This window comes from Amblyomma americanum, chromosome 5 (genome assembly GCF_052857255.1).
Source record: "Amblyomma americanum isolate KBUSLIRL-KWMA chromosome 5, ASM5285725v1, whole genome shotgun sequence".
Taxonomy (NCBI): Eukaryota; Metazoa; Arthropoda; class Arachnida; order Ixodida; family Ixodidae; genus Amblyomma; species Amblyomma americanum.
The window spans coordinates 178,856,617-179,000,795 of NC_135501.1; the positions used below are offsets into that span (position 1 = coordinate 178,856,617).

General features: G+C 48.0%; 4 protein-coding genes and 1 long non-coding RNA gene across 5 annotated transcripts; 3 read left to right on the top strand and 2 right to left on the bottom strand.

Moving 5' to 3' along the window:
- Positions 1-55,089: 55,089 nt before the first annotated feature.
- LOC144135354 (uncharacterized) lies at positions 55,090-60,742 on the bottom strand. The gene is made up of 3 exons (XR_013315467.1): positions 60,621-60,742; positions 57,939-58,028; positions 55,090-55,378 (listed from the first exon to the last, which is right to left on the bottom strand). It is a non-coding gene; the product is annotated as an uncharacterized LOC144135354 (long non-coding RNA).
- Positions 60,743-72,293: 11,551 nt separating this feature from the next.
- LOC144134409 (organic cation transporter protein-like) lies at positions 72,294-74,009 on the top strand. Its single transcript, XM_077667330.1, has one exon. The coding sequence runs from the start codon at positions 72,294-72,296 to the stop codon at positions 74,007-74,009; it is 1,716 nt and encodes a 571-aa protein (XP_077523456.1).
- A 10,362-nt stretch (positions 74,010-84,371) lies between these two features.
- On the top strand, positions 84,372-87,936 carry LOC144134410 (uncharacterized). Its single transcript, XM_077667331.1, has 4 exons — positions 84,372-84,577; positions 85,387-85,539; positions 85,836-86,093; positions 87,730-87,936. The coding sequence occupies exons 1-4, from the start codon at positions 84,425-84,427 to the stop codon at positions 87,934-87,936; spliced, it is 771 nt and encodes a 256-aa protein (XP_077523457.1). The 5' UTR covers positions 84,372-84,424.
- Positions 87,937-93,116: 5,180 nt separating this feature from the next.
- On the bottom strand, positions 93,117-97,605 carry LOC144134411 (uncharacterized). Its single transcript, XM_077667332.1, has 4 exons — positions 97,407-97,605; positions 95,873-96,025; positions 94,830-95,087; positions 93,117-93,323 (listed from the first exon to the last, which is right to left on the bottom strand). Exons 1-4 carry the CDS (start codon positions 97,557-97,559, stop codon positions 93,117-93,119), a joined length of 771 nt encoding a protein of 256 aa, XP_077523458.1. The 5' UTR covers positions 97,560-97,605.
- A 3,508-nt stretch (positions 97,606-101,113) lies between these two features.
- LOC144135355 (uncharacterized) lies at positions 101,114-109,193 on the top strand. Its single transcript, XM_077668041.1, has 5 exons — positions 101,114-101,323; positions 103,366-103,518; positions 104,392-104,652; positions 107,776-107,994; positions 109,101-109,193. The coding sequence occupies exons 1-4, from the start codon at positions 101,171-101,173 to the stop codon at positions 107,983-107,985; spliced, it is 777 nt and encodes a 258-aa protein (XP_077524167.1). The 5' UTR covers positions 101,114-101,170; the 3' UTR covers positions 107,986-107,994; positions 109,101-109,193.
- The last annotated feature ends 34,986 nt before the right edge of the window (positions 109,194-144,179 follow it).

Sequence of the window (144,179 nt, forward strand, 5' to 3'; positions counted from 1 at the left end):
TTCCGCCTGTGTTCATGCCCGAGGGCAGTCAGATCCGAACTAAAAATTGTGAGGAAGGATCTTGCCAACAACAGGTACCCGAAAAATATAATGACTGCAGAACGCCGCTGTTCACGTCGAAACGTGGAAACAGCGGCCACCGAAGAAAGAAGCAAGCGGGCAAGCATCCCCCTATGCTCCAGGAGTCAGCGAGGCCTTAGTCAGGGTCCATATTGGCCACGTGCCACCAAGTAAGCTGTAGCAACAACTTGTCAGTTAAAGACCGGGTTGAAAGAAACAGATTCCCCGGAGTGGTGTACAAGATTCCCAGCAAGGACTGCAAAGCTGCATACATTGGCGAATCAGGCAATTTTATTAGGCGCTTAAAACTACATCAAAATGACGTCGCCAAAGGCCACACGAAAGAAAATGCCTTGGCTGAACACTATCATGCTGCATCACATGCCATCGATTGGAACAACGCCTGTCATGGCGACGGAGAAGTATTTATCGTTCCGCTTACTTCTAGAATCACTTCAAATCGAAACGACGCCACATGTTTTAAACCGAACGAGGGGTAATCTTCCTGAGATTTACGCATGCTGATTACGCCACCTGCACCGTACATAAGTCACCACCTTCGCCCATCCGCTGCCATTGTGAACAAGGGATCCATACAGGCCCCGAAACGTCTTTGTTTTTTCCTTTTTTCCCGTTTCTTTTTGCCGACTGCTCCTCTTTTTCTGTTATGTTCCCTCCCCGCCAGACGGGATTCCGGCAAACACTCGACAAGAACGCTTCCACGCTATCACGACGGCTCTTTTCTCTCTTTATTGCATGGAAATAGTGCTGAAAAAAATCTAAGCATGCTAACGCCACAAAACACCAGGCCACCATACCCCTGCACGACCCCACCTTCCAAAACGCTGAAATTTTGGGGGGCACACACATGCATCCAGTTAGGGCAGCCAGCTAGGCTGCTCTTCCAGGGCAGCATATACTCCCCGTGCCTAAGCGAATTGCTCACGAAACAGATTTCGACGACCGTGGGGATTCGGCGTGGCGGTCCATCATGCGGCTCTTTCAGACAGTAATTCGTCCCAGCAACATAAAGAGATCAAAAGAGCTACAACTGAGGCTAGTTGGAAATGCATCCTTGAAGGCATTGGCGAGCGCTATCAAAATACGGAAAGGGACGAACACAGACGACAAAGCGCTTTCTAACAACTGTTTATTCCCTGAAAAGACATGACTATATACACATATTACCGTCAAGTCATACACAGAAGAGGGAAGAGCGCACGGAGCTGACAAAAGCGATATGAAGGACATATATATATATATATATATATATATATATATATATATATATATGGTTTTGGGGGTTTAACGTTCCAAAGCAACTCAGGCTATGAGGGGCGCTGTAGTGAAGCGCTCCGGAAGTTTTGACCACCTGTGGTTCTTTAACGTGCACTGACATCGCACTGTACACGGGCCTCTAGAATTTCGCCTCCATCGAAATTCGACCGCCGCGGCCGGAATCGATCCCGCGTTTTTCGGATATATGTAATATATATATATATATATATATATATATATATATATATATATATATATATCATTAACACGAAAGCTTGAGAAAACGGCATCTTTATTCCGATGCAAATTACCATAGAACGGGCATAATTGTCAATAAGCACCTTTCCGCTGGAGGCTAAATGGCGATGCGGTGTGTTTGTTGAAGCACCATCAAGTGTCAGACATGGCATCAGAGTGGTAGAGTCAGAGTCAAGAGCATGGTGTTAGAATAGGTTAAGCGTGTGAACGGGCCGTCCCGCGACGGAGAGCAAGTGGCGATAGCGAGGAACGAATTTCCGCCGGCCGACGAGAGATGGCGCGAGGCAGTTGGGGGCTTGGCTTTAGGTGGCTGAGGGCCGGCGGGTTGCCGCAAGGAACGCTTCAATCCGCCTTTTTCATATTCTTGTGCTGCCACCTCGCGTACAACGCTGGAAGCTCACTGGAAGGGTACTGTGCGTCCAACCCGGCCGGACTGAGTGCCGCTGCGGAGCACGTTTTGTTGGAATCTGTCAACGATGGCGTGTCCTGGGCAGCACCTGGTACCTGGAGGATTTCTAGGATTGACTGATGGCTGGGTGCGAAGTCCGAAGCAGGCTGCTGTGCCCACCGAAGAGCAAATTCTTCAGTATCTCCGATCATCCGGCATGAGATGCGATCGCCAGCTGAGCAAGGGCCGCCGCTTCAGAGATGAAGGCTGCATTGGGAACATAATGTTCAATGAAATATCCCCGATCAGTGAGGGTGGCGTTTTCCGCTGTATATGCCTGCCATTCATGAAACGTGGATACTACATCGCGCACGCCGTAGCACAGAAAACGACTGGGGACAACGGTTTTCACAAGCAATCGTTGTGCTCAAGCGCTGCCGAATAGCTACACGAACTACAATAGCACAAGCGTACTCGCAACGTGGCAGCTGTGCTAGAATTTCACTTTATTTTCCCACAGCACACCGCTGCATAGGTTATAAACAAGCATGCGCGTCCATAAAGACGAGCGAGCGGGGCGCACATTGAGTCATTCCGGCGATACCACGCAGCGCTCTCTATCATGGATATGATGCGAACACACGCATAACGCACAATCTTCTTCTGCCTCCTAATATATGGCACATACCCACACCGGGGGATTGGCCAGAGAGTAGTGGCATAAACAAGGAAATTTCCGTAGGAGATTATGACAAAATTGTGGCACCATACGTGAATGCTCTCGTAGCTTCTTTTTCGTTGTCCACTCCATCGCGCGTTGAAAGCGACTCACAGCACTTGCCCATTCGGCCTTCTTGCTTGAGAAAGCAAAAAGCGGAACGAAGTCTAAATGCCGCGGTGACATTCGAGGCCTTCCTGGCCATGAATAAAACCTTTCAAGACAGACTGCACACGCATTTAAACGCAGTACCTCGTCCGTACCTATCACAAAGTGTTTCTCGCACAGTCTAATTGACGTGCTTGACAGTGCCAAAGGGCGGCCACGATCGTCGAGTAGGCGAAATGCTTTTATCCACGCTTCGCGTCGAAGGCGGTCCCGGGAAGCGTTCGGAAAGCGAAAAAATTCGAGTTTGCTTCCCTTTACATATTGGGCATTGCAGCCGTATGTAACACATGTAAGCATCGCCAAATGCGTCGCGCTGAACGCCCGACGGCTGCAGCAACGCACCCCGCGTACGTTGGTGGCACCCCGCATGAGCTCCTCGCAGACTACCGCTGAGGCGTGCAACCTGACAGCGGTTGAAGAAGAATCCGATTGCAGCTCAGCAACAGCGGTGATCTCAGCATTCGCAAGCTTGTTCGAAAATCTTCCACTCTCGTGCCTACCGTCTAAATGCTGAGGTTTTCACCGGCTCGAAATGGATGAAGTCAAAAGTGTTGTCTTTCTTCACCTTAAACGCTCCAAGACATCTGCCAGCCAGTTGCCCTTGGTTACCTCACCTCACGAGCTGCATCAGCGGGCGTCATGACCGCATCAGACATGAATGAAGCAACGTGCTCGTGGGGCGCCATCTGCCCTGCTGCTTCTCTGATGGCTGCCAAGGTGGTCGAAATTGATGACAAAATGTAGGTGGGAGTAGTGGTGATGGGCAAAGTTGTTTCTTTGGAGGATTTAAGATGTACAGGCTCTGTGAGATCTTTGGAGGACGTTAAAACTATTTTGGGGCATGTAGACAAAGTAAGGCTTTGTACTGGAGGACCTAGCGTCAAAGAGTATCCTAAGGCTGAGCCGCAAAGTGCGTTTCTCTATTCTGATAATAAATGGCGCCACAAGAAGTGTCCACTAATCCTCAGTGCCGGTGGATCGGTTTGCCAGAAGTGCTTCAGCCTCTCAGACACATTCCGAATTCGCGAGAAGAGGCTAATGGAGAAGCAACGGAAGTTGAATTCCAGTGGTGCTCGTTTCTCCGCGAAAAACTTGCAAAACCGTGAAAAACTTGCAGCGCTCAGGCGTGCTAACTACGCCCTCAAAAGATCGAAGAATCGCCTTTGCAACCGGTTGAAGATGCTCACTGCCGAGCTTAAGCAAGCTCGAGAGCGCCTGCAGACAATTTCTGGGGAAGACATTGCAGCGAAGCTTTCCAAAGCTGAGCTACCAGGAATACAGCTGACGGCAGTGAAAGAGTGCTTGGCAGCTGCCAAACTCGCAAATAAAATGAGCCGGCGCTCACAGAAGGCTGGCTTTTGCTGTGTCTGTTGCTACACATTCCCAGCCCATCGGCTTATTCCTTCCTCCGAGAAAATGATGTTTTACCGCTTCCTTGTGGCACAACAGCTCGAAAGTACTTAAGTTTGGTGAGAGTGAAGTGCAGATTTGACACGTGATTTTTTGCGGAATTTAAAAAAAAAATGGCCACCAAGGATGAGTTTCAGCGACACGAATTTTAGTGTTCGATAAAATGCAGGTAAGGAAAGATATGAGAGTGCACTCAAAGTCAATTACTTATTGTGGATTCAGCGAATTTGGTGGCAGTGCGACGACCAGCGATGACCTCGCCGACCATGGACTGGTGTTCACATTTCGAGCATTTGAGGAGCATTACTCGCAGCCGGTTGCTGTCTTTGCGAGCAAGGGTCCTACAAAAGGCACCAAACTTGCGCAGCTCATACTAAAAGCGATTTTTCTCCTGGTGGAAGCTGGCGCTTTGGTCGATAGGATTGTGTGTGATGTAGCAGCTACTAATCGCTTAATGTAGAAAGAGTTCGGAGTGACTGGGGCTCTTCGGCACACTAAACACTTCTTTACTCATCCTGTTGACAACAAGCGCAATGTTTTTGTTTTTTTCTGATGTGCCTCACCTCCTGAAATGTGTGCGGAACCGCTTGCATCGACAAAAGATTTTGGTTGTGAATGGTGAACGGGTTCACTGGGCGCAATATGACAGATTGTTTGCAGAAGATTCGAAGCAGCCCGTCCTGGCGCGTGACTGCCCTAAATTAACATATTTCCATATTAATCCTACAAACACTGAAAAAATGCGTGTTAAACTGGCGACCCAGTGTTTCAGCCGGAGCGTAGCAAAAGGGCTGGGGATTTATTCGAGGAGATGCACGCAAGGATTAGAAAATGTGAAAGGTACGATGGAGTTTACCATGAAACTCAATGACCTCTTTGACGCCCTAAATCTAAACTGCCCACGAGAAGGCATTACTGTAGGGAGCAAAGATCCACGAGTTTTAGCTTCTTCACTGTATTGGCTAAACAGGTGGCAGCAAGATGTACTATCTGAAAAGATTTCTCGTAAAAATTGCCTCGCCGAGCAGACCGCAGAGGGACTGCGCGTGTCAATTTTATCTGCAATGGAACTCGGTACCTGCTCAAGGGGGGGGGGGGGGGGGGGTTCAGGTATGTCTTGACGGGAAAGTTCAATCAGGACGTGCTTGAACGCTTCTTCGGAATTATACGACAGGCAGGTGGCCAAAATGATCACCCCTCTATGCCCACTTTCCTGCAATTATATAACATGCTTTCAATGTATAGTTTGCTCAAGCCGCCAAAGTTTGGCAATTGCGAAGTGCAAACCGCCGATAATACACATACACGAACACTGACTGACATTAAGCTTGCGTTTAAGGTTGACAATGAAGAAAAGACACAATTTCAGCTACTAAAATAAAAACTGGATGGCTTAGTGGACGCGAAAGCTGAGTGCGAAGTTTTTGATCATGTATGTACAGAGCCAGAGGTTATTGATTGTATAATTTATTACCTCGCTTGTTTTATGTGTCGAATACTTATGAAGAGTACAACGTGCTCAAAATGTAGGGAGTGCCATATTGGAGAAGCTGCTGCACAGTCTCTAAACGAAAGTGCCCTAGTTCAGTGCAAAACTCCAGGTGGATTATTACACCCCAGTAGGACCATTTTCCACCTACTGCAAGCAGCCGAGACTGAATTTCAGAAGCACACCTTTCACAGAAATGTCTATGAATTGACAGTAGAAAGCATGCTAGAAAGCTACCATTTTTCTTTTCCTTGTTTGGAACACAAAGAAGAAATGATGGCATGTCATCTGCATCACTATATAGCAATGAGAATGCGGCAGGTCTGCAAGCAAAGAAAAGCTGATGCGAAAAACAGAACACAGCAGCTGCAGAAGCTTGCTAAACTTGTTTAACACGTGATTTTTTACTCGTCTGTATTCTTTATGCCACACATTTTTGTGTGAACTAAACAGAAGATAGCGCAATGTAGCCGTATCTGATGCGACAAAGCGGCTGCGGAAGCTCTCCCAAATTTTACGCAAAACCTGTAATAGCTGGCCTCTTTCGTGACTGCAGATGTGTGTGTGAAATAAATGGTTATGCAGCATTGTGTTTTTTTTTTTTTTTCAAAGCATGAAGCAACAATCAGCGCATGAAGCCTACGCGGAAACTTGTGCACATAACAGCTGCAAACGAAAACACAACAAACTCGTTTCCGGACTCCAACTTCCAGAAGTCCTCTGTCGGCAGTTTTACAGACAGTGTTTTGCATAATTAGACGCAACATCGCTCACAATATAACTAAATATAAGGACAAAACATTAGGAACACTGAGACGTATCACAGAATAGCTGCTGTTACAGTACGCGCCAATTCTAACTTTCAGTGCGAACGAGAGTGAACAGCTGTTTTGTGGCCTGCGATTTTCACGAGGAGCATTTAATATAAAGCACCACAAGGTGTTAGGTTTATTTCGACTAAGGCTGAATTGGCCCTCCTAATATATTCCAAGGAGCCAGCAGTGCGCGCGTTCAACCTAGCCGGTTGTTCATGGACGCTGCGTCGAAGGGCCCAAGTTTGCGGCGCTGCCTGCCGGAGGATGGGCACACTACGATCTGCGGCGCGCCGTGCCGGCGAGACTCGTTCGTACACGTAACCTTTTCTAACACCATGGTCAAGAGGCTGTCGCTTAACCGCTGGCAACAAGGCTGTTTCCTTATCTGCAGGCATCACAGCAGGCAAGGAAGCTTCGAGAGGCTGTATCACACTGTTGTCGTCGGCTTTCGGCTGACGTAGCTTGGATGCTTGCGCAGGAGGTTTCCTCTTCCGGGGTGGCTTTCTAAGTCGCCATGGCCGCGAGAGATACTTAAGACAGTTCGGAAATAATGTAGGAACTGCATCTCTGGAAAGCACGGGCCTCTTTTCCGCGTAAAGTAGCATTCTTTTATCGAGCTCCGCATAATATGCCCGGGATATCGCATCCTCTGCAAAATGCTTGGCGCAGACATGGTCAATGAGCATTAATGTCCGGTCTGCCCTAGGAATCCCACGGCGCCACTTCTCCAAACGAACATTGTCGGACGGAGCTTTGAATAATGGCACGCGCTCCACTCATGTCCGGTCGCCCGAATTGCAGTTTGGCAGGAAGCACTTACTTCAAATTGCGCAGCAATCCCCGCCTTTCGCAGAACCCTCTAAGCTAGCAACCGGTTTCCATGCCCCCCCTCCCCCCCCCCCCCGAACATATTGTGTCCGCGAGCGGGCGGCGCTCTCGCGCATGGCGGGGGGGGAGTGTCAACACCTCAGTATGTTATTCTTACACCATGAGAGAAAGGGTTCTGGGTCGCTAGGGGACAGGAGGCCACTACCAACAGCAAGGAGACAAAGGATCGTTTCCTGCCTAGTCCCTGCGCACACCCAAATATTTGGGGCCCGTGAGGGCTGCTAGATAAAGACGCTGCACAAAAGGATGATGGGGAGGGGAAAGTGTAGCGCACTTCTCTAATATGCGTGTCCAAGGGCGCTGACAAAACACTCCTCCAGGGCGCCTTGGGGTGGCGATGATTATCGACTTTCCAGCAAAACCGGGTTTTCTTGTTCGTGGTAGTACGACGCGACAGCCATCTTGAAGCGCGCCATCGTTGCCGGCATGGGCCCTGTACTGCGGATCAAGTCTCAAGGAAGGCCGTAGCCTTTTTGGGAATAAGGTGATCGAAACCAGGAAAACAAAATATTCGTGGAACAACCTGCGGTAGCATGCACCGCGCAGAAACTAGGCGAGTGCCTTTTGGACGTGGTTAGCGTTGCTCACTACTTTACCACAGAAAATTTAAGGAGTTGATCACAAAACAGACAACAAAAGAGAAAAAGACGTGCCCTTGTTGGGTTAAAGAGTAGAACGGAGAAGTTCTCTGGCTAACTGTTTCCAAAATTTCCGCATTTAAAATAGTGTGTGGGTGTTTAATATATTTAAATCTCAGATATGTTCTCCCGATATTTTGTTTCTTCTTTTTCTTTTAAATTGCTCTGAAGTTTCCCAGAAGGCACAATCATTAGCTTGACACCAGCTTACCCTATTACATGAGGTCACCCCACTGAACACTGGTCAATCCCCCGTCGTGGGTATACGTGACATGCCATCAAGGCATCAACAACAACGGTACTAGTGACGCGGGAAACCCGGTATAAACAGCGCTTGTGTTTGCACTACGCAGCAAACTCAGTACAAATTTTGAAACAATGAATCAAACTCGGTTTAAGTTTTCATCCATCGCAGTAACTATCTACAATCGAGAAAAAAAATTTTTTACGCAAACTCAATAAGATTTGTCGGGCTAGTTGGTTCATATTGAATTAAAAGGATAAACTGCGCGAATTGGTTAAGGCAAGGAAAAAGGGACACACACGACAGTTACTTAACCCTTTCGCGCAGTTTATCCTTTCTATGCAAACTCAAGTTCAGACTGACCACATCGTATGTTCGCATGGAATGGATGATCGACTAAATGCGTTTAGACAGATAGGCTTAGCGCGAAAGCAACGCACGAGCGTTAAGCCTCTTCGTTTCTTCGGCTTCTCGGCAGAACCTCTCCGTCAAAATGCGATACCAACTTGTTCAAAGGTCCACCACTCGCTAAGAGCGAAATACTTCTTCGTGCGATGCGAAAGCGGTGCTGAAGCATAAAAGCCTACAATCTTTGCAAGCCTCCATCTACATTGTCTGCATAATGCACGTCTGAGGAAGTTCAAGAGAATGTGCTAGTGTGGAACACAACAGATGCAACGTTTATGAAACACGGTTTCGCTGCTAGTAGCCCCATTCGCGCTAATTGCAGGTTGCTCCTCAGTGAACATGGTATACATATCAATTAGCCCAACTTCTGACGTTCATGGAACACGGTGCAGTTGTTAAATGTCATCGCCAAATGCCTGCGCTCTGTCCGCTGAAATGAAGAAATGAAAGAGGGATATGCAGCTCACGCTTTTCCGGCGCTGACGGCGCTTCTTGGAACACATCGTGGCGTCGACTGGCTTGGAGAGCACCTCGCTTTGCTGTCCTTGCTGTGATCGCGCTATGGTCCGCTCTACTTCGCCCGAAGCTGACCTGTGCCGTGCCTGGCTCTGTGCACACTGAATCGATACGTGTTCTCTCGCAAGGTTGCAGCGGGGGGCCACGTGATCTCGCAGACGTGACGTCACGCCACAGGAGCAGAACATGCTTCAACATATTTAGGAATGTGACAAACCCAGCTAGTACTGGAGCTGTTCAAGGCTAGCCGGTTGAAAGTGGTGGCCACAACCCAGAAAAACCTGCTTGCTCACCCATCCTGCCGCACCTCTATCATTCCAACTCTTTGTCTCCCTCCTCTCTCCTCATTTTTTTTTCGTGGAGATTTGCAGGGCCACTCACAAAACCAGGCAAAAGAAAGCAGCTGTCTTTTGGCATCGTTTCTCACCCTTTCACCGAAAGAGTGAACAGTCTTGCTTTCCTTGAAATGTGGAAGAGGGAGAGGGGGGACACTGTGGGGAAAAAATTGGCTGCGGTTTAGCTCTTGTAAACCTTAGTTGTGTTGCGAAAGCTTCGTTTCCTCGGCACGTCCCTCTCCGTAACAAATACAATACACTGAGGCGAAGCGCATATAAATATCTATATAAATATCGCACACAAATATCGAGGCGACACCTTCTCTTCCTCTACCCTAGCGGAGCACATCTGGTGGAGCGAGCGGCGACGGTTTCGGCGTCGACGGCGGCGTCATCTGTTGGTGCGCGGCTGCGGGGCTGCTAGGCAACGGCGGCTCTAGGTCGTTCGTAGGTCATGGCATACGGCATACGACTGAAGCGCGCGACGAGCCGAATTGGCTCGCTGGCTGCCGTAGTGTTGATTTCGCAACAATAATTTTTTGATACTGCTCAGAGCAAAAGAATAGCTAGTAAGATTAGAGCTATGGCCGGCCCACTTCCAGGAACGAGGGGTTTCATTTTCACGAAAAGTCATTCTTAATACGATAGGATTAGAGGCCATGTTCTCAAGAAGAGTGGGTGGGCAGCTTACAACCGGTATGTCTATTATGTGGCAATTCAAATAATTTAACTTAATTCTAATAGTCACCTACCAATACAGTAATTGAATTACTTTTCTCGGAAGTTTGTAATGTAATTCTTTACTTTTGTGGGCTAGCAATTTAGTAATGTCATGAATTACATTTGCGCAATAGTTTAACAGGAATGCGATTAATTAGTGGCGAAATTACTTTCGATGAACAATGAGTCCAATCTGCTCCTTGTATCGGCCACGCTTTGGCGTCGTGCTTGCGGCGTTGAGCGTCTACAAAGCAAGAAAAATGCGAGGCCGGAAATAGCTAGCATTCCAGCAAAGTGGTGCGCACATGGACAAGAGACGATGGGCGCACAGCCATCAGCACCGCTTTGGTGAAGATCGCATAGGACCCTTCCAGCACTGCGTTCGGTCACAGAGAGATGCGCCTCAGAATAAGCAGGAGAGCTCCATGACCATGGCGTGCAGTATCGAGCCTACGCATATGGCCCACTGAGAGTGCCTGAGGGAGTACTTTTCTCCAATGTGTGAGGCATTCCTAATCCTCAAATATATAACTTTACAACCAGCCGGAATCAACGTATCCATGCGAAACAGAATCTATCGGGTACATTCCCGTAGTGGCGTATTTCTTTTAAAACATTACACATGGTCAGATCATCCCCTAGTACTTATCCGTATTAGTGCAAAAGAAAGCAAACAGACTGCCCAGTCAGAAGCCACTAGAATATATTAGGTCCTTACTGTAGATAGTGATGAACCCGTTTGGAGACATAGGGGCCAGATGAACTCTCTAGTCGGGATAAGTGAAACCAATCGGCGGACCCGAACATTAGTTAAGCCACTCATAACATTAGGAACAAATGGAATATCGTGGAACGACGGGTTAGGGTGTCAAAACTGAATTAAGACAAGTCAAACTGGCAGCCCCATTTCTTCATTTGAATAAAATGTGATGACTTCGACTTTCGTTGTGACATACGTTGCCACTTCCATATCTTGGTGGACGATCGCCTTGGCTTAGATTCTTACACTGTACACCACATTGCACCCTTAAGGGCAGAATTCCATCTATGCACCCTTACAGCACCTACGATTTTCGCGAAAAGGGTGTGTGTCACAAGATAACACGTTTTTTGGACCCCGCTCTAAGATCCAGGTTGGTAAATGGGTAGTTTTTCTTATTTGCACCCCTGAAGATCGTTGTTGTGCAATGGTGTAAAACGAGAATTACATTAGTCGACTAACCTCAGGGTAAGACCATTGATCGCTTCCTGTAGCGTTTGATACAGTTATGATGGCAAGCACCACTGTTACTGTCAGAGACCTCCTCCGCTTCCCTTAACCACCGCTGAACAAACACAAATATGATCGAAGTGTATACTCTGCGCCGATCTCGGTCTGATTTACGGCCTTCGGTTTTAATTCTGTTGCCCAAGTTGGCTTTCGCCCGAGAGCGGAGACAGGGCATACAGGTAATGCTCCCGATTCGACACTTTGTAGATTACATTATAGTTGCCTTTAACAATGCGTTCCTCAATGGGGCTGCCCTGTGTGGGAGGACGTTTGTCCTCCGGTTGGTCGCTGAGTGCCGACAAGTACTACAAACTGTGGACGACCAGTGGTGGGTGAAATGTCAACGCAACAATCCGTGTGCCACCCCTGATAAAGCCACCACCACGCTGGGTGGAATCACCGTAGACTGTGGTCATGCTGACCATGGCGCAGGACCGTGGCCTAAGCACCAGTGACCAAAACACATTTACGTATGCCTTCTGTCACGTGAAATGAGTCATTGACAAGGTCAGCATGATGTCCGCCTACATGCTCGAGTGCATCAACAAGAAAGGTTTGGTTTGGTTTATGGGGGGTTTAACGTTTCAAAGCGACTCAGGCTATGAGAGACGCCGTAGTTAAGGGCTCCGGAGATTTCGACCACCTGGGGTTATTTAACGTGCACTGACATCACACAGTACACCGGCCTCTAGAATTTCGCCTCCATCGAAATTCGTCCGCCGCGGCCGGGATCGAACTCGCGTCTTTCGGGCAGGCAGCCGAGCGCCATAGCCACTCAGCCACTGCGGCGGCTTCCACAGCAATAAAGAACATAGCGAGTGGTCATATATACACTATTAACAAAGAGTAAAAATAAAGTTGCCCAGGTCGTGCGCGTGTACAGTCAATGAGAAAAATAAAATAAAATAAAAACGCACGCGCACAACACTTTGCACACAAGAGCTGGGGTGGGGCGCCCAGCTGTTGATCGTCCTAGGTAGTGCACGCGGAACGTTCGGTCACTGCGCGTCACTACCTGGCGAAGAACAGATGGGACGTCAAGCGCCTCTGTTCGAGGAATGCACAGAGGCTCACCATTGTTCGTTCACGGGTGCGCGCACTGCCCTGCGGACACAATAGCGTCTTGAGCGAGTCTGAGATTATCTCCAGCGCCCTGCAGGCCGCCGGCATGTCACGACGATCGTCAGCGAACACGGTACAGCGAAGGAGCTGCTCCAGTGTCTCCACTGCACCGCATCCGTCACACACACCACTCGTCGCGAGTCCGTGACGCACCCGTCGTTCCCCGGGCCGCACGCAGCCGATGAGCGCGCAGAGGATCATTGCGCGTTTCGACCGCGAAAGGGCGCGGCAGCTGTTGATGCTGGCGATGCGTGGGTCAGGGTGCTGCCCTCGGAGGTGTTCGTGAGTGACCGCACGCACGTCCTCCAGCGCAAGGGGGAGATCACTTGGCGGTAGCTGGTGTGCGGCGGTCGCGAGTTCGTCGGCCTCCTCGTTGCCAGCGATGCCTCGGTGGCCGGGCACCCACTGTGCACGCACAACGCATCCTTGCTGCGCTAAGCACTCGATGCTTGCGCGGATGTCGCGCACTAGTGGGGTACCACTGCCGTTGCACTGCATTCGATTGAGGGCGGCGTGGGAGTCGCACAGCAGAGCACTCCTGGGTGGCGGAGCGCGGGTGCGTGCGCATCCGCTGCAGTAGCGAGCCGCCGTCCGGTGCGCGGTGAAGCCGGTCTACGTGATTCAGTGCCCTGCGCGCTGCTTGGAGCTGGAGCGGCCACGCTCCTGCCTCGGCCAGTGTTGCGGCGCACTGCGGGTTTTTGGGCAGGCCGAGGCACACGCGCAGGGTCTCTCGTTGCTGGAGCTCCAGTTTCCTCCAGCACGGCTTGCGCACCGAGACGAGCGGCACCGCGTAGAGTGCCGCCCCCAATGCTGCGGCGTAGTACAGTGGCAGCGCGGCTTGCTGGGAGATGCCATGGCCTCGAGCGGTGAGCTTGTGCACGGCGGCGGTGATCCGCTTGCAGAACGTAAAGCAAGGCGTAGAAAATGAGAAGCACAAGCGGAGGCGAGGCGGTCGATAATTGGTCCTGCCGCAGGTTTTTTTTCAACACATTGTGGTGATCGCCTGTAAATCTTTGCACCATGTCCCCATCTCATGAACTAGCCAAACTACACAATGTTATGCGACACAGATATTCGCACTGATGTAACAGCCCCTACCTAAGATGTCCCCAAGTAGCGATTATTTTTTTTCCAAAGTTCCTGCTATACATCACGCTGGCGGTATGCCTCCCAATGCAACGTGAGGGGGAAAGCGGGTCCCCTGGACAGAAAGTGAGAAATGAAAGCAAAAATGAGTGCGCCGTTTAGCACGGCTCATAGAGCTAGGCATTCAGCATGACTGTTGCCTACGCAAAGTAATGTTTACTCTTCCTCTCTTGCTTTTGCGATTTTGTTTCGCTTCCCATTCACAGTGGCATTGCGCCTGGTTCGTCAGTGGGCCCTTTTCAAACAGCGCGGTCCTCTGGTAGCTGCCAGCCGATACTACAGATTTTTCCCGCGGAAAAGAAAAGCCAAGGGGAGCTAATTGCCATTAAAAATCCATTACTATTTCCCCTTGGGATATTAATTTAATGAAGAACAGTGTTGGCTCCATCTAGCAGAGCAGCTTAGTGTGACCGCCCCATAAACACGCCTGTCGCGCTGCACTTTAACCCCTGACTGAAGGACTCACATTGACAGGAAATTAGTGGACAAAGGTGCACTGCTTGCCGACGCGTTGCCTGCAATAGTAGAGGCAAACGACTCCACAGCTATCTCTCTCTCCAATGTGTCCCTGCCTCGTCGCGAGCCAAACCAACACCCTCACCCTCAGGAGAGGGTTTGGCCAAAGCCTCCGCGTCTGCGCATGCTCATAAGGGATGAGTTAGAAGCGCCGCAGTTTAGACTTCTTTGTTGCCGGCCTTGCCAGCTCCCGCTGCCGCTCACAGTGAAATTATACATCAAAAAGAATGTCTTAGCAGAATGAAAGCCTACGTGACAAGAGCTTAGAGAAAGCCCGCACCTTGTTTGCGGTTTGTATTCGCGAGTGATTAAGTGCTCCTTCGGGACGGGAACGCGCAAACATAGCTAGGCCTAGCTGCCTACCGGCCCGGTACTACTCGGCTGGTTCTGGCTTACGAGCAAAAAAAAAAAAACAGGAAACAAGTTCTTATTTCGACATTATATGTCGTTACTGCGGTTTGCATTCGTGTTTGCGTACGTTGAACTAAAAGCGCCGGTGTGACACACTGAGTAACATCCCGCAAAATGTTTGCGTACAGCTGTCGCAAGCACTTAGACGCTATTCTAACAATGCCTAATTAGTACGGGAATGTGTCTCTTCGCGATCAGATCTTTTGTTTGTTTGGTGATATTCTGGACAAAAGCTAGGCGCAATTCTGTTAACTGAAGTCACAAGGAAACGACACATAAAAAAATTACGTACATCAAAGCTATCCACCAGCCGCCCTTTGCATTACTTTATTTTTATAACCAAACAAACTTACATGGACCGCTGCCACAGCTCTCCGAATGCTGCACACGCCTGAAACTCTTGTGGAGGGAAAGTAATGGTGCGAAGGTGACAACAGTAGTGTGAACAGCAGCGTGCGTACAAACACAACAACGATATAAAACAAAAATGCAACACATGCGCTTGTTGGTGCTTTCGACTCTTCTTTCCTGTTAGTGTACGCATGCATTTCACAAGTTGAGTCAATGTGCGAGTTAGTACCTTCGTCCTGAACTTCTTGCTAATTCTGGAATACTGTGGTCGCTTATAAAGCGTCTTTCACAGCCATGTAAACAATAAAAATGATCTAAATATTGCGCTCAAGCACGGGTGCAGGAAAGTAGACACGTTTAGCATACCGTCTACCGTGCTACCGTTATCTGAGCACCTGAATCCCGCGCCCCGGCGCAGATCGCCTTGAGGACGCCAGGTACCTGACTGCTGCGCGCACGTTTGCCGCATAGGGACCAATCAGCACATGCTAGCTCGCGGTGAGCGGGCACCTGGTATTCCGGTAAGGGTAGCACGGTATGCTAAAGATATCTAGTAGTAACGGGTCCTGATATGAGGATTCTAGGACCTTGCCTCCGGAACGTTCATCCACGCCTCTCTGCCCACAAACAATTTCAAGCCATATAAATGACGTCTTCAGAAATTTCATCATTATGGAAGCTTTGGCAAGCAATAGGCACGTCTTAAAAGGTTTGAAACCGCTTTGTTTCTTTTTTACACGGCAGAACATGGTGTTTCAGCGATTTTTAAATTATGCGCAGCTTTACCGACCGTTATTCATACTTGATAAAAACAGATGCAAGGCAATACAACAAAACAGCTAGTCACTTATACCAACTGGAGGGACGCATCGGTGTAATCTGTGGCATTATCGATCTGGTGGCTTCTCTTGTCCTCTCGGTCAAATCGACAGCTGCCAGCAATCATTCTTATCAGCAATCCGGATATTCTTTTGCCGCCCAATGGAGTGGAATGTGATTGCTTCTATTCTTCTCTCTCGCTCCCGCGTCTCCCGATTAAGTTCGACAATATCACCAGTAACTTTCGAACTCAGGATTTTTATGCAACTATAAGAATAGAAGGACAAAAATGGGGTGGAGCGCATATGGCAGGTTCTCTGAGATCATGATACACAGTTTACTAATATGCCTGAAGAGAAGAGTGTACAACACCTTCATCTTACCGGCACTCACCTATGGGGCAGAAACGTGGAGGCTTAGAAAAAGGATTCAGCTTAAGTTAAATACAACGCAGCGTGCCATATAATGAAAAACGATAGGTGTAACTTTACGAGACCGGAAGCGGGCAGAGTGAGTGAGGGAACAAGTACGGGTTAATGACATATGTCCTAGCTAAAGTACTGTCAATGTACTGCTATTGAAAAGTGTCAAAGAGCTGCGAACCTCCCCATGACACTCGCGCTTTGTTGTTGCGTGTTCATTTTTAAACAGTTCCATCAGTTTATAAAATTGAGCTCGTAAGGATTGCATGAAACTAATTAGGGATCATTTTTCTCTGTTCATTAAAGGTGATAGCATTTTGAACAGGTGTTTCGATTTAGCTTGGACAGATGGCACCCTGCTAGCGCCATTTTACGGCGCTGACTTGAGCCAGTTCAGCTTGTATGCGTTGTATTAGTGATCGGCGAACAATGGCAATAAACCATACCTGCCGACGAACAACATCACCCTCGGCCACGCTGTGAACTCTAATTACAGAGAATCGTAGTATTTGTGATTGTTTTTCTTGTTCCTACTCTGTTTAAGATGACGAGTTGCTTAATTGGGAGAGCGGATATTTAATGCGCAGAGTCAAGGAAATGTCGTAGCAGAACAACACCAGTAGACAGCTGTAACCAATCCCTGCTGTCATTTGCAATGCCAAGCTTTACTAACGCTGCCTGAGTGCTACGCGCGACGAAAGCTGTTTAAAGGTATTCAAGAGACACAGAACTTGTAAACGTCTTGTGAAAATACTCTACGCGCATCTTTCTGTTCTCACCACATGCATCTGGAGTGGCCTCCGAGATATCTGACTTGGCGGCGAGCTACTGTTTTGGGTCATATTTCTTCCACCTCCTGTAACGAAGACAAATTTATCGACTTCGAAGTGATTACAGGGAACCGGCTAAAAAAGTTAACTTATCTGTATAAGCGCTTAATTTCAATTGGAATTACTGCCACGTGTTCACTTCCCATGTGCCATTTAGATGCGGAAAGAATACCTTGAGCCACTGAACTACTGCGAACACCTGACACACACAAAAAAAAGTATGAGCGCTGTTAACTCATGCACGGCTTATTGCAAGTGTATTGCAAGTCCATACAACGTGAACTGAAGAGATGATGAGAGTGGTAAAAAAGCACGACTGCCTCTAAGTTAGAGGAGTGGCATCATTTAGCCTCTAAAGAAACTGCAATTCATACTAAAGACGTGCTTTCTTCAGAGATTAGCAGTTCTGAAAATGTGATTCCTTAATACACCACATTTCTTTGCTTCCCATAAAGTTGCGAATACGCTTTTGATTCTTGAAGACCTTCTTGTTTTGTAAAAATACAAATCGCTGAAAAGTTTGATAGATAGGCCCTAGGATGACATATTACAAAAACAGTTGAAACAGTGATGACGCATAATTGGTCACCAGTATTGCGTGAGTCTTTACAATGAAACGAAGAATCTTGATTAAGGAGGTAGCAAAACAAAAATACAGACATACATACTTCACCTACGGTACAGAAAACGAGCCTGTATTGTATGAATAAGAACTAGGAGGCATGCAGTTTTTTCGTTCCAAGCCGTTAGGTCTAGATACTGCAACGTCTCTTTTGGACGCACGCTCCATCGCCATCTCTTCTCCAGTAACGTTTACTGTAGAAACACCTCCATGTCAGGTCATACGTGCCGGCAAGTGATTTTCCCCCTCGTTAATTTACAGATCTGCAGCTCCTTTAACCGCAAGTGCTGCAGCCGGATTTCCACACTCCGTGGGGGCGACGGCACCAGTATGAGGTCTCTTTCCACCTGGAGAGAGTGGAGAAAGAAATTTTTCTAGGTTAGATATATGAGAGTACGTTTGGAAAGCGCATCCCTGCACAGTATCTAGAAATCATGAATATCGCTCAATCCCGGGTTCGTTCCCGTTTGCGGCGTTCGAGTTTCGATGGAGACGACAATTGTGAAGCCCATGAAGTGTGCGATTAAGTCAGTTTGGAGGTTAAACCCTCATAAACAACGAATATGATCTATAAACCTGCTACGCGCGCTATGAATATAATGCAGACCAGTAAACGTGCACAGTGCAGTAGCACTAGGGTTCACATTCCGTTTTGAGTAAAACAGCAAACAAAAAGTCTTCACAGCTACACCAAGGCAAAATGTTCACTCTAAAGATTCAGCTTTACCCACGTTGTTTGCTAACGGTTATAGCCACGGCTTTGCACAAGCAATGACACAGTATCGTCAAGCTCGGACCTGACTCATGCTTACCTAACCTCTTAGGCATCTCGCTTGCGCCCTGCAAGAAGCGCTCATCGTCATGCGACTTTCTAACCGCCCCAGTTCTTGGTGGCTCATTAGCACGAACTTCTTGTTCACCGTGCTGCTTGTTAGCGCTCAAGTTCCGTGCAGTGTTTCTGAAAGCGGTAAGAATGCCTTGGATGCGAAGGAATGTTAACTAACACCGTGTAGTGAGCGGCTGGGCGAGCATCCTGTGCGCTTGCAACTTGCTAACGAAATGTTATTTTTTCTTTATTAAAGCTTTATGATGTGCTAGTTTTAGAAGTCTAAACGAGCTTCGCAGGTTAGAAGGAGGAGGAGGAACTTTAATGGAACAGGAGAGGTCTGCCTGGTTGTTGGCCTGGCATGCTACTCCTGATTCGAAGGTTAGATGCTCGCATTTATGCAGCGAGAAACAAATCAATGAAAACTGCTCACACCATAGCAATGCATCACAATTTCATTTTAATCGCATATTGTTCATCAGCTGCTCAGTTGAATATAACGTGCAGTAATTGTCTAAAACGATTTCATAATCCTTGACAAAGTGTACAACTATGACACCGTGTAGCATAATAATAATAATTCTACGATATTATCCGCTAATAACAAGTAGTTGCGAAAGAAATTGGGACTAATTCCGGAAAACTAATGTTTTTCCACATTAACACCACCCTCACCGGGTTCCTGCTAAGGATTGCTGAATAAAAGTATTTGCACCACTACCCCCACCGGTACAGAATTAGGTTATCAGAATTATTATCTAGGTTAATGATATTACTATGAGTTACTGTTGACTGTATTCAAATTTGTTCACTGAGTTGGTTTTCTTCTACATTTGCAGAACTAAGTTAGTTCTCTCTCCTCTCATAACCAAGCCGGATTGTTCTGTACTTTGAAAATAAAAGCATTGCTTAAAGCTCGCAGTCAAGGCCTACCCGGCCTTAACTGCCTTAACTGTCTATTTGGCCCGTGCGCCGAAAGCTGCCCTGTGCAGGAGAGATAAAGAAGGAGTGCATGAAAACATTGTGCATGCATAAGAGTACATCTTGTCGACGTTTCGGACAGTGCCTGTCTTGAGAAAGGACAGGCTCAGTCCGAAACGTCGACAAGATGTACTCTTATGCATGTTACTCTTATGCAAAATTGCACAAAATGGAATAGCCCTTACAAGCAACTGCCTCCAAGTTCTCTACATAACCATGCACGCTAAGTTCAGCCAATAAAAAGTATATTAGTGAATTTTGGTTAATTACTGCATTTACGGACGCAAGTATTACCCCAATTTGTGTCCGCCCGGCCGCATAACCAATGTGCAAAAGCGGCATAAGCGTACGGCTTTTCGTATTTTTTTAATCAGTAAAATCTAATTTTTAACACGCTGTATATTTCCGGCACGCCTATGTCGACTACTGACAATCAACTCTCTGAGAAACACTACCACTTTAGGACATTACACTAAAGCCTTTGTCAAATTAGTGAATCTTTGGAATGCTTAGTAAGGTATGATTTTGGAGTGAAGCTTATAGCGACAAGACGATTTATATATTAAGGAGCGGTGACATCCGCGCCGCTTCCGTCTTCTCCCGCTTCCTAACATGCACTCTCGCGCCAAGACACCAGAGCCCCAACCAGTACGGGAGCTGCTCAACACGAGGATATTTTCACTCACATGGTTTTATGCATAGCGAAGCTGTTCCAAAGGGATGAACAAATGTCATCACTCCGCGTACGTGTCAGCCACACAAAGAAGACCACTACTTTTCTCAGGAAGGTACGAGAGAAGCCACCTAAAGTTATCTGGGCTCCGGCGTGCGACCAGACATTCTTTTTATTCTGTTCTCTGTTTTATAGTGAAAGTTCCTTGGGACAGGCTAACGTGTTTCCATAGGTACCTGAACAGGCGCTGGTGTACGGTTCTGGCCATAATAATACTGAGCATGTTTCGGCTTTTCTCACGTCTGGCCAACCGAATATCAAGAACTAAAATATCAAAAGTCCCAAGCGTGCCCCGTAATATTATGGCCGCTCCTGCACGCTGCATTAACATGGAGGTGCGGATATAAATATAAGAGCATGCATTGATTCACCATACGGATAAAAGGAGCGATGTGAGGCATCATAGTCGACAGGCGGCGCTGCGAGTTAGTGCAGTGTGGATCCGGTTTTGACAGTTTAACTATCAAGGCAGCGTAACTATTGGCATTCTTTTTTTTGTGCCACAATTATTAACTCCAGGTTGGCGCGATAGCGGAGTAGCAGAAAAATGTCGCAACTGTATTGGGACTGTCTTTGCATGCTTCCCGCAAGCGCTCTCGGCGATCCGCCTCCGATTTCCTTGATTATGTGAGCAGTTCACAAATGAGGAGTGCTGTCCCGACTACCTTATACAACCAAGACCGGTATTGATAAAAGAGTACAAATTTATTTATACGTATAAAGACTGTAGACAAAAGGCTGATCTGCCATGCAAAAAGATCGCGACGACACAGCTCATTGTTCAGTGGTGACTGGCAAGAATGTAAAGGCGGAATTAAGTGGTTATTGAAACGTAATGCATGGGGTTGAAGAGCATTTTTCTCCTACCAAGCTTGAATTCAGTTAAATGGTTTATAACTGTACACGAATTTTCACCACACAGGGAGGTGCTCCGTTCATCCAAAAACCGCTGATTGTGCTCAAACTGAGTGCAGGTAGTCCGCCGAACACATTTCTCGCGGAGTGAATGGCACTAAAATACAGCGTGAATGTCCCTAAAATACAGCGTGAGAAACTGCGCGGGCAACACTAGATGCAAGTGTCGCTCTGCAATTGACACTAAAATTGTCCGACTGACAAGGGTTAAAATTACAACCGGCTTCGCCCTCATAACGAGCTTGTAACCACCTTTTCTAGGCGCTCTTGCGACGTACATGCGACAAGTAAAATATGAGAACGCAAAGTTCCAGATAACGGGTGTTTTTAAACCTCGCCTCTATGGATATGCAAGCGCTCATAGTCGGTATCGAGCCCATAACTCCTGCTGACCAACAGAATGTTGTAGACAGTGATACACGGTGGCTCGTCATGTATTACGTGTATCCATGGCTTAAACAGGTCCATTACTGGGAATACCAGCGCTGTGACGAGGGACAAAGAAAGAAGAAGACAGCAGTTGGTACCAACTCGCTCAACTGTCCGTTCTATTGAGGTCTATTACGTCACGTAAGGCTGCGAAGCGGGAACTCCAAAGATGAACAGAATGCGACTCCATTCGCTTCGTTTCTTTTTATCTCCTTTATGTGAAATGCGTTGTGGCCTAAGTGTTTCGTCTCCGTTGCTTCGCCGCCATTCGACGACTTTCTCATGCGTGCAGGTTTTTTTTCCTAACCCATAAACTTCAGTGTCAGGATGAGCACAACGGCAATGCAGCAAAAGGTGTGCCGTCTGCTAATCAGGAGAGTGCCAGACCCCCGTTTTGAAGCCGTGGCTAATCACAGCCGCTGCGTAGGCGGAGTAGCGGGCCAATATATGTGGAGAAATAAAGGTAATTGCACGTAGTTCAGACCTGTCGGCGCATGATATCACGTTTTAGGCGAAGAAATAAGGCAAATGGCAGTTTTAATTCAACTTTCTAGAAAATTATTTCAGCACCTCTTTAATCGAAAGCCAAATGCCGAAAGGTTCCAGTATTGCTTCACCAAGTTATAGCCGCAGATATAGAAAGGTAGCGATCTGCTACATCATCTGCTATTAAACACATTTTTAGGTGTTGCTGAGGCAGTAGAGGAAAGAGTGACACAGCAAGATTCTGAGGCGGCAAAACAGTTTTATTGCAGAGTGCCTCCCGACGAGGTATGAAAAGGAAGAAAAAGCTGGAAATGATGCCGGTGTAGTGCAGGCGCGATTGGCATAGCGTCGACTGGCGACACGCAGTTTGCGAAACGCCACAGAGCGCTTTCTTCGACAACGATATCGGGCACTTATATTAGTCTGCCAGCAGGCATAATCAGCATGCACAGGCTCCCAGCCGTGACAGTGAGCATCAGCTGGCTATCTCGGGCTCGGCTAACAGCGGTGAGCTACACCTGCCCTCCGAGGGTTGGCGGCTGCAGCCTGTATCAGCCACTCAAAGAAGGGAGGCCGGTGCAACGCGACGCCCATGCAGGTGCCTATTCGCGTGTCTGGCGTTGGTTGGAGACTTCCGGGCAGCGCACAGGCAGCTGGTTCCAGGCGCGGCAAATCAGGTCATACCTGGCCGCCAGGTAGGGGAAGCGCCGGAACACCGTGTCCAAAACGAACACCTTCAGCAAGATGGCGGTCACTGCAAACAAAGCGCACGCGCGAAGGGTTAACACAGTGCAACCTTCACGGGCGTTGGCCGTAAGTGCGAGCACGAACTCCTGCTGCGTCTGTGAATTAACTTGGGGAAGTATTGGCGACGTCCAGACTCAGCGTGTTATAAGCTGTGACGTAAAATTTACATTGCATTTGGTGCTTTTGGTATGTCACGCTCAGAGCCCCTTGGCAACAATCGATATCAGAAATCCTGACTTCTGCGCCGGAGGTTAATAAAGTATGGAGCATGATTCTGCCTAAAACAAGTCCGATTTTTTCCTCTTTCGCAGTATACTACCCAATTTTTTTTTGTAGAGGGGGAGCAGAACAACAACTATTAAGGCGGCGTGCGATCACCGCGTTATATAAGCAAACAAGTATTTGTAATTCGCGTTTCGAGAATAATACGTGTTGCAGACCACCGGCAATAGGCTGTGCTTTAGTCAGATACTACTCAAGCATGCTGCGACATTTCCCCGTAAAAAGATCACTTTCCAGCCAATGGCGTCGGCCGATTTTCATTCCTCATGCTAGCGCGACAATGCTGGAAGCGGCGCCAAAGTGGAGACAGGGGCCTATCCCGGGGCCACCGTAGAGGGAAGTAACTATCCCCTTTTATCTACCACTCCCTGCTTAGTGACAATAGTAGGGTCATCTGAATCGGCCGACGTCACTGGCTGGAACGGGGTCTTTTGACGGAGAAATTGCATTACGACTAGCGTAATGCAAAAATCAACTAGCAGGATGATTACCACTGCGACACAAGATATATAGCGAAACCCGTTTACAAAGCTGTATACAATGTTAATTTCCTGTCTGGTAGTTGACAGTTCGCATCGCATCACAATGCTATCACTGGCTGCACTACTCTTCTCTTATCAGTCAGCATAGCTGCTGGCAGTAACTCACGACATAGTACGTGACGTCATATGATATCCAAACCAACGAGTGTGACGCTAAGGCTAACTCCGTGGAAACAGCAAACGTGCCTTTAATACTGGTTGCCATGAAACAAATAAGTCCAAATACAAAGATCGGTAATATGCGCCTGGGACCTTACCTGTGAACTGCACGGCGAATTCCTGCCCCTTCCAGAAGGCGACCATCGTCAGTGTCACGAGCACGAATAGGAAGCAGAATGAGGCTCTGGTGTTCTTCCAAGTAAAAAGGCTGCGCAAAGTACATAATAAAGAAAAAAAGTGGTTTGCGCACACACAAAAAAAAAAGCGGTATGAAACGGCGACCATGAAACGAAGTATTTGAGAACATGATTGTCAACAGAGGAAAAGGTGAAGAGGTGCCGCGAGTGCCTCCTTCAGCCTATTTGATTTATCAGCATAGTTGCGCGTACGCTCCTTCACTGATGTCTGCATCAAAATGAAATTCTGGAGAATGGCTGTGCATAGCTGAGAAGCGTACGATCTGTGCAGGCCACTGATTTGGTTGCGACTCTAGACTAGCTGCTATATTGCTCGTGACACCGAATATGGTGGAACGAGCGAAAGAGCCTTGCAGTTGGATCGTCGATTACGTGTGAAGCCACTGTGCGCAGTCAAGACGGGGTAGAAAACTGTCAGAAAACGATGTAGATCTGATGTGGCATCGACTACACCTGTGGTGTTTGCGACACAACTTTTGTGTTTATTGTGGGGGCTGATCGTTTCCGTGTTAGACCTCTGCCACGGAGCCACCAAAGCGAGAGAAATGCAGAGGAGTGAAAAAGAAAAAGAACGCACTGACACGAAGCACAAACACCTGTGAAATTCTCTCATGTTTTGTCTTGCATGCGGACTAAACAAGCAGGTGCTTTCGTCGTAGTAGGAAGTTGATCCGTCTAATTTACTATAACGATATATCAAGTGAAATAAACAATCTATTCATTTGTATCGCTTACCTCTTGGTCTTGTCAAAAACGGTCGATAGTTCTTTGAATTTGTTCTGTAATGCGGAACATGAACAAAAAAGATTAGTGTGACTGAAGAGTGACGCAAAACATAGGCTACAAACACTGCCTATGCCCTTTCCTTTAAAGCCTTGATGCGATGAAGAAGCAAGTAAAGAACAAATGATCTACCGTGGCCTAAAATTAAGACTACAGAATGTGAAGCGGTCACGTTGGCACCTCCCAGCCATCTGTCATGTCACGATAGCAGTGGTTAGAATGCCTTCCTTGTAATGTTTAGTATAGTATAGTATACTATAGTACAGTATGCCTGCTATAGTAGCACCCTGCTCATCCTTGCTTTATAAAGACTTATCTTCGACTTCTCTCTCTCTCTCCCTCATTCACATACACAAAAACACGAAATCCGTGACTGAAATGACCAAAGTGCAAAACCCTCACCGAGCATCGCCCGTCCAGCCTCATGATTCTCATGAGGTCAGTCTCCCTGGAGCACTGGGAGGAGGTGTCCTTGTCTGGCTGTACGGCGGTTGAAAAAAAAAAGAGCAAACGCTATTGTTTTGTAATCCTGCGGTATGTGGTCAGATCATCCTTGTCATGTGGTCTCTTTGAAGCAACTTTACACAAAAATTACGCCGTGTTCATGTGTGCAGGGATACGAAATGCTCCGGGGCAACACAGAGTGCATGATGAAAGCTCTAATGAACAGCACAGTTTCCGAACTTAATTGCGTGTGGGCATAAATTAGTATAGAACCAAACGGATGATAGCTATTACCGCATACAACTGAAGAACGAAGCGGCTTTGCCCCGTAAAAGTACCTCCTTCCCGCCAACGGTGTCGGCCGATTCTCATGTGCCTGCTAGCAGGACCGTGCAGTGAGTGGCAGATGAAAGCAGACAGTCCCCTCCCTGCAGTGTCACACCGCTCCTTGCATTGTGAGGCTAGCAGTTCATGAGAATCGGCCGATGCCATTGGCTGGAAGAGCTTTCTGTGTCGGGGAAAAGCTGCTTCGTTCTTGAGTTGTATCCGACTTTAGAGGCTTGGGTGGTTCGAGAGCGGAGGATGCGCAACCTTAAGGGGGCTTCCCCGTGAAGAACGCAGAGAGTGGCTGCCATAGAAGGAGAAGGCTGTGACGACGGCGTAGTAATGCGCTACTTAGCTGAGGGTGGTACGCGGTAGAATTCAGGTCTATATGCATAAACCAAAGCAACAAATGCATTCGCCCACTCTTCAAGCGCTAATCCTGTAAGGCTAGATCTCAAATCTTTTTGCTGCCGACGATCGCGGCTAGCTTAAACGCAACAACACAATTAAATACTAATTGGAGTGTACAAAGTTTCTCTTCGGTGATTGAACACAAGTGCACAAACGTGCACGAAAGGAAAGTGTCTGCATATTTTCGTGCAGTCAAGACAGTTGGCGGTAATAGTTCTGCTTCCAATGGGACAACAAAATCTGTGCTGCCGATGCTGTTATTTTTATGCCAAGCTTGGAATTATTAAAAGCGCGTCTTTACGTTCTGATGAAGTTTTAATCCGGTGAAGAAAAAATGTGTCTAATTTTATCTCGCGTCTACTTAGTGCCGCACGAGTCGCTCAAACGCGTTTTTTGATAAAACGCTCTTCAATAGCCTGACGTATTCCACTGACAACTACCACAGCACCACTGAGTGGACGTACCCCCAGATCACTGTGACAGAGCGCGAAATGGCTCGCGATATGCGCCTGACCGAAAGGGCTAGAAATGTTGGGAGAAAAGCGCGAACACTCACCTCAGTCCCGTCAGAATCCATGGCGCTACTAGAGACAGAGAAAAAGTCATTAAAAAGAGCTCGACAAACGACATGCAAAAGCTCAGAAAAGTGATGGCAATGTCTAATAAAGAGACAGATCTCGCAAGCATTACGAGCGAGATTTATACGATGTTTTCAGTACCCTGCAGCGGGTGTAGTCAAGCTGATGATTATGATGTTACTATGCATCAGCGTAATGTCTTACTAGTTATTTCGGTTAGACTGAAGAAACAATTCGTCATCGTCCTCATCATCAGCCTTACCACACCCACTGCAGGGCAAATGCCTCTCCCATGTTTCTCCATCTATCCCGGTCCTTTGCCAGCTGTGGCCACCGTATTCCCGCCAACGTTTTAATCTCCCGCAAACCTAACTTTTTGCAGCACCCTGCTATGTTCGCTTCTCTTGGAATCCACTCCGTTACCTTTAAGGACAAGCGGTTATCTTGCCTTCGAATCGCATGCCCTGCCCAAGCCCATTTCTTCCTCTTGATTTCGACTAGAATGTCATTAATCCACGTTTGTTCTCTCATCCACTCCGCCCTCTTCCACCTAGGACCTATCATTTTTTCTTCCCTGGCTCTCTGCGTTGTCTTTAACTCAGGTTGAACCCTTTAGAATTTATTTTTTAAAAACAGCTAATGTATAGCATTTTCTTCATTCTATGCTACTTCCGCTACTGCAATGAGGAGCAATCATCAACATGATCATTCTGAACTGAGTGCTTCTTAAAACACTCGTCTTCCCACACCCCAGTACACAGAAAGAGAAGGAATGTGTCCTGTTTTGAAATGCACTTCGCCAGCTTGCAATATTACAAAGACCTGTCATCAAAAAAAAAAAATTAAACGCCTACGAGAGCTTATCGGCTCACAACTCGCACACTACATGCAAGCATGCAAAAAAAAAACGCGCATTTATGGCACGCATACGCACACGCCTACCGACTGTCCGGTCCGCTATGTGCAGGTAGACGAAATGCTCAGGAATCGATAACCTCCAGCTCTGCTAAGTATCCCTTGAGAAGCACGTAAGCATCTGCAAGCCGCCACCGTGGTCAAGGCGTCAAAAGTAAGACACCGCTGGCCTGAATGAAAGCGTTCAAGCGGTGACCGTTGCCGGATGCTATACGTCTCCAGCGAGTGTTTTCCTAGCGGCTCATTGCGACACTTACTACTTCTTGGAAGCCTTTATAACGATGTGGAAGACAGCTTGGGCGAGTACCAGCTGTAGCAGTAATCCCATCCAGGTCATGAGCAACGCCACCTGCGAAAGGCCGTTTGATGAGCAAGCATTGAAGTGCCTCTTTGAGCAAACTTTTCATGGCAGTGGTGGATCATCCCTCACATTCACCCCGCCAAATAGTCATCGCCCTCTGCGCGGTTGCGTCGCTCCGTCTGGTGTAGCTGACGCTATTGCTTAAGCTTCTGTACTTCCACGATTCTTAAAAGGTTAAAAATGGAAAGCTGTCCTGCAAATGTGATTTGAACAAAACTTATTACCAACACACTAAGCTGTAAGAGAAACCTACTGACTGCAGCCGGGGACCCTGCCAGGCGTTTCGGGGAAGAATTTCAATAATTCTCAACAATAGGTGTTTGGGCTGAAAATATCCATTTTTCAGCATAGTAGTACCAGAGTTGGCGGAGACCGGTGAATCATCTTAAGTAGTAAGCCGGTTAACTAAATTTTTTTATAATTGACTTTTTAACTAGTAGAATTAGGCGCCTAGATGCAACTAGAGATTTGTAGCTAGTAATAGCCATATGAATTTCTATAATTTCGAAAACGCGATTACCCCTGGCGCAGTGGCTCGAGAAAAAATTCGTTTTTTTGACTAGTTATGTGCACAGGAAAGGTTGCTTTGCCTGCATGCTTTTCGCATATGTTTTGGCACGATTTAGCCAAATTTAATCGAGTCACAGCACCGCGGATAGTCGTGCTTTCGAAATTCTAAAAACTTATATTGCCCTTACTAACGACCGGCCACATTCCCTAATTGCAACCAGCTGCCGGTGACTGATAGGTAAAAAAAAAGTTATCAGAAATTAGTTAACCAGCTTACTACTTAGGAGAAATCACCGGCTTTAGGGTGTTCGCCAAAACTGGTGATATTATGCCGCAAAAAGCATTATTTTTACCTCAAAAAGCCTTGAAAATTTCTTTACGTCTACGCTGACACACCTGGTTTACCACTGCGCAAGAAGAGATGGTGAGTCTTGACTCTAGCTTTCACCCCACCCCCAGCAAGTGTTGTCGCGGAGTATAGTCATGCAAGAAAGGTCTTGCCCCATGGTTTCTAAATGACTTGAATTCGATAAGGAGACGAGTGGCCGACGTACAACCGCGTCGCACACAGGGGTGGTCCACTCACCATGAGCATCACGGCAGTGTGAACGGGAAGCTTCCAGCGGATCAGCTTACGATACTTATGTCCTACGTCCTTGAGCCGGTCGTCGACGCTCTCTGTGGGGAGACGCAGAGGCAGAACGCGCGGTTCAGAACATACTGCGGTCAGAACGCCAGAACGGATCTGGCAGTCTAATATTGCATAAACGTTTCGCCTCCGATGCAGAGAAGTGCCATAGCAACAAGATTAAAAAGACCCTTTGGCAGCGACGATGCGTAGTCCGATGAATAACAATGTTACTGAGAAGAAATTCTCTCTGGCTTGCAGTGGGGCGGTCTGCCACTGCATGTCTGCCGCTATAGAATTACTGCGTTTTCAGACCTGCTACATATCGGCCACATCCGAGCAGCAGTGTTTCACTGCGTTTCGCTAACACGTGTGTGCGGCAGCCACCTTCACAGCCATTGGACATGAACCAAATAAAAAATAAATTTCCATTTCTTCTTTTCATACGTAAGAGGCAACGCAGCGGAGGCTGTGAAGTAGTGCGTCCGCAAAACTATATTACTCCGCCACACATCATTTGTCCGTCTCGGAGCTTCGATGGCTCGAAGAATTGCGCTCGAAGCTGTGAGGAGCTCAGTAGTTGGACCCTCGGCTATAATTTGAGCTAAGTGTGAACTACTTTTTAGGCGCGGATGGATTAAGGGTGACTCGCCCTACCAACTTCATATCAGACCCCCAAAGCCATTCCTACTTGTCGAAGTCTCGTTGATTTGGAGGGCGAAAGTGGCAAGATGTAAAACGGAGTGCAGGATATTGCCATTCACGGCGCTTAATACATCTGGCGCAACGAAATATGCTCGTGCTCACTTTGGTTCCATGGCGAACTACTTTACGGGCGTGGACTTAGCCTGCGCGAACAAGCGCGCTAGCTTTCGCTCCGTTGCCTGCTATGTACGAAACGGAGTACATTGTTGGCTCGTGGCTTGCTATTTGATGTACCCCGCTGATTGGTTTAGATTTGCGACAGAAAACCTGACGACACTGAAGAAGTTCTTTACCATATCCAAGACATACCAGCCGAGACTTTACCGGTATTACGCACGCCTCCTGCGCACACGCAGTGACATGGGAGGGGTCAGGCTAGGCCAGTGCGCATGCGCAAGAGGTGTCCGGTAAAGCGGTATACGTCTCCGCTAGTACGTCTCCGGTATGCTAAAAAGGTTTATTAAAACGGCACCCTGCGGCTTCCATGCCCTTGAGATTAAATATGCCAAAATTTAGTCCCGAATTTCATGCTTTATTTCCACATTAGTGCTTGCCTCGTACTTCACGTGTCTCCTGCGCTTTGCGGCGTCCAGGATTGCGCCAAGGAACGCAGCTCCAGCGCGGTACTCCAAGATGGAGTTTCGCAATAATAGACACCTTTAGCACACCGTTACCGTGTTGCAGGTACCGGAGTGCCGAGATGCCGCGCGCAGCCACTACGCATGCACAAACCGCCATGACGACGCCAGATGGCGCTAGGTACCCGGCAGCTGTAGGGTGCCTCGATGCCAGCGCTGCACCGGCGGCGCTGGCATCGAGGGACCCTAGGCAGCTGCGCGCGCGCCTGCAGCATCGAGACCAATCAGCGCGCGCTCACCGGCGGTGGGCGGGCTCCCAGTACTCCGGTAACAGTAATATGGTGCACGGTATGCTAAAGGTGCGTATTACCTAGAGTGCATATTACAGCACTTCGTCCACCAATGTATAGGCACAGGAATGCCGGGAAAATGAGGTTTTATTTGGCTTCGCTGTTAACCACCTTTAGCGTACAGTGTACCGCGTTACCGTTACTGTAGTAGAGGGAGTCCGCCCACCGTCAATGCGGATGCGCTATTGCCTCGGCGCCGCCAGATGGCGCCTCGCACCCGGCAGCTGCACGCACACCTGCTGCATCGGAACCAATGAGCGCGCGCTCAGCGCAATCAGCGCTGGCAGTGGGTGGGATCCCGGTACTCCAGTAACGGTAGCACGGTACACGGTATGCTAAATGTGTCTATTGTCGGTCATGAAGTGCGGGTTCACGCCTTAACAAATATGACTACTAGAAATTAGCAAAAAAAAATTGTCTTGATTAAATTGCAAAAATTTTGTATACTTTAGCCAGTTCATAAACTATTTGTTGTTGGATAGCAAAACGACTGCTCCGCAGAACATTCGGTGGTGAGATGCAAAAATGGATGTAAACCAACCAGACTTGTTCTCGTGCGGCATAGCGGTGTTAAGCTTCGTTTCTTTTTTTGCCTCATAGCGCACTTTGCGACAACCAAGACTCAAGAAGTGACTCGCAAATGCTGCAACGCTAATAGATATGAAGTCGACAATCACTGATCTGTGGCAGCTTCGCCTGCGAAAAGTGTATGCTTCTGAAACGAAGTGCGCATCGCTGTCCATCGGTGCCGCGCCATCGCTGTCTCTAGATTCTACCTAACTGTGACGTATTTGAATAGCTTTTTCCGCAAAGGCCTGCAGATTAAGATAGCAGTTACTCAGCTTCACTTCGTATGTTTTTTTTTCTTTTTCAATGTTCCTACCCCTAGCGCCATCTGTCGCATCGCATACGCACTACTCAATAATCACTGAAACTCGCCGTGTGGTAGCAATGCATCTGCATGGCCCTAGAAAATTTCGATGGCCAGTGATTAAATGGGCACTGAGACCGGCCGTGTGACTGGAATAAGAAACCTCGTCTTCACGGCATTCCCGCGGTGGTCGTAGCTCGCATAGTCTCGGGATACAGTATTTCTAACCCTCGTGAATTAAAAGGGACACAGTGAACGGTAGACTAGAATAGTGAAGCAGAAAATTAAGTCATACGCACCATACTTGAGCAGCGTATTCCGAACACTGAAACGGAGAATAAAACAGCGGTAGAAATAACAGGTCGGGAGAGAACATAAGTTAACTGCAATTATTAATAACCAAGTAATTTTCAAGCTTTGCCTGTTGTAGTTTTTGATCCTTGTAATGTGTTTATGCTACACTTACAGCCCTAAGAACGCCGTCAATAAGACGTCATAGCACATCTTTGCCTTATTGATCTGCGGTTAGAATTGCAAGCACAAAGCATCCATTCAAAGAGGCAGGTAAAATACAGAGCCCTACTGCCTTTATATTGTAGGAATGAGCGATGTACAAACTTTTCCAGAGAGTAAACAGAACTCGGGGGTTGTCATCAGACCACTGCCGCGGCCATGGGAAATCTTGGGCATGTGGTTGTAAGATGATATCTCTTGAGGATACAACGCGCCAGTAAGGGTGCTACGGACGATTGAAGGTGTACGGGTGAACCGCAACCGTACCGTTGCTACAATGCACTATTACTGTTAGGAAATTCCAGCACGACGAGTTAGCGTTTCCTACATGTTGAATAAAATTACAGGCGCACTAAGCGCTAATTATTGCGCGTGTACTAGGAACATTGCACGCGTCATCCCGTGATCAGAAGTTAGCATGCCTAAATGGCGACACAGTCTCGTATCGCAGGGAATGCTCACCTTGAATCAAGGTTTCTAATTAACATTACAGTATGTAAAGCTTTACCACTGAAAGCTTATGATATAGGTTACGAACTTGATGAATTTCATCACTAGCAGTCCCCGCATCTTTTCCTAATTGGTATGCAAGCGTCCAAAGGATAGAAAATTGTTGGCCGATTTGCGTAGTCGGGCCAAATGCGAAGGTGCTCTAGAAGTTCGATTTTCATCGTTCACGGGCGGAACATTGTCTAATAGCGATAATGAGCGAATTTTCATATACACCAATTAGTCATTCCATGATTTAGGTTCTTAGATACTTAGCATTCATTGTACCACTTCTGGCGCACTGGTTAATTAAGCTATGCGCCACTGCCTTGTGGTGGCAATTACTGCCATAGGAGGGCCGTGCGAGACGCAGGTTGCTCTTCCAGAGCAAGCTTTCGCAACCCATCTTAATTGAGCTTCCACCTGCCAGGGTGGGCCGTTTGTACGGTGGGTAAAGTGCCCCCCGTGGCAGGTGGCAACAATGGCAAACAACCACTCCCCGCTATACAGAATTATAAACGGCTAGAGAGATGGTGACGCCGAGAGGTGCCTCGAGAGGTGTCATTGCAAGAGGGGATAACTCACTAGGAATAAGGTAGTGGAGTGTCCGGATCGACTATGCGCTTCTTCTCGAACTCCTTTCGCCCACGCGGCTTGGTGGAGTGCAGGGGTCCCTGTGGCTTCTCTCCGTCACTGCAGCCGCGGCAAAGGCACGTCGAGGACGTCGGCTCCTGCTGCAGGGCTGTGCCGGCCGACTCAGATGATCGACGACTGCGAACACCGATCGCATGAGGGCGTTGCGGCAGGCAAAGTTCGTAAAAGTCTACGACTATGGCTGCATCTGAATTAGAGGGCGTACTCCTAAATACGCCATTAAAAGAGAAAGATTTGAGCTCCATCAGGCCGCTTCGACACTTTCTGGTCGCCCTCGCACTGTGTTCTCTTGTTTGCAAAATGCGGAGGCGAGAAACACAACTAATTCAGATAAAGGGCGTGGGCAAGGCTTTGATCTAGGCGTATGTGAAAATCTGAGCGCCCGATTTGAAGCAAGTAAAATGGCAATGCGAAACATTCGATGAAAAACTGTTTGAAGATCCTGAATGCAGTCACAACACTCAAGCAGAAGTCATAATCAATACAACGATTCTGCTGACACGCACAACCCGGCCTCAAGCCATCCCATGTCCCACTCAAGCCTGCAGTGGCTATCGCCCTAGATTCGCAAGCTCATCTTTTGCAACGCACCTTGCAGCCAGGTAGAGCTCCCGGATTTGCGCCTTCCACTTATCCACGTCTTCCGGTTGAAGCTGGCTCAGTTCTGGCTCCGTAGCGATGTCCTCTTCCTCGGAGCAGTCTTCGACGGGTGAGGCATCGTCCGGGCTGTCTCCCGAGACGTCCGGCGCTGCTAACACAGCATCTGGCATAGAGGACTCTTCGGTCTGCTTGAGTTGCTCTTCGGTTTTCTTGGGTTGCTTCTGAATAGAGAACATACGGTCGTTGGTCAGCATGTCAAAAATTCCAGAAGTCGCAACTTTCATAGCGATATGAGGCGCCACTAAGAAATCTTTTTTGAAGCGATAGGTTCGCTCCGCCATGTAAAGCCGATTTCGACGTACGACAATCCTCTGTTGCCCAAGCGCCGAAATATTCGGGGGTGCGTAAAATCACAGCGCACGCAAGCTCAGTGAATAAAGAAGAACCGGCGTCGAAGCCAGGAATTAAACCAGGGCCTTCGCGTTCGAGGCGGGGACGCTTCCACGTAATAACAGAAAAATAGGAGCACTCGCCAGAAAAGAGGAAAGGGAAAAACAAAGAAGTCTTGGGGGTCGTACGGGTCCCTTGTTTACAATGGCAGCGGATGGGCGAAGGTGGTGACTTATGTACGGTGCAGGTGGCGTAATGATCATGCGTAAATCTCAGGAAGATTAGCCCTCGTTCGTTTTAAAACACCTGGTGTCGTTTGGATGTGAAATGATTCTAGAAGTAAGCGGGACGATAAATACTTCTCCGTCGCGATAAATAAGACGTCGTTCCAATCAATCGCATGTGATGCAGCTTGATAATGTTCAGCCAAGGCATTTTCTTTCGTGCGGCCTTTGGCGACTATGGGAATATGGGCGAGCCGTGATAACGAAGATCCGGAATTTCTTCACGCTAAAGACAAGTTTGGCATCCTTTCTGTGCCACCTGCACTTCAATTTGCCCTGCAAGAACCATGGCCTTATTCCCAAGTCCCTTAGACTGCCACTTCGGGTCTGCACGCCTTTTTTAAGGCAAGTGATTGCGCAAGCTGAGAAGCGTCTACTTCAAGCCCATACTTCAAAGCAGATGCACCATCAAGCCCCTGGAAAATGATGTTTTCTTCGCGCAACGCATGCTGGACGATTGCCTAAACAGCGATATTCCCAGCGTCGTGCTTCTCGCCAACAGTGCTGCTGCCATGTCCCGTCAAGAAAAAAGCAGAGCTCAAGAAGCCAATTTCTCTTCTTTGCTGGATTACAGCGTCGTTTGTCGATCTGCATTTGGGATACACAAGCTATCTTCCCACCGCCTGGACCCGGCAGAATTGAGCCTCCTAAGCTGAGGACTTAATTTCAATACCGGCGCCCATCGAAACGGGGGTAGAATGGCCTGCGCTGTGGAGCAGGCAGTCCGCAAGGTTGACCCCGGTAACCGGGAAGAAGCCCGTTGCTGTGCCATCGGGGTGCTTTCGAAGCGTTGCGGGAGGAAAACAGAAACGTTGACTTCCCCAGAAATGCATGCCTTGAAAAGGCTCCAAGAGAACGAAGACATTGTCCTCCTGCCTGCTGACAAGGGGAATTCAACCGTCGTTCTCAACCAATCGGACTACATCCAAAAAATGACGACGCTTCTCCAGGACGAGGCGACGAACGAAGAAGTGAGGCGTGAACCCGCTAAGGAGTTAGAGACAGGACTTCAAAGTCTACTTTCCGACGTCTTCAAGTTCATCCCATCAGAGTACAGGCGCCTCTATTTTCTGCTGCTGTGCCACAACGGTTCGGCACCTGTTATATACGGCCTTCCTAAGGTGCATAAACCGGACGTACCACTACGCCCTATCGTAGACTTTACGCGCTCTCCTGATACTTGCATCAAGTGCTTCGCCCTCTGGTTGGAAGAACAACGACGTATGTAAAGGACTCCTCCCACTTCGTCAAGAAGCTTAAGGACGTCACTATAGACGACGAGGATGTCCTGGTCTCTTTCGACGTGAAGTCAATGTTTACGTCAGTCCCGGTAGACTTCGCAGTTTCATCCTGCAAACGCCTTTTAGAAAACGACGCCTCGCTCCCTTCACCTACGCCTTTTGAGGTTGTTGACCTTTGTTGTCTGCTCGATTTCTGCTTGCGCAACACGTATTTTGGCTTCAGGAAGCAGCACTAGAAGCAACTGTTTGGTTCATCCATGGGTGCTTCCGTCTCCGTCGTGTGCGCAAACATTGCTCTAGAACGCATTGAAGCAGAGGCACTTGGTTCATTTCATCCAGCCCCTAAACTGTTTATCCGGTACGTCGATGACTGTTTCTGTGTGATTCGCCGACAGGATGCAAGCCGTTTCCTTGAGCACCTGAACTCCTTTCAGGCTACAATTCAATTCACCAAAGAAGAACAGAATGGCGCCATTCCCTTCTTGGACGTGTTTGTGCAAAGAACAAGCAATGGGCTCGCAAAGTGCGTGTACCGCAAGCCCACTCACACTGGTCGGTTCCTGAGCTTTCATTCGGCGCATCCTCTCGCGCATAAACGCTCTGTTGCATCCGCATTTTTCGGCCGCGCTTTCCGCCTGTGTTCAAGCCCGAGGGCAGTCAGATCCGAACTAAAAATTGTGAGGAAGGATCTTGCCAACAACAGGTACCCGAAAAATATAATGACTGCAGAACGCCGCTGTTCACGTCGAAACGTGGAAACAGCGGCCACCGAAGAAAGAAGCAAGCGGGCAAGCATCCCCCTATGCTCCAGGAGTCAGCGAGGCCTTAGTCAGGGTCCATATTGCCCACGTGCCACCAAGTAAGCTGTAGCAACAACTTGTCAGTTAAAGACCGGGTTGAAAGAAACAGATTCCCCGGAGTGGTGTACAAGATTCCCAGCAAGGACTGCAAAGCTGCATACATCGGCGAATCAGGCAATTTTATTAGGCGCATAAAACTACACCAAAATGACGTCGCCAAAGGCCACACGAAAGAAAATGCCTTGGCTGAACACTATCATGCTGCATCACATGCCATCGATTGGAACAACGCCTCAGTCATGGCGACGGAGAAGTATTTATCGTCCCGCTTACTCTAGAATCACTTCAAATCGAAACGACACCACATGTTTTAAACCGAACGAGGGGTAATCTTCCTGAGATTTACGCATGCTGATTACGCCACCTGCACCGTACATAAGTCACCACCTTCGCCCATCCGCTGCCATTGTGAACAAGGGACCCATACAGGCCCCGAAACGTCTTTGTTTTTTTCTTTTTTCCCGTTTCTTTTTGCCGACTGCTCCTCTTTTTCTGTTATGTTCCCTCCCCGCCGGACGGGATTCCGGCAAACACTCGACTAGAACGCTTCCACGCTATCACGACGGCTCTTTTTTCTCTTTATTGCATGGAAATAGTGCTGAAAAAAATCTAAGCATGCTAACGCCACAAAAAACCAGGCCGCCATACCCCTGTACGACCCCACCTTCCAAAACGCTAAAATTTTGGGGGGCACACACATGCATCCAGTAAGGGCAGCCAGCTAGGCGGCTCTTCCAGGGCAGCATATACTCTCCGTGCCTAAGCGAATTGCTCACGAAACAGATTTCGACGACCGTGGTGATTTGGCGTGGCGGTCCATCATGCGGCTCTTTCAGACAGTAAATAGTCCCAGCAACATAAACAGATCAAAAGAGCTACAACTGGGGCTAGTTGGAAATGCATCCTTGAAGCCATTGGCGAGCGCTATCAAAATACGGAAAGGGACGAACACAGACGACAAAGCGCTTTCTAACAACTGTTTATTCCCTGAAAAGACATGACTATATATACATATTAATGTCAAGTCATACACAGAAGAGGGAAGAGCACACGGAGCTGACAAAAGCGATATGAAGGAAATATATATATATATATATATATATATATATATATATATATATATATATATATATATATATATATATATATATATATATGGTTTGGTTTTTGGGGGTTTAACGTTCCAAAGCAACTCAGGCTATGAGGGGCGCTGTAGTGAAGCGCTCCGGAAGTTTTGACCACCTGTGGTTCTTTAACGTGCACTGACATCGCACTGTACACGGGCCTCTAGAATTTCGCCTCCATCGAAATTCGACCGCCGCGGCCGGAATCGATCCCGAGTCTTTCGGATATATATATATTTATATATATATATATATATATATATATATATATATATATATATATATATATATATATATATATATATATATATATATATATATATATATATATATATATATATATATATATATATCATTAACACGAAAGCTTGAGAAAACGGCATCTTTATTCCGATGCAAATTACCATAGAACGGGCATAATTGTCAATAAGCACCTTTCCGCTGGAGGCTAAATGGCGATGCGGTGTGTTTGTTGAAGCACCATCAAGTGCCAGACATGGCATCAGAGTGGTAGAGTCAGAGTCAAGAGCATGGTGTTAGAATAGGTTAAGTGTGTGAACGGGCCGTCCCGCGACGGTGAGCAAGTGGCAACAGCGAGGAACGAATTTCCGCCGGCCGACGAGAGATGGCGCGAGGCAGTTGGGGGCTTGGCTTTAGGTGGCTGAGGGCCGGCGGGTTGCCGCAAGGAACGTTTCAATCCGCCTTTTTCATATTCTTGTGCTGCCACCTCGCGTACAACGCTGGAATCTCACTGGAAGGGTACTGTGCGCCCAACCCGGCCGGACTGAGTGCCGCTGCGGAGCACGTTTTGTTGGAATCTGTCAACGATGGCGTGTCCTGGGCAGCACCTGGTACCTGGAGGATTTCTAGGATTGACTGATGGCTGGGTGCGAAGTCCGAAGCAGGCTGCTGTGCCCACCGAAGAGCAAATTCTTCAGTATCTCCGATCATCCGGCATGAGATGCGATCGCCAGCTGAGCAAGGGCCGCCGCTTCAGAGATGAAGGCTACATTGGGAACATAATGTTCAATGAAATATCCCCGATCAGTGAGGTTGGCGTTTCCCGCTGTATATGCCTGCCATTCATGGAACGTGGATACTACATCGCGCACACCGTAGCACAGAAAACGACTGGGGACAACGGTTTTCACAAGCAATCGTTGTGCTCAAGCGCTGCCGAATAGCTACACGAACTACAAAAGCACAAGCGTACTCGCAACGTGGCAGCTGTGCTAGAATTTCACTTTATATTCCCACAGCACACCGCTGCATAGGTTATAAACAAGCATGCGCGTCCATTAAGACGAGCGAGCGGGGCGCACATTGAGTCATTCCGGCGATACCACGCAGCGCTCTCTATCATGGATATGATGCGAACACATGCACGACGCACCTTCTTCTTCTGCCTCCTAATATATGGCACATACCCACACCGGGGGATTGGCCAGGGTGTAGTGGCATAAACAAGGAAATTTCCGAAGGAGATTATGACAAAATTGTGGCACCATGCGTGAATGCTCTCGTAGCTTCTTTTTCGTTGTCCACTCCATCGCGTATTGAAAGCGGCTTACAGCACTTGCCCATTCGGCCTTCTTGCTTGAGAAAGCAAAAAAGCGGAACGAAGTCTAAATGCCGCGGTGACATTCGAGGACTTCTTGGCCATGAATAAAACCTTTCATGACAGACTGCACACGCATTTAAACGCAGTACCTCGTCCGTACCTATCACAAAGTGATTCTCGCACAGTCTAATTGACGTGCTTGACGGTGCCAAAGGGCGGCCACGATCGTCGAGTAGGCGAACTGCTTTGATCCACGCTTCGCGTCGAAGGCGGTCCCGGGAAGCGTTCGGGAAGCGAAAAAATCCGAGTTTGCTTCCCTTTACATATTGGGCATTGCAGCCGTATGTAACACATGTAAGCATCGCCAAATGCGTCGCGCTGAACGCCCGACGGCTGCAGCAACGCACCCCGCGTACGTTGGTGGCACCCCGCATGAGCTCCTCGCAGACTACCGCTGAGGCGTGCAACGTGACAGCGGTTGAAGAAGAATCCGATTGCAGCTCAGCAACAGCGGTGATCTCAGCATTCGCAAGCTTGTTCGAAAATCTTCCACTCTTGTGCCTACCGTCTAAATGCTGGGGTTTTCACCGGCTCGAAATGGATGAAGTCAAAAGTGTTGTCTTTCTTCAAATTAAACGCTCCAAGACATCTGCCAGCCAGTTGCCCTTGTTTACCTCACCTCACGAGCTGCATCAGCGGGCGTCATGACCGCATCAGACATGAATGTAGCAACGTGCTCGTGGGGCGCCATCTGCCCTGCTGCTTCTCTGATGGCTGCCAAGGTGGTCGAAATTGATGACAAAATGGAGGTGGGAGTATTGGTGATGGGCAAAGTTGTTTCTTTGGAGGATTTAAGATGTACAGGCTCTGTGAGATCTTTGGAGGACGTTAAAACTATTTTGGGGCATGTAGACAAAGTAAGGCTTTGTACTGGAGGACCTAGCGTCAAAGAGTATCCTAAGGCTGAGCCGCAAAGTGCGTTTCTCGATTCTGATAATAAATGGCGCCACAAGAAGTGTCCACTAATCCTCAGTGCCGGTGGATCAGTTTGCCAGAAGTGCTTCAGCCTCTCAGACACATTCCGAATTCTCGAGAAGAGGCTAATGGAGAAGCAACGGAAGTTGAATTCCAGTGGTGCTCGTTTCTCCGCGAAAAACTTGCAAAACCGTGAAAAACTTGCAGCGCTCAGGCGTGCTAACTACGCCCTCAAAAGATCAAAGAATCGCCTTTGCAACCGGTTGAAGATGCTCACTGCCGAGCTTAAGCAAGCTCGTGAGCGCCTGCAGACAATTTCTGGCGAAGACATTGCAGCGAAGCTTTCCGAAGCTGAGCTACCAGGAATACAGCTGACGGCAGTGAAAGAGTGCTTGGCAGCTTCCAAACTCGCAAATAAAATAAGCCGGCGCTACACAGAAGGCTGGCTTTTGCTGTGTCTGTTGCTACACATTCCCAGCCCATCGGCTTATTCCTTCCTCCGAGAAAATGATGTTTTACCGCTTCCTTGTGGCACAACAGTTCGAAAGTACTTAAGTTTGGTGAGAGTGAAGTGCAGATTTGACACGTGATTTTTTGCGGAATTTAAAAAAAAATGGCCACCAAGGATGAGTTTCAGCGACACGGGATTTTAGTGTTCGATAAAATGCAGGTAAGGAAAGATATGAGAGTGCACTCAAAGTCAATTACTTATTGTGGATTCAGCGAATTTGGCGACAGTGCGACGACCAGCGATGACCTCGCCGACCATGGACTGGTGTTCACATTTCGAGCATTTGGGGATCATTACTCGCAGCCGGTTGCTGTCTTTGCGAGCCAGGGTCCTACAAAAGGCACCAAACTTGCGCAGCTCATACTAAAAGCGATTTTTCTCCTGGTGGAAGCTGGCGCTTTGGTCGATGGTATTGTGTGTGATGTAGCAGCTACTAATCGCTTAATGTGGAAAGAGTTCGGAGTGAGTGGGGCTCTTCGGCACACTAAACACTTCTTTACTCATCCTGTTGACAACAAGCGCAATGTTTTTGTTTTTTTCTGATGTGCCTCACCTCCTGAAATGTGTGCGGAACCGCTTGCATCGACAAAAGATTTTGGTTGTCAATGGTGAACGAGTTCACTGGGCGCAATATGACAGATTGTTTGTAGAAGATTCGAAGCAGCCCGTCCTGGCGCGTGTGTGCCCTAAATTAACATATTTCCATATTAATCCAACAAACACTGAAAAAATGCGTGTTAAACTGGCGACCCAGTGTTTCAGCCGGAGCGTAGCAAAAGGGCTGGAGATTTATTCGAGGAGAGGCACGCAAGGATTAGAAAATGTGAAAGGTACGATGTAGTTTACCATGAAACTCAATGACCTCTTTGACGCCCTAAATCGAAACTGCCCACGAGAAGGCATTACTGTAGGGAGCAAAGATCCACGAGTTTTAGCTTCTTCACTGTATTGGCTAAACAGGTGGCAGCAAGATGTACTATCTGAAAAGATTTCTCGTAAAAATGGCCTCGCCGAGCAGACCGCAGAGGGACTGCGCGTGTCAATTTTATCGGCAATGGAACTCTCTCGGTACCTGCTCAAGGGGTGGGGGTTCCGGTATGTCTTGACGGGAAAGTTCAATCAGGACGTGCTTGAACGCTTCTTCGGAATTATACGACAGGCAGGTGGCCAAAATGATCACCCCTCTATGCCCACTTTCCTGCAATTATATAACATGCTTTCAATGTATAGTTTGCTCAAACCGCCAAAGTTTGGCAATTGCGAAGTGCAAACCGCCGATAATACACATACACTAACACTGACTGACATTAAGCTTGCGTTTAAGGTTGACAATGAAGAAAAGACACAACTTCCGCTACTAAAATAAAAACTGGATGGCTTAGTGGACGCGAAAGCTGAGGGCGAAGTTTTTGATCATGTATGTACAGAGCCAGAGGTTATTGATTGTATAATTTATTACCTCGCTTGTTTTATGTGTCGAATACTTATGAAGAGTACAACGTGCTCAAAATGTAGGGAGTGCCTTACTGGGGAAGCTGCTGCACAGTCTCTAAATGAAAGTGCCCTAGTTCAGTGCAAAACTCGAGGTGGATTATTACACCCCAGTAGGACCATTTTCCACCTACTGCAAGCAGCCGAGACTGAATTTCAGAAGCACACCTTTCACAGAAATGTCTATGAATTTACAGTAGAAAGCATGCTAGAAAGCTACCATTTTTCTTTTCCTTGTTTGGAACACAAAGAAGAAATGATGGCATGTCTTCTGCATCACTATATAGCAATGAGAATGCGGCAGGTCTGCACGCAAAGAAAAGCTGATGCGAAAAACAAAACACAGCAGCTGCAGAAGCTTGCTAAACTTGTTTAACACGTGATTTTTTACTCGTCTGTATTCTTTATGCCACACATTTTTGTGTGAACTAAACAGAAGATAGCGCAATGTAGCCGTATCTGATGCGACAAAGCGGCTGCGGAAGCTGTCCCAAATTTTACGCAAAACCTGTAATAGCTGGCCTCTTTCGTGACTGCAGATGTGTGTGTGAAATAAATGGTTATGCAGCATTGTGTTTTTTTTTCAAAGCATGAAAGCAACATTCAGCGCATGAAACCTACGCGGAAACTTGTGCACATAACAGCTGCAAACGAAAACACAACAAACTCATTTCCGGACTCCAACTTCCAGAAGTCCTCTGTCGGCAGTTTTACAGACAGTGTTTTGCATAATTAGACGCAACATCGCTCACAATATAACTAAATATAAGGACAAAACATTAGGAACACTGAGACGTATCACAGAATAGCTGCTGTTACAGTCCGCGCCAATTGTAACTTTCAGTGCGAACGAGAGTGAACAGCTGTTTTGTGGCCTGCGATTTTCACGAGGAGCATTTAATATAAAGCACCACAAGGTGTTAGGTTTATTTCGACTAAGGCTGAATTGGCCCTCCTAATATATGGCAAGGAGCCAGCAGTGCGCGCGTTCAACCTAGCCGGTTGTTCATGGACGCTGCGTCGAAGGGCCCAAGTTTGGGGCGCTGCCTGCCGGAGGATGGGCACACTACGATCTGCGGCGCGCCGCGCCGGCGAGACTCGTTCGTACACGTAACCTATTCTAACACCATGGTCAAGAGGCTGTCGCTTAACCGCTGGCTACAAGGCTGTTTCCTTATCTGCAGGCATCACAGCAGGCAAGGAAGCTTCGAGAGGCTGCATCACACTGTTGTCGTCGGCTTTCGGCTGACGTAGCATGGATGCTTGTGCAGGAGGTTTCCTCTTCCGGGGTGGCTTTCTAAGTCGCCATGGCCGCGAGAGATACTTAAGACAGTTCGGAAATAATGTAGGAACTGCATCTCTGGAAAGCACGGGCCTCTTTTCCGCGTAAAGTAGCATTCTTTTATCGAGCTCCGCATAATATGCCCGGGTTATCGCATCCTCTGCAAAATGCTTGGCGCAGACATGGTCAATGAGCATTAATGTCCGGTCTGCCCTAGGAATCGTACGGCGCCACTTCTCCAAACGAACATTGTCGGATGGAGCTTTGAATAATGGCACACGCTCCACTCATGTCCGGTAGCCCGAATTGCAGTTTGGCAGGAAGCACTTACTTCAAATTGCGCAGCAGTCACCGCCTTTCGCAGAACCCTCTAAGCTAGCAACCGGTTTCCATGCCCCCCCCCCCCCCCCCTCCGAACATATTGTGTCCGCGAGCGGGCGGCGCTCTCGCGCATGGCGGGGGGGAGTGTCAACACCTCAGTATGTTATTCTTACACCATGAGAGAAAGGGTTCTGGGTCGCTAGGGGAAAGGAGGCCACTACCAACTGCAAGGAGACAAAGGATCGTTTCCTGCCTAGTGTCTGCGCACGCCCAAATATTTGGGGTCCGTGAGGGCTGCTAGATAAAGACGCTGCACAAAAGGATGATGAAGAGGGGAAAGTGTAGCGCGCTTCTCTAATATGCGTGTCCAAGGGCGCTGACAAAACACTCCTCCAGAGCGCCTTGGGGTGGCGATGATTATCGACTTTCCAGCAAAACAGGGTTTTCTTGTTCGTGGTAATACGACGCGACCGCCATCTTGAAGCGCGCCATCGTTGCCGGCATGGGCCCTGTACTGCGGATCAAGTCTCAAGGAAGGCCGTAGCCTTTTTGGGAATAAGGTGATCGAAACCAGAAAAACAAAATATTCGTGGAACAACCTGCGGTAGCATGCACCGCGCAGAAACTAGGCGAGTGCCTTTTGGACGTGGTCAGCGTTACTCACTACTTTACCACAGAAAATTTAAGGAGGTGATCACAAAACTGACAACGAAAGAGAAAAAGACGAGCGCTTGTCGGGTTAAACAGCAGAACGGGCCAAGTTCTCTGGCTAACTGTTTCCAAAATTTCCGCATTTAAAATAGTGTGTGGGTGTTTAATATATTTAAATCTCAGATATGTTCTCCCGATATTTTGTTTCTTCTTTTTCTTTTAAATTGCTCTGAAATTTCCCAGAAGGCACAATCATTAGCTTGACACCAGTTTATCCTATTCCATGGGGTCACCCCACTGAACCCTGGTCAATCCCCCGTCGTGGGTATACGTGCCATGCCATCAAGGCAACAACAACAACGGTACTAGTGACGCGGGAAACCCGGTATAAACAGCGCTCGTGTTTGCACTACGCAGCAAACTCAGTGCAAAGTTTGGAACAATGAATCAAGCTCGGTTTCAATTTTTCATCCATCGCAGTAACTATCCACAAGCGAGAAAAAAATTTTGTTTACACAAACTCAGTAAGATTTGTCGGGCTAGTTGGTTCATACTGAATTAAAAGGATAAACTGCGCGAATGGGTTAAAGCAAAGAAAAAGGAACACACACGACAGTTACTTAACCCTTTCGCGCAGTTTACCTTTTCTTGGCAAACTCAAGTTCCGACTGACCACATCGTATGTTCGCATGGAATGTATGATCGACTAAATGCATTTAGACAGATAGGCTAAGCGCGGAAGCAACGCACGAGCGTTAAGCCTCTACGTTTCTTCGGCTTCCCGGCAGAACCTCTCAGTCAAAATGCGATACCAACTTGTTCAAAGGTCCACCACTTGCTAAGAGCGAAGTACTTCTTCGTGCGATACGAAAGCGGTGCAGAAGCATAATTGCCTACAATCTTTGCAAGCCTCCATCTACATTCTGTCTGCATAATGCACGTCTGAGGAAGTTCAAGAGAATGTGCTAGTGTAGAACGCAACAGAAGCAACGTTTATGAAACACGATTTCGCTGCTAGTAGCCCCATTTGCGCTAATTGCCGGTTGGTCCTCGGGGAACATGGTATACGTATCAATTAGTCCAACATCTGACGTTAATGGAACACGGTGCAGTTGCTAAATGTCATCGCCAAATGCCTGCGCTCTGTCCGCTGAAATGAAGAAATGAAAGAGGCATCTGTAGCTCACGCTTTTCCGGCGCTGAATACACTTCTTGGAAGACATCGTGGCGTCGACTGGCTTGGAGGGCACCTCGCTTTGCTGTCCTTGCTGTGATCGCGCTATGGTCCGCTCTACTGCGCGCGAAGGAGGCCTGTGCTGTGCCTGGCTCTGTGCACACTGAATCGATACGTGTTCTCCCGCCAGGTTGCAGAGGGGGCCTCGTGATCTCGCAGACGTGACGTCACGCCACAGGAGCAGCACATGCTTCAACATATTTAGGAATGTGACAAACCCAGCTAGTACTATAGCTGTTCAAGGCTAGCCGGTTGAAAGTGGTGGCCACACCCCAAAAAAACCTGCTTGCTCACCCATCCTGCCGCACCTCTATCATTCCAACTCTTTGTCTCCCTCCTCTCTCCTTCTCATTTTTTTCCCTGGAGATTTGCAGGGCCACTCACAAAACCAGGCAAAAGAAAGCAGCTGTCTTTTGGCATCGTTTCTCACCCTTTCACCGAAAGAGTGCACAGTCTTGCTTTCCTTGAAATGTGGAAGAGGGAGAGGGGGACACTGTGGGGAAAAAATTGGCTGCGGTTTAGCTCTTGTAAACCTTAGTTGAGTTGCGAAAGCTTCGTTTCCTCGGCACGTCCCTCTCCGTAACAAATACAATACACTGAGGCGAAGCGCATATAAATATCTATATAAATATCGCATACAAATATCGAGGCGACACCTTCTCTTCCTCTACCCTAGCGGAGCACATCTGGTGGAGCGAGCGGCGACGGTTTCGGCGTCGACGGCGGCGTCATCTGTTGGTGCGCGGCTGCGGTGCTGCTAGGCAACGGCGGCTCTAGGTCGTTCGTAGGTCATGGCATACGGCATACGACTGAAGCGCGCGACGAGCCGAATTGGCTCGCTGGCTGCCGTAGTGTTGATTTCGCAACAATAATTTTTTGATACTGCTCAGAGCAAAAGAATAGCTAGTAAGATTAGAGCTAGGGCCGGCCCACTTCCAGGAACGAGGGGGTTTCATTTCCACGAAACCTCATTCTTAATACGATATGATTAGAGGCCATGTTCTCAAGAAAAGTGGGTGGGCAGCTTAGAACCAGTATGTCTATTATGTGGCAATTCAAATAATTTAACTTAATTCCAATAGTCACCTACCAATACAGTAATTGAATTACTTTTCTCGGAAGTTTGTAATGTAATTCTTTACTTTTGTGGGCTGGCACTTTAGTAATGTGATGAATTTTATTTGCGCACTAGTTTAACAGGCATGCGATTAATTAGTGGCGAAATTACTTTCAATGAACAATGAGTCCAATCTGCTCCTTGTATCGGCCACGCTTTGGCGTCGTGTTTGCGGCGTTGAGCGTCTACAAAGCAAGAAAAATGCGAGGCCGGAAATGGCTAACATTCCAGCAAAGCGGTGCGCACATGGGCAAGAGACGATGGGCGCACAGCCATCAGCACTGCTTTGGTGAAGAGCGCATAGAACCGCTTCCAGCACTGCGTTCGGTCACAGAGAGATGTGCCTCAAAATCAGCAGGAGAGCTCCATGACCATGGCGTGCAGTATCGAGCCTACGCATATGGCCCACTGAGAGTGCCTGAGGGAGTACTTCTCTCTAATGTGTGAGGCATTCCTAATCCTCAAATATATAACTTTACAACCAGCCAGCATCAAACGTATCCATGCGAAACAGAATCTATCAGATGCATTCCCGTACTGGCGTAATTCTTTAAAAAAAATCTTACACATGGTCAGAGCATCCCATAGTACTTATCAGTATTAGTACAAAAGAAAGCAAACGGACTGCCCAGTCAGAAGCCACTAGAATATGTTAGGTCCTTACTGTAGATAGTGATGAACCCGTTTGGAGACATAGGGGCCAACTGAACTCTCGAGTAGAGATAAGTGAAACCAATCGGCAGACCCGAACGGTAGTTAAGCCACTCATAACATTAGGAACAATTAGAATATCGTGGAACGAAGAATTGTAGTGGCTGAATGGAACTAAGACCAGTCAAACTGGCACTTCATTACTTCATTTTAATAAAATGTGATGACTTCGGCGGTCGTTGTGCCATACGTTGCCAATTCCATATCTTGGTGGACAATCGCCTCGGCTTACATTCTTACACTGTAAATCACTTTGCACCTTTAAGGGCAGAATGCCGTCTATACATCCTTACAGCACCCACGATTTTTGCGAAAAGGGTCTGTGTCATAAGATAACACCTTTTTTTGCGCCCCGCTTTAAGATCTAGGATGGTAAATGGGTAGTTTCTCTTAATTGCAACCCTGAAGATTGTTGGGATGCAACGGTGTAAAACGAGAATTACATTATTCGACTAACCTCAGGGTACGACCAGTGATCGCTTCCCGTAGCGTTTGATACAGTGATGATGACAAGCACCACTGTTACTGTCAGTGACCTCCCCCGCTTCCCTTACCTGCCGCTGAACAAGCAGAAATATGATAGAAGTGTATACTGTGCGCCATGCTCGGTCTTGTTTACGGTCTTCTGTTTTAATTTGGTTGCCCAAGTTGGCATTCTGCCGCGAGCGGAGACGAGGGCATAGAGTTCATGCTCCCGGTTCGTCACTTTGTAGATTACATTATAGTTGCCTTCAACAATGCGTTCCTCAATGGTGCTGCACTGTGTGGGACGACGTTTGTCCTCCGGTTGGTCACTGAGTGCCTACAACAGATACTACAAACTGTGGACGACCAGTGGTGGGTGAAATGTCAAAGCAAAAATTCGTGTGCCACCCCGGATAAAGCCACCACCGCGCTGGGTGGAATCACCGTAGACGCTGTGTTCAAGATGACCATGGCGCAGGACCGTGGCCTGAGCACCAGTGACCAAAACACATTTACGTATGCGTTCCGTCACGTGAAATGAGTCATTGACAAGGTCAGCATGATGTCCGCCTACATGCTCGAGTGCGTCAACAAATGTTTGCGGGCAATAACCAACCTGGCGCTGCTTGGCGGCATGGACGCGATTATACAAACAGGGACCTGCGTTGGCTTCCTCGATCCTGTCAGGACTCAGCTGTGCGAGCGGCCGAAGAGAAAGCGACGCAGAAAAGATTAGAAGATACAGCTGTGCGAGCATCACAACTTAAGTAGTAAGTGTTTATTGATAAAAAAAATAAAAAAGGAAATTAAAAGATTTTTGCTGACCCCAGCATCTGCCATCACTGTGTCGGCGGCACCTGAGCTGGGGCAGCGGAAATAGACGACAGAGGCAGTATGAAGAAGAGAAATGAAAGAGGTGAGGGGACCGCAAGAAAGGTTTGGTTTGGTTTATGGGGGTTTAACGTCCCAAAGCGACTCAGGCAATGAGAGACGCCTTAGTGAAGGGCTGCGGAGATTTCGACCGCCTGGGTTTCTTTAACGTGCACTGACATCGCGCAGTACACGGGCCTCTAGAATTTCTCCTCCATCGAAATTCGACCACCGCGGCTGGGATCGAACTCGCGTCTTTCGGGCCGGCAGCCGAGCGCCATAACCACTCAGTCACCGCGGCGGCTTCGACAGCAAGAAACGACATAGCGAGTGGTCATATATACACTATTTACAAAGAGTAAAAATAAAGTTGCCCAGGTTGTGCGCGTGTACAGTCAATGAGAAAAATAAAATAAAAATAAAAACACGCGCGCACAACACTTTGCACACAACAGCTGGGGTGGGGCGCCCAGCTGTTGATCGTCCTAGGTAGTGCACGCGGAACGTTCGGTCACTGCGCGTCACTACCTGGCGAAGAACAGACGGGACGTCAAGCGCGTCTGTTCGAGGAATGCACAGAGGCTCATCATTGTTCCCTCACGGGTGCGCGCACTGCCCTGCGGACACAATAGCGTCTTGAGCGAGTCTGGGAGTCTGCCCAGCGCCCTGTAGGCCGCGAGCATATCACGACGAGCGTCAGCGAACGCGGTACAGCGAAGGAGCAGGTGCTCCAGTGTCTCAACTGCACCGCATCCGTCACACACATGACTCGTCGCGAGTCCGTGACGCACCCGTCGTTCTCCGGGCCGCATGCAGCCGATGCGCGCGCGGAGGATCATTGCGCGTTGCGACCGCGAAAGGGCGCGGCAGCCGTTGATGCTGGCGATGCGCTCACCTCCGGCGATGCGTAGGTCGGGGTGCTGCCCTTGGAGATGTTCGTGAATGACCGCACGCACGTCCTCCAGCGCAAGGGGCAAATCACTTGGCGGTAGCTGGTGTGCGGCGGTCGCGAGTTCGTCGGCCTCTCCGTTGCCAGCGATACCGCAGTGGCCGGGCACCCACTGTGCACGCACAACGCATCATTGCTGCGCTAAGCACTCTATGCTTGCGCGGATGTCGCGCACTAGTGGGGTACCACGGCCGTTGCATTGCAGGCGGGTGAGGGCGGCGCGGCAGTCGCTCCAGTTTCCTCCAGCGCGATTTGCGCACGGAGACGAGCGGCAACGCGTAGAGTGCGGCCCCCAATGCTGCGGCGTTGTACAGTGGAAGGCGCGGCTTGCTGGGAGATGCCCTGGCCTCGAGCGGTGAGCTTGTGCACGGCGGCGGTGATCCTCTTGCAGAACTTAAAGCAAAGCTGATCGAAGGACTTTAGTTCTTGCTAGGGGCATGGAGGGGTGTTGGTAGTGAATGGGCGAATTTGGAGAAAGGGTGCTGGATCCCTATAGGGGAGACGAGGCCGCACCCAACGGCAAGGAGACAAAGGATCGTTTCCTGCCTAGTCTCAGCTACACCCAGATATGACGCTGGTGATGGGTGCCACGGACAGTATAGACGTTGCGCAAAAGGAAGATGGCGAGGGGACAGCGCACTTCCCTAATATGCGTGTCCAAGGACGCTGACAAAACACTCCTCCACGACGCCTTGGGCTGGTGAATATTATCGGCTTTCCGGGAAAACAGGGCTGTCTTGTTCATGGTAGCGCGACGCGACCGCCATCTTGATACGCGCCATCGTTGCCGGCATAGGCCCTGTACTGCGGATCAAGTCTCAAGGAAGGGCTAAGCCTTTTGTGCAACAAGGTGATCGAAACCAGGAACAAAATTTTTCGCACACCCACCTGCAGCAACACGTACCGCTAAGAAACTAGGCGAGTGTCTTTTCGACGTGGTCAGCGTTATTGACTTCTTTTACCACCGGAAATTTATGTAGGTGATCACAAAACAGACAACGTAAGAGAAAAACATGTGCCGGTATAAACAGCGCAAGTATGCACCACGCTACAAGCTCAGTACAAGGTTTTATACAATTGATTCGACTTGTATTCAATTTTTCATCCATCGCAATAACTATCTGCAATCGAGAAAAAAATGTCTGCTTACGCAGACTCAAGTGAAGACTGACCACATCGTAAGTTCGCATGGAAAGGGTGATCTAGTAAATGCATTTAGACCAATAGGCTTAGCGCGGAAAGAAAGAACGAGTGTTAAGCCTCTGCGTTTCTTCTGCTTTCCCGCCAAGCCTCTCTGCCAAAATGCGATACAAACATGTTCAAAGCTCCACGTTTCGCTAAGAGTAAAGTTGTCCTTCGCGGGATACAAAAGCGGTGAGGCAACATAAAGGCCTGCAGTTTTGCAAACCTCCGCCCAAATTATGTCGGTATAATGAACGTCTTAGAAAGTTAGAGAGAATGTGTCAGTGTGGAACATAACAGAAGCAGCGTGTATGAAACACGGGTTCGCTGTTAGTAGCCCCATTAGCGCTAATTACAGGTTGCTCCTCAGTGAACATGGCATACGTATCAAAATTAGCCCAACTTCTGATGTTAACGGAACATGATGCAGTTGCTAAATGCCACCGCGAAATGTCTGTACTGTGCTGAAATAAAGAAATGAAAGAGGGATATGCAGCTCACGCCTTTCCGGCGCTGACGGCACTTCTTGGAAGGCATCGTGGAGTCGGCTGGCTTGGAGAACACCTCGCTTTGCGGTCCTTGCTGCGATCGCGCTATGGTCCGCTCTACTGCGCGCGAAGAAGACTTGTGCCTTGCCTGGCGCTTTGCGCACTTAATATATACGTGTTACCTCCCCACACTGCAGTCGGGTCACGTGACCTCGAAGATTGTGACGTCACGCCGCAGCACCAGCTTCAACATATGTTGGAATGTGATAAAACCAGCTGGTACTACAGCTATTCAAGGCTAGCTGGTTGAAAGTTCTTGCCATAACAGAAAAACCTGCTGCCCCACCCTTTTTGCTGGTGTCTATCCTTACAACTTTTTGTCTCTCCTTCTCCCCTTCTCAATTCCTTTTTTTTTCTTTTTTAGAGTAGAAATGATACTTTCAAAGGGCAGCAAAAGAAAGTAGCTGTCTTTTCGCATCCTTTCTCACCCTCTCAAGGAAAGAGTGAAAAGACTTGGGTGGGGACGCTTGGGAAAAAAATTTGCGATACTCCGCGGAGCAAAAGAATGGCTTGTGAGATAGAGCTAGGGCTCGCCTATTTCCTGGAAGCAGAGGGTTTCTTCTCCACGAAAAGTCATTGTTAATGCGATAGGGTTAGAGGTCCTGTTCTCAGGAAAGCAGGTGGGTAGCTTACAACCTGCCTATCATGTGGCAATGAAATTAATTCGACTTAACTATTTACAATTGCCACCTACCAGTACAGCAATTAAATTACTTTTGTCGCCAGTTTTTAATGCAATAAATTACTTTTCGGGGCTGGAAATTTAGAAATGTGATGAATTGCATTGGCGCAGTAATTTCACTGGAAATGTGACTAAATAGTAGCGAAATTACTTTTGCTTAACAATGAGTCTATGCAGCTCTTTGTATCGGCCACACTTCGGTCTCGCGTTTGCGGGGTGGAGTGTCTACAAAGCAATAAAAACGAGAGGCCAGCAATAGCTAGCATTCCAGCGAAGTGGCGCGCACATGGACGAGGGGCGATGTGCGCGCGGGCATCAGCACCCACCTCTTTGGTGAAGACTCAGTAGGACCGCTTCCAGCTCTGCGTTCGGTCACACAGAGATGCGCCGCAGAGTGAGCAGGACAGCTCCATGACCAAAGCGCGCAATATTGAGCCTACGCATATGGCCCACTGAGAGTTCCTGAAGGAGTACTTCTATCTAAACAGCGAGCCATTCCTAATCCACAAAGGTAAGTCTTTAAAACCAGCCGGAATCAACGTACCTATGGGAAACAGAATCTATCAGGTACGTTCCCGAACCTGCGTAATCGATTAAAAAGGTCTTGCACATGGTGAGGGCATTTCCTGGCGCTTTATAACGCCGCTTCATCGTTTCTTTCACCGTGCCTCTCCGTTCCGACCATTCCTTCTCCCCCTTCAATCACCTTTTTTTTCGCTCCTTTTTTCTGTTTGCTCAATTTAGCCATTCTGTTACCTTATGCACTGCATTTCCTGCTATAATTTCTCAGGAGCCTTAGGCTTCTGCACTCCTAGCAACTAACTCCCCTCCCCCCCCCCCCCTTCGTCCACTTTTCGCCCAATTTTTCTGAACTCACCCCATTCCCCCCTAGTATTTCGTTCAGCCATGTTGCTTAATTCCTTCATCTGTTTTTTTTTTCAGGTCGAGGCAGCCAGTTATAGCAAGGCGCCTGTCGTAGCTAGGCACACAGCATTTCAATCGAGCCCACGTTCGCTAACTCTCCACGCTCCACACCACCGCATTCCTTCCTGCTGAGCTGGCCTTTTTCTTTTCACAGTTCTGCTGGTCATGTGGTCAATCCTCTTCAGCAGGCACCAAGAAATGGGCTTGGGCAGGGCGCGAAATGCGAAGGCAAGATAACTGCTGGTCCTTAACGGTGACGGAGTGGGTTTCAAGAGAAGGCAAGCGTCGCATGCAGCTGCGCTAGAAAGGGTGGGCGGTTGAGATTAAGAAATGTGCAGGCAAAGGACAGGGTTAATTTGAGAGGTATGGGAGAGGCCTTTGCCCTTGCGTGGGTGTAGTCAGGCTTATGGTGATGATGATGACTTGGAAACATAACCCAGGAAGGAAACACCACTTTGGCCGCACGTACGCGTGTGTGTGACTCGCCGCACGTAGCGTCGGCGAGTCACATGCCATGACGTCATAGCCACATGCGGCGCGCCTCCCGTTAGAGGTCAAATGTAATAGCCAGTTGACCTTCAGGCTCCGCATAGCAGGAGTACAACTTTTCGCTCTAATATTTCCCAAATAGGAGGCAGACGAAGGTGTAGATGAAATGAAGATCGAAGCATCTGATCCAGTTGACCTTCAGGCTCAGCATGGGAGGAGTAGAACTCTCCGCTCTGAAACTCAGACACAGGCGCGGCTGCGTCCATTCTAGCTCCACTATTTACACTGCGGCGGGGCACCGCATATATTCCGGCGAACTGCACCACTCGCCACACCAGCTCCGACCTGGACCACCCATTCAGGAATTGCTCCAGGTACGCACTTCAACCGCCAACTCCGTACGGTCTTGGTGCTTTTCGTAGCCAACTGTGTCCCCCGAGCACGCCAAGGGCCTGTGGCTTGCCCTACTGATGTTCATCTTGCCGCCGGTAATTCCGCCACGTTGTCGACTGGCTCTATTGCTCTGTCAGTGCTGCCTGCGGGACACTGCTATCATGTTGTGCTGGTAACCTTACTCGAAAAACAAAAAATTTTCGCCTCCACTGCAGTTAAATAGAATGGATGTAAGAAATTGGGTTAAAAGTTGTTTTCAATCAATTAATCCTACTTGTCATCCGCATTCAGTGTGGCTTTCGAGGTATATATGCGGACAAGCTTCTCTATACTCATTCAAAAATGCTTCATCATTTTCAGCTTTTAAAACGAGAAAAAGTTACCTTTTTGCATTTGATTATAGTCACGCGGCTGTTAAATATGAGTACGTGTTTTATTAGCTGCACATAACAAAACAGAAATTACTATCGCTTCGGTGCTTCCCATGACACGTTTAGTTTCTGGTCGATGGCACTGTAATATTGAAGAACTACCACAAACTTTTGATATGCAAAAAGTGCAACCTTTTCTGTGCATCGTTGTAAGGGAATTGCACATCTATACTGGAAGAAGAGATGAGGTTAACCGGCGATATGTTAGTGCTGTATGCTTCTCTAATATGTGAAGAAGCTGCAATTATTGCACTGAACTTTCTACAGCCAGATAACCTTTGTACGTACAGGCGTGGCCGTTTAAACTAGCGGATTGTTAACCTTATCTGAACATCCTGCAAGCACTCAAGCCATTTAGGTTTAATTGAGAAAACAAAAGGGACATAGGAAAACATGATCGCCAGCCTGTGACTGACATTTAGAAAGTTGCTAAGATCGAAGACACCTTATTGTTACATCGCAGAGGGCGAGGCTTTGCAAACAAATAAAAATTGCATAGAAATCTGCTGGCAAAAAATAAAAAGGAGACAAGAACACGCATAACTTATACACTAGGCACAAATGGAAGCTTTATTGCGTGATCATAAAAAAGAGGGCTAACGGATTTAATATTGCCTTTGCTCAGCCCCATAAAAAGCATTCGTTTCTCCGGACGCACCTTCCATCCCAGTTTCTTCTCCAGAAATTACGCTTGCAAAAACACCTCCTTTGCAAGTCGGCAGTGCAGCCGAAAGGCGTTCCTCTCGGATACCTGATATAATAGCAGTTCTTCTCGCCGCAGTTTCCAGAGCCTGATCTCCACCTTTCGTTGGGCGGGCACCATCCGGGTCTCCAACCGCCTGGAAGTAGTACCGAAAGTGGTTTATTTGAATTGTAGTTCCAACAATGTTTAATGTAGACGGATGTCCACTGCTTCACCTGTCGTACACGGAATGAGACTATAACCTTACTACGTACCTAGGAGAAGTGTATACGAGCAGCCGTGTTCAGTGTTCGAGCATTAGTGCTCGCTTACCGTTTTGGTGGAAGAAATAAAGTTTTATTTGAAAACAGCCCACTGAGAGTGTCACTTTCACAGTGCACCAACACCTACACTTGTAATAGTCAATAGCGTAACCAGTGACAACCCACAATCCCGTGTCCAAACCGTTCAAATAGGCGGTCAATCGTGTCTTAAGCTAGCTTCGACGTTAAACGGCGAAACGGCGCTGAATATAACGTCCCAACGTCACATGACATGCGTATGCGCGATAGCGCATACAGCAGTTATGAGAAACCTGCCAGCGGTGATGTAGCATGTCAGTCGCGTTGCCATGGATACTTTCGAGGGGCAGCGTCGTGCTCTGAACGCTGCACGTATGCGGGTAACCAGAGCATCGATCGTGCGACGGTTGGATAAAGAGGACGAGCACACAACCGCATTACAGGACAATGTTTTCATGTCCGTGCCCATATATTTCTCACATCATAAAGCATTCATTCGAACACTCCCAGAACCAAAACACAATCGTCACCAACTCATGCGTGGAAGCAGCACTGAAATGAAAAGCAACGATATGAAAACCACCGTGAGAACAACCTAGCTCTGATGAGCTCCGTTATCAGCGGCGTAATCATCATTTAAATATTAGTTACTTGTAATCCCCAAAAAAAACCATCGTCTTAATATAATGTTGCATGTACGCCTTCAGCGCATTTCTGATAGTGTGAAAATTTGCAGGGATTGGGACTATGAGCTCTATATTTTAGACATTTATTACTCTCAACTGTGCGAATTTAAAAGTTTCAATTTACAGAAGGAGGAGCAAAGTATCGCTCAAGTTCATATAAGGCCCCTCACAGAAATTGCTGAAAAGTGGATAGATGATACCATAACCTCGTGATGTGAGCATTTCTAATACCAGAGGACGCAAAAATAGGCACACAATTCTCGTTCATCACAAAATGATACTCTTCTTTTTACCAACGCTACCTTTCATCTTGAATGCGCCTCACTTAAAGCGAACTAAAGGTGAAATTAGAAATTTGATCGCATGATTTTTCGGAAGTGCATGTTTTATAATTGCTAAGTCTATCTGACGTGATCAAAGTTATCCGGATCGCACCTCTCCGGTTTGTCTCAATGCCGCTACCTCTACTTTTTAACTCCGAATTTATTCGCTTATTGCACATGTAACGTCAATGACATCTACGCTATTATTAGTCAACACTCCTTGCAATAAAAATTGCCCGTCTTCGCCCTGATAAGCTCAAAAACAGTCTTGTTGTTCAAAAAGGAAATAGCGGGAAAGCAATCAGAGGCGTTGAGGCGGTGGGACTGATTCCGAAGCATATATGTAATACAAAATGGGGAGCCCTACTTACGTACGCCAGAGCTGCGAAAAAAATTCATGACGAGGCTCGTAATACGAGCTTGTACAACCACGACAAAACACGCGTGCGCGGCTAGATGATAACAAATACACTTATATTCTAATTTGGCATTAATTACCACATCATGTCGAGTATGGACGAGGAGAGATTTGGTCGAAGCAATCGTATTAGAAATTAAGCGTAAAACATAAGAGCGAAAGCTCGACTACACGATGTACTAATGAGAGTTTCGCCTGGCTTTGCGCTTTTGACATTGAAGCCCGACCAAGGTCGAACCAAGCACACACCCCCCAAGACTAAAACTGTATGATTATTTGTCTTGCAGCGCATAGCCATGATATGCCTGCATGGTATGGTCATAGCTTATGACTAGCAACCACGTGACCGATGACCAGTGGCCACTTGAACTTTGACCTTTAGAGCTGAGATTTTCATCACCTGATGTAACGTCACTCGTGATGCAGCAGTGACGTCACACAATTTTTCGCTATAAATCGTGCCGGCTTTGCTTTCCTCAGTGTTATAGGCTTAGCCGGTTTGAAAATAAGCCATTTTTTCTTTATACTCCAGCAAAACAAATAAGATTAGCCCTGTCAACAGAGGTCCTGCACGAGAGCAAAAATGCTGGCTTCCATGTTTGCTCTTTCGAAACCAAAGCAAATTTTTTGTGCAGGTGAACAATAAAAGAAAGCGTTTACATTTTGAATATAACTTGATATATTTTTCTTCCTTGTAATGGTGTTTAGAAACGAGCCAATATTTTTTTATAACAATTCCTTTCCTGCTCAATAATTTCTGCCCTGTGCTTTCTTTGCGTGTTTTTTACATAGGTACCATGAATGTCAAGCTCTTAGGACCATTTTAGCCGAAGTAAGGCTTTTTTTAAGATTATATTCGAAAGAGAGACCTTACATAATTACAGCGGTTCATTTTTTAAATCGTTTGAAGATTATCATCATGAAAAATTCGGTGACAGATTAAAATGCTGTATATAGGGTATATGAAGAAAATGATGTAGCTGCTCACCTCCCCATATGTTATTGCCCCAAGTGCCTCCACCAACACCTGGCCATAGCCATCCTCGTGTTCCACTTGGCCCTGGCGCCACAACGTGCTCTGTGTGGATGAAACAATTAAGGGGGCAGAGGATGAAGGAATAATTAGAGGCATAAGGGAGTGTAATGGGGCAGGCAACCCTCAGCAAGTTAACATCAACATTTCATGCTTACACACGCTCAGCAGAAGCATCTGGTGCAGCGCAGCATATTCCTTGAAGAAACTAACATCGCACTTTCTCCACATGCAGAAAAAAATGACCTTTACTGTATGCTTTAACTGGACTGGGCTCTGCAGGCAGCCAAACAAGTGTGAACATTCAGGTCGCGGCTCGTAGTCTTGTGCCAATCGAGATAAGCTCAAGGAGTTTTTACATATATTCGGAGTCATTCTGTTTATAACCGCTTGGTGCAACTGTAAGTCACGACCGGCAAGAATACGGCCTACAGTAAATTTTAACCGTTGAACAATTTATATAAGATTAAATACGGAAGTATCCTTTTATGCCATTATGATTATGATTATGGATTTTTATGGCGCAAGGGCATCTAAGGCCAAAGAGCGCCATGACACAAGGTATTTTTCTTTTTCTCAAGGTGGGGTCAAGGACCCGTTTTTCAAGCATTTCACCCTAAATAAGCCGAGCACCAGACCAGGGGAAAGTTTGTACCCATTGTATCACCGGTGGGTACCCGGCGGCACTGGGGATCGAACCCCGCACCTCCCGCATGCGAGGCGGATGCTCAACCACTTGGCCACCGCTGCGGTTTTATGCCATTGCCTATTACAAATGGTGGAACCTTTCGACTTCAGTCTGACGTTAACCAGTTACGGTAATCTATGCTTGATCCAAGCGATATGTTCCGCAAGGTTTCAAGCACAAACTTGCAGAATGCAAAAGCATACCCGATACGTGCCGTTTTTATCTAAGTAACATTAGTGCAGGAGCATTTCGCTGAAGCTGCGAAATTTGTGTAGCCACTTACCACGCTATCGCCATTTCGCGCATGGCATTTTTTGCGTACTCCGCCCATGCAGTATAAGGGGAACAACATTGCACAGACTACAAATGTGTTTTTTTTTGGTCCATTTAAGTACAGAATGACTTTTGGATATTATAAGCCAAGACGAGAACTAGATGACAACAGAAAAAAACGTGCTTGACACACGTAATTATCATTTTCAACATTCTTGGACCAATATTATTCAAATTTCAAAATTGTAAGATACTGTTATGGAAATATTGCAGGCAATGGTCCATTCTCCGTATATGTAGCAAAATCCTTCTTTTAGGGGTTTTAACGTCCCCAAGCGAATCAGGCTATGATGGACGCTTTAGTAAAGGGCTCCGGAAATTTAGACTCTCTGGGGTTTTTTAACGGGCACTGACAACGTGCACTGACTTTTATAGTGCTTCCTTCGATCACATTGAACAGTTAAGACCGCCATAGAAAAACAATGTGGGACGCTTTTGAAGACATCAAAAACGTTAATAGAAGAAAACTGCAAAACTGCCGTCGGGTAATCTGCGAATATATTGACTGTTATAGTGAAGTCTTCCATAATATGAAAAAAAAATTGCTTTGATAAATGGTTTCCCGCTCAAAAATGCTTTTCCTCAGAATTGTTGGGTATGAAGCAATCAATATTTGAATGCCCGTACTTTGTTCCCTCTCCTACTCCATACGGGTGTACTTGTCGTCAACTAAGGAGGCAATCAGCACACTCAAGAGTGCGAAAGGTTATGTTCCTGTGCGGCTTAGGGTGCTTTCCTTTTAGGAAGTAGCAATGGCGATCAAAAATTAATTTCTGAAAGTTAGCATCTTTAAACGCTCCACAGATAATTGAAGCGACTTGCACATCTCCAAAAATAAATTATAACTATCAATTTCGGTCAAATGTTGTTGATAGAGTGTCGTAATTTTTACTTCATTTTTGAACCCGTCGATTTTGATGTGTATGTGATTGTTTATCTTTTCTTTTATTGTTACTGCGATGTTCCCATTAACATCTACAGCGTTTGTTCTCCAGCCAGGGCAATTTTCCACACTTTATTCCAATTTTTGTTACACGCGAGAAATATGCAACTCTTCTTTGCTTCCTTTAGGTAGGGCTGAAAGTAGCGCCGCTGATGCTACGAGTAGTGAATCTTGCCAAGGTATATACACACCGTCAGGCTTTAGAGCATGCCATTTTCGGCGGCTTTTTTCGCAGAGTGGGCACACTATTGCACATCTACTATTAATGTCATATGAAACGCCAATAAATCATTTCAAAGGGTATCATGAAGAATGGAAGATTTTGTTTCAGGAAGACTGAATACAATCGTCGTTTATTTTCATTTCGGAAGAACCTAGACTCCTCATTGAAATTGTCAATAAACACTGCATGTATTTCTCTTTCAGTAGGCGTTAGTTTTGCTTTTTATCTTGGCGGTCCATCTGACGGTCACGTTAAATGTATGTAATCAATATGCCAGGTGTAATGAATCAATTCAAATGAAGAAGTCACATAGGCCATCCGCCAAGCTCAATCTTACATCCTTTATTAGGCTCTCGTGGTAACCAAGCGCCCGCCATTGTAATCGGCAATAATTCCTTGGCCCTAAAACGCGTTAGGCGAAGAACAAGTTATTCCTAAAGTTATACTCACTCTGAGCGAAGGTCACGTGAAAAATGACGAGAACTGCTAGGACGAGGAAAACGGTCCTCATTTCCGGTTTCTCTTCTAGCGGAAGGGATGTCCAGGAGCGCTTAAGTGCCGCGGCGTGGCACTACGACCGGCTTTTATACAAAAGTGACACCTGTACGCAGGTCCAATTTCGTCTCAAGTGAAAAACACTTGACGTCATCTCCCACCAGCTAGACACAACACTCTTGCTTTTCCTCCTTCTGCAAAGTTCTCTTTTTTATTAAATCTTAATCTCTGACCCCCATGTCCTGTCGCTGAAAACAGCGCGAAAGGCATTGGACATTGTTTATCACGCCACTCTAGAAGCACAACATAGAATTCTCCTCAAAGTGTACAATGCCTCTAAACAAAGAACTGTGTTTACACAGAGCACCAGCACTAGAGGTCTGTGGGACAGAAAAGCGCTTTCAGTAATGTATCACTAGTCGAGAATTTTGAGAAAAAGAATTGCCCGTTTGTGTTGCTTAAGAGCAGGACATGCCCACAAACAGGAAGTCGTCGCTCCTTCGGCGGAGACAATAGGCAGGCTGGAGAACGAGCATACGAAGAGAAGCTGTACAAAACTCCTGCGACTTGTACCATCTATACTGTTCCAACGGCAATACAGATGTTCTGCGCTGCACCGCCTCGATACATGTCCGCTGACAGAGATGAATATTCTCTTAAGGTTACCACAGGAATCGTTGGTCTGAAGACAAGTGCGGCACTGTTCGTTTTCCTGAGAGCACTGAGCCAGCGGAATAGGCTTTGAATTTTCTACTGGGAGTCATTACTTCATATTCTAAATTTTCAACTAAGGTCTCTTTACTGCCTCCATTTTCTATCACCCCAATCTTCTGACTCTACGCAGCCATGCTGAAACGTTTCATATGCATGAAATTTCAAAAATTCAAAGCACTTCACATCCTACATTTGGAACTAAAGCCTCTTTACTTCCTCCATTTTATGTCTCCCCAGGCATTTCACCCTATACAGCACTGCTGAAATCAGCCGCAGCTTGGCTGAGTGGTTATGGATATCGGCTGCTGGCCCGAAAGACGCGGGTTCGATTCCGGCCGCGGCGGCCGAATTTCGATTGAGGCGAAATTCTGAAGGCCCGTGTACATACGCCACAAGGTCACGTGACCTAGATAGCCCACCTCAGTTGCTTATCCGGGTATTTTTCGCTCACAGAGCCGACGACGACGCCGGATTTCATGCAGAAAGGCAGCCTAAATGCTATCGCTTTCAAAGCTGAATTGCTCAAATTCAAGGTACATTTTCAAAGATAGGTGCTGTGAACAAAAACATGATAATAGATTTAAATGAGAAGCTTCAACAAGCATCATACTAGGCCCAAAGGTGCGTGGCATATGTAACAATAACGCAAAAAAAATTAATTGTGTCCCCGGCTTCTAAAACTAAATCTTTAAACTTTGAGAATTTTCTTTCACCGGTAACCACCGCTTCTAGCCTTTGCGCCGTACAGTAAAGCCATCCGCCAATTTCTGTCACAAGTTAACGCCAAAAATTCCGCGGCCGAATTGTTACTTAACCTTCGATGGCTGGATGGAAGATAGGAGCGTCCCCTTTGAAACGGGGTGGAAGCAGGAGCGTTTACTAGCGTCACCCCTATACATAGCGGCGCACATACAACATTCTCTATTACCGAGGGTGCAATGTGGAACATGATGGAACGATCAGGGCGCTAGCGGTGCGAGAACTCTGTTGAGTAACCTACGGCATCAATATTGCCAAGGCCATCATTATGCTATTGAGCTGACAAAATACGGAAATGTGGGACTGATACGTCTGTATTAAGGCAGCCAACAAACAACGAAACGCACACGGGAAAGGTTTCTGTCTCTCTTTTTGATTTGTTGCTTTTGTCAATCAAGTGCAGCTTTTTCGGGGAAAAATTTTGAAATTTGGGAAATTGTAAAAAACTCTTACGGAAATATTTAATGTAATGGTTCATTATTGTGATATGCCGCAAAATCTTTATTTTAAAGTGTTTCCAGCGATTGCATGCAACAGTTAAGACTGCCATAGAAAACCAATGGGGAACGCATTTGACGGTCACAAAAACTTGAATAGAATAAAAATATACACGATTGCCGTCGGGTGTTTTGCGGATATATTGTTTGTAATAGTGAAATCTTACATCATATGAAAAAAATGCGCTCATAAACGGTTTCCCGTTCAAAAGTCCTTTGGTCCAGAATTGTTGGGCATGGCCAAATGAGCAGCGTAATCATTTCATGAAGGAGAGATATTTGGTTACAAAGTAAAAAAAACAAACAACCATGCAGTGATAGTGGGATCTACACCCCCAGCCTCCATATCTGCCGGAAACATATGTTACCAGAAACTGCCATCAATGTGTTGACGTGTTTTTGCGCACATTCCTGGTCGTGTGTGAATTCCGACTACGAATTAGAGTGCGCACTTCGAGTACCCGAGTACGGCCACTGAACATCCTTCTGGGCTCCGAAAAATCAGCGGCCGCACGTGCACGCATTTGTGCGAGTTTGCATCTTTTTCTCGTCTCGGCTTTGTGTTTCAACTGAGGTGCATTTTAGCAGCCTCTTTCCAACCTCTGCATACACTGGTCAGGAACAATGATTCGTCACTGTTAGAGGAGTAATGCTATGTTATGTTATATTATTGTTACTTTCTATGTGGGTTACAGTGTACTACATACAGGGTGTCCGAGCTAACTTTAGCCAGGGTTGAAAAATATGCCGCGGCACTCTAAGACGCGGCACTCTGGGAAAAATATGCCGCGGCACTCTGGGACCAAATCCATGTTACTCGCTGTTGTGTGGAGCACGTCACAATATACTTTGTATCCTGCTTAACTGCATAATTAGTCGAGAATAATTAACCAAACCGCTAGCAAAGAAGTTCGGCAGAAAATTCCAGTTAAGTTGTAGAATGGTCCAAAAACGTCCAATGAAGAGCTTATAACTTTCCATCTATTACGTATTAGGTTTTTCCGCTTACTGCGTATAACCACTAAATACAAAACAATACCACGTGACATGCCCACTTCCGCGCCTCGATTGCAGTGCTCTCAAACGTTCCGCGAACAATCAAACACATCTTTCAACCATAGTATGCTCAGGAAAAAAAGGTGATCACAGCAGCGTAAGAGATAAGCGCTGCTTCTGCTTATCGCTATCATGAACCACCCCTAGGGAAGCACATCGCTGGCGTAAGTCATACAGCCAGCACCTGTGTCGCTACCCTGCCACCTTATAAGCGGCAGCAAATCATGGCTGAATGATGTGTTCGTTTGAACGCGGAACATATGAGATCACTGCAATCGGGGTGCGGCAAGTGGGCATGTTACGTGTTTCCTTTTTTTTTGTATTTCGCAGGCAGCGGGAAAAAATCTAATGCGTAATAGATAGAAATCCTTTGTTGCATAGATATCCTTTGTTGTCTGTAACAGTTGTTTCTGTGGTTTATTTCAGAGCTGCTGCTGCTGCAAAAAGTAAATAAACATGCGCGAAATAATTTATAAAATCTTTTCTGCTTTACTCCCCTGTAAACAAGGGCTGAATGTGGAGCATGCAAGCCAAATTTCGATGCCGCATTCAGTTGACACAATTCTCTTTGAACATATGTTATCCTTGTCGCACAATAGTTTATTGTCATCGCTCCCCTTGTAGTAAAGGGTCAAACCTCCTGTGGCGCGCCCTTACTCATAAGCAAGACTATAGAATGTGATAGGCCTGATAGAAGACTTATTATACTCGGTAGCAAACAAAGCCTGTGACTTTGCCATCCACACGGGTCGAAAGAAAGAACTGAAGGCGTAACGAATCGTATTTCTTTGTTTGTACACCAAATTCTATAAACAAAAGCGATGTGCATGGTCGGTAAAAAGCTGCGGGGAAAATTTATGTACCCCAGCATTTCCCTAAAAAGCACGCGTAATCACAATCAAGAATTCATTTCGTGCAGGAAGCAATCAGCCGTCTTCTTGAGAGATTTTTCTTCTTTGCTAAGTCTTTGTTCGAGTTAACAGCAGCATCCTGGCATAACATGTCTTTGTGTATATTTTCCAATAATGAGTCGTAAAATAGTGACAGATTGAGCAGCGTAACAAAAAGGGAAGCGACGCAAGAAATTTTAACAAGAAAATTAAGGCAACAAAAAATTTCCGGTAGTTTAGTTGTAAGCGCTGTTCTCGGAATAAGAACGCGGTGATAGTTTTTTCTAATAAAAAATGGCTTGCAATAATCACTCCATGAAAGTTTTGTGATGTAGTCTATAACAGCGCCATGCCGCGACCAGGTCCTCCGCAGAACTGCTTGCCGCGCAATTGCTTCGCTCCGTCTGGTGTGGCTGGCGCAATTCGTGGGTCATGGCAGAGTCATGTTTCATGGCATAACCGACAATTTCATTATACACCCCCCACCCCCTAATTCTGGGGAAATTTCCCCAAAACCAGTTTTGAATATCCCTGCATTTTCATTGCCTTATTTTTGCAGTGTCTATTCATCAGGCCTTGCTTCTCTGAATAAAGGCAAAGTCCAAAAGTCTTTTTCATACTATACGCCCCAATGGGCACTGGAACTCCCTCGGACGTCCCATGGACGTCCTAAACATCCACAGGACGTCCAAGGGAGTTTCAGTGCCCATTGGGGCGTTCCTTGTGCATGCATTTTCCTTTCCGCACTTCACCGCAGATTTGAAGCAAGGGCGACGAGTGAAAAACGTTTGCCTTCACAACCATGTGAAATTGCTTCCTTAAGAAAAAGTTGTGAAGAACCCACAATTTTGTTTTCTTTTCACTCAGCACTGGCCTTATAATCGAATAACAAAAATCAGGCACGCGAATGAAAAGAATGAAATATTTAGCGTTTCGTACGTGGCTTTTACAAATACGGCTTGTGTTCGCTCAATATTACTGCCTTACATATTTTCTTCCAAGTCGGTTGAGAAGTCCTACAGGTAGGCACCAGAACATAAAATGCAAAACAAAACAATAGTTGCACGCATCAACGTTGAGTAGATCACCTAAAGAGAGTTCTGAGTCACCAACATATCGTTAGAACCACCGGCATAGCATATCGTTTATCCCTTATGCTGCGGCGCCATCATGAACACGGACCTGTCGTGGTGGCTATACGGCGTTTGGTCACTGACCATGGCTACTGACCATGCCATCGAATCTTTTTTGCAGCGGCCGCATTTCCAAGGAGGCGAAACAGAAAAACTCCTGAGCGCTGGTGTGCGTCTGAGAATCCTGAACAGCCTGAATTACTCCGGAGCCCTCCGCTACTGTGTCCTTAATTTTCCAATGTAGTCGAATCCCACAGCCACAACGTACCAAAAACGAGTCATCAGAGACTTCGCATATTTGCTATGAGCTTACAGACGAGCGTAAAAAGCGATATGGCAGAGAAGGGGACCGAGGACTCAGGATGGTGCCGCCTTCTTTTCGTTCCATTGCGTGTGACCTACGAGCAGTGCTAGCGACTGTCGGACTTTCGCAAGCTGGAAGGCAGCCACAAGGAAGAGCTTTCTACCCTGGCATTTATGGGGTTTTTCTCTCCCTCTCTTTTCTGTCTTTAAAAAGCTGCTAACGCTTGGCTCCCGGGATTTTTTTGTCCTCAAAACATGCTTAGATGAAACATTTTTTTCAGGTAAATCTTGAAATTCTCTACAGGGTTGAGCACATTTCTCTTGCGACTCAATTTTATTTCGAAAGTTTTATGAAAAGCGGGAAATTCTCTGAACAAAAATAATTGGTAAACTGCTCCAGTGAACGAAATACGATACCGTAATAGGCAACTGTCGCGCGTTCACATGCTGTTCACATTGAAAGGGCTCTAGCAGGCCTCGCCATAAGGGCAAGCGCTTAAACTTCGATCATGTGACCAAGCTTGTGCGATATTAGGTTAAGTCAAAAATCATGCTAGAGGACTTTATGCAGTTTGCAGTTTCTATCTCTGCCGCTTTCGTCACCCGGAGAGTTCTGGAAGTTGATAATTTTCCTAAACAGTTCTGAAGAGCAAGGTATTTTGTTCGAGGTAAGCGGACGCACAGTCGATTCGCACTTCAAGTATACACTGTTCTTATGACGTAGCGTTTCAAGCAGCATTAGTGCGTATAGTGCATACTGTGAACACGAGTTACTCCCGCTTCCTGAGTCTCGCGTCCCCTAATAGCCCCGCTTTCAGCAGCACCATGAAGCGAATCCCTAACACTCTCAGTGTTCTTGGTAGCCAGCTGTCCCGCACGCCACAATGCCGCATGCTGGGGTCTCCATCGTGTCTTTTCGGCCTTCTCACTACGGCCTGGGAAAAATGTATGGAGGATATGGTGCGCTGCGGGCTTGTACGCTTTCTGCTTGCCCTTTCCTTCGTGTCCACGGCCTGTCTGAGTCGTGACAAACGGCTCCCAGCTTTCATTATTTCCATGCGCCTACATTGCTCAGATTCTGCGGTGAAACAACCTCTCTTGTGCTTGTTAAACCTGAACGTTCGTCATGTAATAAAATGTTTTCGTTCAGTCCTGAATTGCCGCTGGCTGAATTACACATCGCGGTGGTTTCGTCTACTGCCTCAACTAGGCGATTTGAGAACTTAACCACTGAACATATTTCCTGGACTAAATCTCCCACGTATCTCCTCTCGCCTACGCCTTCTCTCGCTCGCAGTAGAGATGACAGGGATACTTGTACCGCAAAATCTCTATCCAAAGGGGCAGCCGTTCTCTAGCCCAACAATTCCATATGTATATAACATTTTCGCCTTATGTACCCAGGTGCGTATAGGCGTCATAAGTGATAACTACTGCTGTAAATGTGCGGCGTCGCTGACGCTCCAGACGTTTCGTTTAGCTTTCGAGCAGTAATGGAACCAAAAACGTTGCAGGACTCGTATGCTGCGCTTATGAGTTGACGCGATAGCCGCTGGGTGCGTCATCTGATGCTGCTGGGGATCTTTAGAATATTTTTTACAAGAATATTCTATTATGACGACGGTTTACACCAATACTCATCATCAGCAAACATTGGCTTTCCATCCTGAGCAGTTTGGCACATTTGAACACCTTTGTTTAATTTTTCCAATGGTTCCAGTTAATTGACCAATTCCACACTCTAGACATTTTTCTAACTACCATCATCTAGCATCGACTTTTTGATTCTGAGCATTTTGACACCTTTGAACTCCTCTTTTTATTTTTTTTTTTTATTTCTTTAGTAATAAATTAATTACAATGATTTCAGTAACTGGTCGTCGCCTCTCACACACCAATCAGTCATCAATCACTGGAACCACAAATTTCCATAATAAGATTTATTTTTACGCAGCCCCCGATTACTTCCGACACGCGGTGTCGACTACTACTACACCCACGGCTTTTCGACCTAACAAGCTGTATACGCTATCGCGTAATTTTTTTAAAGCGAAATTTATTGCCCCAGGGCATCAATGATGGGTGAAGGTGTGATGAATGATGTAGTAGAGATTAAATGAATGGAAAAAGGTTAGCTTATTTGATGAAGTCCATTAGAGAACGATGGTACGGTCCCTGCGACAAGGCAATGCATGAAGCAGGGTTGCTTGGTGAAAGACCTGCTACCATCAGGTGCCGGATCCTTGTAGGCTTGAGAGCTCGGCAGTCCCACAGTAAGTGATGAATGTCGGCCTCAATGCCCTCGTGTTTACATATCGGACACCCTGGCCGAGAAAACAATTCTCGGTACTGAGGCCACTTCCGAGTGATGGCTGGTGTGAGGGCAACCCCGACCTGGATCAGCGTATTTAACAGTGGCGCTCTTCATCCATCACCAAAGAAGACTCGACACAACATTGGACAAGTCGCGCAGAATTGGAGACCAGCTTAGCCGTATGGTCCACCGCGCCTTCAATAAGAGAGGGGGATTGCGAAGCAGAGATGTCGTGCCGCCTGGAATGTTAAGACATATCGTACCAATTATGGCCATCAGATGTTGGAATACAATTTACCTAAGTTATTGAACCAGCCACACTGCCGTGACAATCTGGACTTGTCCGACGTTTCTCTAGAAGAATTGCGACAAAGATTCATGTAGGTTTATGTTGCTATTGTCGTAAGCACCCCTCTCCCCCACCCCCCCCACCCCTCCTGTAGTCTTTTTCTTCTTCTGCGTGCTGCATTCAGATATTTAGTTTTATTTACAAGTATATACGTATTATATAATGGATATGCTTTCATGATATTCCATTTTTCCCCTTTATCTGTTCTTGTTCTCATGCTTCCGCCACCTTCAATGCTGCTGTGTAAAGGGGAAGTCAGGATCCCCTAACCTGTTTATAAAGCTTTTTTCCTGGCTTTCCTCGTAATACTTTGTTGCAAAATAAACTTCAACTTCATATGCTTTTGAAATCATCCAAATTCCCCATTCGGCCCCCTATCTCCACTTGCGGAAGAAGGATGAAGGCAAAGTTGAAGCAATAATCCGCAAAATAATGAAGAGGGCACTTGGTCTTCCTATCGCCCCCGCCAATGCGAGACTTCTTGCATTGGGAGTGGTGAACGCCTTTCAGCAGTTCAATGAAGCCCATCTCCCAAATCAATACACGAGGCTAGCCCAAGCGAAGTCGGGTCGGCACTTGCTAGCCCGCCTTCACATCCAACGTGATTTTCACATTCAGGAGCGGGTCCGAGTGCCCGAACTCTGGATTCGCGTCGTCAGAGATCGACCCCTCCCCACTAAGATGGACAAGGAGGATCATAGTGGTCGTCACCAGGCTATGTCGGAGCTTTGGCAACGAACATGGCGTTTATTACGTAGATGTAGCCGGGCCGAACCACGGGGTGTGGTACACGGCCGCGGTCATACATCAAGAAATACAGGTGGACGAGCTCTCCTTTCGAGCCCCAAGCACAACACAAGCAGAAGAGGTTGCCATCTCCCTAGCTGCCTCTAATATGTCCAAAAGGATACAGTTTCCCCCAACATGTATCGTGTATTTTCCACAGCCCCCTAAACGTATTTTAAAATGCTGCTTCCCAAGGTGCGCTTATTAATATTAATGGTTAAACTTTTTTCTAGAGCTCCTCTGTTAATGTAATTCCGGAGGCAAAAATAAACTTAATATAAAACCGCACTTTTATTTATACCTCTTTCACAGGTGGCTCTTGCCTCGTAGGCAAGATCTTGGGGAACTTGCGAGTATCCAAGGGTGGCTTGGAACTCGAGCCACTCACTGCCCCTAGAGGTCTGGAGGCCTCTACCTTTGGCCTCGGCTCATTATCCCTTTCTAAATTCAATGGATGCGACGGGCTTTGATCCACATGCGAACCCTTCCCGCTCGTTTACAAGGCGTGTCTCTCACGCTTGCTTCTGCATGACATTGTTTCTTCGTACGACTGTCGGGCGGTTTACCAGCACATGACAACTACGAGGCTTTTGGTGTTTTTGGTTTTTATGGGGTTTAAGGCCCCAAAGCGACTCAGGCTGTAAGGGCCGCCGTAGTCATGGGCTCCGGAAATTTCGACCACCTGGGGTTCTTTAACGTGCACTGACATCGCACAGTACACGGGCCTCTAGAATTTCGCCTTCATCAAAATTCGACTGCCGCGGCCGGGATCGAACCCGCGTCTTTCGGGCCAGCAACCAAGCGCCATAACCACTCAGCCACCGAGGCGGCTTTCGCTACAAAATAAATATCTATAGGAAGTCAATAGTCTATAAGAAGTCTATAGAATATCTATAGACCATTTTTATATGGGCCCTCCCGCTGTATTTTTATGTACTCTGTCTGGAATTGTATCATCAACTGGCCCGAGTTGGCCTTGTGGCTACCATGGCAAACAGCACATTTATCGTCGCACATATGTCCTTCCCTTATTTTGTTATCACTGCACTTTTTGACGACCTTGGCTTCTGGGATCGGACACACGACCGCTGTGTCCAGCCTTGCCGCAGCTGTAGCACGCCGGGTTGTCTTCTTGTATAGGTAGCATGGTGTCTCGAAGCCGCTGTATTCAAGGTAAAAAGCAACCTTCGTGCCTGATAAGGTAGCGGCTGCTGCAGTGGGGTTCCCAAACGTGTTTCCTAAGAACAGCGTGTGCCCCTTGCTTTAGTGCACTTGCATATTCTGTGTCTCTTTTAGGTAGATTGCTTTTAGGTAGATCATGCCTCTTCACGTGTCTTCAGGCGCCGTCGCGAGTGAAAAGATTGGTTTTCGGGGAAAGCAAATGGCGCAGTATTTGTCTCACATCTCGGCGGACACCTGAACCGCGCCGTAAGAGAAGGAATATAAGAGGGAGCATAGGAAGAAACAGGTGCCGTAATGGAGGGCTCCGGAATAATTTTGACCACCTGGGGATCTTTAACGTGCACTGACATGGCACAGCACGCGGGAGCCTTCGCCTTTCGCCTCCATAAAAACGCAGCCGCCGTGGTCGGGTTCGAACGCGGGTACTCCGGATCAGTAGCCGAGTGCCCTAACCACTGAACTACTGCTGCGGGTCGCGAGTGCGCCCACTTCGTATATGCACCACCGTCGAGTCTAAATGCTTTCACATTTGTCACCGTTTGTTCTGCTTCTTAATTGATTGCACACAACCTAATAATATTCTCCTCCAGTTTGAGCCCCAGAAGTGATTGCCCCCACCAGACTTGCGCAGCCGGGGACTAACGCAATCGCTGACGTCATTGCTTTCCCGTTGGATCTGTATCTCTTCAAGTCCACCCCGTTTCTCTGCTGCATTATAATTATTATTATGTTGTTCATTGTCGTGGGAGGCTTCGGGAATGCCCTTGTTGTTTTAGAATGCTCTCCGCTCTTTTCTTCGTTGATTAACGCTTTTTCCTCACATCAGCGGCCTCCATCGTGCGTCCGCCCTCACCTCGCCTGCAGCCGCTTCTTGCGTAGCACGATAAACATTTCGGAAGTTCTGCTGATACTTCGCCGTTTCTTCTCTCGCTTCTTGAATTTCCGTTATTTGCATGTTTTCTGGGGAGTAGCCCCTCTGGCTCACCATACCACGTGACCTCTCGTCGTACCAGTCACCTAGAGCGGCCGTGTACACGTTAGGTTAAGCTCGCCCAAAAATTCTCTTTTCTCGTTTTTCCAAACATGGGCTTAGAGCTTTGCCGCTAATAACCTTTTGTTCCTTGTGACCTTGTGAACACAACAGCTAGCTCCTTTTTTCAGAATGTCCCATTCTTCCCCTTGATTAGTGCAATTTTGCCTAATTTTTCGAACCTTAGCGTAGGTTTACAAACTCGCACTCGTCCTTCAGCCCAGTTAGGAACTCATAGGCGAAAGCAGCTCACTAAATCGTTTAGGAAGAAATCAGGTGCATCGCTGATCAAGACATGTAATTTCGCTATATCTTAAGGCAATCAACGAATGGCTCACACGCAGGTTAAACTACTTTATTTCGTACGCATTAGCTATTTTTCTGTTAAGCTCATTCGTCTTTTCGTAGCACTACTCCAATCTTCTTCTTTACTGAAGTTATCACCATCGTCCCGGCGAGTCACGAGAGCACGCTCCCACTGAGGCCCACGGCTCGAGGCAGCACGCCCTTTCTCGGCCTCCATACTTGCGCTAGAGACGGTGTACTGCTTTCTAAGCACTTATACCAGCCCTCGCGGATCCCTTCGACCAGCCGAGCATCGTTGTCTCCCCCGCCATGTCACGCGCCGGCAGTCCAAGGTCTGTCACGCCAACAGCTTCCGTCAGTTTCCCCCGGGCGCCCACCACCGGCATATCGACCGAAGAAGTGCGGTCTAGCGGACCGTACGCCCATGGCAGCTTCCAACAGAGGATGCTCATCTTCGGCATCGCCGCCATGGTGGCACTGATATGTCACAGCCAGTCATTCGCCCTCATCTCGGGCCCCGTGGACCACTGGTGCAAGCCCCCACCGCAGTTCTCCCATCTGTCGGTCGAGACCTGGAAAAACGTGGGCATACCTCTGGACGAAAAAGGCGGCTACAGCCAGTGCTACGCCTACGTCCATCCCACATTGGGTAACAGCAGCGGCCCCACGGAGACATTTGCATGCAATGCGTGGGACTACGATCAAGGACTGGCCAGGCGGACTGTCCGCAGCTTCTGGAACATGGTCTGCCACCGGTCTTGGATGCGGGCTTTTGCCGACGCAGTCTACATGAGTGGAGCACTGGTCTTCGTTCCCTTGGCCGGGTACGTGGCTGACATGTCGGGCCGGCAGCCGGTCATCACTGCAGCAGTAATGTGTTTGCTCTTCAGTGCTCTGGGCGGCTGCTGCGCGGACACATACTTCGTCTACGTGGCCTCGCGGTTCGTCATCTCAGGTAGCGTGAGCAGCATCTTTGTCATCACATTTATCTTGATCTACGAACAGACTCCGTTCAAGTACCAGGCATCCTACCTAGTCCTCTTGACCTCCGTCCCCTTTGTCTGCGCCGATGTGTTCGTCTTCTTCATGGTCCGCCTTGATTTGCCCTGGTATTGGCTGCAGGTAGTCGTCTTGAGTCCCACGGCACTTCTGTTATCAACTTTCTTTGTCATCAACGAGTCACCCCTTTGGCTTATCACGATGTCGCGGTTCCGCGAAGCCGAGGCAGTCATGAAGCGAGCTGCCAAGATAAACGGTGTCAAGCTCGAAGCAGCCCAGCAGTCGGTGCGCAGACTGCGCTCGGAGCTTAAAGGGCGTGAGGGCAGTCACACCGCCGCCTCACCGGTCGCCGTCGTGAGTGCAGGCGACCTTCGGGAACGAGCCACTGTCGTCTGCCTGATGAGCTTCGCCGTCATGCTCGCTTACTACCGCATGTTGTGGGCTGTACTGGAGCTCCAAGGTTCCGAGGTGGTGAAGATCACGGACTTTTGCTTGGGCATACCGAGCTACATGGCCCTCTACATCGCCGTTAACATCACCGGCAGGAAGCAGCTTCTCTTGATAATGCTGTCGCTGCTCGGAAGTCTGTGCAGTCTGTGTGGCGTGGTTGTGTACGCACGGCCCTGGTACTTCGCCTACGTCCTCATGACCATCGCAAAGCAGTGCGCCATCCTGACCGCAACCGCACACTACATCTTTATGGCGGAACTGTTCCCGACGAGCGCGCGATGCGCGGTCATGTGCGCAGCGTACGCCTGTGGTCGAGTAGGGGCGATAGTTGCCTCTTCACTTCGCCTGCTGAAGGAGTACGGACGCGATGATGTGGGCTTTGCAATCGTTGGCAGCGTGGTATTTTCCAGCCTACTACTTATGCTGCGACTGCCCGAGACCAGCTTTGGACACCAACAACAGCCAAACAAAGAGCAGAGGAAGGACCCGTTGTTCCTAATGCAAGAGTCTTTGAATGGGATGCCTCGTGAGAGTGGACAAAAAAGTCCGCGACGAGCTGGCAAGGCACGTCGATGACATCAGTGGATCATGCGCGGAGATGAAACAATTCACGTGCTGTAAAAGCAGTCCGATTTGGACATTTGTTCGTAATTGTGTGTATAGACTGAACAAGAACCCTAAGCAATTGTGCAGTGGACTGACTTATAACAACGCTGACTTATAACAACGCATAATTTCGTTTGGGTACTCTCTAACCCAGATAGGTTTATTTTGGCTGAAAATCCGCAAAAGCTTGCAGTACTTTTTTTTGTCTGCAAACAGCTCACCACCTTTGTATTGCAGTGCGCCATCACTTTTGTCACCTACTCCTCCTCTTTTTTTTAAATCTGGAATTACGCATCAAATGAAGTCTCTTCACTACGAGCGAAGTTTAGTTTTCAGTTCGCACTTAATTAGCAACAATATGCATCAGAATGCCACCGAGAGTCGCCTATACTTTGTGTGACCTTTTATGCCGTACTCCAGGAAACCTTTGCGTGGTAATGCAGTCCGATTTTTGCAGCGCCGTAGGGATTACTTGTATTTCAGCTGTCCTCAGCTGCCAATGTCACATACGCGGACAATAAATACTTCAATCTTGTAGAATCAACCCTAACAGTTTTAAATAAATCTCTTTCATTGCCGACGTGCCTGGTTTGTTTCATTTGGCGTAATGCCTTGATCAGTCAGTAGTTAATGGGCAGCATCTAATCCTTCCACTCGATTCGGGGGATAGCTACGGGAAGCGTATCTACAGGCCCTGGACCATGTACGCTTCTAATGACTTCGTCAGCACAAACCTACAAGCGCAGCCGGAGCACACTGGTTCGATCTCGGCCGCTTCGGCCGGGTTTCGATGGAGGCGAAACGGAAAAGGCGCTTGTGAACTGTGCGATATCGGTGCAGGTGTTCGCCGACGTGAAGCACTTAATGTGCTCTTCCCTTTTCTCAAAAACTAATTAGCGTGCGCCGAGCACTAAACCCAAATAACGTGAGGGAATGTAGCGCCATCTGTCAGTTCCAGCAAGTTTCCATGTAGGAATTTTTTAGCGCTCTCTGTTAGCTAGGCTCTTTCGAGAATCTAGGAAGCCGCGTTAGGTGCACTAGGTCACGGTCGTGTGCGCCAAAATTACAAGAATTTAACCAGTTTCGCAGCTCCCAATGCAATCTAGCGGTGCAAGGCGGCCCCAGTGGCGGGAACGAGAACTAACGGCGCCGTAGCAGACGATGAGCTCCCACCACATGAAGAGGGCGGCTACAGCTAGTGCTGTGCCTACGTCCGTCTCCCAGTCGGTAATGACAGAGGACCCGACAGGACGTTTGCTTGCGACACGTGGGACTACGATAAAGGACGGGCCAGGCGCACTGCCAGCAGCTTCTCGAACATGGTCTGCCACAGGCGATGGATGTGGGTACTGGCCGACGCCGTCTAGATGAGTGGAGAGCAGCCAAAGCAATACACAAACCAGGCAGCAATGGGGGCAAGTTGGTTGTGCATATTGATGGGAAAAAATTGGCAGTGGTTTAGCTCGGCTATGCCAGGATTTACGTAGCGAGAGGTACGTTTCCCTGGCTGAGTTTGTTGTGGTCACAGTACGTTTAGCAATGAGAGATATTGAGTGCTGTCACCACTTCGCGCACTTTTGCGTGCGCTCCCAGACACCCTTAGAACGTGTGGGGGTAGCGGTCTCGGTCACAAAAGAGATGCCCTCGACTCAGCGTGGCAAGCTGAGCCGGAGACCAGCTACCAAGTGACAAGGGAGTTGGTCGTTTGGTGCCCAGCTTTCGCCGGTCGCAAGCCAGAGAATGGGTCGGAGCCAAAGGTTCACAAAACAAAACAAAGTTCATACAGCAAAGAGACGATACAGAGGAGTTCACAATCACTCGTACGAGCCCATACAAAGTGATTCACCAATACAATGCAACTCATGCAAAGTCACAATAGAGAGAGATACAATTCAACAAAATCTTTGCACCTAAAGTGTACACACCGAGAGAGGGACAAATAAACAAAACACGATTTCTTCACTGCGACCGTCCGACGACCTGAGGAGCACGACGGGGCCGATCCGCAGATTGGCGCACGTTTCCTCGCTGGTCCGGGCTGGGCGAGTGGTGTTCTCGCGGGAGTCGAGCGGACGCGCTTCCTGGAAGCTTGAACGGCGGCTCGGGCTAACCGACAGCGGTTGAAGCCCCTCATTATTGGCGCAGTCCTCGTCTGTTTGTTCTTCGTGCCAGGGCAGGCGCGCACATACTCGCAGCTTCAACTGCACAAACTCCACCTTCTGGCGCCGGGCGCGCGACCCCATTGATCGAGCGTGGAAACCACCATCTAGAACAATCTAGGTCATTCGCGGCACGCTGAGTCATCGGTGCAGGAGCGAAGGGGAGAGCGTTTCACTTTGGCGCGGTCAAGGTTACCCCCTTTTCGTCGACAACGAGCAAAAACTTCTCCGACATTCGAAAAAAATCGACGCCGCGCTTGTCTATGTTTACTTTGGCGTCCCGCCGGTGAGCTGAGTGAATAGACTACGAACAGTTTACGCGCTCTCCGGGGGTTCTTCCGCGCTGTTTTTTTTTGTTGTTTTCCTTTACCGCGCGCGGGTGCGATCGCTTAGGCGCAGCGCCGGTTTTTTCGAAAATGCGCCGAATTTTGTGACAAACACATAACAGCTCGAGGATTCGTCAACCGAGCAGGGGACGCTGTCGTTGCTGAGAGTTTTTCGAAGGACGGCCTATCATCTTTTCACGATATTACTAATCATTTTAAACTTGAAAGGAGGATATTCCCTCCTCCAGACAAAGCCTTTAATAAGGAGCAGGAGACCACTTGGAGGCGACTCCAGACGCGATCCTTCATGACGCCTTACCTGTTGCCAAAATTTTACCCTGGTGAATACGACCCTGCATGTACATTATGTGGTGATTTAGCCACTAATGATCAACTATTGTGGAATTGTAAAGAGGAGCCGCCCCCTAAATCTCTAATACAGGTTCCTACTCTCGAGCAGTGGGAGGCCGTGTTGGTCAGCTCAGACTTGGGAGTTCAAACCCGGGTCATTGAATGGGCTACCCAGGTCGCTGTCAGCCGTGGACTGATAGCCACCTAGCACGGATCGTCTGAATTCTGCCTTTTCTGACGAATTAAATGTTTTCCAATCCAAAGTGCATACATCGTTTATTCATTTTGCTTGACAGAGACGAAGTCTCCCTGATGATCTTTGACGAGCAGCATGCAGTGGTCTAAATTTTGCCGATATATTACATCGATTTGGTAGAGCCTTTTTAGTTTACAAGCTCCATAGTAGTTCCCCATTACGTAGACTGGACGTGTGGGTCGGAAGCTAAATTAATGTCAAACTTTTCTTTCATACGCTCACTAAGAGAGTCCTGTTTCCTGTTGAAAGCACCCAAAGTCACACACAACTGTGAAACCGTGGCGCAGGCTGGTATACACATGGCAATTATCACATCAATTGTCTGCTTGACACATGTTGCCGGTGCCACGTATACTCCTTGGATGATAAGGCCGTTTTTCCAGAAGTCGAACACAGCAGGCTTCACCATTATTCACCGCGATCGAAGGGGGACATGTCGGACAGCGGTGATACCTTGTTTCACGTACACACATACTCCAGCGTTCTTATTTTGTTCAAGCCAAGTGCCAGGTGACAACCTCCCGATCAGAAGAGTTAACCTTCTCTTTTGTATGCCGCCGTTTAGCAGCGGCTGGACTCTTTTTCTATGCATGCATATCAAACGTTGTGATACAGACGCCCACTACATCTCCGCCTTTTATACACAATCCTGCGCATGCGACGCGGGGTTCGAGTGATAGAGCGGAGTGCGGCGAGACGGCGAAAAGGAATGCGGAGCAGCTATGGAGTCTCTCTGGTTACCATGGTATCGGCGCATGCGCTTAAGTGCTCATCCACGTGACGTGATGCTCGGCTTTGACGGTGGAGCGGGCGCGCAGCCGCGGCGACAGCGAAGTGCGCGCTGCCCTTTGCTCCTGTTAGTTGCCCTGGTAACGGCGCATGCGCGCAACTGGCCTCTTCCATGTACCGAGAAATGCTCGACTGGTAGCCCCAGTGTAGCTCTCGCTACAAAAAAAAAAAAAGAGACGCTCAAGCTCCGCCTTAAGAGTGAAACGCGATAGCTTTCCCTCGTGGTCGAGCACCCGCTGAATTAGGTGGCACATCAGCATTCAGGGAAGGCGCAGACTCAGAAGATACGCGCGCCATCTGCCGGGCCAGCACCGTGCATGGCGAAGGGGGGTTTCAGTGCGTGCTTACAGGATGGTGCTTCGACTGCACGCCAACCCCGGAGGAATTGCGCTTGAAATGCATGTTACACGCTTCATTCTGACAACTTTATTTTACGATCTGCTGTATAGCCACGGCCTGCGGCCCGGACAGTTACGAGACACAGACAGCTCGAACGTAGAAGACGTTTATCTGGGGCGTGTGATGGCTTTTATCCCCTGAAGTGGAATAGGAAGTAGGAGCGGAAAGAAGGAATGGAAGTGTTCTGCGCACGCGCAGCACTCTAGCATGACGAAGACACAACACGTGCTCATAATTACTCGTGTAGGCCTCAGTACAGATCTTGAAGATACGTTTTTAAGAAACCCGTGCATTCACTTGATGCCCCTTTATTCATGTTCAAACGTCGAGCCGTCACGGCGGAGTTGCAATGAGACAAAAAAAAAAGAGCTGTCGTGGCGGAGTGTTTTGTGGCCTAAGCATGCTTAGATTTTTCTTTACGGCCCTATTTCCATGCAACAAAGAAAAGAAAAGCTTGTGTGGCGGAGTGGAAGTGTCCCCATCTCGAGCGCCAAAAGCCCTGGTTCGATTCCAGGTTTCAACGCCACCTTTTTTCTTTTTGTATTCTTTGAGTACTGTGCGTGCCTTCTGATTTTAACTCAGCCCCCCCCCCCCCCATCAAGAATATTTCGGCGCATGCTCAATGGAGAGCTGGGCCAGGCACGGTAAAATCGGGTTTACATGGCGTAGTGCAGGTCAAAATACGCTACACTGGGAAGCAGGCAATACAAGACGAGGTACACAGGACAAGCGCTTGTCCTCTGTACCTCGTTTTGTTTTGTCGCCTCTTTCCTGGTGTAATGCGTTTTTTCCATCAACAATGCACAGGATTAAGACGCGGAGTGTCAAGGCTCGCGGGGCTTTTTTTTTTTTCCAGCGATTCTTTTTTCCCATGTCCCTTCGGCTTTGGAGCAAATAAAGTTCAGTCGTAACTATTCACTCTGAGCACGGGCGCACGCCAAATGTTCGTTTCACTGCTTACCCTAAGAGTAAAGCACAGGTTCGTTAGGATGTTCTAAACAAATGCTGAAAGCGTGCGCCGTAGCACTTGATGGCTTAACCCTTTCATGGCCAAAATTTGAAATCACAACAAGAAATGCTTTTCTGACTTTTTTTTTCTTGCGGAATTAGAGAAATAAAAAGTTATAATTCTCACTTCGCTTCTTGCGTAATGCGAGGCATTTATTATTGACTCCCCCCAGCAGTCATTGATAGGTTAGGGCGGTCCAAATAACATCTAGCTGTTGTAGAATTACACGAAGCAGTTCTACTGTTGCTGAGCCAGCGCATTATGCTCCATTTTGTGCACTTCCACTTTAGATCTTCAAACAGTGGCCAGTGGCCTTTCTGATCGTAGCTTGTGTCAGGTCATGGGCGTAGGTTCTGTGGGCAACCACACTTTTTTTTTGCGTGGACTTGAGCTCAACTGCTGTCTCGAAACACCCGTATTCGATCCCGGCCCGCGCCGTTGGAATTTCGATGGAGGTGAAACTCTAGAGGCCCGCGTACTGTGCGATATCATCATCATCATCATCATCAGCCTTACTACACCCACTGCAGGGCAAAGGCCTCTCCCATGTCTCTCCAATTAACCCTATCCTTTGCCAGCTGCATCCACCCTTTGCCTGCAAACTTCTTAATCTCATCCGCCCATCTAACCTTCTGCCGCCCCCTGCTACGCTTACTTTCTCTTGGAACCCACTCCGTTGCCCTTAAAGACCAGCGGTTATCTTGCCTTCGCATCACATGCCCTGCCCAAGCACATTTCTTTCTCTTGATTTCGACTAGGATGTCATTAACCCGTGTTTGTTCCCTCACCCACTCTGCCCGCTTCCGATCTCTTAACGTTACACCTATCATTTTTCTTTCCATGGCTCGCTGCGTTGTCCTTAACTTAAGCTGAACTCTTTTCGTTAGCCTCCACGTTTCTGCCCCGTAGGTGAGTACCGGTAAGATTATGCTGTTGTACACTTTCCTCTTGAGGGAAATTGGTAAACTGCCACTCATGATCTGCGAGAATTTGCCATATGCGCTCCACCCCATTCTTATCCTTCTAGTTATCTCCCTCTCATGATCCGGATCAGCTGTCACTACCTGCCCTAAGTAGACGTATTCCGGCACAATTTCTAGGCTCTCGCTGCCAATTGTGAACTGTTGTTCCCTTGCTAGACTGTTGAACATTACCTTGGTTTTCTGCATGTTAATTTTTAGACCCATCGATCTGCTCTGCCTGTCTAACTCGTTGATCATGATTTGCAGTTCACCTCCTGAGTGACTCAGCAAGGCAATGTCATCAGCAAATCTCAGATTATTTAGGTATTCTCCATTTATTCTTATTCCCAACTGTTCCCAATTCAGGCCTCGAAATACCTCCTGCAAACATGCGGTGAACAGCATTGGCGATATCGTGTCTCCTTGCCTGACGCCCTTCCTTATTGGAATTTTTTTTGCTGACTTTATGGAGGACTATAGTAGCTGTGCAGTTGCTATATATATCTTCCAGTATTTTGACATAAGGCTCTTCTACCCCCTGATTACGCAATGCCTGTATGACTGCTGAGGTTTCCACTGAGTCGAATGCTTTCTCGTAATCAATGAAAGCTATATATAGAGGTTCGTTATATTCTGCGCATTTCTCTATCACCTGATTGATAGTGTGAATATGATCTATTGTGGAATATCCTTTACGAAAGCCTGCCTGATCATTTGGTTGATTAAAGTCTAACGTTGCCCTGACTCTATTAGCGATTACCTTAGTAAATACTTTGTAGGCAACGGATAGTAAGCTGATCGGCCTGTAATTTTTCAAGTCCTTGGCGTCTCCCTTCTTATGAATTAAGATAATGTTTGCATTCTTCCAAGCTTCTGGTACAGTCGAGGTCATAAGGCATTGCGTATACAGGGTGGCTAGTTTTTCTAGCACGATGTCCCCTCCATCCTTCAACAGATCTGCTGTTACCTGATCCTCCCCAGCTGCTTTTCCCCTTTTCATTGCTTCTAAGGCTTTCTTTACTTCATCTTTCGTTACTGGCGGGATGACGCATTGCTGTGCACTGCTGTCTTTCTCATTGGCGCTCTGATTACATTGGCTACTGTACAGCTCTGTGTAGAATTCTTCGGCTACGTTAACTATCTTATCCATATTGCTAATGACATTGCCGTGCTTGTCTCTTAATGCATACATCTGGTTTTTACCTATGCCTAGTTTCCTCTTCCCTGTTTTTAGGCTACCTCCGTTCTTTATAGCATGCTCGATTCTCTCCATATTAAACTTCCTTATGTCGGCTACCTTGCGCTTATTTATTAACTTTGATAGCTCCGTTAGTTCTATTCTATCGGTAGTGTTAGATGCCTTCATGTTTTGGCGCTTCTTAATCAGATCTTTCGTCACCTGAGATAGCTTCCCGGTATCTTTTCGAACTGTCCTACCGCCTACTTCTACTGCGCACTCCGTAATTATTGATGTCAGGTTATCGTGCATTGAATGAGCATCAAGATCATCTTCCTCAGTTAAAGCCGAGTATCTGTTTTGCAGCGCTATCCTAAACTCCTGTGCTTTCCCTCTTACGGCTAACTCGTTAATGGTCTTCTTCTTCGCTAGCTTCTTCCGTTCCCTCTTCAAGTCTAAGCTAATTCTAGACCTTACCATTCTATGGTCGCTGCAACGCACCCTTCCGAGGACGGCCACATCCTGAATGATGCCAGGTTTAGCGCATAGTATGAAGTCGATTTCATTTTTAATCTCACCATTGGGGCTCTTCCAGGTCCACTTCCTGTTTTCTCGTTTGCGGAAGAAGGTATTCATGATCCGTAAATTATTTCTATCCGCGAATTCGACTAATAACTCTCCCCTGCTATTTCTAGAGCCTATCCCTTAGTCACCTACCGCGTGGTCGTCAGCCTGCTTCTTGCCCACCTTCGCATTGAAGTCGCCCATCAGTACAGTGTACTGCGATTTTACTCTATTCATTGCTGATTCTACGTCCTCATAGAAGCTTTCAACGGTCTGGTCATCATGGCTGGATGTGGGTGCGTAGGCCTGCACCACTTTCAGCTTGTACCTCCTATTCAGCCTAATTACTATTGCTGCTACCCTCTCGTTAATACTGTAGAACTCCTCTACGTTGCCAGCTATATCCTTATTAATGAGGAAACCCACACCTAGTTCTCGTCTATCCTTTAGCCCGCGATAGCACAGTATGTGTCCGTCCTTTAGTACTGTATACGCCTCACCTGTCCTCCTAACTTCGCTAAGCCCTATCACATCCCATTTAATTCCCGTTAGTTCCTCGAACAGCACTGCTAGGCTAGCCTCACTAGCTAAAGTTCTAGCGTTAAACGTTGCCAGGTTCAGATTCCAATGGCGGCCTGTCCGGAGCCAGAGATTCTTAGCACCCTCCGCTGCGTCACAGGTCTGACCGCCGCCGTGGTCAGTTGCTCTGCAGCCGCTGGGGACTGAGGGCCGAGGGTTAATTGGTTTGATCATAGAAGGTTGTGGCCAAGTACTACACCAGGGTGGCCAAATCCTGCTCTGGTGAGAGAGTGCGTTGTCGGTTCTGGTCACCGAGATAAGGCCGCACTCCAGGCCTGGTTATGCAATTCCATCGACACGCGGATTTTTCTTTTTTTTTTTTAAACCCGGTGGAGAATTGCGCGGCACCAGGATTTGAACCCCGGTCCTCTTGCACGCGAGGCGGATGTTCTACCTCTACGCCATCGCTCGCCCCTCTGTGCGATATCAGTGAATGTTTAAGAAATCCAGATGGTCGGAATTTCCGGAGCCCTTCACTACGACGTCCCTCATAGCCTGGATCGCTTTTGAACGTTAAGCTCCCATAAAGCATAAAGAAAAGTTTCACCCTGATCGTGCTGTGAGTAGGCTGTGGCGCCCACCTTCAAACTGAGGCAATTATCAGCGAAAGGTTTAGAATCCATTGATTTTGAGAAATGGAAAGGCGCATAACTGGATCCCTGGTCAATGGACACCTCAATCGCGCTTTTAGGTACGTGTCGGTGGAGACACCGGATTCCTATTACGTTAGGTGGGATGATGACGTCATACGCGTGCAGCGTTTCGGAGATGGGTTTTCAATGACGGCGGTGCTTTCGCACAATGACCGAAGTAATGTTCTAGCAATTTAACCATGTGCTCAATCTTCTACTCGATACAAAACAATGCTTTGCAACATCAGGTAGCGCATTTTAGGATAGGCCAGCGGCACTTTCACCTCATTGCTGCTCGCTATTTGGGGTTGATCTTGGCCAGGTATAATACGAATCCAGGGCAGCGTTCTGAGTTTTTCTTGAGCCGGCGCGCAGCCGTTTGACGCTGCCCTGAATGTAATAAAAGTTTTCATTACCAGGGAGGTTAAAGGCACGCCTACAAACAGCGCGGCGGCAACCTCACATTACTCAAGCCTGCTGAGCTACCCTGAAACCTGGCTGAAAACCAATGAACGTGGAACGGCCTCACCAAAAATAAATACCCGGCACCATTGAAGTTGCTTACTCTAAGTACAAAGGAAAAGTATTGATCATAAGGTTAATGACGTTAAAGGAGATTTTATTAAAGCGATGTTTATTGGCACCAGTTATTGGCACCAGTTTGTTTGCACTGCCTCACTTCTCATTGCCATCTCCATCTCAAGAACGTTGCTGCAGATTGATGTTGATGATCTCAGGCTTAATTACAGCTTTCAACCGCATTCTTATCTTCTTTGCTTTTATTCGGAAGTGCTGCTCCTGGTATTTTTGCAGTACAACGCTTTTCTCGTTTTAATGTGCATTATTACCGATCTTATGGCACGAAAAAACTGAACGAATTCTTTAGTGGGGCGCTGACTAGAAAACAGCGCATCTATTACTTTTTATGAAAGGATTGATAATTACTGCCGCTGCCCTACACCGCTCAGGGCTTAAAAGAAGAAGATAGGCAAATATTCGACACGCACCAGTGCTCCAGAAATACGAGAAACGGCGCTTTAGTTGCGGTGAAGGAGCTGTGGATCACCACGCACCGCCCATTTTTATTTCACTGTGCATTGTAGTAGGCCGCGCTTGTCGCAGGGAAACCTGGATCTATAAGAGCGAAGACGCGACCGAATCCAGCCAGCCTTTGCTGTCGCCATGTTCTTCGTCATGTTCGTGGCTTTGGTAGTCTCCTTGCTGCCCGTCATTCTTTTCTACGAGGTCTTCACCAGCGCAATCTTGGCTGTGTTGGCGAAGTACGCTGTGTCGTTCTGCGGCCCGCTTCCAAGCCTGGCGACCACATGTGCACACGTAAGTCGGCTAAAATCCCCAAAGGTTCACAGCCTGGTCGAGCCAAGCTTTGCTTTCTTGTGCAGAGGGCAATACACTTGTCTAGAAAGACCGAACTGTGTGTTGCGCAGCACCCAAAGCTGCTGCGACCAGCAAGGCAAGAAATAACGATGAAATCATGAGCTTAACTGCACATTCTTACATCCAGACCATTTTTAACTAAATAGTATCGTTAGGTGTCGCGGGCTATGCCTGAAACGCACCCAGAGCATGTTCTGGACACGCGTTTTGCCATCTGTACCATGGCCCTAAGAGGGACCGACATGGTAAAAGGCTTCGGGCAACATGGTTTGCCTTTGAGCCTGTAGTGGGGCCTTTAAGTTATTCCTGGAGGTTTGAAATCTGCCAAAGTGGAAAGCGGCAAAAGAAGTTTCTAGTTTGAAGGGAGATGACTGTTTAAGTGCGAAGAGAGCGCGGGATGCTACGGGTAACGTAGAGGACATTGCTGTCGCTAATCAGAGTCGAGGGGTGGGGACTACAGCGCGTCACATTGTGATTGCTTGATTGTAGCCCGAGAGTGAAGCCGGGGATTTGGTTTGTCGCGCGGTGATTGACGGATGGGATCAAGCCTCCCGCTTGCACGGTCTGAACTGAACTCGTCAGAGGCAGCTGGTGGTCCGTCCGCGGGGAACATTGATGCAAACGCATTCTTTGCGCACGAATCGCATTGGTTTCTTGACATTTTTTTAGTATGGTTTGAAATTACCAAAATTCGAAGACGCTTATGTCGCAGAAAAGACATCAGAGCTTCACAATCACTCTTTCTTCAGCCCGGGACAGGTTGCAGCCACCTCACATCTGGCCAGTGCTGGTACTCCAACGACACGCTCCTCACCTGTTCGCTGGGCAACAGGAGTCTGGAAGACGAATTGATGGTTGAGGCTTACTGCCTATCTCCTTCCATCCAGGCTCCTAGATTCAAGGTAAAAACCAAGCTCTTCGTAATGATGTGGTATCTCTGGAAATTTGCACAAGAAAAGCATGCACTTGAAAATTCTTTCAGCGGCCGATTGGTCAAATCACACTATCTCTCAGACACTGGTGTATGCCGACCGCAGCATCCTTTAGAGCACGCTACTACTTGTTCCTCTGTGCAGGATAAACGTGTGCTGCCATAAACGGCATTAGGCCGCTTCATAAGAGCGTCGGGAGCTTTTTTCCTGCCCGCGATTAGCAATTCCGTCTTCACTGATTTTTTTTTTCTCGGAACTACGCTCAGGAGGCATCCCTCAACTCTTGGAGCAGCGAAGCTGTCGCAGGCCTGTGCTTGGTTGTCGCAGCGCTGGTTCTCCGCCTGAAATTTCGGATTCCCGATTCGATCACTGCCGCCCTACCCATCGCCGGCCTCGTGCTTCTGGTCGACCCGCGCTCAATCCGGGACCTGCTCCTCTTCGACGTGGCCACCATGCACGCAATGGACCTCCTTCCGTTCGTCAACTCTTCGAAATTCATCTCCACGGACGCATTTATCAAGCGCGTAAGCAAATATGACCAAGGCTCTGGGTTTTCTTTGCGCAAAGGTAATAGCTGTTTCTATCGAAAAACCTCTTAAAAGGGTGGCGCCGAGGGTAAGAAAAGTAGAAGACGCGTGCACATTAAATCTTCCTTTATTATCCCTTCATTCATTTTTCTGTCCGGCTGTAACCTGCAACAATGTAACGTGTAACCGGTAGCTCTGACCTGTAACAATTAATGTTACAAGTCAGTGTTAGCTCTGCCCAGCAATATTTCGTCCGTCGTGGTTCTTAATTTTTTTAGCCGCATGCTCCTCTGCCACGACACGACAATGGAGGGAAGGTCTGGAAGGGTGAGAGGGGCCGCCATGTCCAGCAAACCGTTTTCCAAGCCACCTCCTGCATGCTCCTTCTTGTAACGACGTAGCGGTTTTTACCGACCAATAACAGCCCCCTCCGACTTTGGTCATGCGAGGCGCATGACTGTAGTGCGGCAGTATTCTGGTGGGGAACGATGACATCAATATTTTATTTGTAAATTGCCGGCTCGATTTTGAGGACACACACGGCATGAGCGCTCGGCGCCGTTTAGTCTGGACAATCTTGCATTTTTTAAGCACTTTGAAAAATGTTTCATTGACCCTTCAATAGCTGAGCTCAGCGCCTAGCTGTTCTGCAGGAAGACGCCGCGGAAGATAAAAGCTAACGATTTCTCACGCCTCTCCATCTTTCTCAAGTTTCACCGCTGTAAAACTTTCGGTACCGGGACACCACGCACAGCCCCGTCAAAAGTATACCGGCCACAGTGTTCAGTTCCAGTGGAATTAAAGTCCCTTCAATACTCCGCTACATGGAGCATTCAAAGGAGACGTTAAGCAGAAAGCTTCTTCACAGGGAGAGTGAACCTTCTCCTTGCATTTTAAGGCCCTTTGGTCGTTAAGAGTGCCGTGGTGACCCTATTATGCGGCTCAAATGGAAAGCCTTTCCCCTGAAGATTTTTGAACAACCTTATTGCTTTTGGCCTCAGTGTTAAAAACACATTCTTCAAAGCGTGACTGAGCGTGGCCAGTTGAACGCATATTGTTGTCAAATCCCGGGTAAATGCAAGTCTGTTTAGGGTCTGTAAAAAAAAAAAATGCGTCAATTCTCCAGTTTGAGTGGTATTGAAAGACTGGAAGTAATACTGACAGTGCTTTCAAGCCATCACATTTTCAAGCTTTTGTTACAGAAAGGGTGATGTAAGGAGCGATCCTAAACTTTCGATTGGTTAAAACTTTTCCTTGCTCTCAGCCGTCAAATAAAGCTTACGTTTCACGAGCACCCAGCTGGATGAATCTGGCTGAAATATTCATTCTGCTGCGCATACATTTGACTACATTATCGTCATGATACGTTGTTGCATGTATTTTTAAAGCATTGAGAGCACCTGCAACACAGCGCTTAATGAATGTCCACAGTGAAATGGTTGCATATACTGTTGAACATTTATCCTCTGATTTCGTGGCAACCCCGAGACTTTGCAAATATATTTTTGTTTGAAAGCTGACTAACAGAACTTTTGCTCGCGTCTAAAAGAGGTTGAATAAAGTACCACAGGCTGTGACTAATTCAATCTTGAAGATAAGTTTTTTCAACAGACATGGGTGCTGCTGTTTGCAGGCACGCGTACGAGAGTGCTGCCAGCTGTCGTGCAAGCTGACGGCTGACGCGGCCCGTGGGATCATCCGGCTGGCCATGTCGCTGTCACTGCTATGCACCATGGTTAGCCGCATCTACTTTGCTGTGCAGCCCCACCCGTATGGGTTACAAGAGGCGCTGCATTTGGAACAGCCCCTGCAACAAGCCCTCTACCGGCGTAAAGGATGATCGCAGGCCGTAAGCTATTCTCTTGCAGCTGAACTCTGTCGGTTGGCTCAGTTGGTTGCGACGGGTTATGTGACAACCTCAGGCAAGCAACTTTTACCAAACAGAAGGAAAGAAATGCACAGGTGTATAAGATAATAAATATACATTAGCACTAATTTTATACAATTTCAGTGCAGCAGCTGTGCTCTATGCAAAAGTCGCTCACTATTCCGCGTTTGATTTGACCTTGGTTTAACCTTGAGAAGCACAGCATAGCAAGTAAATGACCTTGGCGATTTTGAACCAAAATCGATGTCCAACCATAATTGAATGACCCCGATACAATCGTGACCTGCAAATCTAGTCCGTGTCATTAAAAAAAAAAGTTGCCCGGCCCACCGCCGAAATTTGACCTTCGTCGGTTTGGAGCAAAATCGATATAGCTCGAAATGTGCATGCCCGCCACGATGCCGGCCTCCAAATTTTACCCAGGTTCTTTAAAAAAATTTTCCTCTGGCCACCCCCGTAATTTGACCTTAACCAATATTTATGTTCAACAACGACTGTACATGCCCGAAACGATGGCGTCATCCAAATTTGTCCTGGGCCATCACCAAAATGCTATCGTCGACCTCCGGGTATAACCGCAGTTAAACCCACACTTTTTTTCGCATTGCTTTCCTAATGCATCCTTGTAATTAATTTTGCCATCTCTTCTTCGTCTCACTTCTCCGTGGGCTTCCGCTGTGTGGAGACTTGCGGGACGAACAAAGGGGGGGGGGGGCGGCATGTAGTTCGAGTGAGTGGGCGGCAGAGCGTCGTGGTAGCTCATGATTTTTTAGCGACGGGTGCTTCGAAGAGCCACCCCCCACTCCCACAGGGTTCACGAAGGGTACCCCAATGCGCTTTGAGCCACTAGAAGAGCTGAAGGGCGGGGCTTCGCACATACCTAAATGCAGACGGCGGATATTTCTACAAAATATGGCCGCACTCCTAACGCAGTAGAATGAATCTAAAATTATGCACTCTCATTGCGCGTTGGACCAGCGTAGCTCCTGGATGCACTTCCGAATCCCGCTTTTGCGGCGCGAACTTCGTAGCATAATCCTGGTGTCTCTTGCGCGATGTGACACTTCTTGAGCATATGTTTAATCCCCCTTTTTTCGTTCAAAATGGCTAGCTTTATTCTGGGCCATTGTATGTTTGTCCGACAGCAAAAGACACAGTTATGGCATTGAAAACTGAATTTTCCAAGTTTCCTGACACTCTATACAAAGCCCAAAACGTCTCGTTTCCACTGCTTTGAAGTGAATAGGTTTTGCGATCCGCGCCCCCAGAATCGGTGTCAATGCAAGCACTTACGAAATCGGCCGCTGGTAGCGATACTTTTTTTTCTTATTTCCTCGCCTATAAAAGCTGCGTTTTCTATGCAAATGTTCTCTCCGTGATTATGCAGCGGTACCTAATCGATATATGCCACCTTCAGTGCAGCCAATGTTCCTTTTAAGAACTGTCTCGTCTATATTCGTCGTACGGTATCCGATTATCCAAAAGCTGCGGCGTTTCTCGAAAGTTTAATGGCGTCTGCGTTTCTTTCTCGGTCGTGTGAGGATGTTTGTGTAGCGACCTCTTCGCCGTTAAATCATTGAAGGGAGTAAGGTATTAGTCAGGTTGAATCTCGTCCGCTGTGCAAACGTACGCCGAGAAAAACTGTCCTCCCTCATGCCACAGGTTGGTGTCCGGCGTGGCCAGGTCCGCCGACCCTCGCGGCTGGCTTCAGCACAAGAAAATTGCGCTCCTGCAGGCTGTACAACTGATCAAGCGAAGAGAACCTGCAGGTGAAACCCTTACCGCTGCGAATAAACTCTTTGAAAATGTTGTTCCTTCTGTCTACCGTTTCGTACAGAAGAATAAATCTAAATATTATAATTAAAATTGAAATTATCAAACCAACTCAGAGAAAGAGCCATCAAGTCAGGGGACAGGATAAATAAAGCTCCGCCAGCACTTTTAAGCCGAAAGCCTTTAATGGCTCATCATTCTCCGTCCGTCCGGGAAATTTGTCACACTATAACTGTCAATCAAATGACATCAACTAGATAAGAAAAAATCTCTGCGCACGATTTGATTAGGACCACCATCCTCCCGTTCAGCAGGCGAGCGTGCTAAAGACTACGCTACTTCCTGCCAACGCATTTCTAGTCTCTGCGGGCCCCCTTTCGGCTGTGGGTCACTGTAGTAGCATTTCCATTTTATTTTCTTTCCACCTTTCGGTGGCGCAATTTCATTTGTCCAAAGGCTATTTTGTTTATTTTTAATTGGATTAACACCCGCGAAACATTAGTGGAGCGGGAGAGGCTTGTTTTTTCTTATTCATTTCGCTGCCTCAACTTATGTTCTGTCTAGCGTAAGGACGCTGGAGAGTGTTTGCGGAAAGGCGTCGACTCAGACGAATGCCCTCGAATGCCCTCCAGTGTCTCCAGCATGTAAGATTCACAAACAGTTGTGTACTCAATCAACATCTTAACCACACATCAGGGACACAAGCAGCATGCACCACGTTAAAGGCTTTCGGCTGACCGCACTTAAGGTATTTTTTTAATTTTGGACGCTAAATTGGTCTGCGCCTGTATCAACAAGAACTGCTTCCATCAAATCCATCGAAGCAGCGATCCATCTGTCCTCCAGGCTCTGCGCCGTCTCGTGTCCGAACTAACAGAAACGAAGTGGTGTCCATCACTGCCAGCAGTCCAACCAGCGCTGCTTTATAACCTTTTGTTGCTGCCCCTCAGCGTGCGGCATGTTGCGTCACGTACTCGTGGTGTCCCTGGTTTGCCTGCTGCCTGTGATTCTCTTCTACGAGGTGCTCGCCACTGCAATCGTGACTGCGGTGGCCGTGTACAACGCGGCTTTCTGCGGCCCACTTCCGAGCCTGGTGACCGTCTGCGCACACGTAAGCTGGCAGGAAACCATTTCTGTCTTCGTGCACCCAAGGGGGGCTCACAAGCGCAGGTGTCCAAGCTGTGCTTTGGTTATTCATGCCTCACACGCGGTACAGTCTTGATCGAACCCCAGGTGTTCTGAAGTAATCCGGCGCAATCCACTATGTCAGCCCTCATAGATGTCTCTCAGGACAATAAACCCCAGAACCTGCAACTTAGCTATTAACGCTACCAGAACTTTCGCTCTGGTGTAAAGAGTGTAATGAAACAAACACCACAGGTTGCGATTTGCTTGGAATAAAGTGCAGCAGCTATAGGATGGCACCGTTTAGAGTCTGTGTTGTATGCAATACGCCGGCATCAAGCGGTTAAAAAATGGGCCAGTAGTTTCAGAATGATGTGAGGGCTCTCTCCCTGAATCGTAATAATCATCACAATTTGCACTCATCGGTAGCAGTAGTGCCACCGAATGAATGTACAAGTGTAAAAAGTTCATTCCCCCTAAAGTCTCGTCGCTGACATTGTTGCGCTCCCATAGAAGACCACGACCATAAATTCGTTGCAGTGGAGCCACGCGGCAACCGTCGGGGCACCAGGTGGCACCGGGTGCGAACCTGCGTCAAGGGAGAACCCCGTAGAGATGATAATTGATAATTTAAATGGCGCCAAAGGAAGACAAGGAAAAGGTCACCACGAAACAATAAGTTTGGCATACACAAGGCAGGGTCAAAGATCACTTTTCCAAAGCATTTCACCCCAGAGCAGCCGAGCATAAGGTCACGGGAATGCTTGTACCGAATTAAAACCGGAAGGTGCCTGTCAGAACTGGGCACAGAACATCGCACCTTCCGCAAAGAGACCGGAAGTGAAAACTACTAAGCCCTATCGCCGGTCTGTAAGTAGTACCAACTTAAACTGTGCAGTCGGACTCCACACAAACAAAATTCAGGGCAGCACTCAACAGTGACGTTAATATGCGTTGGCATAAAACGCTCGAACCTGTATACAATCATGGCACACGTTTTCTTGCAGAGCCTGTCAAAAATTAATCGCCACAGGGTTTCTTGGCAGGACAAGTAGCCCAGGTCTAGAATCCCAGGCGCTGTAGGACTGACGAGGCCTTCTTATCATTCAGAAACTCGAAGCGTAGGTCTCGTCATAAAATTATTCCTGCTCAACCAGATGCAATTTGAGTGGCCTTAAACTTTCTAGGAACGCCTGAGCTTTACTATATATGGCAAAGTTGCCGCTGGTAAGTACACAGGAGTCTTTTAAGACATGACCACGACAGCTGTCGAGATCACACGTTTCTTAGCGTAAGTTATTGTCATAACCTATTGTCATAACACTGTCATTACTAGTGTCACAACACTGTTTGTGAAAAGACAAGAAATTGGGGTTTCGCATCTCCTTGTGAAAATAAAAAATTCCTTGAGTTACAGCGCTCTTGGGCGGAAGGTTTCCTTACATACCATTAAAATTTATCATCGTCAAGCACGCTGTCTTGTTCCAAGCGTTGTCAAAGAAAATCCCAGCGACCCGAATACGCTTACGCTCGAAATAAAGGGGCCATCTGACTTGAAGTAAGACACACCTGCCGTTTCAGCGTGTTTGATGGTCACTTTTTGCAGGTACATTGTAACGGTTGAGATAGGCATCATTGGCCCGTAGCAAGAATTCGCCGCGGTTCTGGGCACTACCCTAACTATCCACCCATGCACAACACAGTGGTGGGCACGGCTCCCACTCTTCCTGTGCTTGTGTTGTCGACCCGGGAGCAAATTATCCGTCAGTGTGGTGTCTTTGCCCCAGGAACACCGACTTGAAAAAGTTCTCATGTGATCACGAAGAACAAGTCGAACGCACTTTTTAGCCGAGCATTCCGCCCTGCATGCATCGATGAAAATTCCGTCCAGCGCGGTCAACATCCGCATCAAATGACGTGATCACATGGCTAATGTATAAAGGTCAACCGTCAGTAGTCACATGACCGATTGGCCGTTAACCGCTTTCGCTGTGATATAGCAGTTAAATTAACTCGCAGCTGAAGCCCCAAGGCAAGAGTCTGTGGACAGTCTTTCCTTTAATCTCACTCGCACATTTAGCTGACGCCATACTCGTGTCACATGGCGTGGGGATCTAAATATTTCGTTTCCCGACTTGATCAGTGTCGTTCATTCAAGTTTACAACCATACAGGTAGCAAGCAGCTGACACTCAAAATAAGTTCTGTTAATGGAAACTCACTTAGGTGCTGTTGTCATCCTCTACGCCGGTCGAGGGCATGCTGCTGAGGCGGCGGGACATGCTGCGCCTCTTGCAACAGATTCGGGTGATGCTGCGACGCAGAGTAGATGCGGTTCCATACGGTGGAAAACAGCGACAGCAACACGGCCAGCCCAAGGCTCAGGCGGGCCGCGTAAGCCGTCAGCTTACCCGACAGCAGGCAGCACTCGTGTGCGCGGCCCTGCAAGGAAGGGTTGTCATAGCTATTACAAAAACCTTTAAAGACCAAATTTATTGCAGGGTGTGGTGGCTTCTTTATTCCCTTCAGACCAGACCAATTTTTCGATTTGTAAGCGTTAAAGAGACGCACCATTGGCTAAAAAGTGTGATCAGATTAGGGTGTAGATGAAAAAACATGGGACGTATTAAAGGCACGCCAGCATGGATACATCGTAGAAGTGGAACCCTTCACATATTTTGCAAGGCACGGAAGGTCGTCTCGTTTGCTCCTCGTGGAAAAGTGTCAAAAGAGATTATCAAGCTGAAAGCACCTGGTGTAGCATCCCTACCACCATATACGCTGAATGCGTTACGCCCGTTTTTCCGGACCTAAAGAAGGAGGGCTCAGAGGGCGTTTGTGGAGATTTTAAAGTTATACTTAACCCGGAGTGCGAGATCGAACAGCATCCGCTCCCGTTACACTGATTTGTTTGCCAACTTATTCAGAGGTCAGCAGATCAGCATTTTAGATCTCCGTGACACTTAAAATGATATCGCGTTGGACGAGGACCGTCGAATGCTGACAGTCATAAACAAAGGCAAGAGATTTTTTGTTACAATTGGTTACCGTTCGGCATGGCGTCAGCGCCACCCATATTTCAACAAAATATTGAATGATAGCGGACAAGAAAAGCAATGACTCGAATTTAGAGGTAGTGCAGCAGTGTTTCATTGAAAGGGGCATCAAGCTTCAGAGCGATTGTCGCTGCAGGGAGATAGCGATAAAGTATCTCAGTCACCGCATCGACCCAGGCAGACAGCAACCCGGTGGAAAAGAATATTGATGCAGTTGAGCTGGCACCTTCGCCTCAAAATATATCAGAAATGCATACTTTCCTTGGTGTAATTACGTTCTACAAGCTCCTGCTAGACACGTACATGATTCTAGCCGCCTTGTAGAAGGTAAGTGTTTCGGGGTTAGAAGAGGAGGCAGCATTCCAACGTGCCAAAAGCTGTATGTGCGTTGCGCTCATCCTGAATTATTTCGATCCACAGCGCAAACTGCTGTTTCAATGCGACGCTTCACCACGTGATATCAACGCCATACTTTTTCATCGCTCTAAGGGTGAAAATAGTCCGATCGGATTTCGCTCCAGAGCCTTAATACGCGTTAATAATCAATGTCTTAACGGCATTGATCGTTAAAAAATATTTGGCTGCGGAACTGCAGTGCTTTTTTAAAGCATCCGTAAAAGACAGAGAAAGGAGTACTGCCACTCCGTCGCGGCCAGACATGCACGTCTTCAAGCATGTATGTCCAATCCTGGTATCAGCAAAGTATATCGTACCATTAGCTATGTAGCTGGGAAGCTTCCGATAAAGGTTACACAAACTGTTGAGTTGTTCGGCTTTCACGTCGTAAGAGTCTGCACGCAACTAAGCGTGAAGCTGAGCGCGCCATCAAGAGAAACAGAATCTGCAAGCTTATGTCTGTGCGAACCAAGCAACGGCTCAGCTTTGCTCTTACATGCATGTACAGTGTTGCCGGAAGAAGGAATTTCGCAGAGCTGCCGGACGGAAATAGGTCGATCACGTGCATGGTGGCCACGTCGATCAGTATCACATCCCGGGACGAGCGCGGATCCACCAAAAGCACGAAGGCGGCGAGGTGCAGGGCGACACTGAGTGTCTCAAGCTCTGGGAATCTCATCTGGAGCACCGCCACTGCGACCGATAAGCACACGCCTCCGGCAGCTTCGATGACCCACGGCCCCAGGGACGCCTCCTGAGCACGGTTGGAAGAAAGTATTCGCATCGACCATAAATTTTACAACCGTAGGTAGCAAGAGAAGCGAACGAAGCTCTAAAAATGCGGCTGAAGGCCATTGCCTCCAGTTTAGGTTTTATCTTAAAGTTAATGCCCCAGACAGTATGCTGTCGTCACGCATAAGAGACGTATTCAATTCAATTCAATTAAGTTTATTTCAACAGATTTTTCTAAGGATATCTGGGCTAAAAGGTGTAAATCACAGCTTGACATGGCCAAGAAAACCACTACAAGGCAGTGCGGACGTAGTTGCTAACAAAAGTTAACAGAAACAATAGAAAAGATGGAGAGTAGCAGACACTGCACAATAATAACCTCGCGTAGTTTCCTGAAATGCTAACAAGTTTAGTTTTCAATATTATCAGAAATAATACAAGAATACAACATGCATACATATTCCAATAAAACTTTAGATGAGCTCTAATAAGCATGATTTGGTGGCGTAGAAATATTTTCTAAATATTTTTAGCACAAGCTGCGAACAATAGATTGTGGGAACACTTTTCTGCCCTCATCTCCGAGTACTTAAAACGGCACTTTCTGGAGCAAGTAGAAGAAAGAGAAACATAAGTGGACAAGCCAGAGGCTGTCTCAGCTCTCTTTCTATTACCTAAAATAACTAGACGCTGATAATATTTTTCCGCAAAAAGCAGTGACGACAGCAAAAAGGATCCAGAATGTGTGAACTGCCACATCATGGAATTTGAACAAACTGAAGATTGATGTTCGTTTGTTTTCTTTACCTCAATTCTTGCCGCCTGGATAAAAGGTGTTAGGCAGTAAGCCTCAACCGCCAGGGAGTCCTCCAGGCTTCTTTGTTGCAGCGAACAGGTGGGGAGCGTGCTGTTGGAGTACCGGCACTGGCCAGATGTCAAGTTGCTGCAACTTGTCATGGGCTGAAAAAATGTCGATGGTGAAGCACTAGGTAGGAGACAAATGCAGAACCATTTCGAAAAAATTCTAAAAATTCACCGCCATTGGGTTACACCGGCGGTCACGCAACGCATACGCCACGAACGACCGTTGGCTCAAGCGTGTAAGGCCGGCATGAAGAGAACGCCTTGTGATGTGTACGATGGTAAAGTGTGTTCGGGATGCGTACTGATGCTAGACAACGATTACTTGGAGAAAAAAAGTGACGGGATAAGTATCACGTGACAACGATAACTTGTAAATAAGTTGCTGACGTACAAACGCAAATGCTTTCGCATTTCTCCAATGCAACAGACTGCAGTGCTCTACAAAAGTTTTGTACTATGCCCAGTGGGCAAGTAAAGGCACTTGTCCATTACACGTCTCTCAGTCGCACCACACAGTCAGCCCACTGAGACTAAACTGGCCACAACAAACTACACCTGTACAATGGAAAGGAAAGAGTCATGACCCGTTTTAGAACTGCTGTGCGTAAAATTCTCCTAGGTGAAGCTTTGAAGCAAACACAATAGCACACGCAAGCGTTGGGGCACTCAAATGCCAACACTTGTACCTCTAAATATACGATGCGAAAAGGAAAAGCTGTTAGAGTTTGAGTGGACACAAGGGTAGCTACTGTGCTGATGCTTTTACAACCCAACGCGTAATAAAATTTGGGCTCCCTCATGTACGAACTCGGCTATCCATTGTGTCAATGGCGGGAGGGGAAGCTGTCTTTGGTAAATTTTTTGCACGTTCATCAAAATCTTACCGATCGAAATTAACCCGCGAAGCTCACTGCAGCACATCTGATAGAGCAAGCCATACGCAGTACTCAAACTATCACTGCAGTCGCACGCCACGTCCACCTTCATTCAAATGTTTTCAGAGCATAAATGGTTTACTGCATTGGGATGCTTGTGGTACTCTATGTTTTTACCATGCACTCTACGGGCCTCTATACAGAAACATGCAACAACGTCTCGTGTATATATTTAGTTAAATACATGCACGACAAAATGAATGAGTGTTTAGATCGAAATTACGAGACATGAAAAAGCACGCGATATATTAGAGCTGCTCAGAGCGCCCCTGTTGATTCTGTTTTCGAAAACGTTACACACAAGCCCAGAGAATTCTTTCTGACTTCCAATGGCAGTTACCCCGCAGGAGTAATGCGTTTTTTTAAGAACTCCGTGAAAGACTAATCGGCATTATAATGAACAAGGATTCTGGCGAGGATATAAGACTGAGAAAGCAAATCTTGTTGCACAAAGACTGTACCGCTTGTGACCAAAGAATACGCTGGCTGTGACCGCTCCCTCAATGGTGGAGGGTGACAGTAATGCCTACCAGACGACTTACGTGCGCGCAGATGGTCCCCAGACTTGGAAGTGGGCCGCAGAAAACCCTGTCGTACATGGCCACCACCGTCAATGTCGCGTAGCCGAGCAGCTTGTGAATGATGACCACGGGCAGCAGGCACACCGCTAAGACCACGAGTACGTGGAGCAACATGCCTAAACGCCTACTAGGGCAGCACCGGAAGGATTAAACAGCCTTGGCCGGCCGATCAGCTTCTTCTTCTTTACCTCACCAAACACCTCTTCTTCTTTACCTCAGCCGGTCGGCTGGGATGGAGACTTCTTCGCTCGGAGAGGACACGGCGACTACTAGGGGCACAGACCGAGCGCTGTTTCGCCGCCATTGAGGGGATAAGTTCTTGATACAAACGGGAACCCCATTAGCGCGAAAAGCGATAACAACAGTAACAAAACCCGCCGCGGTGGCTCAGTGGTTAGAGTGCTCGGCTACTTATCCGGAGTTCCCGGGTTCGAACCCGCGGCGCCTGCGTTTTTATGGAGGAAAAACGCTAAGGCGCCCGTGTGCTGTGCGATGTCAGTGCACATTAAAGATCCCCAGGTGGTCGAAATAATTCCGGAGCCCTCCACTACGGCACCTCTCTCTTCCTTTCTTCTTTCATTCCCTCCCTTATCCCTTCCCTTACAGCGCAGTTCAGGTGTCCACCGATATATGAGACAGATACTGCGCCATTTCTTTTCCCCAAAAACCAATTATTATTATTATTAACAATAACAAATGAAATGAAGTGAAACGAAAATTGTTTTCTGCAGAAGGAAATGGTGCAGTATTTGTACATCTCTGCGGACACCTGAACCGCGCCGTAAGGAAAGGGATAAAGGAGGAAGTGAAAGAAGAATGCAAGAAATAGGTGCCGCAGTGAAGGTCTCTGGAATCATTTCGACCGCTAGGGGATCTTTAACGTGCACTGACATCACACAGCAGCGCATAGCGTTTCGCCTCCATCGATACGCAGCCGCCGCTGTCAGGTCCGAACCCGGGTACTGTGGAACAGTAGCCGAACGTATAACCACGGAGCCACCGCGAGAGAAATTCGGCGATGATATGCTTTCTGGACGAGTACCTTGAATGACTGAAAGCGCAACCTTTTGCATTACTAGTTAATTGATGTGCGTGGACAATTTGCTCACCTTATATGAAAGATTTTGAAAAGAGTGTGTGGCAACTTATGTGCACCTTTTCCATTCAGCATTGTGCGTGGAGGAGGTGCACGCTAGTTGCCAAGTTCTTGCAAAGCAGCAGCAAATGCGAAGTTCACTTACCAGTGCAATGCTTCAAAAATGTGCGGGCGCAACCCGCAGCACTAATTTAACTGGGGGATTTGTCACAACATCAGTAATAAACAAATTCACGGGAAGGAAATGTGACAGTTTCAAAACATGAGTACCTGCGTCTGGAAAAAGATGGTCTGGATTAGGACTTTAGCATCTAAAGCGAAGTACTGTCGGGGTCAAAACTCTCTGACTCCCACCTCCTACAAGTTCCGAACCGTATAGAACTGCAAGGGTCGCAACCAGACGATGTACTCCTGGTGTCAAGACCACCGGTCACGACACCAGAGACGACACCTCTCGTAGAGCAAAAAATGAAAATGAAAATTTGTTTTCGGGGAAAGGAAATGGAGCATTAACTGTCTCACATATCTCGGTGGACACCCGAACTGCGCCGTAAGGAATGGGAGGAAGGTGTGCGTGAAGGAAATAATTTCTACCAGCTGGAATCTTTAACGGGCATTGACATCGCACAGCACACGGGCTCGAAACGCGGACGCCACTTCTCGGTAACTGAGCCCCCTAACCACTGAGCCACTGAGTTTTACCTCTTTGGCATTTTGAAAAACTTATTTTTGGGCTTACCAGCGAATGCAGTGACGATGCAGGAACGACAGGCGGGCTGGTTGTTCTGGTTTTATTACACACCTGCCAGAACGGGTCACACGCACGCATGCGAGCCGTGCAAGTTCTGCTACGTAGGCCCAAGCTTCAGTAGACCGGACAAAGAACTGCGAGCTTGGCTAAAAAACACCGTTACCAGCCCAACAACGAGATGCTCCGAACCCTAGAGAAAATCGTTACGGCCGTGTTCTGCTTCGATAGTACTCGAAACTTTCCATATCTTGTACTTTCATATATAATGCAATATATATGAAAGTAAGATAAAATAAAGGAAGATCAGACTTCAGAAGGTCAGAGGATCGCCAATTAGTTAATTTTTTTTGTAGGGGCGGTTGACAACTAGCATTAACTGGTGATGTCCAGGTGCGCAGGTCTTGCTCACTGATACGTCTCATGAGGAGGTTAGATAAGGCGACAATTAAGCTCTGCCCTAAGCGTATGACGAGACAGCTAATAACGAAAGTCAGGGTTCAAACATATGGCTCTATTGCACGTGAGCCATATAAATTGAGGGGACACTTAAGGTCCACCCTAAAGGTATGACGCGAGAGCGTTAATGGTTATTCGCTTTTTTTTACTTATTTACTCCCTAATGTAAGTTATTTGAAAACTGCTTTTGTTCGCGTATGAACTATTATTGGGATTCACATGTTGACTATTTTACGGCACAGACTGAAATTCATTATTTTACTGTATGTACTGAAATTCAGTCCAACTTTGGACTCTAGGTGGCGAGGGCCATACGTAAGTAGTGGCTAGTTATTAATAAAATAACAATGGAAGGAAAAGTAGTTGCTAGCCGCGGCATCAGCCATCAGAACCTGAAGCACCTGAGGGACGACTAGCGAGTTTAAAAGGACAGGGAAAGGACAGGGAGAGTCAAAGAAAAGGGGGTGACAGTGAGAAAGGATAGCGATAGAGGCAGTATACATTATGTATAAATAAATAATATGGAAACAAATGCAGGATGCTGCGCCGCGCATGATACGAGTACTAGGGCCATATGAGTCTAGAAAACTGGACGCGACACTGAATCATTCTTGCGCCACTCTAGCTCGACACCAAAAGTCCCTCCATGCATGACCGCTTGTTTAACCCCATAATTTCGTTGCTCACACTAATTACTAACGATTGAAAGAACGACGGCAGTACTGCTATTTTTTTAAAAAAAGTTCGATAATTTCCTCAGCGGGTGCTGTTAGGGAGCCCGCAGCCGACAAAGAGTCTATTTTTGGGGATGGGGCCAACCAGGAGTGCAGGCGTACCATGTCGCAACGAAGGCCAAACCTGCATTGCAAGAAAAAAATGGACAAATAATATAAGCTTCGCAAGTCCAATGCTGCAAATGTAGCAGAACCTAAACTACAGCACTCTCGGTATCAAGGCATCCGATGCACAAGAAGTAATATGGGCAATTGTAGAGTCAACGATAGAGTGTTTTTTCTTGTTCATTTTTCTGCCTCAACTTATATTCTGTCTAGCGTAAGGACGCTGGAGAGTGTTTGCGGATAGGCGTCGAATCAGACGGATGCATCCCAAACGCCCTCCAGTGTCTCGACACATCAGTGACACAAGCAGCATGCACCGCGCTGAAGGCTTTCGCCTCACCGCAGTTTAGGTCGACAAAGTGCCCCCCCCCTAAATTTTTTTAAAGGTTTGGACGCTAAATTGGTCCGCGTCTGTCTCAACAAGAACTGCTCCCATCAAATCCATTGAAGCAGCGATCCATCTGTCCTCCAGGTGGTGCGCCGTCTCGTGTCCGATCTAAGAAGAACGAAGTGGTTCCATCGCTGCCAGCAGTCCAACCAGCTCTACTTTTTAACCTTTGGTTGCTGCCCCTCAGCTTGCGGCATGTTGCGCCACGTACTCGTGGTGTCCCTGGTTTGCCTGCTGCCTGTGATCCTCTTCTACAAGGTGCTCGCCACTGTGATCGTGACTGCGGTGGCCATGTACGACGCGGCTTTCTGCGGCCCACTTCCAAGCCTGGCGACCGTCTGCGCCCACGTAAGCTGGCAGGAAACCATTTCTGTCTTTGTGCACCCCAAGGAGGGCAAACAAATGGAGGTGCCCAAGCTTTGCTTTGGTTATTCAGGCCTCGCACGCGGTACAGCCTTGATCGAAGATAGCTTCCACTAAAACCGGTCTTTTCGGGCTGGAGCGCACTATGCTCAGGTCATAGGCTACGGGGGTTGATTTTTGGACTGTTCGAATTTTGTTGAACACGCAAAAAGTTGGAAACGATTGTTTCCTTTTGTGCCTTCGAATGAATGCTCACTGCGTTCGTCCATGAATGAACTTGTCCACTCCAACTTTGGGGACGCACCACTTCACAGACCTTGCAAAAATGAGAGGGGACATTTGATCTCCGCCTAACGGATATGTCACGATAGTGGTAATGAGTTTCGCAACATCACATTTATAGATCCCTGGGAGTCCTCACATCACTCCTTCTGCAATGGTGCAGCGGTTGATGGATGCGCCACTGTCCCGAGATGACAGGCGCTTCCAACGGTGGGGCTTGCGAGACCCAAGCTGCTTTCCCCGAGCAACCTCTCTTCATTTATTAATTTAACAGCCACCCCACGTGCCACGGTGGTGAGTTTTCTCACTATTGGCTGGGCAGCTGTGGTGACACCGAAATGTCACGTGGCCACCTGGGCCACTCTAATCCGCCCTATTTTTCGCTCACAACGCCGACAACGCCGACGTCAGATTGTCCGGGTAATGGTGCTTTTAACGTTATCGCATTAATTTATGCAGTCCCGGTGAACTAAACCACCGGAGAAAGAAAGCTCGAGACTTATACCGCTCCTCCTTTTTCTTTTTTTTTAAGCGAAATTCCTTTTTTTTTCTCCTTTTGGTTATTTAGAGGATAAATGGTGGCAGCTGGGTTACTCGCCGTTCACATTTGGGATTGCATTTGGTTGTGAAATCTTCGCGGAATAAACATATGCACATCGAAATATAAAGGTGTGTAGACATCTAATTTTGGCGTGCTTGTATTCTTCATTGTAAAGATGCATAGGGCTCTGGTATATAGGAACGATTTTTCTCTTACGCTGTTTCGATTTCATTTTAAACAGCCGAACAGTGGTTCACGTTCAAGAGCCCGAATTACAATCAATTATGAAGCAGCCATTATATCGCAGTTTCCTCATGCGTCACGTGATCAATACAGAGCTTTGACGTTACAGAGCCAAGGAAACCGAGGCAGCATGAGAGAAAGTTTCAATTTAAAGTAATAATTGGTTTTTGGGGAAAGGAAATGGCGCAGTATCTGTCTCATATATCGTTGGACACCCGAACCGCGCCGTAAGGGAAGGGATAAAGGAGGGATTGAAAGAAGAAAGGAAGAGGAGGTGCCGTAGTGGAGCGCTCCAGAATAATTTCGACCACCTGGGGATCTTTAACGTGCACTGACATTGCACAGCACACAGGCGCCTTAGCGTTTTTCCTCCATAAAAACGCAGCCGCCGTGGTCGGGTTCGAACCCGGGAACTCCGGATCAGTAGTCGAGCGCCCTAACCACTGAGCCACCACGGCGGGTCAATTATAAAGTACTTAACGGCGATAGGCGAGCTCAGCTTGGTGATCCATGTAAGTAATATTTCGAGCCCTATACCACCTGCAAATATAAATGACATCATAATCATCATTAGCCTTACTACGCCCCCTGCAGGGCAAAAACCTCTCCTATGTCTAATTTCCTGCGCCCACCTATCTTTCTGCGGCCTAATGCGCCAATAAAATTAAGCGTCGGTGCTGCTTTAAACGGTGGTGAGTGGCTTTCTGATTTTTGACGGTACACACGGCTGTCCCACCAGTGTTAGAAACCCTGTATTCTCTATTTCTATTTAGCTACGAAGAAGCTTTTTATGTTGTTCACGTACATGTCCTCCCTCCTGGACGACGGTTTATGATGTCATCCAACCACCATACGGAGGTGTGCTGGATAACACTTGACATAAAGCAGAACTTTTTTTTTAATATAAGAGCAAATTTTATGTATCAAAGGCTCCTAATGTGGTTTCCTAATTTTTCTTCAGCCCATGACGGGATGCAGCCACCTGACCTCTGGCGAGTGCCGGTACTCCAACGAGACGCTCCTCACCTGTGCGCAGCACAACCGAAGCCTGGAAGACTCCCTGGCGGTTGAGGATTACTGCCTAACCCCTTCCGTCCTGGCGGCTAGATTAGAGGTAAAAAAACCCGATAGCCCTACGAAAATATATTAGAAAGAGCAGTACGTTCAACTGGATGACGTGTCTCTTACTGCCTGCCTGCATTGACACTTACTGCCTGCATTGAAACTTAAAATACGATGCGTTATTTTTAACTGATAAAATTCTAGTAGGTTTAGTTCATTTATAATACTCGCCATCCCGGCAAATTCGTTTTTTTCTCTCTCTTTTCACACTTCCCTTCACAAGCTGCTGTTTCATGTACTACGAACGGAAGCTTGGACACTCCTCCAGGAAACGACTGTTCCCAGCCTCAGCTGGAAAGCTTATACTACTACAGAGAACTATCTAGGCACGAAGATGCGGTTGCTACTCCCAGCTAAAAAAACGAAGGCAGCAGTCTAGAGCCGCATTTTGAAGCGAAAGCTTCACAAAGCTAGGCAAAGCCGTCATCGCGTAGGCCGGATAATGACCTTGAACGACCGTCAGCCCAGTCACGTTAGCCGACCATATGTGGTACAGTTATGGGGTCGAACCCTTGAGCCCTGACCTTGACCCATGACCTTTCGTTTATCTTTGTGATTGGGTGACCTTTGGGTTCACTTTTGACTTTAAGAACATCCGATGGGGTGATGTGAAGCCACGTGATGACGTCCGAAGGGGGTGTCGTAAGACCATGGGATACCAGGTCATAGCCACGTGGTCGTGTGGGAATATATAGAACGGCTGTCGCGAGCGTGTAGCGGAGCTTCCAGGACGAGCCTCAGACGCTTGGCAAGCGTCCTTGATTTTCGCTGAATTCCAGGCGTAGCCACTTTAAGCCACTGGCAATTTTTTAGAGAGCGGATCATTTCAACGTCGACGGGAATCCTTTCTTTACACCGCATTCAGGAGGCGTACCTGAGCCCGTGGATGAACGAAGCTGCCGGAGGCCTGTGCTTGATGCTCGCGGCCTTGGTTCTCAAGATGAAATTCCAAAAGCTCCAGACCATCACTGCCGCGCTGCTCATCACCGCCTTCGTGCTTCTGGTGGAGCCGTACTCGTCCCAGGATCTGATACTGGTGGACGTGGTCTTGATGCACGCGATCGACCTCTTTCCCTTCGTCGACTCTGCGCAATTATTCCCGCCGGAGGACTTGCTGACCAAACATGTAAGAGCTTGACCACTGTATTTGCAAGGACATAAATAAGGCCCCAAAATCTGTATAACATCAGGGTGCGCAGATTTGTTCTGAGCTGCGTTGTGCGGTGACTCAGAGAAGGGAAAGCCAAACGATCTGCATGATGCCATCGTCGTAGGAAGCTTCACGACGACAAGTTCGTTGGCCACAGGATTGGATAGGCGTGCTTAAAGACGTGCGTGATTGGGCGTGATGGAGTGGCAGTATGGACCTCCTCTTAACCAGTGTAGATTGGCCTCTCTCTCTCTCTCTCTTACGACCGCAATTAAAGGACAAAGAAAGCCAATTCCGTTTAGCAGTCACCTGCTGTGTGACGTCAGTGCACGTCCCCAGGTGGTCGAATCTATTCGGGAGCCCTCCACTACGGCACCTCTTCCTTTCTTCTCTCAGTCACTCCTTTATTCCTTTCCTTACGGCGTGGTTCGGGTGTCCGCCGATATGTGAGAGATATACTGCGCCAATTTCTTTCTCCTAAATATTCAGATTACACGTAGCGAGAAATTGATCTTTTTCGGTCGATACCGCCTGTGAACCGCCGCCAGATTCTCTAACTCGTCGCCCAAGGGAAACGACTGTGATACGGCCACCGTGTCACCTCCGCATTTTATGCACGCTGTTATTTATACATTTTATATTTTAAGTGGTTTATTAAAATATTAAAAAAAGAAAGGAAAAAATTTTTGCTAGCCCTGGCGTCTGCCGTCGATACTGAATCACCTGAGCTGGGGCAGCGAAAATAAAGGATAGGAGGCAGAATGGAGAAATGAAATCAAAGAGGGGAGGGGACAGGAAGACAGGATAGGGGGAGAGGTAATTACACAATCTATTTCCACAATAGGAAACGTGTACAGGTTGAGCACGTGGTTAGTTAATGATGGCGCAATAAAAACACACGCGGACAGTTGACTACAATTGGACAGGGGCGTCCAGTTGTTAATCGTCCAAAGTAGAACTCACGTAGCGTTCCGTCACTGCGCGTAACTACCTGACGGAGAACAGACGGGACGTCACGCCCGTCTGTTCGAGGAATGCACAGAGGCTCACCAAGGCTCGCTCACGGGTGCGCGCACTGTCTGGCGCGCGGTAGTATGCCCATCGCCCTATACGCCGCAAGCATATCGCGACGAGTATCGGCAACCGTGGCACAGCGAAGGAGCAGGTGCTCAAGTGTTTCCACAGCACCGCATCCTTCGCACACACATCACTCGTCGTGATTCCGTGATGCTCCTGTCGTTCCCCGGGCTACCCGCATCCAATGCGAGCGCGGACGATCATTGCACGTTGCGTTCGCGTAAGTGCGCGACAGCCGGTGATGCTGTCGATGCGCTCAATTCCTACGATGCGTGGGCCGGTGTGCTTGCTGCTTTCAGAGATGTCCTGGATGACCGCACGCACGTCCTCCAGCGCAAGGGGCCGACCGCTGAGAGGTAGTTGATGTGCGGCGGTCGGTAGGTCGTCAGCTTCTTCGTTGCCGCAGATGCCGCAGTGACCGGGCACCCACTGTGCACGCGCGGCGCATCCTCTCTGCGCGAGGCGCTCGATGCGCGCTCGAATGTCCCGCACTAGTGGGGTACCGCAACCGTTGGATTGCAGGCGGCTGAGGACGGCGAGGGAGTCGCACAGCAGAGAATCCTGGGCGGCGGAGGGCCGAGGGTGAGCAGCAGGTCCAGCCCGAGCCGGATCCCCATCAACTCCGCCGTGGTGGAGGAGCCCAGGAAGGTTGCGTGTTGATAGCTGTGCAGTCGCAGGGCGGGGATGGTAGCCGCCGCTGCAAGAGAGCAGCTGTCTCGAGTCACTGAGCCGTCGGTGTACACGAGGAGATGGTCCTGGATCTCCTCGTGTATGACGGCTCTGGCCAGCTGCTGCACAGCACAGAGGGGTGTGCTCCGCTTTCCCGCGAGGCCGACGATCTCTCGCTTTACCTCCGAGGCAGCAGGCCAGGGCGCGCAGGAGCCGTAGGGGGGTGGGCCTTGAGTCATACTCATACTCGCTCATACTCGAGCAGCGCCGCGCCCATTCGTGAGAACGGGTGCGAGCGCATAGGCTGCAGCAGCGAGCCACCGTCCGGTGTGCGATGAAGCCGGTCGATAATAAGCAGTTCCCTGCGCCCTGCTTGGAGCTCAAAGCGGCCTTGGCGGAGGTGACGGCCACTGGCGAGCGGAGCTGCTTCCGCAAGGCCGGTTTCGTCGACACAGTGTCTGATGCCGATCCTGATGCTTCGGAGGGTGACCAGCCCGGCGGCCATTTGTGGCAGCGCGTTGTCGACTCAGACATGGGGGAGGGGGGGGGAACGGGGGAGGGGGGGGGAACGGGGGGGGGGGGGGGTCATGACATTGACAACGCCGACACCGGCGTCGGCGCCGGCGTCGTTTCTGAAGTGCGGGACGAGAGTAACGCGGAGGAATCAGATGAGGATGAAACATCGGAGCCAACACCCATAAGCGAGAATGTAGCAATGGGCTACATAAAGAGCCTCAGAGAACTTGTCTATGCCAAGGGCCTCGGCGAAGAGCACGCTTCGGCTTTAAATAAGCTGGAAACCTCCCTCATCGGACCTGCGCTGGAAAAACAGACGGCCATCACGGACTTTTTCGCAAATAAAAAAATTGTATTTCTACAAGCAACTGTTTTAAAGCTGTGGTCTACATACTACGAACTTCAGGATACAACGAACGGACGCCGCTTGATGCTCATGTTCGTTATAAGCGGGCTCAACTTATAAGCAACTTCTTCCTTTCATCATCCTAATATCCCCCTGCTTTCTTGCGCTTTCCCAAACATATTGTTTTAGTTTAATTGAATTTTTGTATCATGCCACGCATGTCTTCAACCAGATATGTCTCATAAGCAGGCGTCGCATGTTTTCAAATTCAGAGAGTGACCTGTAGCGTGGACCACTGATCAAGGTCAATACAAAGAACTGTGCGACCGATGGTGCCGAAATATTTTTTCCTACATTTGTTGCAACTGCCAGACCTGAGCAGTATATTTTAACGCTTACAAACAGGTGAAGACGGTAACAAAAGCACCATAGGCTGAGCAATCCGCTGTTTGTGACTGTTTTGTAACCACTATGGGTACCACTGTTTGCAGTCGCAGGTACGCGAGTGCTGCCAGCTGTCGTGCAAGCTGACGGCCGACGCGGCCTGCGCTACCCTTAGGCTGGTCTTGCTGCTGTCGCTGTTAGCTAGCGTATTGATCCGCTTCTACTTCAACCCGGAGCACCACCCGAATGTGTTGCAACAGGCGCAGAATGTCGGCCCGCCTCCACATCATGCCATCCTCGACCGTCATAGAGGGTGACCTCAAGGCGTAAGTTCGTTTCTCTTAAAATATTTTGTGCTGAGGGTATGCTGCTTGCTACGTGTTGTGTCTTAAACTTGAGAGAACAAGCTTGAGCAAGGCACGCGAAAGAAAAGTAATAACTCCATTAAATGGGACACGAGTCATGGCGTCGGCTTAATGTGCGAGGAAGAATTAAGGAAATGCGGTAACAAGATACTCGCTTGGGCCATGAGGCCCAATTTAACTGCAACATTGCAATCAAATGATTTCTACAAATAATTCGTGATGTGACCGCTGACATCGAACCCCATGGCTTTTTCTTACGCTTCAAGTGAAATACTGGACTACTGTGCATCCCCCCCCCCCCCCCCTCCGTTTTCGCATAGATGTCTTGCCAACTTGCCCAAGTCTATGTGCATTGAGGAAAAGATAACGCGCTGAAATATAATTTGCTCCAAAGTCGGCAAAATTAGCAATAAAATTAAGGAAAACAGATGTACTCTGGGTGTGCTAGATAGTGACCGGAGACAAGGCCAAAACACGACAAGGAGGAAACGCCATATTTTGTTACTTAGCGCCCAGTAATGTTTGAGTGATCTTTTATAATTACATAATATTGATGTGCTATAACCTGCCACACGTGCACTAAAATTGAAATCAAGGTTCACCAAATTGGCTCTTTCAGACCAAAAAAGAAAAATACGAAGTTGGCTATGGTAAGCAACAAAGCAACCAAAAAGGGGCAAAATTTCTTATGTCAGAGTGTTCAGAACCATGCTGTTCAATCGACCTGGCGTCTAATATTAACGCAATTATTAGTTATTATAGTTCGGCATTGGTATTATTTTTTGCATAGACTCATACAGACAGATCTAAACACTCTAAGACGTCCCACTATATCTGAAGTAGATGGAATCACATCAGTAAAACTAGAGTAATGAGTCCGCTTCATTCAACTGATCAATAATTTGTAATTACCTCATTTCTCTCATACTTTGCTTCTGTTAGACGTTTCGAGCGTGGGAATGCTCTGTTTTAGAGTCGCCAGGTCATCGATTTTATTGCGGTTCGCATGATTGCATTATTATTACTATATTGATTTACTCTGCTGCTCTATACCTTTGGCACTACAGGATATGCTGTAGGAGGTGCTGCTCACCATCTCCCAAGATGTAAGCAGTAATCACTGGGGCCCTGGACAAAGGAAGGACACGACGCACAGCAGCTGCAACCATCACCACTTTCAATAAATATTTATTTCAATAAATATTGTTGGGGGTATCAGTGCGGTGCTATCACTAACTGGAGTTATCACTAACTGGAAGGTGAGAAGTAGTAGGCAACCGGCCGTGTCCCACAACAGCCGCTTATCTATTCGGAAGCGTATGGTTCACAGTAAAGAATATCCATTTAAGTTTTTCACAAGGTACTTTCTAATTCAACGAGCTACTTTCACTGGAGACGTTGCTTTGCCTCAAGGCTCTTCAAAGGAGCATGTATATTGGCGCAATGTACAGAAAATTTGTTGTGTCACAGCGCCGAGGGTAACAGCGTTTTTGAAATTCTATAAACCATATATTACTTCCAGTGTTTGTGAAAACAGAGAGAACCGGAGAACAGTCTTCCCAATCGATGAGGAGACTGGCAGTTAAAGTTAATTCTTTGAAATGAATCGCATAATGACACTACTGGCCTCAGCATTCAGGTTAGCTATTCAATGTCAGTTCCCCATCACATTGTAAACGTAAAATAAACTGTTCATTTTCGGCGAAATATGAACGCAACACTCTCGCTTCCCGTCCGTAAACGGCCAACGTTCAATAGGCGCAATGTATTTGCTACTGAACGGAAATTTTCGGTGGTGCGAAGCTTTCTGGAGTTGACTGGCATCTTTGGTGCCACATTCCGTACCGGCACTTCTTGCTTTGACTGCATTTTTTTGTGCCTTGCGAGTACGCTTACTGAACTCGTTGTCAGTGCGTTAATTACGCGTAACTGCTGCATCAGCCACTAATGGATCAAATTTCAGTGATAGTTTCGAAAGCGCTAATTTCTTAGCGGCAATGATCAACCACCTGGGGATCTTTAACGTGCACGGACATCGCACAGCACACGGGCGCCTTAGCGTTTTTCCTCCATAAAAACGCAGCCTTAGCGTTTTTCCTCCGCGGCGGCTGCGTTTTTATGGAGGAAAAACGCTAAGGCGCCCGTGTGCTGTGCGATGTCAGTGCACGTTAAAGATCCCCAGGTGGTCGAAATTATTCCGGAGCCCTCCACTACGGTACCTCATTCTTCCTTTCTTCTTTCACTCGCTCCTTTATCCCTTCCCTTACGGCGCGGTTCAGGTGTCCAACGATATATGAGACAGATACTGCGCCATTTCCTTTACCCAAAAAACCAATTATTATTATTATTAATGATCGGACGTTTACAAATTTGAACCTCGCGAACTCTCTATTAACTTAAGCAGTACTTCTCGTTAGCCAATCGGGCTACAGCTCAGCCACAACTCGGTAGGCTAGTTGGGTTGGTCTGTTTACGATGTCACGTGCAGCTGTCGCATACTGCGCTGTGGGCAGTTCCAGGGGAACATGGACGCAGGTTGATCATCACTATAGCACTGTGCGCCAACGAGCTCGATCGACCCCATGCCGCCTGTGGGCGGTTTAACTGAAGACCACGAGCACGCTTTAAAACTTTTAAAAATATTCTCTCATTTCAATGTCAGAGTGATTCCCTGCACCAAAGAAATCTTTTTAAGCACGAGGCGCCTATTAAGTGTAAGCGATATACACGGCAGAAAATTTTGCATTAAACGCTGCGAAGCTACATTGATGTGGTGGGGCATTCAGCGTTCGGCTGCTTACGGAACACATTCCACCTTCAACCCATGGGGGCGGCTCCGTGTTTTCAGCGTTCGGCTTCTGGCCCCAGGGTTGCAATATGAATTCCAAGCCGCGGCGACAGCACACCGACATACATTTCGTTTCGTCCCCCTTCTCGCGGAGCAACAGCATTTTACTCTATGTTCGTATGATTCCAAATGACAAAAAAATTGTCGGTGGTTTAGCTCAGGTTAAACCTGGAGTGACGTGATAGCTACAGCTGGCAGAATAGAACTTGGTCATGTGACCAACCACATGACGAACCACGTGATCAGCCACGGCGCCGCGCCGCATCAGCTGCTCGGCATCACGTGACAAACCACGTGACAGCTTGGCGGCGCAGCCACAGGGTAGCGGCGCCATCACAACCACGGCCCCGCAACGCCGAAGGCTCGAATTGCTACCGTAACGTAGCTATCGCTACAAAAAAAAGTGGAGTTATGCTTATCGGCTAAGCACACTAATCGGTGAGAGCTAATTGAAGTTAGAGACCGAGTGGTCTGGAGTTGTTGGAGTCGCGGCACGGCCCCGGTCGGGAACGCATGCGGCGGCTTTCCATTTTATTGCATGCAGTCCTCGCTTTATATATGGCTTTTCTACAAATTTTTAGTAATTTAGTTTAGAGCTTGCGTTATAGTACACTTTTACATGCTTGTGAAAAATAGAACCAGAGCGCAGATCATTTATTGCCAGGAAATTTCTTGATCCTCTTAGAACACCAGCCGCTGGGACTCCGTGGTTACAGCGCCCGGTTACTCAGCTAGAGGAGCCGGATTCAATCGCGGCCGTGGTGTCTGCTTTTCCACGGAAGCGAAACGCAAAACTGGACTGTCAGCTGCGCCAGGTCACAGCACAGTTTAACCCCAGGTGTTCTAAAGTAATCCGGAGCAATCCACTATGTCATCACTCATAGATGTCGTCTCAGGACAATGAACCCCAGAACTTGCAACTTACCTATTAATGCCACCAGAACTTTCGCTCTGGTGTAAAGAGTGTAATGAAACAGACACCACAGGTTGCGATTTGTTTGGAACGAAGTGCAGCAGCTATAGGAAGGCACCGTTTAGAGTCTGTGTTGCATGCAATACGCCGGCATTAAGCGGTTATAAAATGGGCCAGTAGTTTGCGAATGACGTGAGGGCTCCCTCTCTGAATCGTAAAATTCTTCACAATTTACAATCCTCGGTATCAGTAGTGCCACCGAATGAACACACAATTGTAAAGAGTTTATTCCCCCTAAATTATCGCCGCTGACAGCGTTGCGTTCCCGTAGAAGACCATGGCCATAATTTCGTTGCAGTGGAGCCAGGCGGCAGCCGTCGGGGCACCAGGTGACACCGGGTGCGAACCTGCGTCAAGAGGGAACACCGTAGAGATGATGATTGATAACTTTAATGGCGCCAAGGGAAGTTAAAGAAAAAGATCGCCACGAAACAATAAGATTTGCCTACACAAGGCAGGATCAAAGGCCACTTTTCCAAAGCATTTCAAAAGCATTTTCCAAAGCCCAGGTCAGGAGAACGCTTGTACTAAATGAAAACGGGGATGTGCCTGTCAGAACTGGGTACCGAGCATCTCACCTCCCGCATAGGGACCGGAAGTGAAAACTACTAAGCCATATCGGCGGTCTGTATGTACCACCTTACACTCTGCAGTCGGACTCCAAACGAACTAAATTCAGGGCAGCACTCAACAGCGACGTTAATATGCGGTGGCAGCTCGAACCTGTATACAATCATGCCTCACGTTTTCTTGCAGAGCCTGTCAAAAATTAATCGCCACAGGGTTTCTTGGCAGAAGAAGTAGAATCCCAGGCGCTGTAGGAATGACAAGGCCTTCTTACCAATCAGAAACTCGAAGCGTAGGCCACGCCATAAAATTATCCCTGCTCAACCAGATGCAATTTGAGTGGCCTTAAACTTTCTAGGAACGGCTGAGGTTTAATATATATGCAAAAGTTGCCGCTGGTAAGTACACAGGAGTCTTTTAAGACACGACTACGAGAGCTGTTAAAATCACGCTTTTCTTAGCGTTAGTTAGTGTCATAACGTAGTGTCATAACACTGTCATTACAAGTGCCATAACACTGTTAGTCAAATGATAAGACATTGATTGGGGCTTTAGTATCTACCTGTGAAAATAAAAAAATCCTTGAGTTACGGCGCTCTTTGGCGGAATGTTTGCTTTTACCATTAAAATTTATCATCGTCAAGTACGCTGTCTTGTTGGAAGCGTTGTCAAAAAAAATCTCATCGACCCGAATACTTTTCAGCTCGAAATGCGGATGCCATTTGACTTGAAGTTTAAGGCTGTGTTTGGGCGCTGGCAAACACACATGTGACGTTTCAGCGTGTTTGAGGGTCACTTTGTGCAGGTACATTGCAACGGTTGAGATAGGCATCATTGGCCCGTAGCAAGAATTCGCCGCGGTTCTGAGCACTCCCCTTACTATCCCCCCATGCACAACACAGTGGTGGGCACGGCTCCCACACTTCCTGTGCTTGTTTTGTCGACCCGGGAGCAAATTATCCGTCAGTGTGGTGTCTTTGCCCCAGGAACTCAGACTTCAACAAGTTCTCATGTGATCACGAAGAACAAGTCGAACGCACTTTTTAGCCGAGCATTCCGCCCTGCATGCATCGATGAAAATTCTGTCCACCGCGGTCAACATCCGCATGAAAAGACGTGACCACATGGCTAAAGTCACAAATCCACCGTCAGTGGTCCCATGACCGATTAGCCTTTAACCCGTTTCACTGTGGTGTAGCAGTTATATTAACTCGCAGCTGAAGCCCCAAGGCAAGTATCTGTTTACAGCCTTTCCTTTGCTCTTACTCGCACATTTAGCTGACGCCATACTCGTGTCACATGGCGTGGGGCGTGCCACATGGCGTGATCATAGTTTACAACTAAACCGGTAGGAAGCAGCTGACACTCAAAATAAGTTCTGTTAATACAAACTCACTTAGGTCTTGTGGTCATCCTCTACGCCGGTCGAGGGCATGCTGCTGGGGCGGCGGGACATGCTGCGCCTCTTGCAACACATTCGGGTGGTGCTGCGACGCAGAGTAGATGCGGTTCCATACGGTGGAAAACAACGACAGCAACACGGCCAGCCCAAGGTTCAGGCGGGCCGCGTAAGCCGTCAGCTTCCCCGCCAGGAGGCAGCACTCACGTGCGCGCGCCTGCAAGCAAGGGTTGTCATAGTTATTACAAAAAGACTTTAAAGACCAAATTTTTTACAGGCTGGGGTGGCTTCATTACCCTCTTCAGACCAGATCAATTTTTGGATTTGTAAGCGTTAAAGGGACGCACAATTGGCTAAAAAGTGTCAGCAGATTATGGCGTAGATGAAAAGATACCGGACTTATTAAAGGCCCGCCAGCATGGATACATCTTAAAAGTGGACCCGTTCACCAATTTTTCCAAGGCAAGAAAGGTCCAGGGCTGAAAGCAGATGGTATAGCATTCCCAAAACCCTACCTTTATACCGGTCCTAAGGAAGGATGGGTCAGTGCGCATTGAGATTTTAAACTAATACTTAACCCGGTGCGCGAGATCGAACAGCATCCCCTTCCCGTTACTGAGCAGCTTGCCAACTTATTCAGATGACAGCAGCTCAGCATTTTAGATCTCCATGACACTTAAAACCATATCGTGTTGGACGAGGACCGTCGAATGCTGACAGTCATTAAGAAAAAGGCAAGATACTTTTTTGTTACAATCTGTTACCGTTCGGCATCGCGTCAGCGCCACCCAAGATTGAATCCGTGTTTCAACAGTTGTCGGGGCTCGAGCGTATCTCGGTGATGTGCTGATAGCGTACAATAAACGCGATGACTCGAATTTGCAGGCAGTGCTGAAGCGTTTCAGTGAAAGTGGCATCCAGCTGCACGCCGATAAATGTCGCTTCAGCGAGGTAGCGATGAAGTATCTTAGTCACCGCATCGAAGCAGGCGGACAACAACCGGTGCAGAACAATATTGATGCAGTTGGGCTGGCACCTTGGCCTCAAAACACAACAGAACCGCGTGCTTTCGTCGGTATACAAGTTTCTGCTGATCACTGTCCGCCTACACGCCCCTTTGTACAAGTGATACGGAGCTCAGAAGAGCTCAAAAGTGTCAAAAGCGTCAAAAGCTGTGCACAACTTCCGTCCTGAATTATTTCGATCCGCAGCGCCAGTTGCGGTTTCAATGCGACGCTTCACCACGTGGTATCGACGCCATACTTCATCGCATAAACCGTGAAAATATGCCGGTCTGATTCAGCTCTAGTGCATTAATATGCGTTAATACTCAATGGACCAACGGCACTGACCGCTAACAGAACTCATCTTCAAGCATGTGTGTCCAGTCCTGGGAAATAATAATAATAATTATTATTATTATATTATCCTGGGAAAACAGAAAAATTGGTTTTTCGCTAAAGGAAACGGCGCAGTATCTGACTTACATATCGGCGGACACCTGAACCACGCAGTGAGGGGAGAGATAGAGGGAGTGAGAGAAGAAAGGAAAAAAGAGGTGCTGTAGTGGAAGGCTCCGGAATAATTTCGACCACCTGGGGATCTTTAACGTGCGCTGGCATCGCACAGCACGCGGGTGCCTTAGCGTTTCGCCTCCGTCGAAACGCAGCCGCCGCGGTCGGGCTCGTACCCGGGAGCTCAGGATCAGTAGCCGAGCGCCCTAAGAACTGAGCCACCGCGGCAAGGCCCAATGCTGGGATCAACGAAGTATACGGTACCATTAGCTACGCCGCGGTGAAGCCTCCGTTGAAGACCGCGTTATACAAACTGTTGAATTGTTTGGCTTTCCCGTCACCAGAGTCTGTACGCAACTGAGCGCGTCGTCAAGAGAAACACAATCTGCAACCATATGTCTATCCGAAACAAGGACTCAGCTTTGCTCTTACATGCAAGTACAGTGTGGCCGGAAGAAGGAATTTCACAGAGCTGCCGGACGGAAATAGATCAATGACGTGCATGGTGGCCACGTCGATCAGTATCACATCCCTGGACGAGCGTGGGTCCACCAAAAGCACGAAGGCGACGAGGTGGAGGGCGACACTGAGGGTCTCAAGCTCTGGGAATTTCATCTGGAGCACCGCCACTGCGACCGATAAGCACACGCCTCCGGCAGCTTCGATGACCCATGGGCCCAAGGACGCCTCCTGAGCACGATTGAAAGATTCACATCGACCATAAAGTTTAAGGCGAACGCCTTTAGTGGCTCATACTGTCGTCCGTTCGCAGTGGGTGTCACACGTTTAACTCGGGAACTGAACAAGATACCAGAGAAAAAATGGTTGCTTCAGTTAGAGGAGAAAAATGAATCTAGAAGACAGGTTTGATGACTCTAGATAAATTAATTATAGACAAAAATGTCGAAATTGCGTCGAAACAGCGCGACGTCGATATAGCCACAGAAAGGTAGTGACGTCACATCTACCAGATGCATAGTAAAAATTGTCACAGAATGTTCGTAAAAACGTCGGATTTGTGTCAAATTAGAAAAATGTGTAATTAAGCGTAATGAATACTTAACATCCCCAGAAATACGTATAATTTGGGTATAAATATAGCCACGGGAACGGTGTGACGTCACATCTACCGGAAGTCGTCACGCAAGTGAAAATTTTGAAAGAATGGTCGGCTTTCGCCTCTCAACTCTTTAGAAGCCAACGACACTATAAAAATGCGGATGAGGGCCACTGCCACCACTTCTGGTTTTATCTGAAAGTTAATGCCCAGAAACTCCGCTGCACTCACGCATATGAGACGTCCGAGCTCGAATAAGCATGATTTGGCTCTGTAGAAATATATTTTTCAACATTTTCAGCGCATGTGGCGAACACTCGATTCTGGGAACCATTTTATACCTTCTGTTCCGAGTACTTAAAACAGTAGTTTCCAGAGGGAGTAGAAGGGAGAGAAGAATAAATGCACAAGCTAGGCGATGCCTCAGCTCACTCTGTTCTACTTAAAGCAGAACTACATACTGTATATAGCCCGATTTTGTCTTCGTCGCCTACGCGCTGTGCTACAATTTTTTTGTTGTTCACTGCTCGCATCTTGCTTCTTCTGGGTGTACTGAAAGTATGTATGATACACTAACTACAGCTAATTGGATATCTGTGCTGATAATATTATCGTATTTTTGGCTGCAGAATGGGCCGCAAAAAGCAGCGAAGACAGCAAGAAAGATTTGGAATGTGTGAACTGCCATATTAGTTTGAATAAACTTAAGCTTGGTGTTCGGTTTTTTTACCTCAATTCTTGCCGCCTGGATAAAAAGAGTTAGGCAGTAAGCCTCAACCGCCAGGGAGTCCTCCAGGCTTCTTTGTTGCAGCGAACAGGTGGGGAGCGTGCTATTGGAGTACCGACACTGGCCAGATGCCAGGTTGCTGCAACTTGTCATGGGCTGAAAAATGTCGATGATGAAGCACTAGGTTTGGTTAACAGACGTAGGCGGCTCTGTCTGCTATTAATGCGAAAGCATTTCTTGTCTCGATAGTGGCGAGTATAGGGCCTGTTATCAGAGCATGTCAGCACAAAAATGAGCATTCGAAAAAGAAATCGGACGGCATTGTGGTTCGAACCCAGGACGTGCCAGGCGGTCGCCCAACACATACGCCGCGAACATCCGTTGGTTCAAGCCTGCAAGAGCGGCACGATATGAACGAGTTGTGGTGTCTACGACGGTAAAGTGTGTTCGGGATGTGTACTGATGTTAGACAACGATTACTTGCAAAAAAAAATGTTCACAGCATCTAAGGGTCACGTGATAAGTGTCACGTGACAACGATGACTTGTAAATAAGTTGCTGACGCACAAACGCAAATCCTTTCGCATTTCTTCAATGCAGCTGACTGCAGTGCTCTACAAATTTTTTTATTTTATTCCCAGCGGGCAAGTCCCACGTTGGAATGAGTCGTGTTTTAGTTGCACCAAACAGTCAGCCCACCCAGACTAAACCGGCCACGACAAACAACTACTTCAGCGCTGAAGAGTAATTGAGAATAAAATTTTAAATCTCAGATGGCTTAGTCAACTACATGTCCCAATAGAGAGAAAGCACGATGACCCATGTTAAAATTGTTGTGCGTACAATTCCCTTAGATGAAGCTCTTCAAGCAAACAGCACACGCAAGCAAATAGGAAATAGCACACGCAAGCGTCGGGACACTCAAATGTCAATACTACAGTGTACTAGAATACTTTGTAGTACACTATACTTGTACCTAAATAAACGAGGCGAAAAAGAAAAGCAGGCATTCATTCTCGAGCTTTCTTGGCTTACTAGTTTGCTTCACATTGGTCAGACATTAGTGTAGCTACTGTGCTGATGCTCTTTACAATCCAACGCGTAATAAAATTTGGGCTCCCTCATGTACGAACTCGGCTATCCTTTGTGCCAATGGCGGGAGAGGAAGCGGTCCTTTGTAACCTTTTTGCACATTCAAAAAAGTCTTATCCGATTGAAATTAACCCGCGAAACTCACTGCAGCACACCTTAAGAGCAGCCAATACTCATCGAAACCAAGAAAAGCAAAACATAATGTTTCTTGTTTTATGGTTCCCTTTGGTCACAAAAGTCTCCACTATACTTGAACTCTGGAAGTCGCCGGTCCCACAGTTTAGATGTGTGCTTAGATCAAAATTATGAGACATCTTAAGAAAAAGCACGCGCTAGATGCGAACTGTTTGGCCGCTGAGGGCCGAAACCTGGCTGACAAATCTCTTCGAAAACGTTACACAGAAGCCTAGAGAATTCTTTCTGACTACCAATGGCAGTTACCCTGCAGGAGTAATGCGTTTTTTTAGGAGCTCCGTAAAAGACAAATCTGCATTATAACGCACAAGGATTCTGACGAGGATATAGGGCTGAGAAAGCGAATCATGTTGCACATAGGCCAGGACTGTATACCGCTTGAGACGAAAGAATAAGGAAAGCACAGTTTCGGCCGCGCAGGCTGTCATCTCTCCCCCAATGATGGAGGATGACTGCAATGCCTACCGGACGACTTACGTGCGCGCAGATAGTCCCCAGACTTGGAAGTGGGCCGCAGAAAACCCTGTCGTACATGGCCACCACCGTCAATGTCGCGTAGCCGAGCAACTTGTAAATGATGACCACGGGCAGCAAGCACACCACTAAAACAACGAGTGCGTGGAACAACATTTCTAAAAGCCTACAAGGATAGCACCGAAAGGTTTAAGCAGCCTTGGCCGGCCGGTCGGCTTCTTCTTCTTTACCTCAGTAAGCACCTCTTCTTCTTTACCTCTTCTTACGGGCTGTATCGTTGACTGTTCTGTTGACGTGGCTCAGCTACCCAAGCTGCGGGGCAGTGGCTAAGTACCTGGTGGTGTTGCGCTAGCTTGCTAAATTTCTCCTTTTGATCTGTGCCTGTTTGCTCATGTTCTGGGGTGATTGGGTGTGGGACGAGAGCTTAATGTCTACTTCTTCTCCTGGCCAGGGGTTTTCCCCTTGGTCGGCATCTCTTCCTAAAGACCAGCTCCCAAATGATATCTTTTTCCGCAGTGGTGTTTCAAGCATTCCGGTCGCTTCAGTGCCTTCCGATGGCGGCGCTATCCGACTGAACAACCCGGAGGCAGTGCAGGATGTCCGGCAGTTCGGCAGAGGTGGTTCTTAAGTGTACGACCTTCGCCAGCCACCCGGTGACCGCATTCATTCCGCCTCATCAAGCATGTTCCAAGGGCTTGGTCCGAGGGGTCGACTCTCGATTGAGCCCTGCGGAAACGCTTGAGAACCTCTCGCCGGCGAGAGTGATTGCTGTCCATCGATGCAGCAGGATGGTTGACGGAGTAAAAATTCCTACGTAGTCCGCCATTGCCACATTTGCAGGAATATTTTACCCGTCAGACATTAAAGTGTGGCCATTGGTTTTTCGAGAAGATGCCTTTAACTCTCGGCCCCTTCAGTGTCAAAACTGCTGGCGATTTGGCCACAGCGGCAAAGCCTGCAAATCGGCCTTACGCTGCTGTGCCTGTGGGGAACGTCATTGCAAAGAGGAATGTCCTGAAGAGCAAGAGAAATGTTGTTTGTGTAGCGGTGCTCACCCTGCTGATTCGCCTGACTGTCCTGCACGAGCACAAGAAGTTCAGGTGCTCGAGCTTATAGACAAACGCAGATGCACGCGGAGAGAGGCTTTTGCCGCAGTCAAGGAGAGAGCCTCTGGCGGCCCATAAAGCTGTGGCAAATGCAATGGATCGCATTATGGAAACCGTGTCCACGTGCATTTCGCAGGTCATAGCTGCTCAGATGACCAATCTTCTGCAGGCGTCCGCCGCTCCGCTCTTGTCTTGTTTGGCTTCGGAAGCTACCCCTCCTTCTGTAGTAATAGCAATAAAAGACCTCTCAGGCCTCTCCTTCGAATAGCGTTATGGACGCATCCTCTATGGATTGTATGGATATGGAGTCTGATCTCCGCGCCCAGAAACGAAGTGGGTCTCCTCTGAATATTGCAGGTCCATCTTGCCCCCAGTCAAAAACAAAGAAAAGTAACGCAAGTCAAAACGCTAAGACCAGGATTCTAGAAAAGGCAGTCGCGGCTGCGGCACTTCCGCCAAGATAGGGTTCTTAAGTGTACTCCAGTGGAATTGTCGATCTATATTCTCAGCTTCAACAGATTTAAATTGCCTATGCAATCAGCTTCTACCAGATTTAGTTGCTTTACAGGAAACATGGCTAACTTCAAATTTCAATTATCATCTCAAGGATTACCATCCGTTCCGCCTTGACCGGTCATCACGAGGGGGGGGGGGGATATCATTGAGGAAGGCGTGCAAGGCCAGATTTCTAGGCTTAAGGACGCTAGCTTTCCTGAGGCAACTATAGGAAGGATATGCGAAAGGCTGATGGCCAAAATCAAATCGGAGCATAAGCGTGTTCCTCAAGAAGATGAAGTCTCGAAGCGCCGGAAGATTGGTGCCATCCCTTACGTCCACGCATTGTCACACCGTCTGAAGAAAGTCGGACAAAAATTTCAAGTTGATGTTGTATTGTCGTCTCGCAGAAAATTAAGCAACATTTGCTGAGCTGTGCAGCGGAAGCGAGAGTCCCTACTAGGAAGGAGGATTGGTGGTGGTTGTACCACAGCACACGCAGAGAGGAGGGTTGAGTGCGTCGAAGGTGCAGCATACAAGATCCCCCTTTCATGTCGGCCAGAATGGGCGATGTCTCAACGAACGCCTCAGGGATTATCACAATTCTTGGACAGGGCAGCCGGTTCGAATTGGCGCTGCACTGCAGGCAACCAAAGCACACGTGCGCACCATTGCTTCATCAGACATCCGTCATCTTCAAACATAAAAGATCAGATAGTAAGGGAACTAGTAGAGGCATATCACATTGACAAGGGGGGTGCAGCATGCATTAGCAAGCCCTCATTATCATTGGATAACCACGAAATCACCTGTTTGGAGCATGCATTTGCAGCAAGGTAGATTTAAGATGTTCAGTGATGAGGCAGTGTGGCTTGAATATTTTTGTTCTACTTAGTGTTTGACGGGAATAGTATATGTACCTACGTGCGTAATAAATCACCAGTTGAAAGTCAGCGCTCGTGTCGTCGTGTTTGTTCCGTCCTCGTGTTTTTTCCGCGCTGTTTTACCATGGATAATAAACTTGCTCAGCTTTCCGTACTACTACGGCCATATGAGTTTAGAAAACAGGACGCGACAATGAATCATTCTTGCGTCACTCTAGCTCGACACAAAAATCCCCTCCATGCATGACCGCTTGTTTAATCCTGTAAATTCGTTGCTCACACTAATTACTAACGATTTAAAGAACGACTCTAGTACCGCTTTTTTGTTTAATAAGTTCGATCATTTCGTCGGCGGCTGCTGTTAGGGAGCCCGCAGCCAACAAAGGGGTCACTTTTGGGGAGATGGCGCCAACCAGGAGTGCAGGCGTAGTCCCAACGAAGACCAAACCTGCATTGCAAAAAAAAAATACAATTTTTGACTGTAGATTCACTGTCAGAACGTTCTCTTACAAGTGCAAGGGAGGGTAAAAACAGACCAACCAATTCTATGTCCACTTGATAAGCTTCACAAGTTCAAGGCTGCAAATATGGCAGAACCGACACTGCAGAGCACTATCGAGATCAAGGGTCCCCGCTGCACAAAAAGAGATATGGGCAATTATAGAGTCAATTCATAGAGTGTTTGATTTAGCGCTGAAGAATGGGTGGTGTGAGCAAATTTTCTTCTTTCATAAACTGACTGCTTCGAAGCGCACATACGACAATGCGAATGAGCCTCTAGAAAAGCATGGCGCTTGAAAAAAATCCCTCAAGTCTTCATGTTCGTGACGTGCAAAAACAAAACTTTAGGTGGCGATTAATCGGACCGATGCGGCGGAAGTGCGTTAGCTTTCTCCTTTCAGTCGCCAAAACATTCCAGTTCCTATTTCATTCCAGTTCAGATCATATTCCAATTCCCACTACGCAATCACGCAAAATGTCTTACAATGATGATAGATCGCAGCGAAATTTCAAACTCTTAATGGTAAGCGATGCACCACTGGTTTCTGAGAAGGTAGACAAGTAGCAAGCCTTGTTTTTGTACAGACAGTTTTTTCGTTAGGATGTATATTTTGCACGTAGGGTTGCTCTTCTCTGAGTCATTTGCATTTTTGCTGAGTTCATTGGCGTCTTCCTCGTGGCAGGTGAAGAGAGGCAAATCCCCTCTTAATGCCAGCTTGCAGGTGGAGGCTTCACACAAACACCGACACCGCTGAACAGCTCCTCCATGACCCTCCCAATGCTTCTTTTCAAATTTCGTCACGCAAGGATACCTTCGGCATTTAGTAAGTACGTTCGCTGGAGTAAACAATTTTTCTCGTTCATTAAAAAGGTATCATATCAACCACAAAATCAGCAACTGAGGGCACTTCTTAGTGAGGCTGGTCAACAAGCGACCGCAGTAGTATGTCACTTACGTGGGAAGAAAAATGGAACACTTGAACTCATTTTAGCGCGCAGGCTGCTGCTCTGATGACAAAGCAAAGCAAGAGTGTATACGACATTTATTTCACTCCTCTGAATATATTATAAACAATGGCTGGAGAGACTAAAGTAGCAAGTTTATTCCTGGAAGCGTGGCTGCCTCCACTAATAAGAGCGCAGAAGTGGCCAAAATAAAAGTGCAGTTTCTGCCCGCCATAGTAAGCTGAGAATATGACAGCAGCCAATACTCATCGAAACCAAGAAACGCATACCAGAATGTCTTTTTCGTTTAAAGGTTCCCTTTGGTCACAAAAGTGGAGTTTTGTGTAGTGATGAACACTGAAGCGCACTGACACCGCACAGTACACGGGCCTCTAGAATTTCGCCTTTATCGAAATTCAACTGCCAGGGCCAGGATCTAACCGTCTTTCGGGTGAGCAGCCGAGCACCATTAACCACTGAGCCGCGGCGGCGGCAGCTATCCGTTCGCCCAGAGCGGTCCGTTCGCCTTGTTACCCTTTTTAATTTTCCTTCTGTCTAGCTTCTTTCTACAAGAAAGACCACGTCGGCTACAAAGAACGCGCTAGGTGAAAGAACCAACTGGGTGAAAAACAAGTTCTGCTACATAGAAGTCACCTGCGATCAACCCCCTCTGCGCCGATCGAAGGGAGGCCGCGGTGGCGGCCCCAACTGCAGAGCCTCTTGCATCACCTCCGGCAGCTGAGGTGCCGGGGCCAAGACTTCGGCCAACATGAGGACCAGCAGGATGAGCCACACCCTCGCAAGGATCGCGTCGGCTGCGAACTTGCACGACAGCTGGCAGCACTCGCGGACGCGCACCTGCAGACAATGTTACGTATAGCTGCAACATAATTTGGTGATGCACCGCGGATTGGCAGTTGTCTATCCTGCTGAACCTCTATCAAGATTTTCTTCTTGAATCAAGTTTAAAACCAGCTCGTGTTTGTAGGCAGCGCAGTGTTCACATATTTGCTGTTGTCTCGGAGATCCACTTCTTCGGGGATATGTATCTTTTTTTCGCTGTGTCAGATCAACTCATTTGTGGTTATTTCTCATGACAATTGCTTTGTAGCAGCAGTGACCTCTAATACCCATCTTTATTGATGTATGGGAAATCTCGGGGCCTTCCTGTAATAATGAGTATTATTTCTGTCGTAATATTAATGAGTAATGTCCAAACTGTGGTTGTATAAATTTAGGGTGCCCAGTGCCTAGTCAGGTGACGACGTGTGTCACGTTTGGCCCTCTTCACCCAGACAAATGTATTTTGTCTAAATTTCAATAAACTCAAACTCAAATATAGTCCACTCAACTGACAGTTGCCCCTTGCGAAAGATGTATGTTGTCTCTGCATAAGTGGTTCCTAAGAGAATAATAATCCATCGGTCTTTACAGAGACGGATGGTTGTGGCAGAGCAGGTACTCTCAGAGGACTAATTCTTGATCCATATTTAAAGCATTTGACTTGAACTCAACATACAGCCTCGATCACACTTGTTCAAAGAGCTCGAGTGGTGTGCGGTGGAGCAAATGAAGTTAACTGTTATCGCGGCAAGGTGCCCTGTGTAGCTCAGGCGTCAATTCGGCTGGGCTCAGGAGCAAGTTTTACCAGTAAAAGTCAGCACCTGCTTTATAATTTCGCTTTATTCTCTCAACACAGCATCGCTCGAACGCTCTACACAAGTGTGATTGTACCCGCATTCTCTAGCGAGTACACACTGATCTTTTGTCAGTCAAATCCTGGCATCAGCTAGTTATGCACAATAGGAAAAGTTCAGCGCGACCACAGATAATAAAGAAAATGGCCTGCGACTGTACCACTTTTCACCTTTCATCCGCCATCTATCTATGAGAACCAGAGATCGACGTCGCCACAACTTTACCATTCAGTTTCGATATGAAAGAGGGGGCGCAGTGCTTTTTTCTGCAGCGCTAATTGTATGAAGAACTTTCAGGAATACAGTACCGGCGCCAGCATCACATGAAATGGGAACTAAAAACTACACTACTGAGCTCCTACCCCAATAGGACTGCTGGCTAGGCCACCTGGGCCTTGTAAAGCAGATGCGCCATAGAGCTCTCGACAACGTCCATCTGTGTGATCACGTGGTCAACGCGGATCTGAAGTAGGGTGTCACACGGGCGCGCTATGCCCACGGGGGTGTGGGCCCGATAACCACGTTGCTTTCACTACTCTGCCCCGAGGAAATAAAATGAAGGATATAGACGTTAGTCTCTAGTAGTACAAATAGGCAGCACAGATCACATCACTACTCAAAACGCGCTGTAAGTTTTTAGCAACTCTCAACGCATCTTAATAACCAAGGCGCAATGGTGAGTAAATTTGTGTCCTCTCTACATTACTCTGACTTAGAACGGGAGAGCGCCTTTGCGACAAATTTAACAGGCTGCTAAAAACGCGAAAAAAACTCGTATATGTATCTAAGCGCAAATGTAAAATTCGCAGAATCTGCTCCCCTCATTCCAACCTTTTAACGTACGCAGGTCGCACGATTTATGACGGCACACGTTGTCTCGCTAGCCCCATTTTAGTGCCAAACACACTATCGTTCTGTCTCTCTTAGGGCTGTGAATTGATCGGTCCAATCCCACCAGCACCGAACACTGGAAAATCCCAAAATGGTATACGGCAACTGTGCTCGTCAAATCTTCCAAGATACTTTTCCACTCTTCTAATCAACACCTTAGTTTGGGCATCGGCACTGCGAAATGAACCCTTTCTGAGTTTAAACAATCGCTCAAAATCTCATGCACATTCTTGGATTTTTATTCCTGTTAATCTATATGTGGCTGCGTGCGTGCTTCGAATCTCCTGTAAATGTTTTTGTTTTAGTATCCTCACTGGGTACTACGCTGACGTAATTGATTTATTTGATATCTTAAGCCTGTAGCTATTTTTGTCATGTCTTTTCATCATGGCACTGTATATTGGGAGCCAGCAAGGCCCTCATCTTGTCATACCCAGCATTTCTGGACAAAAGCATTTTTGAGCGGGGAACCGCTTATGATCGCCATTTTTTCATACCCCCCAATGTAAGACTTCACTCTAACAATCATAATATATCCGCAGATCACCCAACAGCAGTTCAGTATTTTTTTTTCTATTCACGTCTTGTCTTAACTGTTCTATACGATCGATGGAAACACTTTAAAAGGGATTTTGCTGCATATCAGAAAAATGCATTAGTTTCAATTTTCAAAATTTTTGCCCTAAAAAACAGGACTTTTAAGATAACAACTGTGCCTTACGGTGCACCTTTAAGCTGGTTAAGGCTACTAGATTAAAGGTCATGTTGCAAATTTAGGAAAACGAGTTTTATCCAATATAAATGTAGGATGAACTAAGGAACACCACTATTCACTCAAATTCCTAACCTGCTGAACCTCAATCCTGATCTGACTGGTGTCATGAAAACCAGTTCCTCTTTGCGTGCTCTCCGACAACAGGCTAAGATTTTCTCAAACATGATGATCATTTCAAACCTGGCTTCGGACATGAAGACGCTTATCTTCCCTAAGCGGAGGGGCTTTATTTCCTTGCTTTTTATATACATAATTGTGCACAATGCAGCATTGTCAAAAGCTGCACTGAAACCAACGAATTGCAGGAGTCAGAGCTGTGCTCTTTACCCTGTTCTTTGCCGTCTCGAAGGAAGGTGGCAGATCTGGACCTCCAAGGCGTCGTCGAGGGTCCCGTTATTCAACGAGCAGCTCAGCAGCATTCGAGTATCGGCACTGGCCAGATGTCAGGTAGCGACACCCTCCCTGCGTTCGGCTGGGCAAAACGACTCTGATCCACTGATTTTGAGAACACGCAGAGTAGAAGGCTTGGTTTTGCTTTCCTCATCTCGAAAGCATAAAAATAACCCGTGAGGGGGTGGCTCTGTCTAGGCATTCATATTAGGCGCCTCTTTTTTCCACTGAGCACCATTACCAAACAGCCCTAGTTTCCAAGAGCCTTCTCAGAGTTCACTCCATACTGTTGGCACCGTATTCTCCCGCCTCCTTCTCTTTAATGACGCGGTCTTGTTGAGAGTAATCATTGCTTGAATTCACTTTTTCAATATTTGCCGTTCTTTGTCATTTGAGTGAAGACGCATATTTGCCCTACGCGGAGGGGCTTTATTTCCTTGCTTTTTATATACATGCTAATTGTGCACAATGCAGCATTGCAATCTAGCAAGAGGGGGTGGTGAGCATGGTAATCGATGACGTTTTAATAGGATAATAAAGAAAACAAAACTAAGAGAGAGCGCAGATCGGCGAAGGTAAGAACACATCTAAATAGACTATATGTTTATGTGGAGAAAGAAACAAATTTGTTATTAAAGAAGGGAGTAACAGTGCTTGCCGGAAATAAAGTTGCCAAAGCTTGCCAGCCTACCAGAGCGACACTTAGAGACTGGTTGGATGATAACTTACGTTCGCACAAACGGTCGCCAAGCTCGGAATCGAGCCGCAGAAGGCCGCGTCGAACATGGAAGCCCCTGCTGCCAACAAGGTGTCAGTGAGTACCATGCCGACCAGGATCCTGACTGGCACCTGGTAGGCCACTGAACACATGAGTACGACGTAGAGGAGACCGTGCGCAACAACCGGTGCCATTGGTGCCTTTGCAGGAGCGGATGACTTTGGTGCTGAGTGCGCTCCTTCTACTCTCTCCTTAAAGCACAAAAAAAACAGAACTTCAGTACCAAGGTAAAGAACGAAAGAGCAGATATTCTGCAAGTGTAAGTGCCTCAACTCACGGATGGCGCAGCTTCTCAAAGCGCTGACGCAGTGGTGCGCGGGAAGAACGTTGGCTTTCTTCATTTGCCTCTACTTCGATTATATCGCAAGTAGGGCCCCTATCAATTGCCGTAGCTCCACTACCCTGCTCAATATCTCGGAATATTTTTTCAGCAGCAATCGTTCATAGCACTAGCCGCTCCAGAACCAGACTCCCTGGTTATGATAACTAAATCCCTGGAAACCTGTCGGAATTTAGAACAAAGACGCATATCTCAACGCGCCGCCAAAAGTTTGCATAGATGTGAGTTCCGGGATCGCTCGGACACGCGTGTCGTCATGCAGGACATGCACATGCAAGACAAGAGGGAAACGAGGCTGCAGACGCCTCAGCCCGCGCGCTCAACCAGCGGGCATCGACTCGCCGCCTGAGGTATCAGAACCTAATCCGGCTATCACAAATAAATTATTCAGTTATATCCAATACAGCATAGCCGCTTTCATCCCCTTGCGAAATGGCTAGCCAAAAGCGAGGAGCCTTGGCTTCTTCGCTTATATACCAACAAGGTACAGTGTCCGGCAGTGCTGCAATATTTTATCCGGCTTTTAACGGGGAGTGTCCGCATTGTGGGTGCGCGTTCTCGGACGTGTACCACGTGGTGTGGACATGCCCCTCTAACCCTGCTTACCCCCCCTTTCCCCTCACCGATCCGAGAGAGCGTGGAGGCTGCCCTGCTCTGCTGCTCTACGTTAGAGAGAGCCAAAGCGCCCTCGTCACTAGGGCCAGAGCTGCCGCGGAAGCCAGAGCGGTCCCGAGCTACGGACCCCTCCTATTATTTTAAGGGGCTTGGCCTTTAATCATAAATAAATGTTTTCACCACCACTTACAACAACCAGTTACTAAACCAACACGACCAACGGCTACGGCAATGCCCCCGTCGGCGTTCATTGTGTTGGCGTTGGCAACGTTCTGGACGCAGATGATTTTGAAGAAAGGCATAGCGCCAAAGAGGTTTGGTCGACCAGAACTATTTCGCTGCTCCTTCTTTCAAAGATAACAGGTGAAGTCATCTTTGTGGAGCATTTGAAGGTCGCTTACCGTTTTGCCTAGATGCGTAAAGTTGAGAGCGTATTTCAACAAATACGAGAGGTGTAGAGGTACCGCAAGGGCTATCTATAGTCACGCATTTTAGGAGACTGAAAGGGCTGGCTCTCTTTAAAAATACTTTTCTTTCAAAAATGTTCCCTTCTGTGGTTTAGTATCGTAATTGTTCTTGACAAGTACCCCTAAATGCACGGCGTATGATATACGAAGCTTTAGCGTCCAGTTCAATTTTTTTTTAACTGGCGCGGCAACACAGCCGTGCAGGCTAGCAATCTGCCGAATGTCGGGCTGAATCACGTGATACATGAATTCCTCTCCACCAATAAATTTTTTTTCTCTCTCAGCTAATCCAGAATATACAAAGCGAAAGCTGTCGGCGTTCATTGTGTTGTCGTTGGCAACGTTCTGGACGCAGATGATTTTGAAGAAAGGCATATATTGCCAGGAGTGCCCACTGCTCAAACTCGTTGGTCATATGGTTAAAAACAACTTGAATCACTCCAGCACAAATGGCAACGGCTATTGTGTGTGAAACGCTGTCAACACTCGTTACAAAGGTTTACCTTGATTTATTACGCGCCGCGCCGAGTAATGTGCGCGTAATTATCGAGAACCACTGGCGACGCTGGACTAAATCTTTCGGCGCCGCTTCAGACCCTCGGAGATGGTGAGGTGGAAGTTCGCAGAGAGGAGATGGCGCGCACTATCGAAGCGTCAGTCATTAATTAGCGAATACAGTCTTTCATCCCAGCTGGCGGTGAGCAACTGCATAGGCGGCGTCGCATTATTCATACTAGAAGTAGCAAGAAAAGGAAGCGGGTGCGCGCTGTACGCGCTACAAGTGAACTCGCAACCTTTAAGAAGCGTTTCCTACAATTATGGATAATTGGTGGCTTAAATTGGAGCACCGCCGTCACAAAATTCGTCGCAATACCGGCACCATCTTAGCGCAGAGCTCAAAACGAACCGCACTGGTGCTGAAAGGCCTACAACGCCTAAACATGATAATTTCAAACCTGGCTTCGGACATGGGTGCAGTAAAGTTACGTTTATAATCGGCTGCGCAGCTAATAAAGCTGACTTAACCATTCCTTAGGCCAGCGATACAGACACGCGAAGTTTAGCCACTGATTCGCGCTTTTCGGGCTCTTGCAACGACTCGCACTTTCGGAAGTAATCTGCATTGTGGCGGGCATTTCATTCAAATCGACTGGCTCGCCGAAATAGTTACTTTTTTGTGGGCGCTAGGACTTGTCTATAAAAAGGAAGTGTCTATAAGAAGTACCTGTAAGACGGGTTAGGACTCCCTTCCCCCTCCAGCTCACCGTTGAAGTGTCTATAAGAAGTGACTATTATAAGACGGTTTAGGACTCTTCCCCATCCAGCTCAACGACGACATTGACGCCCGCTAAGGCCTTTGTTAGCCGAGAGAGGCGTAACGCCATGCCGAAAAAAGGAACTCTTCTTGGGCAAGCAGTAAAAGAAGAAGGCCTATCCAGCTTGAGAAGCCGACAGCATCTACAGCGTACATACGACGGACCTGGCTTCAAGCACTGTTTTATCTGCATTTTGCGCAGCACCGACTCTTGTGTGAGGATGAGTCTTTTGTTTCTATGCAGGCGAGCGCTATAGACACTTCTTCCGCAGTGTCTATGTTGTGCCCTCGGATAGCTTCCGTGGAGACTGGAGCCCCTCGGGCGTTGACGACCGAAGCTCCTGCCGCTCCCGTTCAGCCACCCGCCGCATCAACATAGGCTACGTCAGCTTTATCCATATTACGGAACCTCAGCTACAGAGCCTCGGCTTTCTTGGCCGAAGCTCTGGTGGCCTAGGCCGAGGCCGAGGCACCCACCGAGCGCAGGGGGAAACAGGAGTGCCTTCAAAATTACGGGGAAAAATTGTTGACCATTACAAATTGGGACGTAGTAGAGAAGCTGTCGCGTGGAGGTGGCTACATTTATGAACACGGTATGGTACACAGAGCTGAGGTCGCTGGATAGATGCTCAGACTGTGGGGTTCTCCCGACCCGGGAAAATAGAGAAGCCTGGGAGACCCTGCCAAGAAGCCCGGACCCTGTGCTTCAGCGCACTACCATCCATCTGGTGGAAGAAGTCGCTACTAGTCAAGGACTGGCAGCCAGCTTCTAACCGCGGACGTGCAACTCCCCGTATCCCAGGCCTGCGTGCCGGAGGCGGGAAGAAACGTCTTTTCTGCTGGACATAAAAGTTGTTCAATCAATCAATCAATCAATCAATCGAGACTGTCGACTCTCTGCTGCAGCATGACAAGTACGTCATGCACACAGCTCCGTGGTGTCAGTGTGGTGAGGGTGTCAGCTACCCACCCATGCTGCCTTCAATGCCGATGGCGTGGCAGCGTCTGTAGCTAAGAAGGCAACCTCCACTCCCCGACACTCTTGGAGACACTGCCGAGCCCGCCAAGACGCTGCCTTCAACTAAAGGCGAAATTTGGAGAAAGAGATTCGAATTTAGGAACAGCAGCGTTAACTATTAAGACATAGAAGATGAGAGAGCACAACCGCTGGACGTCTGCACGGCTCCACATGGAGTGTCCCTGGCAGGCCTCTAGAGCCGAGCTAGGTAGCCGAAAGAGGGAGGCATTGGGCGGCTGGTCCTGGAACCTCAACGCTTCGGCGTCCGCAGAATTCTTCTGGCGCTGGTGCCAAAGGATGGTGGTTCTATCAAAGTGAACAATCCAGGGCCTATTCGAGCTGCTATCCAGGCGGCCACTTCCCTTTATGAGGCAATAATCACTGAGGTAAGGCAGTTTGGACGTGGCGGGATTCTGTGGCGGGATTCACCAGACCTGTCGTGCGTAAAGGACCTTTCTAAACTGGTCTTCTTTTGGGTCTCTTTCAGTAAACAGCTTTATTCCGTCTCATCTGGCCTGCACAAAGGCTTGGTTCGCGGTGTGGGCTCTCAGTTGAGACCCTCGATATTTTCTCTGCAGCGAGTGTTGTTGCTATGTATCGCTGTAGCCGGGAAGTGAACAATGAACGGGTGCCAACGGAAACGGTTATTGACACTTTTGCGGGTACTGCCTGCCCCTCAGAAATAAAAGCATTGCCCGTAATCTTCCGTGTAGGCCCTTCCGTCTAAGCCACTGCAGTGCAGTAATTGCTGGCGATATGGCCATAGTGCTCGTGGCTGCAAGTCCACCTTGCGCTGTAGCAAATGCGGCAATGACCATCCTTCAAATTTATGCTCTGGTAAGGACGAGAAGTGTTGCATTTGTGGTGGATCTCACGCTGCAAATTCCATGGATTGTCCTTCTCGGGATCATGAATTTGCTAACCGACCGCAAACGCTGTTCGCGACGCGAGGCAATATCAAAAATTAGAGAGCTCAGGGCTATGCAGGCGTGTCCGCCCGTTCAGGAGTGCCCGTCTGTCTCTCAGGCAATAGTGACTGCTGTGGAAGCCTCTATGGCTAAGATGGTTGACAGGACAGTGTCCACTGTCACTGAGTGCATATCTAATGCTCTGGCAACGCATATTACCCAGGCCATGCAAATTAGAATGACTTCTGCCATGTCAGCCATGCCTTCGTTAATGACTCAACATTCCATGTCTGAGCAGTCTCAGCCCCAAGAACAAGATACGGCGCTTTCTCCACTTCCTCGGTCCACTACTAATTCAGATAACGCTCAAATTATTCATGATGCAGAGATGCTGGATTCGGATAAGCGAATCCTCAAACGCTGTGGATCCTCCATGTCTAACCCTTCTCCACATCCTCAGCCGAAATCAAAGAAGCAACAGATTGGCTCTAAGCCAAAGGAAACTATTTTAGGGCAGGCAGTTACTGCTGCCCGGATTTCTCAACCATAGGGGTGTTAAGAGTTTTCCAGTGGAACTTCCAGTCGTTTGTTTCAGCTTCAAGAGACTTACTGTACCTTATATGTCAACATACTCCAGACATAATTATTTTACAAGAAACTTGGCTTATATCTTCCATTTGCAAAATTATTCATTTCGACAAGATCGACAGTCAAGAGGAGGAGGCTTACTCACACTAGTTTCTTCTAAATTTTGTCACAGGGCCAAGATTACTTTTCAGTCCTCTACGATAGACTGTGAGTTATTGGCTTTAGATATTGAAACTCCAGGGTGCTATCCCTTTTCATTAGTAAATGTTTATTTTCATTGCGGTGTGCAGGACACCAGGCTCCTTAATTGTCAAAAGTCAGTTCTCTTGGCCGGAGACTAATTCTCATCATGTGTCGTGGGGCTTTAAGACAGATTTCTGTGATAAGCGCCTTTGGGATTGGAGCGGTGTCACTTGCTTAACAAAGCTGCACGTACCTTTCGTGTATGAATTCGGGTTCGGCCACATTTCTCTGTGCACAAATTCGATGTTTTAGATTTAACTTTCACCAGCCGTAGTGCACCTGTACTCAATTGGTCGACTGTGAATTGTGGAACATGTAGCGATCACATACCTATCGTTTTTTATGTTAATTGTCGCTTAACTTTGTAAGGCGTGCTCTCATTTGAGGTCATTTATAAACTATGACCAGTTTCAGTCCTCTTTGAGCAAAAGGCGTATGCTTGGCTATTGCGGAATGCCGAAATAAGTCCGAATTTTCGGTACGTACATCAAGAGGGAACACTTCAGCCTTATGGTGGAATGCAGATTGCTCGCGGGATTACAGACGCAGAAAGGCTGCATGGAAGAAGCTCCTACACAATCAGTGCCCCAAAAATTGGCATGATTATAAGTTCATTGCGGCTACTTTTAAACGCCCAATCTCACATGCAAAAGAAAATTATGAATCCGAGCATTTTGATTTCCTATCAAAATCAGGAAATCGTCGCGCACTTTTCGGATTCTTTTCGGACAATTGCCAAAGGATTAGAGCAGCGTTTCGCCTCTGTACTCCCTTTGCGCTCCGCGTTTGTGGCGTCAGTGAACCAGTTTCAGCATGTCCCTCCTATTACCCTTCCCGAGCTTTCCCCGATAGTGTTGAGTTTACCAACTGCTGCTCCTGGCCCTGATAAGGTAACATCAAAAATGCTAAGGATCCTCTTTGAGGAGTCCCCTACCTCCTTACTGCAGCTGGTTAATTTTTCAATCAAACATGCATGGATTCCTCCTGAGTGAAAAATCGCAAAAGTGGCTATTCTCTGGATAACATTAACCACGTTAATTGAAAGGGTCATACTTCTACGTGTTTCGGAGTTTATGGACCGCAATAATATCCTTAGTACCCGTCAAATTGGTTTCCGTCAAGAATGTTCCATATGGAATGCTCACACCGATCTTGAGAGTCGCATTCGTCTTGCGCGGCACCAAAAAATGCATGCTGAGTTGGTGACATTAGATGTAGCCAAAGCTCATGACAGCGCAGAACACTGCATATTATTGCAAAGATTATATACTCTGCAGTTTCCGAATTACTTGCGTGGATATCTGCGTTCCTTGAAAACTGACACTTTTTTTGTGTACTAAATGGTGTGGATTCTGAAAGATATAAACAATCCAGAGGTGTTCCACAAGGGGCAGTCATTTTTGCCATCATGTTTATGAATTGTAGCGTTCAACGACTGAAGACGATGCAAGCAGAAAGCGCAGGTCAGCGATCCAGATTGCATCACAGGGATGAACGAATACTGACGTTTATTGAAATCAAACAGAGAGTGCTCTCAGAAGGGCAGCACTAAAATGAATTTAGTGCTAGTACTCCGTTTTTTCTTTTCAATAAGGTGTAAAATCTATTTATTCGATCGTATATGCTACAAATCACACAAGGTGAAAGCAATATGCTCCGACTGTTGTGATTTAATGCCTTCTGCGTGCATTTGTCGCGATACAGGAGGCTGGTTATCATTAAGTGTTCTTTGTACTTCTCGACATGGGCATGACAGCGAGCGACACATGCCCGCGCGTTCAGGATTTCTTCGTCAGTGAGTTCGTGTACGCCACCCCTTAAATGGACCTCAAGAGAGCAGAAAGTGAAAAGATGAACTGCCTGATAAGGCAGGCGTACAATCCCGCTGTCAACTTCCGCAGAAACACGCCAAACGCGAGAGACTGCTGTCTCTTGGGGACCACAACACCCATTGTGGCACAACTTTCATCGCAAAAGCAGCGGCTTAGGCAGGCAGATACGGGGCTCTACATTTTGCGCAGGTCAGTCATACAGGGCGCGGACCCTTCAGGCCAGGTGATTATGCCTACAGAGATGCACGAACGCATTCGAGTCAAACGTATCCCCTAGAACATGCAAGCGAACCGTCACAAAAACCGGAGGAGCGCCAGGGCGAAGACGTTAAGCAAAAAGTATCGAGAGGACGATAGTGCCGTGCATGTTGACGCGGCTCGTAATAAAATTACAGGGAAACACGCTTTCGCTGTGAGCGCGGTCAGTATCTCCCGCAAGGTAGCGGCTACGGTGGCCAAAAGATGATTATGATTATGGATTTTTATGGCGCGAGGGCATATGCGGCCGAAGAGCGCCATGACACAAGGCATTTTTCTTTTTCTCAAGGTGGGGTCAAAGACCAATTTCCCAAGCATTTCACCCTAAATAAGTGCGATAGGGCAACTGAGCACCTACTTTGCGACTGCCTTCCGAGGGTCAATGCACTAAACCTCAGGCTTTCTGGCGGGCGCTCGAAGCGAGCAGACGTGTTATTCAGCTCACCGCTCCTTTCGAGGCTAGGCTTCGCGGCGCAGCGGGGCCTCCCTATGGAGGCCACTGACACCAAGAATGACCGACGGCCTGCGATCGGCGGTAACCGTACGCAACGCAGGGCAGGCCGCTCTTGCTCGCGGACACGAGCGACATCTAGGGCAAGATCGTCCAGCACCATGCGGCGGATGTAGGCCGAGATTGCTGATCTGCGGGACATGGTGAGGTGTTTTACGGCGGCGCTCATCACCACCTCGGCGAACCTCGAGTCCGTAAAGGGGCGCCGCCAACGCACCCACGCGTTCTAGTCCTGAGGGACGCCGTGACGCTTGCCCGCCATCTTATGCAGGACGCCATGGCCGCTCGGTGGCTCAGTGGTTAGGGCGCTCGACTACTGATCCGGAGTTCCCGGGTTCGAACCCGACCGCGGCGGCTGCGTTTTTATGGAGGAAAAACGCTAAGGCGCCCGTGTGCTGTGCGATGTCAGTGCACGTTAAAGATCCCCAGGTGGTCGAAATTATACCGGAGCCCTCCACTACGGCACCTATTCCTCCTTTCTTCTTTCACTCCCTCCTTTATCTCTTCCCTTACGGCGCGGTTCAGGTGTCCAAAGATATATGAGACAGATACTGCGCCATTTCCTTTCCCCGAGAACCAATTATTAATATTATTATTATTAATCGGGAGAATCGATTTTGATTTGACGCCGCACCTTTGGCTGCGCCATGGAAGTGATTACAGCGAACATCAGCGCAATAATCACGCCAATGGCTGGCGAAGAGGTCTCGCGCAAAGCGCGGCTCTTAATTGGCCTTGACCAGGCCTCCTCAGCCATGCCAGATGCCGCGCGGCTTTGTTTTAGCAACGAGCACTTTCGTTGTATTTAGCCCCCAAAGGGTTCCTAACCGCTACTGAGTTTCCAGACACAAAGCTTCTTCGGAGCCACTATTCTGACCATCATGTTTGTGAATTGTAGCATTAAACGATAAAAGACGATGCCAGCAGGAAGCGCAGGTGGGATTTCTGTTTAACCCGTCGGTCGCTGAAAAATTGTCATCGAAGCCTATCATGCAGCAAACGGCCAGGCCTAACAAGGTCGAAAGAAAGAATCCGAGCGATCAGGTTGCATCACAAGGATGAAAGAATACTGATGTCCATTGAAATGAATGCTGTGCTGCCCTTTTGAGAGCAGTCTACGTGTTTTCCTTTCCATGGAGTTCACATCCATATAGTTCACTTCAGACAAGGTAATCACACCTAGAGAGATGCGCGATCGCATTCGGGCCAAACGTATCCCCAAGAGCATGCAAACGCACGGTCACGAAAACCGGAGGAGCGCCAGGGCGAAGAGTAGCAATAAGTATCCAGGGGACGATAATGCCGACTGGTCTAAGAGGGTAGGGGCGAGCGAGATACGGAGCGAAAGTAGCTTTCAGCTAAAAATATGTTGAGTACAGTTTGCAGCGCAGTAAGGAAGAAGCTGTGATATGCACGCGAAATCGCAGGGCGTCTGAGAAACCCGAGGTTTCAAGGCAGACAGTGCAGCGGAGATCGGGTGATTCAAGCATGTAGGTGGCAGCCGTCGGACATTGGGTCCGTGCTGCTGTGGACCTCACTTATTTGGATCACCTACACAAGCCTCCTACATTCTCTGCAAGCGTGGAGGTGGCAGCCAAGTTCTTTGGGCTCTTGACAAGAGGCCACCGGCGTCTTCCTGCAGTCCTCTCAGCTCCTGCACCACCTGGCTTGTTTTCTGCGCTTTCGTCGACGCAACGCCAGCAACGCGTCGCATTTCATCAACCCGTGTTCCATCCGTCTGCAGGGCATCCCCGCTACACCTGGGGCGGTCAATATCTGATGAACGCTTTCCTTTCATCTGTAGTGTTGTCCGCGTGTTGTTGTTGTGGTTAGCCTATCAAAAGATGGCACATACCCACACTGGGAGATCGGCCATGTATCGGGTGGCTATTCATCTGAACGCAGTTAATAAAAAGGAAAAGCACGTGGGAGCGCAACACCGGTGAATTCTTCGTCATGAACAGAAAAGGGATGAGAGTTTTGATTTCCAGATTATAAGAATAATAATAAAGAGTGAGTTGAGTCAGTGAACGACAGTGGCAAGCAAAGCTGGTGTTGTGCAGAGCTCTACCGCATAGGCCCGTCGACATCCCCCACCTGCATCACAGCATTTATGCTGACGACCTCACACTTTGGATCACGCGCGGCAGTGACGGCCAGATTGAAGAGACTTTACAGACCGCGATCGAACGGATCGGAGATTATCTAAGTACAGTTGGCCTCACGTGCTCGGCGACAAAGTCCGAGTATATCATCATTCCTTCCCCGGGACGACGCCCTTCAAAGATACTTCCGGACATCAACCTCCAGGTGTAAGGAAACCCGATTCCTCGAACAGACAACATCAGGATCCTGGGCTTGCATCTACAGGCCAACGGCAGCAACAACATCACGATCCAACGCATCGACCAGTCGGTTGTGCAGATCGGACGCCTCCTTAAGCGAATCTCCAACAAGCATCATGGCATGCGAGATTCCAACCTCCTGCGCCTCGTTCAAGCTTTCGTCTGCTCCCGCATCACCTACTCTGGACCCTACTTACGTCTCACTCGTGCCGAAAGCGAACGGCTAGACGCGTCACTTCGAAAAGCATACAAGACGGCCCTAGGTCTTCCCATGTCCACAGCTACCCATAAACTCATGGCTCTCGGAATCTCCAATACCGTGAGCGAACTGATCGAAGCAACCCTCACCGCCCAGTCAGTATGAGCGGCTCTCACTCACACACGCTGGCCGAGCGGTACTGCAGCAAGTTGGGATCTCCCCGCCGAGATCGGCCCCAAGTTACGCTGAACTTACATCGGAATATCGCCTAAATCTCCGCATTCCTCCCATTCCCAAACGGATGCACCCGGAACACCACGCCGAGAGACGGGCCGACCGGGCTCGTCAGTTCGAGAAACGCTTCAGCGGACGTCCGGACGTCACGTATACGGACGCCTCTTACCATCCATCGAGGCCAGCGATGGTGGCGGTAGCTCTCGCCCCTCACCGCAGCTGGTACACAGCCTGCAGCATTCGCAATGCAGAAACAGTCACCGCAGCTGAGGAGGTTGCCATTGCGCTCGCGCTAGCCGACCCTAATACCAAAGTCGTCATCAGTGACTCTCAACAGGCTATTCGCAATTACGATGCTGGCCGTATCTCTTGCCAGGCGTTACACATTCTACGTTCTACAGCACCCTCTTCCACATCTCGCTTACTTCTTTGGGCTCCAGCCGACGAGTCGCTCAGCGGAAACGCCCAGGCTCACACTCTCGCTCGAGATCTCAGCTGCCGAGCCGAGAGTATGATCAGCCACCCTGCTTCCGCTGACACTAATATCCCACGCGCTTCTCTACTCACCACTTACACGGACATACTCCAGCACTACCGACTCCAAAGGTGCACATATCCTCCCGCACACCGCGATCTAACAAGACGCGAGGCCGTCCAATGGCGCAAACTACAAACTGGCAGCTTCCCACACCCCCTCTTATACAGCAGGATCTTTCCGGAACAGATAGCCCCCATGTGTAAACACTGCTCAACTCCGGCCACACTCATACATAAGGTGTGGACTTGTACACATTACAACACCGACAACGCAAACACCCCAGAGACGTGGCAGTCTCTCCTGTGTACTTCCAAGCCAGCAGACCAACGCTGGCTTATCCAGCGCGCGGTGGAGGCCGCGGCATCCCAAAGGATCCCCGCCGACCTCCTCTAAGTCAGCGCAACCGGTCCTTTGACTGGTCCCCTGTTTTTGGGCGCAATAAAACAGTTTACCTACCCCGGGGAAGGAAGAAAGGAAAACGTTTATTGACCTCTAGAGAGTAGGTGAGGTAGTCCAGGGTTCTGCTGGATTCCGCTGCCAGCTGCGCTCGCCGGATCAACTCAAGTTGGACGTCCTGACGGTCGTTGGAGAGCATTCCTTCCCATTGCTCCGCACTCGGGTTTGGTATTTTTGGTGCCACCTCTATTCTCCGGCAGGCCCATGTCATGTGATAGAGCGTGGGTATTTCATGGCACCATAAGCATTTGTCTGTATATTGTGTGGGTTGTATTTTGTTGAGTTTATTTAGATTAGGGTATGAGCCCGTCTGTAGCAGCCTCCAGGCGACGGCGTCTTCCCTGGAGAGAGATTTATGTGGTGGGGGTACGGTTTCCTGCAGCCCTTGTTTAAGATTGCCGAGTAATCTCTAGGGACAGGTTCGGCTTCCTCGAGGTCGCTTGTGGGGGGAGCTCGGTAAAAAGTGTACCCTCGCGCTACCCTGTCGACCGCTTGGTTGCCTTCCACTCCCGCGTGTCCCGGCATCCATACTATCGTTGTTTTATTGGTTCTTCTTCTGTGCTTTGTTTGGGTCGGTCTCCAGAGCGGAGTATGCGGAGCGCTCTGTCAGCTATTCTGCCTAACATGAACTTTCGGCATGCCGTTCGAGAGTCGGTTAGTATTGTTAAGGATCGCTTAGTCCCGTAGCCCTCCGCTGCCGCTAGAGCGACGGCCACTTCTTCAGCCTCGACTACCGTGCAGTCCCGTAGCGACGCGCTGATGATCTCCCCCATTTCCGAGTTTACCACAGCGTTGGGGTTTTTTTGTTCCATCCTTCTGGGGTATGTGGCTGCGTCCACATACACCGTTGTTGCCTGGGGGGCTAGCGATTTTTGGATGTGCTCGGCTCTCGCCTTTTTGCGTTCTTCGTTTAGGTTGGGATCCATGTTCTTGGGGATGGGGGTCATTCTGTGCCCCGTATGCCGTCCGGGATTGTCGCGGTTCGCTGGATTTCTTGTATTTGTTCGTTGCATCCCTACTTCTGGAGACGCTCCCTACCAGACGGAGTCTGCTGTAGTCTCTGCAACTGGGAAACGGGTTGTATGCCTCTCTGAGTTCTTCAAAGTTGCTATGATGTCCTAGTGCTAAAGTGGATGTGCCTTGTGGTTTGATTTCGCTTTTGAATTCTTCTCGCATGCCCGAGCGTTTATGGGAGACGCGCGTGATCACGCGAACACTTGTAGGGTGGAAGCTTTGAGTAGAGCAAGAGCATGTGCACACCATTGGTTTGATTCTATGTCCACATGCCCAAGATTCTTATGAGTGTTTTCTCTAGTATGGGTTTACCCTCTAGGTAGACGTCGAGCCTAAGCTACGACTGTGCTCTCTGGCCTTGGGGCAGGCATCCCGCGTTGAAAGCTACTTCAATTGGGCAGCAAAACTGGGGCACTGGGGTGAAGCGAAGCCGTCGCCGCGGTTTCAGACGCCGTCTCCTTCGCAACACCCAGTGACGAGTGCGGCGATCCGGCCTCTGCGCCGCAGCATAAGGATGTCGTCGCTCATGACCGACAAGGACACCCACAACCGGGTGCCGCAGAGCCGCGCAGCTGTTGCCCGAGGAAAGTTTGGGCAGAATGCTGCCAGAGGACAGGAATGCCAAAAGCAACGGAGGATAGTGATGCCAGGCAGCCGAGTGCAGCTACCTATGGATCCCGCTTACCGGCCAGACATCCAACCGCACCAGCGAGGGCCTCCTGTTAAGCTGAACAGGCATCACAAGGATCAAAAATGCAGGGCCTCAAATGAATCATCGGGCCTCGTGTAAATTTGTAACCGGTCCTCGTGTAGCCGGGCCTCATGTAACTGCCGCCTCCCAGCTGGCAATGGCAACATTGTCCAGTGTGGCGACACGAGCTCGAGAGGACCCTAGTGCGCTAGCCCCTGACCGTACACGCCATCGAGAAGCCCGCGGATACTGAGAAGGCGATATTAAAAGCTGATGAAAAGCTCAAGCTCTTTGAGAAGGTGTGTGAACTGCAGTCCGCACTCAATCTTCAGGCGTGGAAGACACTGGCCGCCAAGAAGGAACATTGAAGCCCTCACTGAGAGTGCTGAGGCAGCATCCGAAGCCTCGAGCTTCCTTTCTTGCGGTGAACGATTCACCAAGGACAGAGAAGAATTGTGGAAGACAATGCTAGTTCATGATGCGGAGGGAAGATTATAACCCCCAGTACTCCTACACATCCTGACACTGCTGCTAGCCAGGAGCAGGAGGTGGATAAGGAGGAGAAGGAACCACGTAAGGCTGGTCTCCGCCGCCGACGACGACGACCCGTCTTCATCAACTCAACCCGTGCGCTTACAGGTGGTTAAGGCGCTAGAAAAGAGGACCACGCCAGCACCGCCAGCCAACGCCCACCTAGAAGGCGACATTAAAGCTCCTTGATAAGATGTTTGAACTGCAGCCCGAACTCAAACTTCAGGCGCATAGGGGACAGGCCGCTAAGAAGGAAGTAGACCAGCTTGAAGCCCTCATAGCAAGTGAGTTCAAGAAGTCCGGCACGCTGGAAAAAGCTGTTGCTGAGGTAGCACCCGAAGCCTCCAGTCTGAAGGCTCAAATCGTCTCCGCCAAGGCTGCGAAGGACAAGAAGATTGAATAACTAGCTTCCTTTCTTGCGGAGAACGATTCACCAAGGACAGAGAATTGCGGAAGACAACGCTAGGCGGAGGGAAGATTTATAACCCCCCAGTACTCCTACACCAGGACACTGCTGCTAGCCAGGAGCAGGAGGTGGATAAGGAGGAGAAGCCACCACGCAAGGCTGGTCGCCTCCGCCGACGACGACGACCCGTCTTCATCAAATCAACCCGTGCGCTTACCGGTGGTTAGGGCGCTAGAAAAGAGGAGCACGCCAGCACCGCCAGCCAACGCCCACCTAGAAGGCGACATTAAAGCTCCTTGATAAGATGTTTGAACTACAGCCCGAATTCAAACTTCACACGCATAAGGGACAGGCCGCTAAGAAGGAAGTAGACCAGCTTGAAGCCCTCATAGCGAGTGAGTTCAAGAAGTCCGGCACGCTGGAAAAAGCTGTTGCTGAGGCAGCACCCGAAGCCTCCAGTCTGACGGCTCAAATCGCCTCCCCCAAGGCTGCGAAGGACAAGAAGTTTGAATAACTAGCTTCCTTTCTTGCGGAGAACGATTCACCAAGGACAGAGAATTGCTGAAGACAATGTAGTGCATGAGGCGGAGGGAAGATTAAACCCCCCAGTACTCCTACACCTCCTGACACTGCTGCTAGCAGGAGGTGGATAAGGAAGAGAAGGCACCATGCAAGGCTGGTCGCCTCCGCCGACGACGACTACTCGTCTTCATCAACTCAACCAGTGCGCTTACAGGTGGTTAGCGCGCTATAAAAGAGTAGCCAGCCAACGCCCACCTAGAAGGCGACATTAAGCTCCTTGATAAGATGTTTGAACTGCAGCCCGAACTCAAACTTCAGACGCATAAGGGAAAGGCCACTAAGAAGGAAGTAGACCAGCTTGAAGCCCTCATAACGAGTGAGTTCAAGAAGTCCGCCACGCTGGAAAACGCTTTTGCTGCGGCAGCACCGGAAACCTCGAGTCGGACAAACTAGCTTCCTTTCTTGCGGAGAACGACAGTTTGAAGGCGGACCTGAGTGCTGCCAACGCGGAGCTGCGGCAGATTGAGTAATCGCTCACAAGAGTAACCAAGGAGAGAAGAATTGCGGAAGACTCTGCTAGTGCATGAGGCGCAGGGAAGATTGGAACCCGCCAGTGCGCCTACATCTCCTGACTTCATTATCTTAGCCTTTGCTCTCCACCATCAGTCTCGATGTCCTCCTGGGAAGCCAAAGCTGGACTTAATCACCGGTCATCGTATTCGCTCATTTCTCGCTGTCCTTCTTCGATGATAGTTATGGGCTCAATCACCGAGAATATTTTTATCCTTTGTGTCCCCGGGAAGCATAAGGTGGGCATGATCATTGATCATCTTACGCTTTCCTCTCCACCCTCTGTCTCGCCATTTTCTTGGACAGTCAAAACTGGACTCAATCTCCAGTAATCGTATTCACTCTTTTCTCTGTGTCCTTCTTGGAAGCCAAAGATGGGCTGAATCCACGAGAGTCTTTTAATCTTTTTGTCCCGAGGAAGCAGAAGGTGGCCTTGGCCATTGATCATCTCAGTCTTTGTTGCGGCAGCGTCTGTAGCTAAGAAGGCAACCTCAACTCCCCGACACGGTTGGGGACACTGCCGAGTCCGACTGATCAGGACAGCAGTCCTCAAAAACGGAATCCTCTCAAGTCTGAGACGCCTATTTTTATATGTTAGGCGTACCAAGACGCTGCCTTTAAGATGTAAAGACGAGATTTGCAGAAGCACATTCAAATTTCAGAAACCTGGAGCCGCGTAAACTATGAGACATAAAAGAAGAGAAAACCCTAAAAGAATGGCGGCGTAAGATCTGCAAGTCCCGGACGCCTATTAAGTTGATTCTGTACCGACCACCAGCATGACCTCTAGGAAGTGTGCGCCGGACAGCACTATGGAAGACTCGTGCAGCACAAAGAAGCTTCGTGTAAATACTTGGGCCCGTATGTCAGGTTGCGTCCACTTCCAAAACATCCCTTTCGGCGCTTCCTGTCTGGCTTAAAAACCGAAAGCGCATGTGGCGGCACGGGTGTCGTCGAAGGAACGTTCTCGAAGGCAACAAGAATTGGTTTGGGCTCAACCGAAGTCTCTCGTCCGGTCGACGCGACTCAGCATGGAGGCACGGCCTCCTAAAGAGCCATGGCTTCAATCCGGAGGGCCGATATGTATTCAGTGACGTGAGTGAGCGGTGCCCTAAGGGCGTGGTCTCAATATATAGGGCTCTTCTAAGTTTATAATATGGTTACCGGCAATAAATTGTCCGCATACATGTTCAGAGGTCCCTGTAGTCTCAGAAAATAAACCAAACTGTCTTAGCGC

What these genes read in the sequence shown, in the direction of transcription:
- LOC144134409 (XM_077667330.1), top strand. Translation starts at nt 72,294, where the DNA reads ATGTCACGCGCCGGCAGTCCAAGGTCTGTCACGCCAACAGCTTCCGTC.
- LOC144134410 (XM_077667331.1), top strand. Translation starts at nt 84,425, where the DNA reads ATGTTCTTCGTCATGTTCGTGGCTTTGGTAGTCTCCTTGCTGCCCGTC. An exon ending in TGGCGACCACATGTGCACAC is followed by an intron (nt 84,578 to 85,386) that starts GTAAGTCGGCTA and finishes CTCTTTCTTCAG; the next exon opens with CCCGGGACAGGTTGCAGCCA. An exon ending in TCCAGGCTCCTAGATTCAAG is followed by an intron (nt 85,540 to 85,835) that starts GTAAAAACCAAG and finishes AACTACGCTCAG; the next exon opens with GAGGCATCCCTCAACTCTTG.
- LOC144134411 (XM_077667332.1), bottom strand. Translation starts at nt 97,559, where the DNA reads ATGTTGCTCCACGTACTCGTGGTCTTAGCGGTGTGCCTGCTGCCCGTG. An exon ending in TCCAGGCGGCAAGAATTGAG is followed by an intron (nt 95,088 to 95,872) that starts GTAAAGAAAACA and finishes AACCGTGCTCAG; the next exon opens with GAGGCGTCCCTGGGGCCGTG. An exon ending in CGGCAACACTGTACATGCAT is followed by an intron (nt 93,324 to 94,829) that starts GTAAGAGCAAAG and finishes CCTTCCTTGCAG; the next exon opens with GGCCGCGCACACGAGTGCTG.
- LOC144135355 (XM_077668041.1), top strand. Translation starts at nt 101,171, where the DNA reads ATGTTGCGCCACGTACTCGTGGTGTCCCTGGTTTGCCTGCTGCCTGTG. An exon ending in TGGCGACCGTCTGCGCCCAC is followed by an intron (nt 101,324 to 103,365) that starts GTAAGCTGGCAG and finishes ATTTTTCTTCAG; the next exon opens with CCCATGACGGGATGCAGCCA. An exon ending in AGGACTTGCTGACCAAACAT is followed by an intron (nt 104,653 to 107,775) that starts GTAAGAGCTTGA and finishes CACTGTTTGCAG; the next exon opens with TCGCAGGTACGCGAGTGCTG.